Source organism: Scaptodrosophila lebanonensis, unplaced genomic scaffold (assembly GCF_003285725.1).
Source record: "Scaptodrosophila lebanonensis strain 11010-0011.00,11010-0021.00 unplaced genomic scaffold, SlebRS2 tig00000098-arrow-pilon, whole genome shotgun sequence".
NCBI classification, from domain to species: domain Eukaryota; kingdom Metazoa; phylum Arthropoda; class Insecta; order Diptera; family Drosophilidae; genus Scaptodrosophila; species Scaptodrosophila lebanonensis.
The window spans coordinates 1-129,748 of NW_022060568.1; the positions used below are offsets into that span (position 1 = coordinate 1).

General features: G+C 40.8%; 12 protein-coding genes across 19 annotated transcripts in view; 3 read left to right on the forward strand and 9 right to left on the reverse strand.

The window, feature by feature from the left end:
* Positions 1-8,356: 8,356 nt before the first annotated feature.
* Positions 8,357-10,690, reverse strand: LOC115627923. The gene is made up of 3 exons (XM_030523817.1): positions 10,603-10,690; positions 9,319-10,332; positions 8,357-9,236 (listed from the first exon to the last, which is right to left on the reverse strand). Exons 1-3 carry the CDS (start codon positions 10,628-10,630, stop codon positions 8,749-8,751), a joined length of 1,530 nt encoding a protein of 509 aa, XP_030379677.1. The 5' UTR covers positions 10,631-10,690; the 3' UTR covers positions 8,357-8,748.
* Positions 10,691-15,985: 5,295 nt separating this feature from the next.
* Positions 15,986-23,955, reverse strand: LOC115628010 (homeobox protein B-H1). Its single transcript, XM_030523933.1, has 3 exons — positions 23,883-23,955; positions 16,958-17,438; positions 15,986-16,241 (listed from the first exon to the last, which is right to left on the reverse strand). The coding sequence occupies exons 1-3, from the start codon at positions 23,953-23,955 to the stop codon at positions 15,986-15,988; spliced, it is 810 nt and encodes a 269-aa protein (XP_030379793.1).
* Positions 23,956-25,780: 1,825 nt separating this feature from the next.
* Positions 25,781-29,406, reverse strand: LOC115627892 (putative folylpolyglutamate synthase). The gene is made up of 6 exons (XM_030523784.1): positions 29,367-29,406; positions 28,269-28,667; positions 28,032-28,208; positions 27,457-27,954; positions 26,498-26,838; positions 25,781-26,438 (listed from the first exon to the last, which is right to left on the reverse strand). Exons 2-6 carry the CDS (start codon positions 28,572-28,574, stop codon positions 26,021-26,023), a joined length of 1,740 nt encoding a protein of 579 aa, XP_030379644.1. The 5' UTR covers positions 28,575-28,667; positions 29,367-29,406; the 3' UTR covers positions 25,781-26,020.
* LOC115627893 (box C/D snoRNA protein 1) lies at positions 29,044-31,402 on the forward strand. Of its 3 annotated transcripts, none has more exons than XM_030523786.1 (4): positions 29,044-29,386; positions 29,450-29,679; positions 29,739-30,523; positions 30,594-31,402. In XM_030523786.1, exons 2-4 carry the CDS (start codon positions 29,558-29,560, stop codon positions 30,860-30,862), a joined length of 1,176 nt encoding a protein of 391 aa, XP_030379646.1. In that variant the 5' UTR covers positions 29,044-29,386; positions 29,450-29,557; the 3' UTR covers positions 30,863-31,402. The 3 variants fall into 3 exon arrangements, with proteins under 3 accessions (XP_030379646.1, XP_030379645.1, XP_030379647.1); XM_030523785.1 differs by having other exon boundaries at positions 29,044-29,283; positions 29,369-29,679; XM_030523787.1 differs by having other exon boundaries at positions 29,044-29,283.
* Positions 31,403-31,539: 137 nt separating this feature from the next.
* LOC115627891 lies at positions 31,540-47,018 on the reverse strand. 6 transcript variants are annotated; one of them, XM_030523780.1, is made up of 14 exons: positions 46,889-47,018; positions 42,593-45,714; positions 41,404-41,730; positions 39,827-40,277; positions 38,966-39,720; positions 38,451-38,583; positions 38,262-38,393; positions 38,034-38,201; positions 37,390-37,968; positions 36,711-37,112; positions 34,951-35,123; positions 34,356-34,882; positions 34,115-34,287; positions 31,540-33,574 (listed from the first exon to the last, which is right to left on the reverse strand). In XM_030523780.1, the coding sequence occupies exons 2-13, from the start codon at positions 45,688-45,690 to the stop codon at positions 34,133-34,135; spliced, it is 6,900 nt and encodes a 2,299-aa protein (XP_030379640.1). In that variant the 5' UTR covers positions 45,691-45,714; positions 46,889-47,018; the 3' UTR covers positions 31,540-33,574; positions 34,115-34,132. The 6 variants fall into 6 exon arrangements, with proteins under 6 accessions (XP_030379640.1, XP_030379638.1, XP_030379639.1 ...); XM_030523778.1 differs by having other exon boundaries at positions 37,390-37,971; XM_030523779.1 differs by lacking the exon at positions 46,889-47,018 and adding an exon at positions 46,213-46,330 and having other exon boundaries at positions 37,390-37,971.
* Positions 47,019-47,357: 339 nt separating this feature from the next.
* On the reverse strand, positions 47,358-51,405 carry LOC115627752 (zinc finger protein 667). The gene is made up of 3 exons (XM_030523536.1): positions 50,552-51,405; positions 50,127-50,483; positions 47,358-49,996 (listed from the first exon to the last, which is right to left on the reverse strand). The coding sequence occupies exons 1-3, from the start codon at positions 51,245-51,247 to the stop codon at positions 48,893-48,895; spliced, it is 2,157 nt and encodes a 718-aa protein (XP_030379396.1). The 5' UTR covers positions 51,248-51,405; the 3' UTR covers positions 47,358-48,892.
* Positions 51,406-51,575: 170 nt separating this feature from the next.
* Positions 51,576-53,953, forward strand: LOC115627759 (T-complex protein 1 subunit zeta). Its single transcript, XM_030523545.1, has 2 exons — positions 51,576-51,801; positions 52,214-53,953. The coding sequence occupies exons 1-2, from the start codon at positions 51,665-51,667 to the stop codon at positions 53,673-53,675; spliced, it is 1,599 nt and encodes a 532-aa protein (XP_030379405.1). The 5' UTR covers positions 51,576-51,664; the 3' UTR covers positions 53,676-53,953.
* A 180-nt stretch (positions 53,954-54,133) lies between these two features.
* LOC115627924 (serine/threonine-protein kinase polo-like) lies at positions 54,134-55,318 on the reverse strand. The gene has a single exon (XM_030523818.1). The coding sequence runs from the start codon at positions 55,316-55,318 to the stop codon at positions 54,134-54,136; it is 1,185 nt and encodes a 394-aa protein (XP_030379678.1).
* Positions 55,319-80,295: 24,977 nt separating this feature from the next.
* LOC115627925 (sentrin-specific protease 8-like) lies at positions 80,296-81,344 on the reverse strand. The gene is made up of 2 exons (XM_030523819.1): positions 81,240-81,344; positions 80,296-81,098 (listed from the first exon to the last, which is right to left on the reverse strand). Exons 1-2 carry the CDS (start codon positions 81,342-81,344, stop codon positions 80,418-80,420), a joined length of 786 nt encoding a protein of 261 aa, XP_030379679.1. The 3' UTR covers positions 80,296-80,417.
* Positions 81,345-82,576: 1,232 nt separating this feature from the next.
* LOC115627926 (sentrin-specific protease 8-like) lies at positions 82,577-83,667 on the forward strand. The gene is made up of 2 exons (XM_030523820.1): positions 82,577-82,681; positions 82,823-83,667. The coding sequence occupies exons 1-2, from the start codon at positions 82,577-82,579 to the stop codon at positions 83,501-83,503; spliced, it is 786 nt and encodes a 261-aa protein (XP_030379680.1). The 3' UTR covers positions 83,504-83,667.
* A 29,247-nt stretch (positions 83,668-112,914) lies between these two features.
* On the reverse strand, positions 112,915-115,203 carry LOC115627886 (AT-rich binding protein). The gene is made up of 2 exons (XM_030523772.1): positions 114,932-115,203; positions 112,915-114,786 (listed from the first exon to the last, which is right to left on the reverse strand). The coding sequence occupies exons 1-2, from the start codon at positions 115,109-115,111 to the stop codon at positions 113,707-113,709; spliced, it is 1,260 nt and encodes a 419-aa protein (XP_030379632.1). The 5' UTR covers positions 115,112-115,203; the 3' UTR covers positions 112,915-113,706.
* Positions 115,204-117,036: 1,833 nt separating this feature from the next.
* Positions 117,037-129,748, reverse strand: part of LOC115627738 (polyhomeotic-proximal chromatin protein) — a 14,501-nt gene continuing 1,789 nt past the window's right edge. Inside the window, 5 exon segments of the mRNA XM_030523508.1 lie at positions 117,037-117,848; positions 117,915-118,963; positions 119,463-121,502; positions 124,877-125,082; positions 128,963-129,748. The exon segment at positions 128,963-129,748 is cut by the window's right edge and continues 1,789 nt beyond it. Coding sequence (XP_030379368.1) covers positions 117,442-117,848; positions 117,915-118,963; positions 119,463-121,502; positions 124,877-125,082; positions 128,963-129,748 — 4,488 coding nt within the window. The 3' untranslated portion in view covers positions 117,037-117,441.

A 129,748-nucleotide genomic window follows, 5' to 3' on the forward strand; every position in this document is an offset into this window, starting at 1 on the left:
TTATCATATTCGAAGGGCTGTTCATGTCCAGGAGGCAAAAGATTTGCACACACAACTGATGCACCTGCCAATGTTGTAGTTTTGAATCAATTTCATAATTTCCGGGCATCTACTTACGTGCGTTTCCTCCGTACAGGCCATAAAATCGAAGCACCTCTGCAGGAACAAGCTGCGCTGCATTTGTGTGGTAGCCAGATCGATATGATGCAACATAAAAATCATAATTCCCGCCACATGGATGGCAGCCAAAGGCTCAGCTCCAAACTCAATATCCTCGCTCTCCATTAGCTGATTAAACCCATCAATCAGCTGTGAAATATCCCATATAAAATGATTATTTATTGGTGGAAAAAGGCACAACAGTGCATGTAAGCGAACTTGCCTGAAGAACATTATCGCTGCTGTAGAGAAATTGGCATTTCTCGTACAGATACGATTGCCCAATCACTATACGTACATGCTCTATGTCAAAGCCCTGGGGACGTATTTCGGGATAACTTAAAAAATAAGAAACGAGTAGAAATTTAAAAACGCGCCAGTCCGACTCTTCCTCTACCCTGTCTCCGTCTTTCTCAGTGCTTCAACGTAAATTAACTTTGTTGATATAGTCCATCGTTTTGGATATAATTTTTGTTCCCAAAATTTAATTATAGTAAGGCAATATAAAACATTTATAAACAACAAATATTTAAATTTGTTGTTTTTGTAAATCTTTCTTTTAGGTAGCACAATTATTAAATTTTATGATAACCTTAAAATGTCTTCAATCAGGCACAAACTCACATTGTGGGATTCCTGCTAGCTCATTGACCTATGCCAGGTCCTTATATTAATCTAATAATAGTGATTTAAAAACCGATCGTGCATATGACAGGTATGTGAGATAGTGCACCAATATAGATGAACTTAAATTATGTTGCTTCAAATATCTTAATAAAAATTATACGAAGTGTGACTTTTTTGCTGATCGTTTCTAGGACACATTTGTAAAATATGAATGAGACAAGTTAAAGTTATCGGTGTTTATAAAGACAGACATGTTTATTTCAAATTGTCTTATTTAGCTGATCAGAAATTTATGTACGTATAGCGCTTAGGCTCTCGAGAAAACCATTTCACCTTTCGGGTATAGGGTGTGGAAACAAAGCATTTCTTAGCCCAGACAACTTAACACTATTTACATTGAATGAGCAACGGTAACAGTAATAGCATGGCAGAAAGAGAGAGAGAGAGAGAATGGGTGGGCCACACTTTATTTTTAATGAGCTTCAAAACAGTTGACATGCATTTTCAGAATACCTTAAACAACTTGCATTATAGGACATCGAACATCTTTGAATATATACTCGTATGTTTGGATGTGAGTCCGTATATTTTTGCATGAGATACGTGCATGCCTGCGCGTCTTGGTTGTTGATAAAAGACGAAGCTTGAAAAGCGCATATAACGTATTCTCGTATACATACATGTATGTACATATGTATGTGTGTGCGTGCTTGTCCTTGCGCCGCTTTGACAAACAGCAGAAATGCAAATACACGCGCCTGGCGCACATTTTAGCATAAAAGTCACCAACAACAACAACAACACGCCCCCCTCCCCCACGCTACTGCTTGAAGTTTCTTGCACACTTGGAAATATCTGCTCATTATGCATTCATATTTTGCAATTACTTGCACACACATACACATATGCGAAATAAAGAAAGAAATCGCAACGACCAGCGAAGTTAAAAAGGACAAAAACGCCTCCAATTGACAGAGATAGAGAGAGAGAGAGAGAGAAAGTTGGAGAGCGAGAGCGAAAGAAAGACAGCCATAGCGAGCGCCTGGTAACGAGCAACAGCAGCTTAATATGACAACGCGTAGATGTGTGTGCGAGAGAGAGTGAGTGGGTGGGTGAGTGTGCGTATAACTGTGTCTGTGTGTGTGTGCCTTTACTCTGCCACTTTTTGCCTTGCACTTTTGCGCGCCTTCTTTGGACTTTCTTTTTGGGTTGCGACAACTTTTGGCGTTCGCCGTTTTTGTTCCATTTGTGTGTGTGTGTGTGTTTGTAAGAGGCTGGCATATTACACACAACACATACACACCCACACATACACCTAAAGGCATATTCACATTTTAATTATGCGGCCGCATGAAAAGATTAACAACTTTTCATAGAGCCCATTGTGCATTCTGTTTTTTAATTATGTATATAGGTATATGTATATTTGTGTATATTTTAGAAATTCACGCCCAGCATTGAACGGCCTCATCCTAACATTCCTATTTGTACATAAGTATATATATAAAATATTCCAACTCTCCAATTTCATGACCTAATTAACACACAACTACAATTATTATTCACAGCCCTCTCCAGACCCCCAAAACTCTGCCTGCTCCGGTAAATCGGTATGAATTGATCCGCGCCGGAAATTGGAGAAATCAAAGCCAGCCGTTTTTACACAATGCGACCATCGATTTATAATCATAAAATCATTTGTTTATAAGTATGTACTATAAGCTCTTGGGCACATTATTAATCGTTAAACCAGCACCCTTAAGTGATGTCCATAAACTGCTGCAAAGAAACGCGAAGCTGTGAAAAATATTAGCAGATTTGATTTTGGGGATACTTTTTGTATTACTTCAAAGTCGGCATAAGCTTATAAGGGGATTTAGGACTATAGCAAGTAACTTAGATCTGTTTGCAATCAAGATGCACTTTCCAACTCATCCATTGTTACAAAATAAGGTCGCAATGCCTTTTACTTGGTCTTCGCGCGACTTATTCTTTAATAATAATAATACAAAGTGTATAAAAAAGATTATTTCGAATTTGATTCAACATTTTGACAATTCTAAAATAATGTTTACACAGATTTCATATAAAATGTTATTAATTTTTGCTGAGTATTACACATTAGATTGAAATTGTAGAACTCATATACCCCTTATATTAATTTATGTTTTTTATCTCTGCTGATAATTACATCACCTTTTCTAGCTTAATGAGTGGCCTGTTTTTCAATTGACATTTAAAGATATGATGTACCCCGAATATGCATGCTATTATGTCTTTCTTAAGCCTTCCTGTCCGCTCAGCAATCACTAGAATAACTTTCCTCGAGATTAAAAAAAACCGATCACAAACTGAAAATTTACTTGATAGGCGCATACTTATACTATTCATACATATATTTGTATAAGGGTAGTATGTATGTCAAGTAAAGTGTCCTTTACTCCTGTGGCTTACAAGTTCTTTGCGCTCATGCCTTTAAACAATATGCAAATAACTGTCGAGATTTTCCCATTTGATAGACGACGACGGATATAGGCCAATTAGGAAAATCCGCTTACGAATTCTTCACACAAAACATATGTATGTAAGAGCAAGAGTGTGTGTGTGTGTGTTGGCTTCTATCTCTCTCCACAAATAGGATAGAAGCAAGTGTGGCTTAGGGGGTATGGGCGGGCAAGTGCAATGTCCGGCGTTTCAAAGGACTGGAGCCCGCCCTTCTCATTATCATCATCATCCCATATTCGTTATCTAAACTCAATCTCACTTCAATTAGGCATACAATGGACGCGCATAAAAGCGCTAAATTAGCAAGGGCTGGGGGGGTAAGGGGTGGCGCAGGTCGCAATTGCAATGCTCTGCCTGCTTGTGGCAAGTGTCAAGTGCGGTTGTGGTAGTTCGTCAAAAAAAAAGTGAAAGAAAAAAGAGAAGAGTCTAACAATCATAATCATTTGTAATAACTACCCTTTTGCAATTGAATGCGAAATGTTTCGGACTTTTCGGGGGTTGGCTTTTTTGAACTTGGTCTGATGATGAACTTGTTGTTGTTATTCGTGTTTTGTAACCAATCTGTAAATTTTACGCCTAATTTAAGACAAATTGTTGACATAAATGTATAGCTACTGTCCTCAACCCCCACTTTCATTCGCCCTACACCCCGCTTTGCATTTTGTTTTCCACTCCCCGAGCTTCTGCGTGTATAGTACTCTGCTCTTTATTTTTTGGCTTTAGGGCTTCACAAAAGCCAACAGATTTTCATGTCATTATACACTGATTTGTTGTGAATCGGTGCGACGGGGCTGGGCCTTGTTGCTGTAGGCGTTGTTTGTTGCTAATGAAGTTGTTGTTGTTTTTGTTGTTGTCATATGTAAATAACACACAACTTAATGCGGGCGGCTTCGCATCGACAGCAGAAACAATGGGTGAAGTATTGTGGTTTAGAGACGTCAGACAGGCACTCGAAGTCCAGTAGCTTTTGCTCCTTTAAAATAGTCGCTACGATACACATTCCATCTATGAATCAGCTATCCTTAATATCAATAACTTAAAATAAAGTGGCGAGTAATTCAAAATATTCAAGCAATTCTACTTGCGGAAACTCGACAAGACAGTGTATGAGAAAAGTGAGATAATCTGTATAAAAACACAATTGTTATTGATCAAATGAACGATTTCTACCAAGCAAATTGAATAAAAAAGGTCACACTTAGAAGTTATATCATTAACTACAACCTTCATTTGTTCAATTCTATATAGACTTATCTTACGGCCACCTTATATGCTTTGTTTAAGCAAAATGTTCATGTTAGAGCAAACAACCTTCATCTTTTTTAACAAATTAGCTTGGATAAATAAATTTCTCCTCCTTTTATTTGCCTGCCGTCTTAGAAATCTTCCCTCACTTCCTTAGCGGAGTACCTGTTTGGATGTCTTTTAACTCCACAAGCTTATCATGAAAGATATCATGATTCGTTTCGGGTGTTAAGTTCGCAGACCCTTTTGTGGTAGCTTACGTATATTAAGTTTTCGGTCTGCATTATAGCCAGGTTTTTTGATTTCAATGAAGTTCTGTCAATGGGTCTGTGATATGGAAATATCTCTAATTACTATTTTAAATTCTTGACATGCAAACATAGGTTCTACTGATAGCGTTATATGGGAAGTACTTTGGCGGTGGTCACGTATGCCTTTCATATTTTTAAATGCTAAATAAAACTTGATAGGCCTAGACATCAAATAAGTTCTCTTGCAGAATTACATGTTTATATATAGACTATACTTGTAGACTTCAATAACGAGACATTTTAATATGAAAGAAATAAAATTAGTTATATTTTCTAATTATTCTGACTAAATAGTTTTATCCACCAAAGCCATTTCCAAATCTATAAACAAACATGCAAATGCACTTATTGTGGCTGATCATTTGCTTATGGCCACAAAAAACCCATTGTTGTGCAATTTCAATCCCCTCTCTAGACCACACTTTCGACGATTCGAACGTAAAAAAAAATAAACACAACTGTTTACTTGAAGGTAGGCGCCAACTGAGAAGCGGTACATCTCGAATGGCCTTAAAAGAAAAACAGTGCGACAAAATTAGGGAAATCGAATTGCAGTTCCGACGTTTCATAATTGGAGAGGTGAGCTGAAAATGTGTGTCCAAGAAATAATGCGTTTGTCTCCCTTCCAGACACTAAGCGTATATAATGTAACCTGATCAAGCCTGCGGAATCAGATATCCATATTTTGCGCGCTGTGTCTGGCCAATAAATGTGATTTCGTCTATCAAACCACCAATGTCGTTGAGCTGAGGTCCCAGGAGCTGAAGCAAAATCTAACAATTCCTGCAGACTATGCACTTGTAAGCAAGTGTCGAGCATTTTCACACAGCCAGTTAGCAGAGTCTAAACAATTACAGAGACAGGCCAATAGAATCGAGTTTCCATTTGAAACGAATTTGTCGCAATCCCACGTAGTTGACTTTTTTGTTTTGTTTTCAAAGTATATAAATGGTGCGGATTTTTTATACAATTCTTGTAATTTTCTTTAATGAATCAATAAATAAAGAAGGGGTTCTATTTGCATCTTTTAACATTTGAAATTATTGTTATTATAGATAATATTGCACAGATTTTAGACGGCTTTAAAATACTTACCCTTTCCCCAATGTTGAAACAGTTTGAAAATACTTTGTGAAGCTTAAGACCTATAATAGAGATTCTATCCAATTTTCAGATCCTATATTAAAGAGATCCTTATAACTGTCCAAATGGAAATCAAAAATTGTTTTCAATTTTAATACTAATAATACCGTTTCCAAACTCAACCAATGATCTATTTGATCAATTTTCTAAATCTTTAACAAAGTTTTTGGTTTTAAATGTGGCTTAAGAACAAATAGCTTCCTTTTGTAGTAACTAATACTGTGTCTGTACCATTTTAGATAAGAAGAGTCTCATGAATACATAAAAATTAGAAATAATGATCTAGTATTTGGCAAAGACCATAGTCGTCGGCTCGTGGGCGATTTGCGGACCAACAACCTGTCCATCAGGATGCATGGCTTTCGCGGGATGACGGAGCTAATCACAACTATATGGAGTCAAATGGCAGATCAATTGGTGTGAGACGTACATAGCCTTAAATCGAGAGACCTGACCTTGTCTTTCTGGTCGATTGCACCAGTCCAGGGCAGAAAGCGTCGACTTCACACAACTCTTAGCGGTGGTCAGTCTTTCTCTAGTCTAAGACTAAGTCTTACTATTTCTCTATTGACATACTTATGCTTTTACAGATTACCGGCGACCTTGACAGCTATCTGCCTATGTTGGAGAATCTAAGCTGCATGACAAATTGTTTTAAGTAAGGAGCTGGAAGTTAAATAGCAAATGAACACCTATTCGGACTTGAGTGATTAATGGACGATGAACCCACAATTGGCGCCAATATTGTTGACACTACTTATATATAGTTTATATATATTTTTTATGAACGTACCTCTGCATGTTTCCCACCAACAATCCGAAGAAGAATCACTTTGCAAAACAAATCGAAGCTCGCCTTCAAACTGCTTATTGTCAACTGAAGCTCTGCTTAGACAAAACATTGTATTTATTGAGCTTGCAGTCGATTTGTTTATAATTAATCGCAAACACACACACTCCATCACAGAAAAATACTGCAAAGCTTGCGTCTTTTGGATGGACGCGAAAAACTAATAGCATTGCAATGGGGGAACTTGAGCCTTAAGTGCCAATCGATAAAAAAAAGGGAGGCAATGTTTCTAAAACGATTGCTCTTGAAAACTTATATTTACTTATATTATTATGAATTAACATAGTATTTAAATCTGATATATTAAACGGAACAGAATCTTCATTTAGCCACAAGGGCAGACATTCTTATCATACATTCTTCATATCATTTGTTGTTTACATTTGGTAGTATCTGTATAATTAGACTTTCTTTAGTTGGCTTCAAATAAAATTCCCGTATTATTAAAACAATTGTTTGTTGATCGTAAAGTAGAAACCAGGAAATCAAAAATTTTATATTTTAGAAATTATTTCGAAACATGGTAATTATATTAGAAATGTGAATAAATGGAAATTGAATACCTATAATATTAATAAAATATATAGAATAGAAAGTTTTAAAAGCTCGGAAAGGACTTTGGTGGAAAAAAGGAACAGCATTTATAATATAACCAATGAATAAATACGATTTATTAGAAAATAATATACATAGCTAATTTTATAAATAAGGCAGAAGAATAAGACGGCAAATCGATGGATAAAGCGCTGAAAATGGAGAATAAACTTCGTTTATTTCCTGAATGTCAGAGAAATTGATTTCGTCCAGTTGCGTGAGTTCGACGACAGTTTCTATCAGAATATGGAAATATTTGTAAACAGACTTAAGGTTTTTGTTATTAAAAGCCAATATCTATTAGTATTGTGTAATAAGTATATGAGATGTGGTCTATGATAAATGAATATATACTTATTTATTATAAGCCCTAGAACTATTGAAGGTATTCTCGTCACCACTTGCTGTTGATTGAAATAATTGTTTGCCCGGCCAATGGCATTCAATTCACAGTTTATGAGTAGGAAGTATCTTTTGTCGTGTTGGCAGATACTTCGCTAAGCAATTTTTAAGTCAATGTATGTATATACATAGATATATGTATGTAGCATTCAAACACCACCATATCGAACTGAAAAACCATAAACTTTTTCATGTTCTTTGCTTGCGGCGTATTTTGGCAAAGAAATAATTTGTTATATTTTGCATTTTTGCCGCTGTGCCTTTTCATCAAACCCTCGCTATCCTTCTCCTCGCCCCGCTGGCTTTAACCTTAACAACAAATATGACGATTATGTCATCAGCCATGGCCAACATCATTACCAACCAACCAACAGGAGCCAGAGAAGCAGCGGCGACGGAGTTGTTTCCCACTTGACTTCCGGCTGAAGGGACTTTTGCCATATTGTGTGAAAATTGTTGGCGTTCTGCTCGCATCCCTTACCCGCCACCACCTCCACCATTAATAGGAACAGAATTGACGTCCGTGGGTCGCCCAGACAGGGGACTCGGGTTTATTTTATGATTAAAATGTTCGTCATTATCCGTTTGGAAAAATGTTACAAATTGTGTTTGTGCCTCGAGCCATGTAACACTCGTCTGGCAATTGTAGTGTACGTGTGCGTGTGTGTGTGTGTGGGCGAGGTGCACTCTGCTTTCTACCCTAGACTTAGTGTTAATTGTTTAAAAGTTTGCCGATTTCAGAGCGCATTCGAGCAGAATGTGTTGTCTTATGTTATTGCATTTTGTATATCCTGAAGACATCCGCCTTTTTTGAAAAGTGTATATGGTATATGCTAGCGGAGAAAGCAAATACTCGTAGATCGAAACATGTATTCTTTCTATTTAAGGGTGCGTTTGTCTGCAGAATGTGTTTTAGTTAGAGTATAAGTTGAGAAGCGTAACCATCTGCTGTTCCATAGTCTTCTTGAGGTCATTGATGAAGTCGGCAGTGCCGGTGACCTCATCGATATCGTCAATGTTATAGAAATCGAGGATTATGGCCAAGTCATCGCATAAATGCGACACAATACGCGCATATTGATTGTGGTAGACGCGAGCTTGTTCGGGCTCTGTCGGCACCTGTCCGGGCTGCAAGCCAAAGCCGATACTTATGGCTGCCAACTGCTCATGATATTTCACCACCAGTCTGGTCGACACCTCTTTATATTCATCCTCCATATACTGAAGGAACTGCTGGCATTCCGCTACGTGGGCCTGCAATTTGTTTAGCGATAATTTTGTAATATCGTCTAGCTGGGCCTCAAACAACACCCGGAACATTTCGGGTCCGCGATAGTTAGCCTGTGCCAGCATATGGCAGAGTTGGAAACACAAAACGGCGCCGGCCGGTGAAGAACCAACTGAGAATTACAAAAATATGACAAACATGGGTTAGCAGTCATTGCAGTTGAAGTGATTGTCTAAAATTATTTTTGTACCCACATATTGCCGGAACCTGTGCTGGCTGATCCGGTGGCGGTCCCACAGCTCCCAACATTTCGCCTTCATCCATGTCAGTGGCAGCATTACCCTCGTCGAGCTGAGCAGCGTTGACTGTACGGACACCATCGGCATTGCCATCGTTTGCAGCAGCGCCATTGTTGCCAACATCGCTGCTGTTGTTGGCAATCCTCTCAAAGAAGGCATCGCGTAAAATCAAGGCCAAGCGGGAGGCAGTTTCCATCAGCGATTCACAGAAGCTATCGTTAGCAGCTGAGTCCGGATCAACGCCATTACTGCCAGCAGCATTAGCAGCTGCGTCCTCAAAAGCCCCATTATCGTCATTATAATAAGGCGCGTTTGCCAACGCAGCAGAAGCTGCGATTTCATTGGCATTAGAAGCCAAGTTTATGTTCACACCAAAAGCGCCGTCCTCATTGGCATCAATATCGATGTCGTCGAAAGTACTACAATGTGTTCCCATATCGAAACCAGACGATAAATCGTCAAAAGCAAGCGACGGTGTCTTGCGGACGGCGCCTAAGGCCTTCGAGTTTGCGCCTAAATGGGGACTAGATACTACGTCTTCGTAAGCAGCAGGAGGTGTATCTGCAAACATAACAGAACCTGCTTCTTCAAAATCATCATGATCTGCGTCTGAAGAGAAATCAGATCCGATGCCTGCATAAGCACGAGGTGTGCCTGCATTTCCAGAAGCTACGCCTTCCATAGCAGCATAATCTGCGCCTAAATTGGCATCATATTCCTCGCCTGCATTAGCACGAGGAGCTGCGTCTATTTCGGCAGCAGAAGGTGCGCCTCCATCAGCAGCAGAGGCTGAACTTTCATCGACACCAAACACAGCGTCTATATTGATATCAGATGAGTCTCCATGAGCGCTAGAATCTAAAGAACCAGATGCTGCACCTCCTTTGTCATCGAAAGCTGCAGCAGAAAACGCGTCTAATTTGGCAAGTCCTTCATCTTCGGCTTTGGCGTCGCCATCAGATAGAGCGCCTAACAAAATAAATGTCCACATAAAGTCATATGTATACACACATACATATGTATACATCATACATATGTATGTATATAGGTAAGTCCAAAATATTTCGAAAATTAAGTAAATATTTTCTTAAGAGTTGGATAAGGCACCCGCCACGTTCGAAATGCAAGCAAATAACGCCTTTCACATAATAATGATGGCTTACATTTAACGTTTAAATTGAATTATAATCGTATGCCTACGGCTTGAAGCGGATGTTTTAAGATTAACATTTTCCATACCTTGGTTGGATTGGAAGTCTGCAGACATTTTCTTTTTTTTTTTCTTTCTTCGCCAATAGATAATCTTCCAGGAGCGTTCGGGCACACGTCTAGCTGTCTCAGGCAGTGAAAACAAAATGGCAGAGCTCATATTAGGATGGCGGGTACGTTGATTAATTGATGTTATCGAATTATAGAATATGAAACGATATGTGATATGTGCGCCTTGTAAAAAAACATTGTTCGTTGCCAGCGTTCCTGAAAAACTGGTGTCGGGTTTTTTGGTAACACTACACTGCACAGTGGAGTGCGACGTCGATATTGGAAGCAAATAAATGCAAAAACATACATAGGTATGTATGTGTTTTTACTTCAATATAGCGGGCCATCAATTATTGATGCAACTTACATATATTCCATAAACGCTTTTAATGTTTGTGTTCAAGCACTCGTATCCCTACAACATAAATAACACTTACTGCATGATATCGTGTAACGATTTTGATCAAACTACATTACTGCTTAAAATAAACAGTTTGGTTACGATATCATGATCTACAAAGTTGAGAACTGCAACGTGTATGTTCGATCACCCCTGCTGAAAATTCAATCAAATCAGATCTTTGCTTGGCTGCAGCATTTTTCTTATGATCGCTATACTCTCCTTGTTTCAGTCCTTTTTAGTAGCTCAGTAGTAAATTTAAGCAGACTGGCCGATAACTCATAGCTTGTCATTTGTTTTATCTCGCTTAGTAACTTCTTTCCTTAGCAATTAATTAATTTTTTTATTTTACATTAATTTCTAGTCTACTATAAGCTATAGTGTCATACAACTATTTTGTTCCTTCTCAGTGATTCAATACATCAACATTTTATTGATTGTCCATTTGCTTAGTCATCTTTTTTATAATGGCTAAGTCATCTCTCTTCTGCTATAACCTTTAAATATAATTGCTCTGATTCTGTTTTTGTTTCGAAAATATGTCGCATTAGGTGTTTTATGAACTGCTAATTATAGCCAAACAATATAGGGGAAAAAACATCCGCAAATCGTAAATTATAGCTTTAAAAATTCAAACACAGGTCAGTCTTTTACAACATTATCGATTATTAAAAGTTTCTTTTAGCACTCTCTTCACGAGTTGAGCGTTTGGGGACTTGATCAATTTTTCTTTTGTTGAAATAAATTGCAAATTATTCATTATATTTATCATAACTAGTAAACTATCTATATTATTGTTTATATATGCAAACAAATATATAAATATTTGCTTAAAGTTTGAAACTCATATAGGGCTTACTTTGAAAGAACTTAAAACCACATTTACAAATGTACATATATTTTTTAAATTAAACATCATCTACAGTTCATTAACTCATGGCAATATAAATGATCAGCAGCACCATATAGGAACTCATGATTTAGATAAGAGTCAACTATTGTCTATTGTTCAACAAAATAAGAGGCTTCGTCTAAAAGTTACTTTCCACCAACCGCCCACTACCAACAACGTTTGCCTTTGAGGCCGGCCCCCACCCCCCTGTTAGGAAAACTTTCACTCACAAAGCCTTAATGCAATTAATAACTCATTAAATAAATACAAATCAAAGTGCGCGCCATGACTTTCTAGTTGAAAAGGCCGCAAGGGGCCGTGCGCGCAGCTCAATCGAAAAAAAGCCACAGACGTAAAATGTACCAATTAAAAATGCAATTCAAATCTGAATGGTTGGCAAATGAAGCGCATATGAATCTATAACCGTGGCCGAGAGTTAGGACTGCGGCTCCAACCCAAAGCAAAATGAACTCAAAAGCTACAAAGCTAGATTTGTGGGACCAGGAGTGGTGGCAGTTGGTTTTTATACCCTGTACCCAAAGGGTACAAGGGTATATTAGTTTTGTGCGAGTGCACATGGAACACACAGAAGGAGGCTTGGTAGACCCCACAAAGTATATATATTCTTGATCAGCATGACAAGCCGAGTCGATATAGCCATGTCCGTCTGTCCGTCTGTCCGTCTGTCTGTCCGTCTGTCTGTCCGTCTGTCTGTCCGTCTGTCTGTCCGTCTGTCTGTCTGTATGAACGCAAGGATCTCCGAAAGTATAAGAGCTAGAATAACCAAACTTGGTATACAGATTCTCCTGAGACCGAGAAAGGACGAGTTTGTTCATTTTTTCTGATCCACCCCCCCACTCCCCCCCTATTAACGATTTTCTATAACTCCCGTAATTCTTGGAATTTTGAACTAAAATTTGGTAGTCACATTAGGTTAGTAATTATATATCCGTATACCAAGTTTCATTATGAAAGAATGATCGGAAAGAAAGTTATAGCCATATAACCAGGCCCAATGCACACATACATACATATGTACAAGTACACAAACACGATTCTGATGTAAATGTAAATGTATCTATGCATGCATGAAATATTTTATATTTAATTTAGTTAATTAATTAAATTAATTTAGTTAAATAATTAAATTAAATTAATTAATTAATTTAATTAAATTAATTTAATTACTTTTTTGTGGGGTGGTACAGGGTATTTAAGAGTTGAGCCTGCTCGACTTTAGCATTCCTTTCTTGTTTATTATACCCTACCAAATGTGGTTTCTTTAGTTTGGCTTAACAAAATGAAGATAGGAAGTAGGATAGAATTGGATTGGGCTGAAAAGTAAATCAAAAATGTCTAGTGATATTACGAATTATAATTGGAATTAAGTTAAGAAAGCAAATGCAATAGTTAAGTTAGTAACTAATTGTTTTAGTTATTATTTCCCATTAATATTGTCAACAGATTTATTACTCTCTTCACTTCATATAATAAATCGGAACTGGTAAGTACTATTAATACAAGAAGTGGCTCCCCTAACACACTAAGCGAATAGAGAAATATTTGCTGTTTAGAATTTTTGAATGCATTATAATCAAATATATATTTAGATTACATATGACGATAGTGACGATATGACATTGCAATTTGACAATTCTGGAGATCAAGCAGCATTAATGAGAACAGTTCGTTATTTGAAGGAAATTTCATGAAAACTTAAATAATTACTTGATGTTAAAATCTGATTAATACGTATAATTAGACATCTATACATCTCTATATCATAAGTCAACTGGTGTATAATCAGGCCAATAAACGGCTTAAAAGGGTGTTTTGAAAACAACGATGTGCTGACAGATTGACGTTTCTTGTTATTCATTTAATTACATTCACATTTCATAGACAATTTCATGGATAACGTCAAAGTTTTTTGTAGGTTTTTTTATTGCTGCTGCCCCATGTTCCCGCCCCATGTCCACCACTACCTGCTTAGGTTGCCGTTCGCCTCAAGTGTCTTTTTAATTAGCGTTCTGCTCTGTTTTTGTGCGCTTGGCTGGTCCACTCGAACTACGCGCTGACGATGACGATGATGGCTCTGACTATGACTGCAGCGCAAAACACACACACACACAGACGCACACGTTTACATTTGTTATGTATGTATGTATGTATGCACACCCATATATAAGTACGAGCACAGGCAGTTTTACTCGTTAACTCACTCACCGCAGATTCAATTTGTATTTAAACATTTCTCCTCCTTTTTGTAGCCTCCATCATCGACATAGCGAACTAAATATGCATGAAAATGGAACTGCGACTGTGCACACACACACCCACACACCACACACTTGTATGCATATAGGCGCGCTCTCTCTCTCTCTCTCTCGCTCTCTCTAAGTCGCTAGCTGCTTTCACTCTGCCTCTTTAACTTCTCTTTTCCCCACTCGGTTGGTCGTGCGCTCATTCGCTTTTGCGGTTTTTGCCGTTATAATTGTGTGGTTTTTGTTGCTGTTGCTTGTTTTCCGGTTGGCTGGGCCTCGCTGCTATCCTTTTTCCTCCTACACAACATGAATGAGAGACTCCCACCGTCCACCTCGCTCTCCCCCACCAAGCCACAAAGCTGCTGCAGCCCGCCCGTCCCCACAGCTTTACAGTTGCATTTAAGTAAGGGCTGCAGTTTATGAATAAAATGTAAGCACATACATACATACATATACGAGTATACATATGGCACACACATATATACATAAGTATATTTGTATGCAAATTTGTATCTTGCATTTATGTATATATGCATGTATGTACAAACATACGTATATATAAATCAATATCCATATACGTTTGTATGTATATACATATGTATGTATGTATATTGCGACAAATTGATAACGTTTTGTATCATTCACGTCAAGTTGATTTTTGAGCATGACTCAATGCCCACAACGTCGGCGTTTATCGCCAGATGATGATGACGATGATGACGCAGTTGAGGATGACGCTGATGTCATCGTTTCTGAGGTCCTTTGACAGTGCTGTGTGGTATTAACATCGCCTAATATCGATTTAAGCACAACACGGTAAAGTTAGCACGAAATCGTGCTTAGCTTACCTGGATCCCTTAGACCTGATTGACCTTCAGTTATGAAGAGCATCTAGAAATAGTAAGAGGTGGTAAGTGATGCACTTTCCTTTGTTTTCCTTCCTTTCGGTATTTGGCATTTTAAAACAATATCCAGCATACACCTAGCTTTGAATGACCTGCACGTTGGAAAGATTATATTTAACAATGTTCATCCGTTCACCACTCACCTGAGTATCCCAGCTAACAAGCTGATATCTTAAATAATTCTAACCATCTTTACAAGCAGTAGAGATCTTAATGTACACACATGCATCACTATTCTACTTATATAGTTTGTGCGTATTCGTAGTAAAGAATCGTAGAACCTCCTCAAGAGCAAAGAAAAACGCTTTATATATGTAGATAACCAATTTAAAGCAATCCGATCGGACAGCTGTAAGAGAAGGTAATTGACTTGACTTTTTCAATTACACGTCGGGCAAACTCCACGAATATTTATTTATTTGTAATAGCTCTGATAAATGAAAAGTTTAACGTATTCGAAAATTAGTCGTGGCACTCCTTAAAACATTCTAACAATACTTACTATGTAACCAAATCTTTTTACAAATGGGTATCTTCATATATCCAAGCAGTTCGTTGTACTTTTCCTTCTTTAAATGAAAAACGGCATTTGAATTTTGTATCGAAAATTTTATTTCAAATACATAGGTTTCACGAAAAAAAAATTCTTCATAGAGCGGTGCATTTATGTTCACAAAAAAATGTTTGTTGTTGTTGTTGCTGCTATTCGTTTATGTATATTACAGGTAATTAGACTAAGCCTAGATTTATGATTGGGCATAAATTATACACTCGCACATATTGTATATTATCTCATTTGTTATTGCACAAAAGACAAAAAAAAAAACAGTTCTCATATTATTTACACAGACAAGTGGCGGTGGGCGACCTAGATCTGGACCTGGATCGGGACCTGGACCTTCTACATGGGGCAGCCGTGCACGTAACCCACGTTCCGAAAGATAGCCGCTGCGGCGGCGGAAGTCAAGAAGTTGCAAGGATTGCTGGCGGCAGCAGCTGCTGCAGCGGCGGCACTGAAGGTTGTGGGTAGGCCGGAGGGGCAGCAGCCGAGCCCACCGCCACCGCCCCCACTCTCCTGAACCGCAAAGTCCTTCTCCAGTGTGGCCTGATGACGCAGCTGCTCCAGTCGTAGCTGATTCTGACGCTTCCATTTGGTACTAAGAGGAAGAGAGAGCGAAGAATTGTTAGTTTAGGATTCGGGTTTTAAACAAATTTATTAATTTAGTTTCTGCAATCGTCTTTAACCTTTAACAATCTATTCTAATTTTTTGGCTTCCTAGAAACATTCTCTTTTGAACACTTTCTGATTTATTGCTTTACAGCACTGTCGACCCACCCAACACTATCCGAAAAGTTTACCTTCTGACAGCAGCACCTATTCACAGTCATTCCAATTTTGTTTGTCGTGCTGAACACACGTCTTCTCCTTATTTCATTTTATTTGTCAAATTTTAATTATTTTACTGATTTTTTCTTTAATACATTTTATTTTGAATCTTATTACTATGAATTTATTTGACTGCGGTTTTTTGCTCTGTCTAAAAAAATCCTCTCCTGTGTTCTGATTTGGTTCTATTCTAAAGAATTTGAATTTTTTATTGAAACTGGTTTTAGTTTGGTTTAGTTTTGGACTTCTCAATAATACTTTCTTGCAATCCCAGTCGTTGCGAGCGTTGTTCCAGAAGCAGAGTAGAGGTTTCAGCTGCCTCCAAATATGTTTCCTATTCTGGAAATCTTAACATTGTATTTTTTCTTTTAATTTTTTTTTTTTTTAGTATTTGTTGAATATTTAAAATTGCAAAGCGGTATATGTGGTACGCCGTTTATTTATTTACTTTAAAATATGAAAGCCTTGAGCCTGTCATACACCTACCGTCGATTCTGGTACCAGGTCTTCACTTGCGTCTCGGACAGATTGAGCGTCTCGGCGACATCACTGCGATCCGCCACACTCAAATATTTTTGACAGCGGAACTTGCGCTCCAAATAGGCCAACTGGGCATGCGTGAAGGCGGTGCGACGTCGACGCGGCTTCCGCCCGCTCTTGCTCAGCTGCAGTTTGTGCTCCGCATAGCTGCCACTGCCAGTTAGATTGTTGTTGCTGGTGCTATTGTGGCTGTGGCTGTGGCTGTTGTTGCCGTTGACGCCGCCTGCTGCCGCAGCAAGAAGGCCGGCGGCCACACCAGCAGCCGCTGCTGCCGCTGAAAGTCCCGGCGTACCCGTGCCACAGGACTCCACGCTGGACTCGTTGTGATTATAGTGATGGGACAACAGCTCCTGCTGACAGCCATTGGAGTCGGGTGTGGAGCGATCCTCAATGTCTATGTCCGAGTCATCGTTCGAGAGCTCGATCTCTGTAACGTAAAGAACAATTAAACAGCAATCCTAATATTCAAAAGTTTTTATCACATCTGAGATATAGGTATTGCGAACAGTAGTATGCCCAGAAAAAGTTCCACCGATGTGTTGTAAGCGTTTTTATATTAAGCAATAAGAAGAAGAGCGGACCTGCTAGGAACGTACAATGGAGACCAATTGTTAACGTTAATTTATAATAATAATCCAAACCGATTGATGAGAAGTTTGAAATAGAAGTAGAAAGCTACATTTAAATTACGAGCACGAAGCATCGCTTCTGTGGCTCTGAAATTCTGGGCAGCATTAAAAATCCTTAGCAATGGAAGAGACAATAAAATAAACTCGTGTTCATTGAAATTGAAATCGGACAAAGGCAGACATAATAGCCATAGATATAATCTATCAAAACAAATACATATTATATTTTTATTCAACAAATTTAAGATCAGCTGCCAGCAAACAGACCCTAAATACACCTAATTCTGTTTTTACACGGTCTTTTTTCACACGGTTTTGATTTAACACGGTTTGAAAATTAAAAATTTTATATATTTTTTATTTTTATTCCACTTAGCACAATTCATAGTTACATATGGTCAATGTTTTTTTACGCGACTTTTTCTGGCACCAATCTACCGTGTAAAAACAGAATTAGCTGTATTTCAATTCAATAAAAATTTGGATTCGGTGAATATATATAACAATTGAGTTATACAAATATGAGGAATGATTGGATCAATTGGTCATATAACAACCACAACGATCTAAACATTATAGTACTATGCGGCAACTTCTTAAAGATTGGTGACCCCGAAGCATATCAATTGCACTGATAGATAGATATATTTCAATGCGTATAGTAGTGTGGATTTTGATTGATTAGATCACTTTATAATGCCACAACCAAACGTCTTTCAAACGTATTTAGCGATTCATATGCTTATTCAATAACTTAAAGATTTGTGGCCCCAAAGCGTTCCAAAGCTAACCATAAGCATAGATAGTATATTTGCATGTAAATGGTAGTTTGGATTAAGAAAATAGAGACGGATTGGATCACTTTATAATGCAACAGCTATAGATCTATCAAAGCTCTTCAGCGGTGCCTTCGCCATTCATATGCGCATTCAATAACCTAAAGATTGGTGGCCCCGAAGCATAGAGTTGTGCAATATTTTTTGTGGGTAGTTTGGGTAAGTAAGTACTATAAAATGGACTTTAAGTGGAATTGGTGATTGGTGGTGCCTCTTGGCTTGGGTCCTGTGTAGTTGCCCTTTACTCGGCTTTGTGGCTGCGCGTGCAGGCACTTTAAGGCCAATGGCAACATCAGGGATTGCAAAGTGCGCGCTTCCTGTTGGCTCTCTCTCTCGTTCGCTCTCTTCCCCCCTCAACTATGCTCATTATTGTCCTGCGGCGGTGCTCGTGTTAACGCTTAAGAATGGAAGTTATTTTTATAATGGACCAAAGACAATCCAGGCAGACACTGAGAGTGCGCCTTTAAGTGGGCGTTGGTCCATTAACGAGACACACACAGACAGGGAAAAGCACACACACAAACACAAACACATACAGACGCATCTGAATCTCAGTGCAGATATAATTTGACGAGTTCCAACAATCGAAAACATGTTATTTATATCCTTCGAGCAGACACACACACTCACACACTCCCACATCTGCATATACATAGAATGTGTGGCTATATACATACATACTTCTTCACATATCCAGCCACGGGGCACTGCGGGACTGCCTGATTATATTCACGTGTCGTCTCGAGTCGCGCCCTCAATTGTTTCCTATTGGAATTTGTTGATTTCCTCTTTGGCTTTCGCCTTAACCCTCAACCACCGACGGCAGCCACAGGCTAACCCAACGCTCCGGGAGCTCACGTGTGTCCGCGCAGCGAGAGACAAGCCAGAGCTTTCTCATCCACATACTCGTATGTATAGTATGTTGTTTTTTTTTTTGTATTTGTATTTGTGGCGGAAATTATTTTTATATATTTTAACCCCAAATTGTTTGCCTGTTTGGTTTATATTTTTATGAGCATCTGCCCAGACACACACCCATCCATATGTTGATTCAATTACGAGTGGGCGAATGTGTAGGAAGCATCGTTTAAGTGACTGCCTGCCTGGCTGACTAACTGATTGACTGGCTGACTGACAGACTGGCAGACTGACTGATTGACGAACAGCCGGACTGACTGGAGTCGAGTGACTTCCTTTTTAGCCGAAAAGTCACGTCGTATCAATTTGCAGCACAATTGCCATTTAATAGGCACTTGAGGTGCGCGCGCTGTGAGATACAAAAAGATTCCCTTTTTTGCCAGACTCTACTCGAGAGCCAAGCTAGACGAAGTTCAAGTGCATATTATGATTATTAAAGATCTACCATTTGATAGAAATTAAAATAAAACAACAATAAAGTTTAGGAAAAATCGTTTTGCCTCATTTTAATTTAGCACTTTAGATCGTTCCCTTTCAAAACCAAGATTTACATATGCATCCAGATGTTAGTATGACTATTCGACAAAATCAGAAATTAGTAATATAACTGGTTTGTTTGCTATAAAGGTACGGCAATGGAGCCTTCTTTTCTGTCTAAGTAGAACTTTATTCAGAATTAAATTTGAGAAAATTATATAAAACTGATTTCCAGCAATGCTATATTCATTATTTAGTTTAATTATGTGCATATATTACTAAGTAAGTTATTAAGCTGACTTTAAGCCAACTATTTAGCATTTAACATTTTAAAAGACACACCACGTGTGTTGGTTGATTTTTATTCGAACCTTCCAAATCCTCAATTTAAATATTTACAAGCAAATTCGACTTTGTAGCTTCCTTGCTGAAATTCTAGATGAAATCAGTTTATTGTTATGGGAAATGGTGTAAAGCTTAACTTGTAATAATCAAGCTCCTTCAGGCTATAATCTGAACCACTCAGAAATCGTTGAACACAAATTGTTATTACTTTTCAGTGCTGTTTAAGTCGTAGCAAAAATATGAAGCAAGTGCATTAATATGTACTTATGAAATATTTATGGATAAACGATTAAAATAATAGGTTTCTTAAAACAAATTCTTAGCAATTTCGTTAATTTTAAAACAAAATTTCAATTAAACGCAAATCAACAAAAAGCGCCACAAAGTATGCAACGAGCTGCTCAAAATGCTCATCCGTGACTATCTCTACATGCATGGGTGTGTGTTTATGTAAGCGCGTGTGTGTGTGTGGATGTGGATGTGTGTTTCTTCTAATTGCTTTTGCCGGCTACTATTCCCATTGCTTTTAAGCTGCACATTTCTCAATTGTTTCGCATTACTTGCAACGCTGCGGCCAATTAGCGCCCACTTCACATGCAAGCACTCACCCCCCCACCGAACCCATCCCCCACCCCCACCATCAACCCCACCATCAGCCTGCTGCCGCTGTTGTTGTTGTTGTTGTTGTTGTTGTCAAACCACTAACAACCGCTAACAACCGCTAGCCGCAGGCATTTAAATCTCACACCTATACAGTCAAAACTTTTAGCATCAAAAATGTGTGAATGAAATGAAGGCGCACGGCTGTGGGCGTGGCACTGGCAGTGGCAGGACTGAGCCAGCCAAATAAGCAAACGAACAAACGCTTAGGGCAATAATTTAATTTTACATTGTCATCAGCCCTTGCTGTTGTTGTTGCTTTAACTCGCGCTCAAGCAATTTGTCACGTACAAACACTTTGATTGTTTAGCTCGACAGCAATAACAACAATTACACCCACACACACACACACACACACACATCATAAATCATACATGTTTATGTGTATGTTGTAGAAAAGTAAAAACAACGATTGCATATGCTCTAGACAAGGCACACGGTGGAACAAAAGCTCAAGAAAACAGTAAGAGCTATCCTGAAATTTATGTGCGATTTATTTATATTTATATTACAGATATATGTATGTATTTCTAATTAACAATAATGGCACTAGACCCAACTTTTGAAACCCATGTACCCATGTACCCTACAAAAATATTTATTGACATTGCTCTTCAGTACAATTGATCAATCTTCATAGGGAGCAATGGATCATCGAATTAAGGTAGAATAGTCCTATTCTTTGGGACACATTCGCACAAATAAGACAGCAGTCCGATTATATATAGTATTATACCTATTACTTTTTTAGAGAAAATCAGAGCTCTACAATAATAACGAAAGCATCCAACTGAATGTCAGCTCCACGTTGTCCATTTTAAGATATAGTACAAGGACTAAGTATGCAACGAGCTGACGACAAGCACATAACTGATGAGCCAGCACGTACTCCAAGACACTTTATCCTTCCATCTGTTCCGATACCAGAGAAGCTATATACTCTAAATCTACCACGGGGATAAATATCTTCCAAAAAATGCTGGTATACGATAACGTTGATCAACCGATTTGGCAATATTTGTGTACATTTGTGTATTTGCCTTCTTCTAGTTGATCGAATGAAAGAATAATCAAAAACTAAAACTACAAAGTCTTCCTTTTTTAATAATAATTGAAGTTGTATTTACATACTTCATACATATATATATATGTATATACATATTATATATATATTATACAGCACTAAGCAAAAGCAAAAGCGATTGTAAAAGATCCTTCTAATGTGTTCCAATGCGCGACAATTCTTTACAAAAAGATATCCACAATATCTATGTCTTTACTTATAAATAATAAGTTATCATTCAGTTCTCATTATCAATAATTGTTTTTCAATTTCTGCAACCATTGACTTCGTTCCAAGTTGATTTGCGAACATAAATAATTGCTATTTTTCTGATTCAAGTTTCAGCATCCTAGCTTTTCACATCGGTTTCCACGTCAGCCCTTAGTTCGTCCACTGCGATTACAGTTTCGTACCACTGTGGTGCGGCTCTATTACGAATGTGAATCTTTGTCTGCCTTGTATGGCCTCAGGTGCTCGCTCACATGGGCTGTGCATTTGCACATATATGCTCGTGAATAAAAGGATCTGTAGATGTGTGAGGACATCTTTCTAATTATGCATGACATTAAATAAAGTTTAGCCCAACAATTCAACTATTTAGAGGCTAATTGCTTCTAGTTAACCACCAAGTGAAAGTTTTTCAACTCAACTCTGTATGTGTGCGTGTGAGTATAGTATGTGTGTACATATAAGTGGAACTGAACAGTTCTCTCAATCCAAAGCACAAAAACTCCAGGAACATTCCATGATACTAAGCATGTGGCAATAAGGGAGCTATATTGATGAAGCAAGGGAGGATTTGTGTATCTTTTCGTATTAAACGTAAATGTAAGACATTTTTTATAAGTGATTAAAAATGAAATGAAATGTAAATTGTGGGTCGCGTATAATACTTATTATTCAACAACAATCAACTCGGACAGCCTTATATTGTGGGGGGTGCTTGTTGGTATTTTGAAAATGAAATCGAAGAGAGTATTTACTTTAGAAAACCTGAAAAGAAACTAACAAATAATTGTGTGTAATTCGAAAGTTTTATCCAAGGAACGTTAGAAAAACTTGAGATAATTTGATGGAAAATAATAGAAAAAGAACACGTTTTGAAAACGATTTATATATTAATTATCGTAAAGAAGGGCTCAGCTGCCGCAAACTGAGCGGCAGGTGACACTTCATAGGTCCGCATTTAGTGTTTTTCTAGTTGTTTTGCTACGAGAAACAGTGGAAAGCGTATCAGTTCGCCAATATTAAATATAATATAGATACATATGTATTTCAACATTGAAAAATTTGTGCATAAAAGATTAGAACAACTGCTATATAAACAATACTCTTCATTGTGTCAAGAATGAGTAGAGGGGAGTCGTTTGAGTCGTCGAGAAGACAGTGCACACTTATAGGAGAAGTTATTCTTATTTTAAGTTCTCATATATATTGTTTGATTAATGTAATCACTTGTATGTAACAAAATGAATACATGCATCCTAGATACAGACCCTGACTATTGTATAGCTCAAAATTTAAGTGGAAACATAGAATGCTAAGTTGAATGCACATGGATTTCCGATTTTATTTCATTCAGCACATTCCCTCATTAACAAATGTTTAATAACTTTCTTTTCATCTAAATATTTTAATAAATTTCCACGTTGCTGAAGTTTCAATTTGTAAATAATTAGTTTGAACAATAATTAGTTTAGACAATCGAAATCAAATTTTGTTGACGGAAGTTTAGATGATATTTCGTTCAATAATTTCACAGCTGCCGTTCACGGAATCCATAGACCACTAGTGAAACCATTGGAAATCAAAATCAAAGCAATTCGATATCAAACTTTAGGGATTGTCCAACATTTGGTGACACAGTGAATACTGTGTTACAAAATCTATTTTTAGAGCTACTTTTAAAACTATATAATCGAAAGTCATTGTGGCTTACATACCTGAATCTGTTTGTCGGCGATTTATTAGATCTCCAAGTAAGTCACGAATTAAAAATGATTTTGAGCTTTGCATGCTTGTGTCAATATTTAAACCTTAAATGTACAACTGTTTGCCTTTTCAATGAAATAACTTCCTCTGTAGTTCTCGTCGAATTTCAATAGATTTATTTATAATTCTTTATGGGGCATATTTTGTTAAATTTTTGCGGTTTAGACATAATTGAATGATTGTTTATGTTTATGTTTTTGTGAGAAACTCACAATTCACAAATGCAGAAAGAAAAAAAATGGGTTTGATCCTGGCTGGAGCCGGCGGCAATTCCAATAGAATGATGAGGATTTCTCTTTTATATGCTCATGAAGAGATTTAGTTTGGGATTTGTTTAATTGAATTGTCGCGAATTGGCGGACAGCTGAACCGTTAAGCGCGAAGTCAAATGAACAACTGAAATGCGAACATTTATTAATCCTTTTAACGAATACGCGAGCGCAGCAAAAAACTGACAAGCACGCACACACACACACACATACACATACACATACACATACACACACATACATGTATGCGCTTGTGGTAGAAGGAGCAGCACAAGCCGAAAAAAAGTGAATTACGAGATTTGTTGCTGTAAACGGGACAGTTTAGTATGCACAGCAGCGGTCTGCGTCGTAGTCGTCGTCATCGTCATCAGCGGCAGAGCCAGAACCAAAACCAGAATCAGAAACAGAGGCTGTGGTGGTGGTGGATGTGGCGGCTGTGGTAGCGGTGACGTTAACATGCCATTTAACCGTTATTAAATAAGTTCAACGCCATCTCGCTCGCACACAGGCAAAAAGCAAAGCTTCCGTTGCCGCTTAACGTTAGCCATTTTGTTTTCATGGCTCGCAGACACACACACACAACATATGCCATCTCGCTCAGCATTGGACCGACACCCACGCGAGCAGGGTTGCCGTTCGCTCATTGGTCGACAGTCACAACAACCCCCTGTGGCCTTTTGTTGTTGCTGCTATCCTCGCTGCTGCTCAGGTAGCAAGGTGCGCTGAGCTCGAAACAAGGATATCCTCGCATTTGAATTTGTAACACTGCTCGAAATGCTTGTTCGCTCGTTCGTGGTCCGCTCATCGCGTTGCAACGCCGCCGGAACGTCAACCCGGTCCATATCCTTGCAGTTGTTGCTTTAGCCGACGGATAAATCGACATAATAGTGAGTTTAATGCTGTGCTAATTTTTTTTATTCATCGCTGGTTCGCTATACTGTCTTCGCATCAGTAGTAAGGTAAAAAAATATATACATTATATATGTAAAAAATATTAATCAGTTAAGGTTTCGGTAGTACCATAAATGTTTAGAATAAGGATTAAACACTTGAAATGTTTGACCACAATTTGTATTCTAGTGTTCCGAAAGTTACAGCTCAATCTATGTTGCTATATTGGATGGAAAGGCAAAGTTTCCAAAGTTTTCAAAATGGGAAATTAGGTACCCATTCGTAGATCACTCTAGTATCATTGAGATTATTATGAACGTAACTCGGTTTAGGCAATTGAAGCTTGCGTTTGAACACAACTAATCCTGCGGAACCTTTGTTTTTTTATTTAGATGCCATAATTGAATCTTAATTCCTTGGTTCCTACCGGAAAGCGCGAAATAATCTACGCACCAATCGGACTTTTTTTAAATTAGCTATAATATTATAATACAAGTAGTACTAAAAATATTTTTAAAGAAGAAAATGAACATTGAGTCGATAGAAAAGAAGCAGTTGTTTTACAAAAAAAAATATATATATATACATATATATTTGTTGCTGCAATATTTCTAGCCTAGTTTGCCATACAGCAAGGCAATTTTCTCAACAATTTTTGAAATAAGTGAAGAAATGAAAACTTCAAGTTATAAAAATGATGTAAAATATGTCTTTATGCGCTTCTTACAATCTATACTATACACACATCTCTAAATATACATATCCGAATTTATAAAATATAAACTAAGCAACGCATCGTTACTTAATTCGTAATTTCAAATTCAGCCCCGACATTGTCTCCGTACCATCTGCATCATTATATACCATCGAATTAAAGTTTGAATAATTTTGAATTTTAGAAATTCTGTTGCAGCTTCAAAACCAGATTGTTACTGATGTCCATTCACAGGAATCGCCTTGATATGAAATTCGTTGAGGGCTGCAATGGTAGCTCCCAGAAGATGTATGGAGCCAGTGATGAGGACATCCAGCTCGTGATTATTGATGGAAAAACGCTCACGAATGGCAGAAAAGGCATCGTACACTGTGGAGTAGACTCGGGAGTTATTGATCTGATTGGTGGCGTTGCACATTTCATCCCAGCTCCTGGCTATGGCGTGGGCGCGCTTCAACTGAACCTCAGCACTGGAGCGGATCATGACCTGATTGGGATTGATGCCCTTGACGGTGGCCACATTGGGCACAAAGCAGATCATGTCGAATGTGCACTTCTCGGAGAGCATTTTCAGCATAGGCATGGGATCCGAATCACCGGTTCGATTAAATATTAGAATTTTCGGATTATTGCTGTAAGCCAAGTCAGACAGTCAGAAAGTACTTTCGAGTTAGTCAGGCGTTCCACGAACCTGTCAGAGGTGCTCTTCCAAAACCAATCGGTGCACACACGCATGCTCTCCTTGGTATGGGCTCCATCCAGATGCAGACGCATGCCCTGAAACTGAACGAGCTGACAGCGACCAGGCCAGTGACAGTTTCGAAGACCTAAGAAGACCTCATCGCACATTCGGGGCTCGTTAATGGGATAACGACGGTGCAGCGTGCTGGGCGTCTGACGTAGCCAGTCATAGGCCAACTGTATGGCCAGCGAGCCGTTTAGACGAATTACTTCATTGAATGTCGGCCAATAGTCCTCATACAGATTGTGCTTAAAGTACTGCTCAAAAGCTGGAACTTCGTGTACAGTGGCCTGAGGGGGAAAAACCGAAAAAGCAATCTATATATTAAATTGTTAATAATGCTAATATATGTACATATGTATATCATAGAGTTAGTCGCACAAAAAAGGTACTGTGGTTACAATAGAAAGATCGTTATATCTTCAAACTAAATCGGTTAATTAAAGCTATATCTACTTTAGAAGCTAATGTTTTCTTACCTTTTATTTTTAAATGTTTTTTATTTAAAAGTTTTTAACAAAGACTTAATACTTGTGCAGGCCTGTTTCCATCTCCGCTTCGATCACAATCGAAAATGTCGAAATCGATGACTATTTGTTATTTTCAATTAAAAACAACAAGAATTTTGTTCTTAAATAGAAGCTTTTATTTCTTAAAAACAAAAAAAACTCCTTTGAGATTTACTTTTCCAAGTTTATTTGTAAAATAGAATGAGTTTGTATGAAAAGATTCGCCTGTTTGTACAAAATATGATCAATTTACTCAACTTGCGAAAACTGGAGACTTCCAATTTCAAGATATTCAATCAAATTGGGAAACGCGAAAAGTCAATTGAAATGAATTACCACTCTTCCACATATGACTCATCACGTATTATTCTAACATACTCGTATAAATAAATTGCTCACCTGTTTCTCAAGAGCCCGATCGCGTATCACTTTCAGACACTCAGGCTGAGTGACATGCGTGTAGACGTGGGAGTATGGCTTGATAATGCCCGCTTTTTGCCAAGCAATCTGTTCCATGGTGTTTCCCAAGAGCTCGGTGTGCTCCAGACCCAGGGAGGTGATGCCCACGGTACGGACATTGCGCAGCACATTTGTACAATCCTGTTCGCCACCAATGCCCACCTCCATCACGGCCACGTCCACATTCTCCTCAACGAACACATGAAAACTGAGAATTGTGAGGAACTTAAAGTACGCGGGCATGTCGGTTTCATTCTCGCGCTTTGCCATCAACCGCTTGTAGACAGGCCAAAAGTAATTCACAAACTTCTGTTTGGCCAGCGGCTCGCCATCGATGCGGATGCGCTCGTTGGTGGCCAGCACATGGGGAGAGCTGAAGAAACCAGTGCGTGCCCCATATTGACGTAATATGGATTCGACTAACGCACAAGTGGAGCCCTGCGATCATTTTTGTGATCATGATCAAGATCAAGTCAAAAAACTTTGTCGCTTATCAGTTGTCGAGGCTCACTCACCTTCCCCTTGGTCCCCGACACATGGATGAATGACAACTGTTCCACGACGTTGAGGGGCAGACCGCTCCGTTCTAGATACTTGACGGTATCCTTAACAGTGTTGATCTTAGGATTTTCAACAGAACGTCTTATGGTTTGCTCATTCGGCTGCAACTTATTTAGCTCTTGTATGGCCGTCTATAAATAATTAGTGAGCTGCTGAACTAAAATGCCGGCCATCGGAAACGAAAAACGCACCTCAAAGGCAGCATTCACCTCACTGTTTTTATCATCGTTGCTGCGTCCCTTGGGATACAATACTAGGTCTTCGAACGGCGATGCGTTTGAAAGTTGTTCCTGGCATATGCGAAACGGCAGCTGAGACAACATTGTGAAGTGGGAGCTACTGCTACTGCTGCTCGAGGCGTGCGTGGGGGTACTGGAAGGTGGTATGGTGACTAAATTCCGAATGTGTTGCTTGATGTCATTCATTCTCAGGAGAAACGCACGTAAACTGGGCTTTGTATTCTTGTGTACTGAATTAAGCAACCGAATTACAGTCATATTTGAGCGTTTCTACCTACAACGATATCGCACTCTGCTCTATGGCTAACGCTCTCACACGCTGTGCGTGCTAGATTTTCTCTATTGCCAATTCTAAATTTACGAAATGGAAGAGAGACAGGGGAGAGAGTATAGATAATTTTATTTTTTTGTTTGTAAAAAGAATAATAGTAACTATATATAAAAAATCAGCTTTTATGCTAATTACTCATTTCATTACTCGCTCCATTGATAAGATAGGCAGCACTATAATATTGTAATACACGCGCAACAGTCACACACACTTTTGCCTTTGCAGTGACCCTAGCTACCATATCTATACACAACACCATGGATCTATTCATTTATAAAACTTCAACTTCTGCTGGGCGACTGTTCAAAAAGATATCAGTACGATAACGGTCGCTTAACCTTTGATAGCTAAGATAAGTGCATGCACATATGATAAAAACGATAAGTACCATCGATAGTTTTGCTGCAAGGTGGCAACTTTCCCAATGTACTCAGACGCAACACATACAAGCACGTGGTGCACGAAAATACATACGCCCACATGCTGAAACGCTACACTACCAACAACAAAATAAACAAACTGTACAAGGTGACGACGGCCCAACACGCTGAGTAGCTAGAAAAATCCAATTAACCCGCTCAGCCATGCCTAAAGAAACTCTAGCCAATTAATAAACATCTGCAAATGTAAATCGAGGTACACGTCGCGTTTTGTTTCCGTCGCCATCGCTAGCTTGCGCTAAGTTTCAATTTCCCCATCTATTATTGCCCGATACTTACAGATATCCGAGCTGATTATGGTAATCAAATTTAATGCCGATTTAAATATAAACATAACAATTTGAGTGTGTTATTGTGGACAGCAATTTTGTGCGTCAGAAAAATAATACACAGCCTCCTACTGGGTAAAAAATACACTAAACACTACAAATTTTCGACAAACGTGCACCACCGCCTAAACAGCTGTGTTTATGGAAGAAGAAGAATGCAAACACATGGATTTGAAATTAGATGCAAAAACAACAATGACTGCTGAGAATATGTTTGGCAGCCAAGTGGTTGATGAATCTGAACTTTCCACAAATAAAAACAGGTATACTAGGTATAATTTTTGTTTTCTGTAGACCCATTATTCAGTTTCCCGCCTTATAGAACCATGCGCTTGGGCCTCTGTGAAGTCTGCGCACGCATCGAAGCGCGCTATTGTTGCCCTAAATGTGAGGTGAAGACCTGCTGTTTAGCCTGCGTACAAATCCACAAGCGCGAACTGAAATGTGACGGAATACGAGATCGTACAAAGTATTTACCACTTCATGAGATGACGGCGCGTGAGTTTATGAGCGACTACTGCTTCCTGGAGGAGTGTACGCGCTTCACCGAGGATCGCAAGCGGGACAAGATCAAGCGCTACACTCGACAACAGGCAATGGTACCGTTGCCACAGCATCGCATGCGTTCGGCAGCTCTAGAGCGTGGTACACGTCTGCATCTGCTTCTACCCAACTTTACGCGGCACAAGCAGAACACAACCTATCTGAACTGGAAGTTAAATCGTTTATACTGGCGCGTCGAATGGGTCTTTTTGAATGCATCTGTGCCCAGCACTGGTGGTGATGACGTTGCACCCGCTCGCTTTGTCGACGCACGGTGCGACGAGCAGCAGACACTAGCAGAGCTCTTACTTAAATATGTGGATCTGGAGCAGGATATGGCGCGGGAGCAGCACAAGCTTTTGTGCTACTACCAGAGTGCCGGCATTGCCAAATTACATGCTCTACTGCGTGCCGAGGGTGTGCGCAACTGCAGTTCACGCTACTATGCTCTGGATATGCAGAAAACGTTACGAGAGAATTTGGCGGGCAAGACCGTCATCGAGTTTCCCACCATACATGTGACGTATGAAGAACAATTGATCGGCTATAACATCATTGACAGTGGTACGTACCATTTCAATATAACACAAAAAAAAAGATTCTCTTTTAGTTACCTATTTGAACCTATTTTCAGATGAAGAGGCCGAGGGAGAAGCAAACGAGGCATCGGAAGCTCCCCAGCCAGGCAAGACAACGTCCAAGCGACAGGTGAAGCACCAAAAGTCAAACAGCTTAGAAGCTAAAAAGGTGAAAACATCGCAATCAATACGAGACATTGCGGAACTAGAAGCCGCATTTGAAAATAACGATATGCCCAGCAGTGGCGCCTCTGACACGAACTCAGATGCCAGTGATGGGGAGGAGGCTAAAAGTGACCATGAAACTGCATTGAAGTTATTTTGAGGCTCACATTTGTATAGTAGAGCCAAACCAAACCTTGTTGGAATCAGGGAATCACAAAGGTGTCAATAAAAAGACAGTTCTGTTGAGTTTTTCAACGATTCGTATAATGGCTATACCTGTGATTTCTGAAATGTCAGCCCTAAGGTCATATACATATAAAAGGATATATGTCACTTGGATATAGTTTTCCAAAATTCCTTTACACTTAGGTACTAGAAATTATTTCAATACTGTAACAAGATGTGTGAAAATTACGATATTTACGATGCTGTTTCTTTATATAGTCAACTACTTTTTATTATAAGAAAATGCGTTTAAATATATTTGAAGGAAAGTTACCACAAAAGTGTAGTAAATTTGTTCACCACCATCATTATATTTCTATATTAATGAATCGGTGCTGATGAGATATAACCATGTAGCCATTGGTTGGGAATTGGCAGGCTCATATCAAAATAATCTTTTTAATGAGTTTAACTGGAAGCAGAATTTTTTATAAAATAATTGTAGGGTCATCTCCTAATATTATTATATGAGAAAAGGTTCAATTTAAAGAAGAATTTTTTAAGTCATATTAGTTTTTCCCCCCATTTTAAGTCTCAGAAATGCTTGTGAATGTTTTAACTATTGCTGTAAAAGAGTTGTTGCTTTGGAGTGAATAAAAACACGGGAAGAAATTTGTTGCATGTACATAAATTGTATTTCTCATACATTTGATTTAATTGTTTAGGCTAATTTAATAATAAATGTATGTATAGCTCTGTCTTCGTTCTATTTTTTTCTTTTAATAGCAATTTATTCGTCTTTATGCAGTTGGTAAATCAGATACAACTCCTGTTCGTTTAACTAGCGTTATATGATTTCTATAACTTGTATATATATAATATAATTAAATTGTGTACAATTTCTTGAGTACAAATACAAATTACAATATGCTTTTGCGGAAGTTCTATAAACTTTCAATACGCATCTCTCTTTTTCATCTATTTTGTTGTTGTTGTCAAATTTCAATACTTATTAAAACCAATTGGCAAATTTGTACATTGCTACATATGTGTGCTAATATTTGAATTTGATGTTTATGTATTAGTTGTTTATTTATATATTTTTTATGATTTTTGCCTGCACCAGTTTTAATTTAAGCTTAATTAAAATAAAAACCGTTCACAATTCATCATTCTTCCAGTTAAACGCATAAAACAAACTGACAAACACAAACGAAACATTTTAAAATGCATATCAATAGTTGTTTTAATTGAACTATAAAATAATTGGAATATATATATATATGTGTAGTTCGTTTTTATAACATACAGTTTGTTAATTTCTTTGAAAGAATTTGCCAAAAATTGCACCAACAACTATAATACATAATATAATAATAACAGTGATGGGGGAGGGGGAACATTTTTTGTAAATTCAAAAAAAGGGCCATTAACATATAATAAAAATAATATACAATATGATTATGTGTGTTCACTTTTTTATTATTATTTAATAATAGTGGTAAATACAGGGCGGTCGCGCTCTGCTGCTCTTTACAAATTAGAAACAACTTAAAAATAAACACATTGCAACACATCTTCATTCATTTAACTATAATTATTATAATAAGTCCCCATAAACATTTCTCCGCCACACACACATACTCTCATTTTGTTGTTGTTAATAGATTTTTTTTTGTAAATTATATGTGGTTGTGAGGTGGTTGCCGCGTTTAAGATTAATGCTGGGCACCAATCTTACAAAAAAAAAGAAAAAATTAAACTTCATACAACAGAATAAGGTCTCGAAAATCGGTACCTATAATTATCGTATGAGAAATTTCACTTTAGGACCATTTGCTTAGATGTGTGCATCTATCTAGCATATAACACAAAACGTATTTATGAATAAACAATCAAATTTAAATCATTTAAGATCGCCCCTGTTGGGAACGTACCAACATACCATAAAGAATGAAATGTACAACGAATAGTATTTAAAACGAAAATCACAAAATAGATTTAAACGTAAATACAAATTAAGTTTAAACTGTTGATGCAAACCATGGGCGCATTTTAAAGGATATGCAGGTTGGGTTGTTTCGGGTGATTCGGGGGTGGTGTTACATAGAGCGGGGAAAACGAAATTTACATATAAACATGTATGTATTTGTTTAGCTATTACAAGTCGTACATAAACTTCTGGTCTGCCAGTGTCGAATCGTACACATCGATAGGCAGAATAAACTAAATACAATACACACACACACACATACTCATACACGTACACACACCTACAGCGAAATTTGAAAGGCAAGAAAATTTGGTTTTAGTTTTTAGAGAGAGGGAACAAAGTTGCAGGCAGCCTGTCATGATGTCGCACCTAGATGGCGGAAGGCATGCAGTTGGATTTGTTTCATATGCTTGTTGTAGTTGTTGTCGCTGTTGTTGTTGTTGTTCTGGTAGGAGTTGTTGTTATGGGCGCGCCGCCGTTGCATGCAAAACAAACACAACAGCAATCGATATGATTGCAGATTGAACACATATATAGTATGTATATGTATATAGAGAGATAGTTGATTTAAAGGTTCTTCAGAAATTATTGTAATAGTTCTTGTGATGCTTCCTAGACGTGCCTGTGTGCGTGCGTGTGTGCGGTGTGTGTGTGTGTGTATGTGCGCTGTTTGTATGCATATTGTTGTGTATGTGGTTTACGTAGTTGGAAGTGCTGCAAAAAGAAGAGAAATTCCATTAAGAATGTTTGCGCATCTACGATAACAAAGGGGTGGGGGTGAGTGTGGATGGCGGCGGAAAGAAATACAAAACATAGCCCCCACATACATACATAAGTGTAGGTATACTTCTGCGACTTGACCTTTGACTTCAAAAAATTATAGAACCGAATGAAACCCAAGAGCTGTTGTCTACAATTATTAATTTTAATTAAATAACTATTCTGCGATTACATATTTTGACACTCAATTTTGTTTTAAATGACGCTTTAAATGTTTAGCTATTAGTTTGACACCGGACTATCAATGCTTTTTATTGAGAAAGCTACCAAACTACCATCAAGTGAGTATTACTCTTCACCTGCATTTACAACATTTAAAGTATTCTAATTGTAATTAGAAATACTTAATTTATTCATAAATATTTCTGAACTTTGCGTTGCAAATGTAAATATAAATTTTTAAATGTTTTAATATAGAATTTATCTTTTATTTCTTGCCGCACACTATTGTACACCAACTTTTGTAAAACTTACACTGGCTGTGGCACCAATCTACTGCTGCGGCTGCTGAGACGACGCGCCGGGCACGAAATACCCGCCTTGAGGCATAGCAGCTGGCGCCATTATGGGTGCGAGTACGTTCTCTGGTGTTGCAGCCATGGGCGCGCCTGATGGATTGAACACATCAACGTAGGAGTTCTTCAGCGCTGCAATTAGGAAGGGGAGAAGTCGATGTGGCGATTTGTTATTTAAGATGATATGGGTTTTCACTTACTGCGATTGCGTTGCATTTTGAACATATTGGATTGTAGTTTCGGTTGCGGACCACCGGGGGCGACTGGTGAGGGAGCTGTGGTGGGTGCGACAGGGGCCGGCGAAGGTGCTGCGGCATACATTTCGGGCACAATGGGGGTTGTAGGGGCGGCCACGGCAGTGGGAGCGGCAGTGGCAGCTGTGGCTGTATAGTCGACTTGATTGCCGTACATATTGTGACTGGCATTAAGCATATCGAGTGATTGGGGCTGCTGAGATGGCATCACCGGTGGTGCCATGCCCATTCCCATGCCCAATCCCATGCCCATGCCCACTCCCATACCCATGCCAAGATCGCTCATCTTTGGCGGCGGCTTGAAGCTTTCCGATTCCTCTGCATTCGCTTCGGTGTTGGTCCAACATTTGCGCTCCTTGTCCCACACAATGGTGGGATTCTTGTCGTCCGGTAATATCATTTGATTTTTTGGCTTCAGCGAGAGCTTGTTCCATAAACCACCGAACCAGCCGGCATTCTGATTGCCCTGTGCGCTGCAAGTGAATAAAAAATAATACGTTTTGGAGAAGGCGGATAAGGAAAATGATCAGTAACTGCCTACCCAGGCTCGGTGGCAGCCGACTGTGCTTTGCTCGCCGTTTTGGCAGCACCAGTTGTGGAGGGTGTGTTGGCGGCCCCTCCACCACCACCTGTTTGCGCTTTGCCGCCGTCCTCATCATCGTAAGTCTTGGACCTGGGCATTGAAATTGCTGGTCGCTGCTGCTGCTGTTGCTGCTAAATGTTGTGCATGAGTTTTGAGGTAGGTTTGAGAAATGGGAGTCGATTAGTTTTTTTTAGTAATCACAGGAAATCTTCTTGATAAGAATTTGTTAGAGAAGAGGAACGAAAAACATGAAATATGTTACATCAATCGATACAATTGGGCAATATATATAATAATACATTTGTATATATGTATATATATTCAGTATTATCAATGTCAATAGAGAGCATTCAAAATCAAAACTGGCGCAGGTCAACAAAATTTTGCTTAACTACAATTATCATTATGTTTTTTATATAAATATATATTTTATATTGTGTTTGCATTTCTCATTTGAAATTTAGCTTAAATTGTTAGTTTTTTGGTTTTGCCTTAAATATTTAAGCACCTAAACGCCGCCAACTATGAATCTATATATGTGTAGATTATACTCTGAGCACCGTTTACAGCTAGCACGCAGGTACATTATAAATTTTTGAGCAGGTCGCTTTTGGTATCATTAATTGTTTTTAGAGCTGCTTCTTAGCCAAGCCGGTGCCGGTGCCTCTCCCTCTGCCACAGCTACTGACACTATTAGACATGTCGTTAATATCGCAGGTGTTGGCAGTACCTCGCTTTTTGGCATCTAAATAGGCCTCGAACTTGCTCAGACTTTGCTCGACCTCACTGCACATTTTCTTGTAGTTGAGCGGTATATTTGGATTAGAGATTAGCTCTTCCATGGACCACACATTTTGGCCACTGCTTGGCTCCTCAGTGGCCTTTGGCTTCAATATGCCAAATTTGGTAAGAAAATCGTTTTGCCCTTCGAGCAGAAAGTCATCATAGAGCTCACAATCATCATCGTCTTCTTCGTCTTCATCATCATCGTCATCGTCGGCGTAGTTTAGCAGCTCCTCCACATCCACATCCTCCTCTTCCTCCTCGGCCTGCTCGCCCTCAGCATCCTCGTCAATGACATAATCGTGCAACATATAGCGATAGCGTTGCATATCGGAGCGATCGGAATTCGCCTCAGCATCGTAGTTACGGGATAGCTTCTGATAATGAGCGGCTGTTGTGGTCAGTGGCATATCTATGGGATATGTGCCATTGAATACTATATGCGGTTTGTTTGCTTTGCGCATGCTTAGTTTAGAGGCAGCCGCCAAAGCCATGCTAGTATTATTATTAATATTACTATTGTTATTATTATTATTGATATAAGAGCTATAGCTGCAGCCCGCTGCCTGATTATCCTCATCGAGTTCACCTTCATGCTCTTCAACTTCAGTAATTGTTGTCGGCAATTTAAAGTTGACGCGCTTCGTAGGGATTGTGCAGTTTGTTGCTGTTGTTGGTGCTGCTGGTGTTGTTGATGTTGTTGTTGCTGGTTTGGCTATGGCCGGCTTGGCTGTTACGAAACGTGTGGGCGTGGTTAGCGTTTTGGGTACAGTGTGCGCCATTTGCTTACAGATATTGTTAGGCAGGTTATATTTTTGGCTAGCAAGACTAGTTGTTGCAGAGATTGTTTTGCTGTTGCTGCTACTACTGCTGTTGCTGCTTGTGGTGTTGCTGGTAGCATTTTGACGTTTATTTAGAGTAGTTCTGCTACTTACATCATTCAGATTGAATGCGTTGCCCACTGACGAGATTGCCGGTTCGTAGATTTGTGTAGGCGTGTGCTTTGACATGCTGCTACTGCTTGTTATGTTGCTGTCGTTGCTGCTGTTGGCAAATTGCAATTTGCGCGTTGCCTTGCCCGCATAAATCATTGGTTTATTGTTGTTACCGGATACTTTGAGGGCATTGGGCTTAAACCGATTTATTTTGCTGCTGCCGCCAATGTGTTGCAGTTTTTGTTTTTGTTTCCCTATGCCACTCGTCTCGGACAAGCTTTTTTCGGGCAATTCCAATTGTTGGTGATGTTGTGGTAATTGTTGTTCCCCAACTGATCCATTGTCCAAGCTAGCGTTGTTGTTGTTGGCACTATTCTCACTGCTCTCCATATGCTGCGATGGCTGCATTCCCAGTTTTGCGTGCGTGATTAGAAACATTAGCAACATCAATTCGGATTATGGATTCAGACAGCCGTGTCGGCAATGGAGTTGAACACAAAACTTAAGACTACATTGGGAAATCATGAAAATCCATTCTAAAGTTAAGCATACAAACAGTTTCAAAGCCATTTTTTGCTTTAGATACTTTACAAATTATACATAAATAAATCAAATACAATACAATAATAGGGGAAGAATCTACAGAATGTGCGAAAACTGCCGGCTAATGGACGCTTACCTCATCGGCATTGGCAGCGCCACCATAGGGATGTGGCGCCTGTGCGGTTGGCCAGTAATCGTAGCCAGGGACGGGTACAGGGTTGTCGCCGCCATATTGAGAAGCAGACGAGGCTGCCTGATCGGCATAAGCATCTGTAGCAGCCTCGATATGGCCACCATAGACGTTTGTTGCTCCCGACTGTGCAGCCGTTGCATCGTAGAGCTGTGATGGTGGCTGCTGCTGCTGCAATGCCATATTGGGATCATAGTACATTGGATTGTGCTGCTGTTGTTGGGCATAGGGATCAACAGCGTCCGCTACTCGTTCATTCGCTTGTACTGTCTGCTTGTAATAATCCGACTGCGTCTCGTAGGGCACTTGTTCGCCAGTCATCTGACTTTGTTGCTGCTGCTGCGGCTGTTGTTGTTGTTGCTGTTGCTGTTCACTAATGCTAGCGTCCTGCAATGTTTGCTCAATATTGTTGGCGGCATACTGCATATTCAGCTCACGAAACTGCTTATTAACCTCAGCAAATTGCTGATCAATCTCGCTCTGGGTTGGCGGCAATTGCTGCTGTGGCGGCGGCTGCTGCTGCTGCTGCTGTGGTTGTGAGACAGGCTCAGTGAGTGGGCTTTATTTACAGTCGGTATATTGCCACCTACCATATCTGCGAGCGCTCGCAAAGTACGCAGCCAAGCTTTCTCCTCCTGGCCGCCTTGTGCTGCATTCTGGTTGCTGTTGTTGCTGCCGGCGCTCGGCGGACTCGCAAACGACACGCGATTTATCAGTATGGGATCATGGTAGCGTAAACGTTCCGCCAGTGAGGCAACCTGCATAGAAATTTTGTATATATATAGATTTAGATATAGCCAAGTAAGGTGCACACTTACCCGTTGGATAAAATCATTGGTATATAACTCCGGTTTCAGCTCGATGTGTTTAGCAATTTGCTCCAAATAATTGGTGCAACGGAAGTGCTGGCCGTAGTCCAAGATGCGCGTGGCCAGCAGAAATTTGTAGTGCTGCAGATTTTACAATTCATTAGAGTAGAGGTACGAAATATTGATTGTACTGCCTACCTGGAAATTGGCTATGCTGAACTTGTTATCGAAAAGCGAACGTGCATATTCATAAATCTCCGTCATGATGATTGCTTCGTTGCTCGCAAATTCGTTAAATTGTTTATAATGCGAGGCGCCAAGCAGAATGAGTCTGAGAATAGGTGAAGAAGACATTATTAGTTATACGTGTTTTTGAGTTCCCTCTCATCGATGAGAATCTTCAGCCCAGTACTTTAGTGTGGGGCATATGCGTCAATAAAAATAACTATATATTTATAGCTTTGCAAATGTACTTATTTGCTTCTATGGTATGTTTATTTAAAAATAAAAAATAAAATGGGCAAAATAAAAGTGGATGGCAGTTAGGAGGCCAACTTTTTCAGATTAAGCTGTCACCGTACACCCCTAGAGAAACACAATCTAGTCCCTGACACTTGGCAGTATCAGAAGCTAGGCTAAGATCCAATATGGTGCTTCCTAATTTGATATTCTACGACTTATAATGCAAAGTTAGATTAAGGAACATCACTTACTTGGGCACATTGGCATTCAGGGTGGTGTGTTCTGTAGCCATGCTGTCGTAGCGCCCGAATTCTTCCTGAGCTACCAGATAGCAGAAGTGAGCCGCATAGATGTCGCCGCGCTGGTAAAGCGTATCGCCCAATGCCACCACAGAGCTGCGATCGTACTCCGGCTGTCGAGACTTATTCGTGACCAGAATGGCCAAATGCGCTCGCCAATCGCCCCAATGCTCGTCACGCAGTTGACTAACGCATGTGGGTGTGTGACAGCTCTTCATTTGATAGAGCGTCTGAAGTGGATCGTTCGGCTTGATGGCGCGATTAAGAAACTTTTGGGCGACGTCGGTGAGGGCATAACGATCCTCGTACAAAGCCAAGAAGAACGCATGAGCCCATAGGCTGTTGTCGGTGGCCCATTGGAGAGCCTCCTCGACATTTCCGCGCAGCACGTAACTGCGGAACTTATCCGTGGCGGCCAGTTCACCCAACACCTCACTGGATTGGGCGGCAGCGTTGCTTTTCACGCCAGCTTCGTCTTCAATTTCATTTTCGTCTTCATTTCCATCCTCAGCTGTGGACTGCACAGTCGAGGACGCCAATTGGACGCTGCGTGCGGACCCACCATCCGAATCATTGCCAGCACCTTCTGCAATCACAGCGTCTCCACCATCCAGTTCGCTGGAGGCGGCATCACTGCTACTTGGAGCGTAGGGATACTCCTTTTGATTCTCCAGCAGCAAATCTCCCACATCTGTGTCGGCAATCACCTGTAAATTGAGAAATTCTTTCATGAATAAATGAGTTCCAGAAGTGAGGACTGTGTATGACTGTGTAAGACGTGGAAGTAAAGAGCTAGGAATATTTTTTACTTACGCCATTTTGTCGGAGCAGCAGTATCAGGAAATGCCACATAAGGGCGTGCGAAGCGCGATATTTCTCGACGCTGCCGTGAGGCTTCTTCTGTGTGGCATAGAGCACGGTGCAGCTTCGCGTAGGACCCAAACGGATCTGTTCCTTGCAGAAATTGATGATCTTATCTTTGTGCAACTTGCGACCCTGCAATGGTCCAGGGTAAGCACGCAGCAGGCTGCTGGTGGCATCTTTGATGCGTGGAGCTGTCACCTCCACGTCGTGGCGCAACTTGCCGCGTCCTGCATATCGTGGCTTCACCTTTAGGAGCAGACTCATAGTATAGGAGGCCACCAGGTGGGGGAAATTGAAGAGAAGAGGGGTGCGCCGACGTGGCTGCTGCACCAAAGCGCTTGAATCCACCGGCATTCCCACTCCGAAGGTCGTTACAGGCGCTGCACTGTTCACTCCTCCTCTGTATATATGAGCGTAAAGAGATATCGGTTAGTCTCAAGTGTTAACTGTGGGGGGGATGAGGGTTTCCAGAAGCAAATAAACTCCATGCAAGGGTGGGTTAAAAACTGCATGCGGCTGAAACTTGACCGATGAAAAATTAAATTTAAAAAAATAAAACCAGCTGCACATTTTTAATCGCTTGCTTTGGACTTTTTACATCCTGTATCTAAAAAGTACAATGGTATATTCGACTTTTTTAATATCACATCGATCTTTGTTTGTATATATACAGCATATATTTTATAACGCTGGGTTTCCCAAAAACGTTCCCAAAATCAGACTTGAAAAAACTTGGACACAGTGGGGTTTACAAATAAAGCAAAAAAGAAAGGTCTTTCTTTTATTATATCCCATATATACCCATAAAGATCACATATCGAGTATCTGTACACAAAAATATATCTAATTGTAATCTTTTAATCCATTAGTTATTAAGAAGTCTTTACTTTCGATAACCTTTAAGTGATTTTGTATATATGTATATCTTTCATCTTTGCAGAGTTATTAATCAGAAGCAGACGACAATTACCCCTTTCGTGTTTTACTTCTATTTGTTTGAAAAAAAATTGTAACGCTGGCAAAATATTTTCTCTAAGCCCTTTTCACTACATTTGTTGCGATATCTTATCGTCATCAAATGTTTTCTTATACTGTCCCAATATAACATTATGATCAAAATATTTATAAAGCTGTCCTAATTCAAGAAACTTAAAAAGTATATGGAAAGCATATGCCTTAATTGAAGGTATAGTTAATGGACCAACCAGCAGTAGAACTTACAACCAAAGCAAAGAAGAAGAGAAAGGCAGACAGGGAGCGGGAAATCGGAGACTTTGGAGAGAAAGTTGAATCGGATGGTAATGAGAATTTCGGAAGGGACATGGTCTTCGAAAGCATAGAGAAACGCCGACACAGAGAGAGAGCGGGAGAGATGAAGACAGAGAGAGAAAGAGAGGGGAAGAATAGAGACAAATCTAACCAATTTTGAATTTGGAACCTGTAGATGTATAGCTAGAGCTGAAGAATTTTGAATGAAAGTGAGAGTGAGCTGATTTTGTTGGTGTTGGTTTTGTAAATGGGACCACCTGATATCGGCGCATTCCGAGCCAGCATAGTAGTAGTCGCCGCCGACGCCACCGAAGCTGCTGTTAAGATTGCTGAGGGAACGAGCACCCGTTAGCCCATAAGCTGCGGCCAATCTCAAGCGACTGCTGTGCGACTCACTGCCATATAGGCTGGCGCTGTCATCGGCCAGGGTCGAGTTTAATAAATCCAAGTAGTTCTGCTGTTGTTGCAAATTTTGTTGTTGTTGTTGTTGCTGCTGCTGCTGCTGTTGTTGTTGTTGCTGATACTGCTCAGTGTAATGATGACGATGGAATTCATTGGCTTGTGTTATGTATGCGTGTGTATACCTAAGGAGGAAGCATAGCGTTTCGGGTGGTTGTTGTTGGTGTCGGTGGTTGACATTGTTAGGAACGAAAACGAATGCACAGTTTTTAGATATTATTTGTTATTATTGCAAATGTTCTTTTCTTTTTCTTTGGTAGTATCAGATTTTGGAAGTTATGCGTATTTTATGATTAAAATTGTTTAAATTAGTAGAAGACAACAAACACAACAAGGTGAGCGAACGGGCGGAGGAGGTGTGGATGATTGGTGGTTGTACATCGAGGCATTGCAAGCGAGCGAGCAGACAATGTTTTTGGGGCTGGAGGGACTGGATGATGTATCTTTTTTTTTACATTTTATTGGGTTTTCAGTGTTAACACATTTAATAATCATTTTTATGTATTTCGTTCTTATCGGGGGACAACGTTATCAACACTACAATTAGCGTGCTAGTTAGAGATAAATAAATCTAGTCTGGCTGCCTAGTTACTGAAAAACAGATGGCTCTCTCCCTTTCGCTATAATCGTCAGAGTTAGCACTAAATAAACTAGGGTTACCACAAAGTTAATGGAAAATACGTTAACTACAACTAATAGAGAGCACTCTACTACAAACGGGAGAGAGAGCGAGAGAGGTTACAAGGGAGCAGCTATACATCCCGAAAAGCGTTAACAAGTTGAAATGATAGCAGAATAGAAACAGAAAGAGAAATAAATATATGCTGCGCTTATAAGAAGATTAAGAATCGTGATATCCTAGATATGTATCTACAATTATCTGGAGATTATATATCTATATATGTAGAAGATCTCACGATTCCCAGCGCTTTCACTTTAAACAATGAGCAGCATAGTAGGTTAATAGAAGGAGGTTGGGAGACTTACCGTTCGCGTTCTCTTAGCAACGCCGCCTCTCCAGTTAGGTGATGAGCTGCCGCCTGAGAGTCGATGACGCCTCCCGCACCACTGCTGGCACCACTGGCTGTCGCTGTTATTGGCGTGGCTACAGCGGCCTGCTGTGTATGACCCATGTTGGAAGCGGCAGCTGCATTTAATACCGCCATTGAGTTGATCATTTGGCCATAGATTGTGGCCATGTTGGCATAGACGCGAGGATCGCGCGAAATCTGTTCCATCATCATAGCGCCGTATGGATTGTAGGCACTATATTGGCCGTAGTTGCGACGTCTGTTGCTACCGCCACCACCGCCGCCGCCATTGGTGCGCTCCTTCTCCAGATCGCTGTTGCGCGAACTCTTGCGTCTATATTCCTCAAACTCACGCGGATCCCAATGACGCTGCTGCTCCTGTCGCCGGCGACGCTCTAGGGTGCTGTCATCGGCACGACGCGTGCGCTCGCCACCCTCGTGACTGCGTCGTCCATGGGTACCACCGTTTGTCCTGTCATGATCAGTCTTTCTCCTACTGCTCCCGTGCCTTTCGTGTCGTTCGTAGTAGTCCATGTCGGCTGGGCCACTACGTCGCTGTCGACTTGTTTTACTGCTGTGTCCACCACCATCGCCGGCACTCAAATTACCACTGCCAGCACCACTACCACCGACAGCTCCAGAGCCATCGAGGCCGCCATCTGACTCGCCCTCGTTGTTGTAGCGCGAGCGACGCTCGTAACGCTCGCTATTTTCCTCACCGCCGCTATGTTTTTGTGAACGACGCCGCCAATTTTGCTCCGGCTGCTCGTGGCCACGACTGCGTGGCTTGGCGCTCGAATCGTGACTACGCCGCTTAGTGTCACGTGTGGATTTGCTGTCGCTATGACCGCCAGTACCGCCTCCACCACCGCCACCGCGAACAGAGTCCTCGGTCTCGCCATCGTAGTTGTGGCTGCTGCCGTATTGGGAGCGTCTGTCACCACGGCTGCGTTGCTCGTGCTCTCGACGTGCCTCACGCCGATCACGTGCCCGTTCACTTTGCAGAAACTCATCGGATTCATCCTCGGACTCTAGCGATGGTGGCGGTTGACGTTCGTGGCTGCTGCGCTGCTTCGGACGCGCCGTCGGCTGCTGGAGCTGTGAGCGCGACTTTTTGTCCGCCTCCCGTCCTTCATCATTTCCGGTCAAATTGCTGATGCCACTGTTGCTGTTATTTGCATTTGTGTTGTGATGTTGGGTGGCGGTTGCCACATTTGTCAAATAGTGCGCGTCATTGGCGCCTGTTGTCAGCACGGATTGTGATCCTGTTTGTGCCACTGGTTGTGTGGCACTCTCCACGCTTACGGCCAGCTGATCGTCCAAATTCTCACCATCCAGCACCACCTCACGTTGCTCACCGGCCAGCGCCAGTGGCGGAGGCGTGCCAGTCATCAGACTACTCTCTGCTATTGTCTCCACACCGGGCACTACGCGACGAGTTTGTTGTACATTAGCATTGCTCTCGCCTGCAACCAGATACAGATTGCGATCGGCTGTTATGTTGGTGCTGCTGCTACTAATAGTAGTGGAGGTTACATCGGTGCCGCTGCCCCGCACCTGCAACTGCTCGCCGTCAGATGTATCCTCCCCATCGGCGTGACGCTCCTCCATGTGCAGGGCATTGACACCGCTTAGCGGTTGTTCCGTGCCCGTAACTTGGCGCTGCTGCTGCAATGTGTCTACCAGCTCGGGTTGACCCAACACCAAACGTGACAGTCCGGGAGGAGGTAATAGACTATCGGCCTCCCAATTGGCCGCCTCGCCTTCATGTTGCTCGGACAAATGGCTTGTCTGCAAATATTGTGCACGTTCGTCGTTAGGTGCCGCGAGCACCTCCTGGTTCTCGTACATCATTTCTGAATTATCTGGCGCTGCTGTAGCCTCAGGCGTTGCCACAATTGGCTGCAGTAAATGCTGTGTGGGTGCTGCACTGTACGCGGTGGCTTCGAAGGGTAATTTAGCCGGAGGTGGCAGTGGCCCCGAAGATCCACTGTTTGCTGTGGACAAGATGTTGACACGTTGCGGTTTGTTTGCGCCTCCTAGCTTGAAGGGATTCCCTGATGATCCAGCCACAACTGCACTCTCTGCTGTGGTTACCATAGGCGGTGGTGCAGGGTGATTTTGAAAGGCACGCGGCGGCACAATAGCGTCTAGCTCTGGCTCACCGGCTGCAGGTAACACGGGTGGCAGCAAGGGTGGTGGCAATTCCAAGCCAGATATATTATTATTGTTACTGTTGTGATACGGCCCCTGTGGACCTGCACCAATGGCAGCTGGAGTTGGAACTGGAGGTGGGCCCGCTAGGGCGTGCAATGGTACAGGAGCGGCCACGGCTGCAGTTGCAGACTCTGCCGTAGGCGGCATTGAGGCCTCTACATTGATGCCGCTACTGTTGTTGTTGCTAAAACTGTTTGCACCAAAAGCTTGCCAGCTGGCCTGGCCCTGGTTCACATTAAAAGCATCTTCAACTGCGTTGACTGCAGTGGCCTCACAATTATTGTTGTTGCCATAAGCGCTAGTGCTGATACTGTTGTTGTTGTTGTTCGCATTATCGTTCCAATCGCCCCAATCACCCCAGCCATCATTTCTGCTGCTGCTGTTGTTGTCAAACAAGTCCGTGGTGCCCGATGTTGTTGGCAACTGTTGTTGCTCTGGCTGATAGAAAGCATCAGTAACCTGTGGTGTTGGTGCCTGATAGAGCTGTTGTTGTTGCAGCACTTGTTGTTGCTGCTGTTGTGGCAGCACTTGTTGTTGCTGCTGTTGTGGCAGCACTTGTTGTTGCTGCTGTTGTGGCAGCTGGTGCTGCTGCTGTTGTGGTGTCAATTGCTGCAGCGATTGTGGGGCTGCAAAATAGTTGCTGTAATTTAGAGCCGCTTGCTGCTGTTCTGGCCAATGTTGTTGACCAACAACTGCTGTTGGTTGTTGAGAAAACATTTGCCTGCCATATAGCTGTTGTTGTTGCTGCTGCTGATTGTGTTGTTGCTGTGACAGTTGTTGTTGTTGCGGCGGCGGCGGCTGCTGCTGTTGTTGCCAATTTGCATTATTGTGCAACATATTCGGGCGCAGTGTTTAAAAATGCTGAAAGAAAACAAAAAATAGTTTATGATAAGAATAATTGATTAGCGGCTTTTAAGTCGATCCATTTTCCTTTCACATATTTTCGCTGCCTCTCTCCCATTTGACCAACTAATTTGTATCCCCTATAATTTGGTATTTGACATACCATAAAGCCAAGCTTGGGAGATAGGGCAGTGGGCTATAAAGTGACATAAGCGTTGGCTGTGTCTGCCGGTTCAATGAACGCGCCAAACTGGTTGCGATTATGTGGGTTTATTGATAGTAAGCTAGGGAAGGAGACACAGGCCATCTGTCTCTCTAAAGAACTTCAGCATAATTGTAATTTAGCACAATCAAAATCGTATAATGATCTGCTGTTTTTAGCTCTACACGTACATACTTATTTCCATACACCTGAACATATGTGTGTACAATATAGGCCATGAAAAAATAAAATGCATGTACATAGTTGTCAAAAAACAATAAAAAAAAAAATACACAAAAAAAAAACGCACGTACCAAGTACCCAGAGACCAGCGTTTAAAAAGTTTACGTGGACGTTTGGTTAGTGGCCCCCTCTTTTTTCTTATTCTTTTTCAACGGCGTTTCGCTGTTGTTGTTGTTGCTGCTTGACGCAGCAGGTTTTTTTTTGCAGCGGGATGAATGGCCACAGGGGAGCGCAAATGCAATTACTGCTGTTTATTTTCTTCACTTAAGATTATTTAGAATATGTATTTTAATGAACCTTTTCAACAGTATTGGCCTATGGTTTTTTTTTGTTTTTTTATAGCAATAAGTCAAAAGTGAAAACACATAAACTGGAGCGCCAAGAGCGAGACAAAAAAAGAGCGCAGGCGAGCGCTTAAGAGAGGTAAAATGTCACACACATACACAAACACAGCACAAGGAAAAAAATACACAGGGTTGCAATAAAAGGTGTACGTACGTACATATATGTGAGCTTCTGCATGTGCATGTGTGGGGGTTGGACAGGCAAAACGAAAATTACTTCAATATTTATCTGATCAGCAATAGATTTAACTAAAATTCACCACAAGTTATGTCAAACTCTTTTGAAAAAATAACAGCAGCCATATTCGAACACATACACATCCGCATGCACACAGTACGTGCGTTTGTACGTTGCTTATTTTCTAATTAGCTTAGAGGCAATTTGAAAGAAACTGTAACTTACACAAAAACTGCTGTCAAACTAAGCGCACAGTACACTTTCAGCTCGAAAACAAAACATTTACTTTTTTAATAATATATATGCGGTCGGGTCGTTTCTCGTTGTTTAATATGGAATTATAATTTGGAAAATGCCAACTCGACTTCACTCACACACAGCACTGAACAGCTGTCCTAGTGGTGGGAGCAGACTAACACTAACTATCGAGTATCGGTTGGTAACAAATGACAACAGTTTGGGAGTGCTGGAAAAATCAAGTGGCACCTTGCCAGATCATCAACATTGATAACCGCCAGTCTTAAAAATCACATATGTATGTATGATTAGTACTTACAGAAATTTTGAAAATAGTCTCACAACTGTTTCATTTCGCTTGAAGGTATGCTTAATTTAATTTTATTATTATTGGCTTTTTATCTTATGTTCAGTGCTCCAGAAAAATAAGTTTGCTGAAAATTGTGAAAAGTTGCAATTTCATGAATGTGTTATTTAATTTTCTTGAAATTTACATTTGTATAATAAGACAGAGCTTATGGTAAATTATTGTTTCATAAATAATTCATTGAACTATGGTATACAGATACAGATAGGGTTTTTAAATATTAAGAACTGTGCGCCTATGTACTATGTATGTATGCCTATGTGGAAGCGCATTTCCTATAAAATGTGGAAAAGATGTTTATGTTTAGTTCTTTTTATACAACATTTGGATGAATTGAAGAATATAAATACAAAGGTTACGCCCGGACGTTACTTAATACATATGAGTATGGATACAAGAAATTATTTATTTAATTCATAAAACTTATATAAGTATGTATGTATGTATATGCAGTGTTGCCAATTGTGCTAAATGTATGTAGGTACAATACTTATTAATATTTAATTGCTGTTGCTGCCACTCGTTAATTATATTTTTATATTTCTTGTTGATGTCGTGGTCTATGTTTATTCAAATGCAATGCGTTTCTGATTAATTTGTTTGTTTGCTTCAGCATGGCATGTACATTTGTATTTATTTATAACTTTTCTTAGATCAGTCGTTCGTAAAAAAATACTTAAGAGTAAGTATGCGCTTGATTTCGCATAAATGATTTAGAAGGCGTGGGTTTATCGACTTGAGCATAGTAACTGTAGTTTCCTGCATTGGATTACATTCATACATGCATACAATGTACATACATTCTTATGGACAAATTTTTGTGTATGTTTGTACATATGTATGTATGAATGTTTGTTGTTCGTTCACGCACAGTTGGCAGCAAATTGTGTTAAGGGCGCCTGTTTTTTGTTGTGTATAAGTAAATAATTGTACATAAAATACTTTATGAATACTTTTTCTGTTCTTCGTCTTCTCCGCCTGTCTCCCTTTCTCTTTAGCATTTTCCTAGTATGAAGTGTTGGAATGCGTGTGTGTGCGTAAGTAATTAAATCTTATATTGTAATTATCTAATAGAAGGCTGCAATTTTAGCTCCTTTTTTATTGGCCACATGATCTAGCACACAAATCGGGGAATGTCTTTAAATTGTCTGTGTTGTAGTTGTTGCTGTTATCAGCCAACAACCAACCAAAAGATAGAGTAATTAAATAAAGGCAACAAAAACTAACATTAAGTGTTTGGGAGGAATGCGTGCAAAAGAGATGGCACGTCTTTCTACTCTTCGCTGTGTGTTAGAATGAGAGTGCCTGGAAACTAAATAAATGGATGAAAAGTACTTAATATATGTACAAATGTATGTTGTATATATGTAAGAAGTACTCCATAAACATTCAAAAATGATCTTCCGAATCTCAATGATGCATTGCTGAATGATCCTTGTTAAGTACAGTGATAGTCTCGCGGAAAATGCAGAATTATTGCAATATGTGTGTATGTTTCTATTAACATAATTAAGATTAGAGCTGCTATTATGGAGGACGTTGCATTGCTGCATTTTCTTAGATCTACTACCTACAAATCGCAGCTCTCACTAATTGGTCACCTCTTCCCACTCACCAGTCTACGTTCAGAGTGAATTGCGCGAGCCACGTCCACCACCGCCTACTGGACCACCACCGGAACGATTGTGACGACGCTTGTGTAGATAAAGGCCAGCGGCTTGAGCGAAAGCAGATCCGCATATCTGACAAATATAACGCTTGATCTTGTCGTGGATTTGCTTGTGATTCTGTAGATTCTTTGTGGACTTAAAGGTCTTTCCGCAAATGTCGCATTTAAACTCTTCACTGTTGTAGTGCTGCTTCAGGTGATCGAAGAGATTGTGGCGCGACATGAACGACTTGTTGCACTGTGGATAGTCGCACTTATAGGTACGCTCCCGATCATCTTGATGCACAATCATGTGGGCGTTCAAATGTCCGGGCGAGGCAAAGGAGCGATGGCACACCTCGCAGGGAAATGGTTTCGGTGGCTCGGACATGTACATCTCGTTGAGCGCAGAAGGATTCTCATCGTCGCCAACGACTTGATTGGGAGTTTCCCCGCTGTTGCTCATGGCCAGGGAGGGCAACAATAGCTCCTCATTGTGGCGACGAACATGCTCATCGTAGTTGGATTTCTCGCGGAAGCTTGCAGTGCACAGCTCACAGTTGAACTTAATCTCGCTGCTCGAGTTCCCGTGCATGTGCTTGTGATTGTCGAACTCGCCGGCTGTATGAAATTGTATTTTGCATAAATTGCAATAGTAGCCTCCTCCAAAGCTGGGCTGATGGACGTGCAGATCGAGTTCTCGTAACGTCTGAAGGATCTCTGGACACTGCTGGCACTTAAAGGGCGGTATGTCGTCATCCATGAAATGCATTTGATCATAGTAGATGTAGTTCGGTATAAATTTGCGACCTATACGCTCGCAGTTTAGACGTTCCACCTTCTGCTTAGAGTAATCAAAACGCAGCTGTGAGATACGCTTGGAGATCTGTATAGTTGTGACATCGATCATCTGCTGCAGCTCCAGGGCCATCTGTTGCAGGCCTTCGCCACGTCGCTCTTTGCTGCGATAGTCCGGATCGAAACGGTTGTAGAAGCATTGATAACGTTTCACCATACTCAGCAATTTTGCTGTTGAAGTGTCATTCCAAATGGCTGAAAAGCGGCGACGGTATGAGGTTTCCTGTAGAGGTAGATAAACAGAACGGTTAGAATAAACAAATAATGGTGCTTGGCAACCGATTTTGTTTATGCCAAGTTTCACGTTTAGGGTAAGCAGACGGGTTTCGGATTTCACGAGTCTTCCCCATTACCTTGACAACCGCATCGGACATTTTTGAATTGTAGCTGTAGACCTCGTTGAGGAAATGCAGCTCTTTGAAATACCACAACGTGCTGATGTTGGTCTTTTCCAGAGCCATGCGATTGCACTCACGCTTGTAGACAGTTCGTAAATTGTCCCACTTTCGAGTAATGGCGTCCTTTGCTAGTGAAATGTTGAAGCGACTCGTAAACTCCAGCACAATCCAGTCAAGGAAGCGGCCACGCTTGACGCGATCGCGGAACTGAGCGTGGCTGTGATCCCATAGGAAGGGATTGCGTTTGTAAGATTGTATAAGGAATTGTATCATTTTGCGATCCTTTATGTGCATGGTCAGCTCCCTGTCGCGCTGTGAACCCAAGCCAAAGATGAGATATAAGTCAACTTATGATCAACTGTTAGTCGTCCATTACTCACCCCTAACAGCGATTCTTCGACCATTTCGTCATAGTCGTTGTGGGTACCAGAGTTGTTGGAGGTGCCGTAGTTGTTGTATTCGGCATAATCGCCGGAATTATCATCCATATAGCTTTGATCACCATCACCATCTACAGATGAGTCGCCGTCTCCACGCAAAGAGTCGTTTGGATAAAAGTGTCTGTCGGCCGATGGTTGGGACGGTGGAGCCGAGACATTTAGGCGCGCGCTCCCTGGGGGTATGGTAGTTTCGGGCAGTATTACTTCATCATCATTGTCATCGTCAACATCATGATCTGGCACAACAGCCTCGTCACTGCTGTTGTCTAGCTCGCTAATCTCCTGCTTGATAACCATCTGGGGCACTAGTAGCGCAGTATCCGCATCGGTCAAGTCTTCGATCTCATCAAAGTTTGTGTCATCATTATCACCAGCCTCGTCGGTGTCCATCTCCACCCCCATATTGAAACGGAGACCACGGTCATGGTCATGATGCTGCTGTTGTGAAACATCTTCCAGATGCATCGTCTGCATGTGGCCAATAAATGCATCGAAGTATTGAAATTTGGCGCTGCAGGAAGCGCAACGTAGGGCAAAATACTGAAAATCCTCGGTGGCCGATACAATACCACAATCCTTTGTGCAGTGACGAAAAATCTCCTCTTCATTTGTACGCGGATATGCCAACACACTCATCGTGCTGCACGCCTGTTTATTTATGTGTGCAATTCAGAACTCGATTTAAACGCGTTGCGTTTCTAGCTTGCGGCAGAGAAGCACTGCACCACTCACTTCAGATGCTGCTTTTTTTCTAACGCAATCCTTTCCAAAAAAAAAACTATTGCCGTCGCCGATTTAGTTTCGTTCGTGATAGTGGTGTGCATTAAACGCATAATTACTACTAGCCTTGCTATCGATTGCACACTTGTATGTTTGTGGTGTTTCTATCGATGCACGATTTTCTATTAAGCCTATTCACGGCAGCGAGATATCGATATACACACCATTATTTGTTCGACGTTCGGCGGCGCGTGTTGTATTTACAGATTTCTTGCGTTTGTTCATCATTAATTAATTGAAAGTAGAATAAAATATATTGTTGTGTGAGAAACAATGGCTTCGATTAGCTTGTTAAACCCAAAGGCTGAATTTGCGCGCGCCGCACAGGCTCTTTCCATCAACATCAGCGCCGCCAAGGGCCTGCAGGATGTGATGCGTACCAATTTGGGGCCGAAGGGCACAGTGAAAATGTAAGTTATTAAAATCCTGGTGCACCTCATTACAGTTTGCAATGCAATTGCACTGGTGTTAGTATAATTATTAACAATTTTTCGACAGCTGTCGTGCCGCATGTGTGAGGTTAGAATCGAATTGCAATCAGCGGCATGCGTCATGCGTGCGAGTGAGATAGCATTAGGCTAATAAGAGTTTGTAAAAACTTAAACAAATGGCATTTGTTTTAAAGAATGACCGCAATTAGATGGGCTAGCTAAGCAATTTGTTTTTCTATCTGTCGATTTATGCTGCCAGCACAGCAAAATTGCAATTCTTTTCATGTTTTTACAACTGACGCACCTCACGAGACTCGGCCCAAGAAACACATGCGCACACACACACCGATGCATACTTATTAATTTTGTTTGGGTTCTCGAACATTCGCAGGTTGGTCTCTGGCGGCGGCGACATCAAGATCACCAAGGATGGTAATGTTCTATTGCATGAAATGCAGATTCAACATCCCACTGCATCGATGATTGCACGCGCCAGCACTGCCCAGGATGATTCCACTGGTGATGGCACCACCTCGACGGTGATGCTGATTGGTGAGCTGCTGAAACAAGCTGATCTCTATCTGTGCGAGGGCTTGCATCCACGCATTATGACCGAAGGCTTTGAGAAGGCACGCGACAAGGCACTGGAGGTTCTTGAGGCGGTCAAGGTGCCTGTCGAGATCAACAAAAAGACTCTCACAGAAGTGGCCAACACAAGCTTGAAGACTAAAGTGCATCCAGCGCTCGCCAATTTACTGACCAGCGTGTGCGTAGATGCCGTCATGACCATCAGCAATGAGAAGCAGCTACCTGTTGATCTGCACATGGTCGAATTGATGGAGATGCAGCATAAGACCGATACGGACACGCAGCTGGTGCGTGGCCTGGTCATGGACCATGGTGCACGTCACCCTGACATGCCCAAGCGTCTGGAGAAAGCTTACATCCTGACTGCCAATGTGTCGCTGGAGTACGAGAAGGCCGAAGTGAACTCTGGTTTCTTTTACAAGACCGCCGTGGAGCGTGAAGCGTTTGTGCGTGCTGAGCGCGAGTTCATCGACCAGCGCGTAAAGAAGGTTATTGAGTTGAAACGTCAGGTGTGCGATGGCACCGACAAAACATTCGTCTTGATTAACCAGAAGGGCATCGATCCCATGTCCCTGGATGCCTTGGCCAAGGAAGGCATCCTGGCTCTGCGTCGTGCCAAGCGCCGCAACATGGAGCGTTTAGCTTTAGCCTGCGGTGGCACGGCTATGAACTCGTTCGACGATCTGCAGGAGGAACATCTGGGCTATGCTGGCGTTGTTTACGAGCATGTGCTTGGTGAGAACAAATACACGTTTGTCGAGGACTGCAAAAATCCGATGTCGGTGACCATTCTGATCAAGGGGCCCAATAAGCACACCATCACTCAGATCAAGGACGCCATTCGCGATGGTCTGCGTGCAATCAACAATACGATTGCAGACAAGGCGTTGGTACCCGGCGCTGGCGCTTTTGAGATTCGTGCCTATAATGAGCTTACCAAGTACAAGGACACAATTAAGGGCAAGGCTCGCCTTGGCGTGCAGGCCTTTGCTGATGCACTGTTGGTGGTGCCCAAAACATTGGCCATAAACAGTGGCTACGATGCACAAGAGACCATTGTTAAGTTGACGGAAGAAGATCGCCTGAATCCCGAATTGGTGGGTCTAGATCTGAGCACAGGTGAGCCCATGAAACCTGTCGATATGGGTGTTTACGACAACTACATTGTGAAGAAGCAGATCCTCAACTCCTGCTCGATTATTGCCAGCAATTTGTTACTGGTCGACGAAGTGATGCGCGCGGGCATGACGAGCCTCAAGGGCTAGTGTTGAACTTTCCATCTCGCACAACATAACTTATTATTAACCAAGTTGTCTCACACACATAAACACACACACACAAGTCACACACACATTTAAACGGATATATGTAACTAACAAAAAAAATTCAATATCGCGCTCTGTATTCGATCCCCAAACAACGCTGAAGAACAACAAATGGATAGAATGGTTCAACTTAATATGTGCTCTTTCTTTTTTTATACATAAAGAACCTTAACACTAATAATTACTTAATACAGAACCATTGGTTTAAAAAAAATATATATGATAAACTTTAAACAAGTTTTTTTTTTAAACTACAGAGTGGGAAAAAGAATTCACAGTAATTCGTCCAATCCGGTATATAACACATGTTTGTTAGGCGCTTCACGATACGCAGCTTAGGAACTCAGACACCGCGTTCTTTAAGGAATTGCTCTACCGAAAATTAGTCGTCCTAACATTTATAGCTTGATGGTCGCCCCCAGAGTCTGTCTTTGCGCATGCAACGCTGCATTTGCCTTTTTCGTCGGGGGTGCCAGAATCAAACAGGCGTTGGAGAGGGACTTGACCAGGTCGGCATGCCGAAGGAACTCATGTCGGAGCAGTTCCTGGGCGCCAGGTCTGCTTGGCGGGTGCAGTTGGAGCAGCTGGCTGATCATATTGGAGGCGGCCGGACTCATCTCACAGCTAAGGACGTATTCGGCTGCCCTTACTTTGCGTATGGTGCCCTCCAGGGTTTCAGAATCAAATGGCGGCTTGCCGTGCAACAGTTCGTAGAGTACACAACCGATGGCCCAGATGTCCACCTCTAGGGAGTAACCCTCGCCGCTGAGCACCTCGGGCGCCGTGTAGTCTGGTGTTCCGCACTGCATCTGCTTCCGTTCTCCCGCATGGGACAGGTGCGTGGCCAAACCGAAGTCGCCGATCTTTAGCTGCATGTGTTCGTCTAGGAGAAGGTTCTCCTGCTTCAGATCCCGGTGAATGATGCGGTAGTCGTGTAGATACTGAACGCCCAGAACCAGTTGATGAATGAAGTATCGGCATTCGTATTCAGTCAACGATTTGCGGCGCTGGAGAAGTCCGCGCAGCGACCCTCTGGAGCAGAGTTCGAGCAGTATGTAGATGCGGTCCGCGTCCTCAAAGAAACTCTCGAAACGGACAATATGCGGATGTTTGAGATGGCGCTGGACAGTGATCTCTCTGGCTGCCATTTCGGTGGGCGTGTAAAGGGTGCTGATGTGCAGCCGCTTTGAGATGATCTTGGCGGCATAGTCTTGACCTGTGGCCACGTCGACGAGCTTGTAGCAGCGTCCGAAGGTGCCGCGACCCAACAGCTGGCCGGTGTGAAAGCGACGACAATCGTTGGCATCGTACAGCACATCCGGCAACTCAATATCAGCCTCTGGTGCACTGCGTCGGCTCTGTTCCACTGGTACTGCCGCTCCTACTACGGCTGCCACACCTGTCTGCCTTCCTGGCCTGTGTGTCTGTGTGCGTTTGCTGTCCAGTTCCGGCGGACAGCAAATGAGAACTTTCAGCTTGCTGAGCATATCTGTCGATGCTCCTCCTGCTACCGAAAGGGAGCTCTGGCCCACTGTAGCTCTGTGTGCATACTGAGCCTGGCGGCGGATGAATGGCGTCACCATGACGGGCACGACCAGTAGCAGTGCGTCATTGGTGCCAGGCACCTGGTCTAATCGCTCGATAATGACTCAGCATCCATGGCAGTTGTTTTTCGCTCGCTTGCCGGCCAACTGGACCGGCTGGCCAAGCAAGTAGCTGGCAGTGCTTGTTCGCGTACATTGCCACAAGGTTTACCCTCGTTCATTCTGGCTGGCATTTCAATTGTGGGTAGGCGCTGATGGCGCTCCGCCGCCGTCAGCCTTTGACAGATGCGAAACGCATAACAAATTCGGCTTTGACTATTTTCGTAGCACCGTAACGCTTCGTTTGAATTATGCAAATTTTAGCGCTGAGGGGCCGCCTTGGGTTGCTGTAGGCGTTGGCGGTGCCAAGGGCCAATGGCCACATTGCGCCCACTTCAAAGCAACAGCTTCCTTCCGCCCTGGACGCCTTGAACACTGCCGAGTGAAAAAGGCTTAGACCATCTGACAGCCCACAGAATATCCATGGATGGGGACATCGACACACACGCACACACACTTGACTGCACAGCCAGGCGACAAAGTTGACTCGGTCTATAAGAATTCGGGGCACGCCCTTCTACAAGTAGAATGGCAAGTGGAATAAGAAGAATCCATACCACCTACATACTTGTATGTATATAACAGCCCTAGGTATGCGTACATCTACTTACATCAAGAGTAAGAAGAGCCTGCAATGAAGTTGTAAGTGTGTCTGAATGAAACGCCGATGGGTTGTTAAATAAATGTTTTGTTTGTCTACAGATATAACTATTCGGATAAATTAAAAAATTGAAAGTAATTATGGTTTCATAAACAAGCAGATATTTATAGCATCAAGATAAAAAAAAACCAAAAGAATCTGTTGTCGTTTTAAATGAAGAAAGAAGTTGATTATCATGCCTTGAGCCGAACAAGAATGGAGTGTAAGACAGGCGGATATTGTAGCATCATCTCTTCATACTGCTCTAGAACATGTGGGATCTGGGACCCCTTCTTCTGAGCACTCTTTGGGTACAGAGTATACCAAATGCATGGTAAAAAATTCTCTTTTTGAAGCAGAACCGAAAGCTCAGTGTCCAAAATAGACCTCAAAATAGAACTATGGGCAGACCGCTGTACTTTTGAGAAAGCTGCTTTCTAAAAACAAGTCCAGGTAAAGCCTAGAAATAAGGAAAATATTTTTAAGAATAAAAAAAAGGTGTATGTATTGTATTTTCTTAAACCAATAGTTTCCTAAAGCTGCAAATATTTATGGGACCACAAAACACAAGTAATTTGTATATTTTAAATTGCATACAAGTTGGTTACTCTTGTGAAACAACTTACTAATTCTTCTTCTGTCGTTTCTGAAAAGACAGAAATAACAATCTTTGTTTATTGATAGATACTATAAAAACATGTTTTCCAAACATTCGTTTAACAAAATTAAAACTAGTTGTAAATATTGGGCGTACATAACAAAAGCACATCTCTCTGCTTTAGAGATATAAAAACAAGTAGCTTGTAATTGAAGTTAAAGCTGTGAGGATTCACTCTCAGCCCAAAAGTGCTCGGCAACTTTCCAATGAAATGAGGCTCAATCCTTTGATTGGACATACGAACTTCTGAGTGTATGTCGCCTGGTTGGGCGCTGCCCGTGGATAAAATGTCTGAAAGGATTTTTCATGTGTGCGACGGTGTACGGAAATTGATATTGAAATGAGCATGATAATGAGCTTGAAATTTGTTTTGGCATTCCAGCCCATTTCACAAGCACAAATGCAAACCCAGACACACTTAGATAAGTGTATGGCTCTGTGCGTGTGTATTTGTGTTTGGCCATAAACTATTTTGTATTTAAATTGTGTTGAAAATGTATTTCATTTTGTTGAAAATCCATTTTAGGGGGCACCTTCAGTTCTTTCAACTTTGATTTGTGCAATGTCTGAGCGGGTATGTGTGTGTGTGTGTGTGTATTTGTGTATTTTGACTACGATTTATGTGCTTAACATTTGTTAGACTTCTGCTTGCCGTTGTTCATTCCATCATCGCCTTCTCGTTGCCTTACCTGTGGCCTATAAATGTGTCTGAGCACTTTTGTCTTTCTTTCTTTCTTTCTTTCTATTTTTTATCGCATTTCTAAATTGATGTCGCTACATGGCATAATATAAATGGCTGGACATTTTATATGGTTGTGCCCTTCTGGCTGTTTGTTAACCCGCCTCCCACGGGTTGAGATTTTTAAGTAATGCAAATTTTTATTGCATACGCACAGGCGCTGGCCAAGAATCGTAAATTAAGCGAATAGGCGGCGAAAAGTTTCCAAAGCTTCTAGTCTTTCACTTCATTAACAATTTGTCGTCTGAGGGACCCCCTTCCATTCCGCCATCATGCAACCACCATTCTGTTTTGGCTTTTTGGGGGCGACTTCGGGGCGACTTAAACGAATTTGTCAACATTTTTGTGCAACTTTCTTAGTTTAATTAATTTTAAAGCTTTCGCGCCAAGTTTTTCAGGGCTTGCCCTTGGCTGGTCTGGCTCTGTTGGCTCGGTTTCATGATTTGAAAGTGGCTCGCGGCACAAAAATTGAAATTGATTTTTATTTGCTTATTTGATTTATGCGCTTAACAAACCAGCAGGCTGCGAGGCAGGCTCCAACAAATGTAAATAAATTAGAGCAAAAAGGATTAAGCTACAAATAAAAAGGAATAAAATGTGAAAGACTGAGGCCACACTTGCTTGGGATATTTGGAATGGGTGCCCATTTCCATTCCCATGCCCATTTCCATGCCCATGCCTGGGCCCCAACTCGGGCTTGGGCCCCATCCTGCAACCGCTATAAATCATTCATTTCCGTGCGGCAGCCAAAAAAAAAAAAAGAGGGCAACAAGTTGCATCGAACATTTCATACTCTCCAAAAAGAATGTTGAGAATGTCTTAAGAATCAACATATCGGTCGATTGATTCTGAATGCCACATACAATCCGATTTTTATAGTGCAAACAATTCGCTGCTCTACAAAACAATACAAGTATATAGCATATACATGAATGAAATGAAATTATATCGCTTAGTTTTAATCTGTTTTAGCGCTATTTTTGATTTCTTTCTAGCAGCCGTCAAATCATTAAACAAAGAAATACATCTTTACATTTGCTTTAAACTTAAGAAATAAACTGCTTACACTTATAAAGCCAACTTGAAGAGATCGACAATATCGATTTTTGAAAGAAAAATCCAAATAGAATCCAGTTTTTTATGTTGCATTATTTTACTAATCTGTAATAATTATATGAACTTAGATAGACAGCAAAAATGAAAATATGTTTTTAATAATTCGTAAATTTCGACTTTTTAATTGCAAGATTGGGGCACAATAGTATGAATAGACGGACAGATATGATGAATTGTTGAAGAGATCTCTAGTCCTGCATTAGTTATACTTGGAGCTCTGAAACAAAAGCACATTTCTTTATAATTATCGTGCTCGATGCACAAATATCGTTAGCAAAAAGCTAGAAATTTGTATTAACTAGGACCTCCTTGAATGTGCATTACAAACATCAGGCTGAAGTGTAAATAGCCTGTGCGTGGTAGGGTATGGGCAAAGGGAGTTGGAAAATGAGGAAAACGCGAGGCAAATAATTTCTTATTTAATTTATACGCCGCTGCCTGCTTTGTGACGCGCTATTTGCTTGTGTGTCTCTGATGCTTTCTTTTTGAACTGCCAAATGAAATTGCAGATAATTTGTGAGTGGGCGGAAATGACACAAATTGCAGGCAAATTGCTTGAAAATTGGAAAACGGTGAAAAGGAAAGGCAACTTTCAGGCAGACAACCAATGTTGAAAATATTTTCGACGGCTCCTTCTATATTTTAGTTTCATTTTCTTACTCAACCCCAGGGCTGGTTATATGGAATTGGCTGGTGGGGGCTGGTGGGTGGAATATGGCGGATTTTAGGGTGTGGTACTAATGTCAGTTGAATACGTATATGTTGCGTGCAAATGGCTTTCCACATGCAAAAATGTTGCTCGCTGCAACAACAATAATAATAATATACTATGTATATGAAGCATGCAACAAGCATATATTGTTATTGTTGTCGCGTAATTTATTTTGTAACTGTTAGTCGGCTTCACGTTCTTAGATATATACCTACATATATGTGTGCGAGCCTTCAACACATGCACATGCAATTGCAGCTTTCATCTAGTAAGTTATTGATTTTGAAGCATGCCCGCAAATCGATCATTTCATTTGAAAATATATCCTTTCATAATTGAGGGTTAGTTACGGTTGCATTTGGTATAGACTCTATACTCTATACTATAGAGCATAGCTTGCCGGACTGGCTTTCAAAATTTCACCCACCGTGTTGGAGATTTCCCTTTTACTCTTTCTCTTTATGCATAATTAGTTCTTAAGTAGAATTACTTTTCTTTCTGTAATTACTATTTCTTATAGCCTGTTAGGTGTATAAGTTCTCTGACCACATATGACTGTGATTCGGGGCATAGCTGACCAAATGGCAAATGAAATTCCCCCAACGCGTCGGAGGCATTAGTAGACGTTATTGTATAGTTTTTTCTTAGGCTTTCTTCTCTTTTAAGTTGAAATTATAACGTTGTGTTATTAGATATCTTTATTTTATTTTATAATATTATATGATAATATAAATCATAGTTTTCGTATATGTATCGACAGCACTATTTGTTGTTTTTTTTAAACAAATAAATGGAGTCGAGTGCCTATTTATGTAAGAAAAGCGAATTAAACACAGCTTTTGGGGACTGATCGATGTTGGTAGAAAAGGTTGGACTTCTATGAAAATAGAGAGAGGCATTCGGTGGAATTGCTCGAATGAGGTAGATCCATCTAGACTACTAGCCATAATAACAGCTTACAAATGCTATTCCCTTAGCCTATACTTGTACTTAAGTTTCTAGAAGAGGACAGAGAATAAATCGTTCCTAAGAGCAAAAGCGACTTTATTTATTTCTCAGTGATTGTTCTCCTGTACTTATCGGGCAGCCCACTCACATACATACATATTTACATACAAGTATATATGTATGCAAGTATAAGTATTTCAATTCAGTTCAATCGATGGCAGTGGGAACAAAAAGAAGTTCGTGCTGTGCAGCATCTTGCTAGCCTGCATTATACACGAATATAACTTTCATATCCTTGCCAACTTTCGCCGCCGTGCATAAGCAATACAAAATTTGCATAGTAGTTGTTTGGGGAGAACTGATATGCTCAATGCTCAAGTGCAATTGGAGTGCCAAGGCAACGAGCAGGCAAGTGCAAGCCTGGAACATAAAGTGGCGCATCCAAAAGGGGTCAGAGTCGGGCAGGTGGTTACCCACCTACTAATCAGATACACATACGACTACAGTGAGTGTCAGCTTATTTGGGCCAGACATGCAACTCACATTTAATGGAATCGAAAAAATGGGTATTTAATTATTTTCAGAAAATTTCTCACATTTCAGCAATGAGGGAAAGCAGCCTTGCAGCCTTGATGCTAAATTAATTAAACACTAAAGAAACATAATTTTAGATGTGTAGTTACTGGGAGTACTTGCATTTGATAGCGCTGTTGAGAAATACCACATTTTCCTCAATTTTCCATTGAATCAAGCAGTTTTTGTGCTGATGTTCCACTGTTTATCTCGCAATGCACTTTTTAGCCGTTCTTTGTTAGAAATTCAATGTTTTTTTACGCACATTTCTAAACTAATTTCTTTAAGAAATTGAAATTACGTGACGCTTTCTTATTAAAAATCCCTAGGGTTTTTTTCACTCCTTATTAAGTTCTCTTTAAAAAAAAATGCATTTCCCATCCCAAAACCACAATAGTGCCTTCACCGCGCTACGCGGTTTAGTTGCAAGAACATTTTATACGCCACTGTCTACAGCTATATATACATATGTATGTACATATGCATGTATGTGTGTGTGTATGGGCTTCTATACAAACCGACAACTAAGCAGACGTCAGATGATTGCAGGTGAATGGACATGTCCAGAAATTTGCAGCTGGTGCCCATCCAACATTCTAAAGAATGGCATTGAGCATCATAAGCGCAATGCAACTAGATATACATACATTATATACACACTTACACACATATACATACATATATCATTCAGCATATACATAGCTACAAGTGCACACCTGCAGCTATTTTTTTATGCCATTTTCCCAGTACATTGTTGTGTCAAACGAACGATTTATAAACGAAGGTGTTGGATGAACGGGCGAACTCAGACAATGCCAATGGGATTGCGACAACTTTTCCATGGAACCTTATCCTGTCACAAGGAGAAACAATGCATTATGCACACACATACTGTACACAAGTACGTAAGCGCCCACTTAAGTAGGATGGCGCAGGAACACTAAACACTTCATACTCAAATACATATAGTACATACTACGAGTATACGAGTACTATACTATATGTATATAGTTCAGGTTGAGCTTTCAATTTGTTCAGGTTATACATACATATGGCTGGTCTCAACATCAGACTAAAGACAAGCTTTTTATCTTTTCATTACAATTTAAGAATAAAATAATCAAATAAATTATCTGCTATTATGTTTAACTGAAAAAAAGTTTATAGCTGATTTGAAATAAAAATGTTATTAACTTTACTTCTATACTTTCGAGGTTGAAGCTATAAAGGTATTAGAAATATGATAAATATCTTGAATATCTTTTCATTACAATTTAAGAATAAAATAATCAAATAAATTTTTTGTAAAAATAAATGATCTGCTATTATGTTTAACTGAAAAAAAGTTTATAACTGATTTGAAACAAAAATGTTATTAACTTTACTTCTATACTTTCGATGTTGAAGCTATAAAGGTATTAGAAATATGATAAATATCTTGAATATCTTTTCATTACAATTTAAGAATAAAATAATCAAATAAATTTGTTTGAAAAATAAATTATTTGATGAATTTATTATTAAAAATGTTATTAACTTTACTTCTATACTTTCGATGTTGAAGTTATAAAGGTATTCGAATTTTTGTTATACCTTTCTTGCACTATAATTCCCAATCAAGTAAGTAATCTTTCGTTGAGAAACAAGTAATTGGTTCAGTTGTGCCAACTCATCGCCCTTTACTTCGCATTTCAATCATTTCTATGGCAGCTATACGATATAATGAACCGATTGGAATAAAACTCAGATTATAGTGAGAAAACTCATAATCAAATCGAAAAGGTTGAGTCCTAAGAGTGACTCCTGTTCCGATTAGTCCTATGACAGATACATATATTCAACAACGAGGCTATATAAAGTTTCTAATAAATGACAAATATTTCCGAAGAAAATGAAGAAGAAACAAATCAGCCCTCAGTTGAATTATTTAGTATATCTCCTTAAAATAGATATGGGAGCTATTAAATGCTTAGAATATTTACGGTCACTTTTTTTAAACAGAGGACTACTTTAAATTTGGTTTGTTCATATGTATGTATATGTTATAAGCCTTCTTGCCGCTCCCCCAGGAACACGGAGGCGGTTTGAGCCGCCTTGAGCCGCCCACGGTGGTGGTGGGGCTTAATTGAGATATCGCTGCTTTGGCTTCGAGTGTCGCCGAGCTCATGTGCGGGTATTTGCGCCAAAAAGCAGACAGCATAAGGCAATTTTAATTTTCTATCTTATCGATGGCAAACACACACACACTGAGACACATACATACTCGTATATGTTTAAGGATCAAGAGCCGCACCTGGCGTGCGTCTTTTGTTGGCTTTCCAAATGAGCACAAAAGAAGACGAAGACGGACAATGGCAAGGATGAAGATGAAGACACAGGTGGGACTGGCGGGGCAGCTGAGGTTGATAGCTCAGCTCTGAGTGTGTTTTTTGTGTGTGTGCGTTAGAAAGTGCTTTCTTTTCTCTTTCTAAAGACTCAAATATGCGTGTACGCACATTTTTTTGAAGTACTCGCGGGCTGTTGAGGACCGTGCGTGTCAATCTTTAGGTGCTTTGTGTATTTCCGCAATTTGTTTGCCATCAAAAACTCGCACACACCCACACCCACACACACACACACAGCCACACACTCATGCAGCCAAGCATAAAATATGAATATGCTTATATCCGACAGCCGCCGCTCAACGTTCATGTTCAGTAATAACAATAACAACTGCCTGGGCGGTCTACCATCCTTATCAAGCCCAGCCACAGTAGAGCCTTTATTCCAAAATCCATTAACCCACTAAAGTCTGTCCTCAAAAAGCCGCAGTGATTTTATAAAACAGCTTCCCCCTTTTAAATTTCATGTTAATTGAATTCTCAAAGATCGCAAAGTGCGAAACAAAAACTATTCGATCGTGAAGGGAGGCTGATTTGTAAAAATGCACCGAATCCGATGATCATATGCAAAGGTTTAAGAGCTTTAGTTCGATAGGGCTGCGAAGCCGGCCCTCATGGGTTAATGTGGACCTTCTGCTGCAGCTGGGTGAAGGACCCGAGGCACAAGCTGCACCGATGAACAATTTTTCACCTGCCCTCCCATGTGGCGTACACGTGACAAGCCAATTAGTTAATTAAATGTGTCGAAAACTTGTTCAATTTGTTAAAAGTTTCGAATGCGGAATATGCAAACTATAAGTGTATGCCCGGTTAAATAAAAGCAACAACAACAACAACAGCAGCGGAAACAACATCAAAAGGGCCAAACTTAATAATTAATGAACATTTTTTTTTTTTGCAGATTACATCAAAACTAAAACAAAGCTTAAATTTTTAGTTAAAACCTGGCGCTGTGGCTTATAAAGGAAATCAGCATTAATATATGAGTATGAAGTCCTTGTTAGGGCACAGTTTTTGGATAGTAATTATGGGATGGCAGAATTAGTATTTAAATAGTGTTGTGGCAGGATAAAAGCTTTATGAATGATCCAAACAGGGCTGTTGCTCGAATTGGACTTTACAGTATTTCAACATTTTGGAGCAGAGTTTGCTTGATAATACTATAAATAAATCAAAGCACATATTTCTTACAAGTTGAAATCCTGGATGCTGAATCATTGGGTATCTATTACACTATGCTCTTCAAAAGTGGCCTATCAACGGTTCAAAAATGTTTTAGAGCCACATCTTGGAACGTAATTACAATTAAATTTTAATTATAGAGAGAAGAAAGAAACTTACTGTTCCGTTCAAAAACGATTTGTAAAGAAGCTAAACCGTCCTTTGGCTCCAAAGAACAGCTTATTATTGAACTGGTTCTCCATTGGTTGGGAGCCACAAGTGTTTAAGGACTGATGTTGAAAGAAATCAGAAAATTGATTCAAATTGCAAAATGTTCACAGAAGTTTCTAAAAACGAAGCAAACGGTAGAAGAACATGCACTCCAACAGCATAAAAGGAACAATAGATGGTTTGCTTGCAATAAAATCAATATTTAAAGTTTCCAAGGAACATACACTATTTCTGTTTTTACACGGTAGATTGGTTCCAGAAAAAGTTGTGTATAAAAAATATTTTGAATCGCGCTAAATGGAATAAAGTCGTGCAACCATGTATAAAGTTTTTAATTTTCAAACCACATATATTTTTTTTGCTCGAATACCTTTACAAGTTGTTTAAAGTTATACCCTAAAGTCAATTGCTGAGACACGATTTAAGGAATTTATTTACCCGATTGGCCATTACTTATACTTTTTATTTGCATTTTTTCGTCGGCATTTACTGTGGGAATATAAAAAACATTCTATAGAAAATTGTGAAGCAGGCAGACAATGGATCCCTTAACCCAAAACTCTTCACTTGATCTGCTTTCAAGTGCTGCTGTTTATTTGCTCACTTTTTCAGCAGCTCAGAACACTCACCCATGGGTCAAGGTCACAGAGCAAGCCATCAACTGGAACTGGCCCAACTACTAGTACCATTGCGGTCGCTCTGTGACATTTGTGGAGCCAGCTTTTGGGCTGGAGGTGTGTTTGAATGGGCGAGCGAATAAATTATGAATTATGAGTGGACTATCACAGAAAGCATCGCCATCTTCAAAGCTATTTGTTTATGGACAAGAGCAATTAAAAACTCTTAACCTCTTAGGTGAGACATTTAGTAGCATAGTTAGGCCTATCCACAATTTCTTCCGAAATATTGCTTGAATTTGCTTGTGTTTTCTGTTTGTTGCTTGGTATTCCACTATTCCGGAAAGCGAGAAACGAACCTAGTTGAAAGGCCAACACAATATATTATAAAAACATATATAGTATACCCGTATAACTACAAATTGGAGTATTGCCTTTCAACAATAACTTTTATTTTAACAACAAAGAATGCTTCAGTCTTCAGCTCTTAACATTTCTCAAGACAAACCAATTTGAATGAAATTTCAAATAAAAGTAGGGAATTACATATTAATTACTTGTGCAGAGTTTAGTTTATATTGACAAGATTCTGTAGCGGGGGAAGGAGGAGAAGAATCACAAAAATAAAATGAACTCGTGTAGACTTAATATTAAGAAAGTCTACCTACCTAGTTCAGAGGTCAATCAAATCCAAATCAAAACGTTCATCCACATGGACAGACAGACGCAACAAGTAACGAATTTTCGAAAGTTGAAGAAGGAAATTTGACAAATTTCAGAACTGTATTCGAAAATGTATCTCGCGGCATTGCTCCCCCACGCACAGCTGTCAGTTGGGCTACAAACCTGCTTACATATGTGTATGTGCTTGTGTATAGAAGTATGTGTGTGCATACATTTTTTAATGCCTTATCAAAGGTCAGGACCTTTGGCCTTTTCTGGCTTTAAATACGAGGCATGACACACAGGCAAATGACACACTGCAAGTCAAAAGGGGCAGCAACGTAAGCCGCAAATTCTTCGGCCTCACGCCTTCCTTGCTCCTTAATCCTCGCCTAGCCCCAAATGCAAACAAAAGTGCGAGCGTGCAGTAAATGTTTACCCTCCACACACTCGTACATATGTACAAGTATGTACATATGCGAGTATATATATATATATATGCACATACATACATGTATGTATAGCATGAGACTCATGCCACTCATCGCAGGTAAATTTCTGCAGGCTGTGCAAAATAATTAACAAACTTTTTCAAAAAGCCCCTGCTGGAGAGAGACAGAGAGAAAGGAAGCACAGAAAAGAAAACGAATAAATGCTCAAGACTCGCAGATGAAGAGGTGGAGATTAGGAAAAGTTTTCCTGCTTGCTACCCACAATTGGCAGCAGCGTCGTCGTCGTCGTCGTCGTCGTCGCCCGATTTTCTTTTTCTCGTTTCGTTCCATTATTTAGTTTAATGCTTGCCTCCCCTGCAATGCAAATATGATAATTGTTCAAGGCCTGGCAAGGGGAGGTCGGTGCTAGGCAGGCGAAACACTTGGAGAAATATTGATGAATGGCAGATGTTTGTCCATTCTATAATTAAAAAAGTTTAATCATAACACTAGTAAGGTTAGTAAGAGTCGAAGACTCAAAGTTGTGCATAAAAAGTGTGATATGGAATGCTCCACAATTTTAAAGGGCTGGGATTGAAGAATATGAATATGTTGAAGCATTGGATTGCAAAAAAATAAAGGTTACAAGAAATTATTATTATTCTGGTCCGGAAATAAGGGCCATCGGGGTTCGTCATATACCTATGAATGTACATACGAGACTTCAAGTTTTTTGGACGTTGGGATGTGATGGAAGCGCTTTAAAAAATGATAGCCAAGCAAATAAATAAATTGCCGATTGTAAATAATGGAGCATTTTCTTAGTGTTGGTTTGGCAATTCGCATTGCTGAGTCAGAAGTGGCTGTGTGCCAATTTAAGCCCAGAGGACAGGTCAGGACACCCAAAACACCGAAGCGCAAAAGTCAACGTGGCGTATGAGTAATGGCAAGCAGCGACGCTGACTGTCTCTGCCAGCGTCGGCAGACAGGTAGACAGGCGGACATGTTTTATGAGCCTTTTCGCACAGATTTCAATCAAGGCACGCAATACCCACCTCTACACGAACATATATATTCGTATATGTGTGTGTGAGTATGTGTGTGTGTGAGTGTGTGTGTGTGAGGGGGTGGATGGGCGCTCCCTTAAAGTTAGTTGGCTTCATTTTATGCGCATAAATCAAATCGTATGTCCGGGTTTGCGTACGAATATGTGCGCGCGCGTGTGTGTGTGTGTTTGACTCTGTCGCTGTGCGCATAAAAATTAGTCTAATTAATAATAAATATTACTAATTAAACACAATTCAGGTCGTTGGGACCGGTCGAGAGTTGCTCGTTTGCCTGCCCCGGGCCCACTCCTAATTGCTTGTACAAATCACATGGGCCTCTGTCTGTGCCAGAGTGTCTGTGTGTGTGTGTCTCTCTGTGTGTGTGTGTGTGTATAAATAAAGTCGCTTTTGTTTCAGCGATTAAGGCAACTTCTAATGGCCACAGGCAACACTTTGTCCTTCTCACTTCCCCTTTCCGCTTCTGCCACATCTGCCATTTTTTATGGCACTTGACGCAACAATTTCAATTGCGGCCACAAAGATTTGTGCTCAGACCGACTCGAGGACAATTATATTTATTGGTGGAAGGAGCGTAATGAAGAAGAACAACTAGAATAAGAAACTATCCGGAGTGTACGAGCGATTTGTGAAGTGGACGCCCCAATGAGCCAAAGCGATGCGTCGAGCAGAGGGTTTAGAATTGTAAGCCAAGTAAAGACACGTATAAGTTAAAGCTCGATTTAAATCGAAATTAACCTATACACATACGAACACACAAATTTCTGTCAAGATACGACACATACTTGTTAATATAAACGAGAATAATCCATCTGTAGATAGAGCGAGAGCAAGGATTTTCTCCTTTCCTTTTAATTGCTCATTAGGCTCCATTTGGTAATGAGGTATACTATCAGAAGTGCTTGGAAGTTAAAATAAGATTCATTTTCAAATTGGTGTTTTGTTTCATTAGCACGTTATATCTAGAATAGCAACTTAAATGTGTGAGCAGTTCATTTTTTTTTTAATATATCTAGTTTTGCGATGAAAGGCACAAAGCTTGGGCGCCTTTCTTTGTGGATTCTCTGAGCCGCGGCTAGTTTTCTTTAACGCAAGTGTTACAACTTGAATGTGTATTTATGGCGTTTAATTTCCTCATCCTACTATATTTGGCTTAAGATCCAACAAATGCTTCCTCCTCTATTTCCGTCTATGGAACTGAGCCTCATCGAATGTGCTTGTAAAATTTCATCGCAATTGTCTTGTCTGTCTGTTTGTCTGATTGTCTGCCTGTCTGTGTGCTGCGCACCCAAGTGTGGAGGCTCGATGTTCATTAGCTTGGGCTCAGCCAATTAAAATGTAACACAAATTACGTAATTTAAACAAGCTGGAAAATGCCTTTCGGCATTGGACGTGTAATTGGAGATGCCGTCGCCGCTGTCCTGATGTCCTGATGTGTTGCATACTTCTCTGCGCTCGTGTCAATGCAAATTAGCGTGCCACAAAATAAACTTAACATGCATAGCTATACACTCGTATCAGAGTACTGCATGAGTGCAAGACTTTAAATGATTCATGGAAGGAGCTGTATTCATATGTGTATACCTCTATGCAGTAGAGACTAGGGGGAACCATGAGTAGAATCAGACCAGTGAAAAATATTTATATATTCATTCTTCACTACATTGAGTAATGAGTTCAGTAGCTAACTGTGAATTGATTCATATTCATTGCGGTTCTTGGCAAACTTATTTCGTTGGGCGGCTATCGTTTGATCGATTAAAGTTAATTGATATTTGTAGTCCTACATTTTTGTTATTTATTTACATATGTATGTAGGTACATAAGGTATTTTTTAATTTTCATTGACTGATTACTTATGCATTCATTTGATAATTTACGTTTGCATATTTTGATTCATTTATTCATAAAAACTGAAAGTTGAAATGTAAGCCGCTTAACATTTATTGCAATTTGTATTTAAATTAGTTTATTCATATATTCATGCAGGATTATTATTATATATTCAATTACATGAGAATGAGGAAGAACGAAAAACCTGATCTATATGATTCGTGCAGATTAAATCCATCAATATAGAAGATATATTGAATTCAAATTTGATACCAAAGTGTACTTCGGTATGAATCATTTTGTTCAGACATGCCGTACTCTGCTGCCCAAAAATGCGACCATAATTGGGTGCACATGTTTGAATGAGTGTCTGGACTGCATTTGCGAACTGAATTCACACACACACACGCACGCATATGTACACACCACTCAGCCGCATACAAGCGAAACTTCGATTTACTCTTGAATAGAAGATTCCCCCCCCCTACCTCATTTTATTCAGTGCGTGAGGTTGGCGATCGGGGCGGGGTGGGTTTAAGGGCAATGGTAGGGGTACGGGCAAGGGCAACCACATTGATGCTTAAAGTCAAAGCTCGTCAAAGACGTGAGAAAGTCATGGAAAGTCATAACAAATTTGGCACAGCGTACACACATTAATATAAATTTATATTTAAAACGTGCATTTACTTACTCGTACACGAGTGCGAGCACTTGGCGAAAAGTGAAAAGCTGGGAAATTGGTGGGAGGACACGCACACACACACACACACACACACACACATATGTGGGCAACCTTTGACGCTTTAATGTTCTTTGACTTCGGCGCCTGTTTGCGAACAAATAAAATTATTTGAGTTTTTTTGCGCCTTTGCTGTTGTTGTTGTGCTCGTACTCGTAGTTTTTTGTTGCCAATGCTGCATTAAGATTTCATTTGCTGACATTTCCCATCAACTTCAAGCCGAAGCTTTCATTTTTCTTTTCGCATTTTTGACGCACAAGTAACAGCTGCTGGTCTTTCACTTTTCAGTCTCGAGTGCTGACTGATTGTGGGTGTGTGTGTGTGTGTGTGTGTGTGAAAGCGAATGGCATTCAATGAGTGACGCAAATCTTATAAGCCACATAGCTTATTTTTGATAACAGATTTTTGACCGGGCATTGCAATTTTTTATTTATTTTCAACATTCAATATTTTCAATTGATTTCGTCTTTCCAATAGCAATGAAGATCAATTGAATTTAAAACGAGTACGAGAACGTTTAAGTTCGCGCCACAGCTATTTTAATAATGCAACATATTTGTAGGGTAATTATATACGAGCAATCGTACTTGTTTTGAAATTGTTTTAGCATCTTTGGAACACTTTTTTGATTGATTTCTCAGATAAGTAATTAGCGTGAAACGGCATTCCAGTACCAAAGATTGAACAAGATAGAACGCTACAGTCGAGCAAGCCCGACAGTAAAATAGCCTGTACTCTCCACAAAAAAAGAAAAATTAAAAAAAAAAAATTTAAAAAAAAAATTAAATTATTAAAAAAAATTAATGAATGAATTAATTAAATTAAATTAGAATATATGTTTATGTTTAGTTTTAACAGCATACATTTACATCACGTACCTATGCGTGTTTATATGCGTGTATGTATGCAGCACAAAGTTGAACCAAAGCAGCAACAACAACAACAGCTGCGGGCAGCGCTGCCGACAGAGGCAGCGCATGAGCAGCGATTTTACTTATGGCTATAACTTTCTTCAGAATTGACCTATCATGATGAAATTTGGCACACGGACACATTAGTACTAACTGGATGTACCTACCAAAATCGATTTTAAAATTCCGAGAATTACGGAAGTTATAAGAAAAAATACGAATAGCGGGGGAGTGGGGGGGTGCATCGAAAAAAAACTCAAACTCGTACTTTCTCGGTCTTAGGAGAATATGGAAACCAAGTTTGGTTATTCTAGCTCTTATACTTTCTGAGATCCTTGCGTTCATACGGACAGACGGACAGACGGACAGACGGACGGACGGACAAGGCTATATCGACTCGGCTTCTCATCCTGATCAAGAATATATATACTTTGTGGGGTCTGCCACGCCTCCTTCTGTGTGTTACATACATGCGCACAAAACTAGTATAGCCTTTCACCCTTTGGGTACAGGCTATAAAAAGCATCACCCACAGAATCTCTCCACGAGATTCCATGTTTAATTACTTCATAATCTTCAAGTATATTTTATATTCTATAGTAATTTGAAAATATAGCGTTATAATTTGTATTTTTTATAGCCTGTACCCAAAGGGTGAAAGGCTATACTAGTTTTGTGCGCATGTATGTAACACACAGAAGGAGGCGTGGCAGACCCCACAAAGTATATATATTCTTGATCAGGATGAGAAGCCGAGTCGATATAGCCTTGTCCGTCCGTCCGTCTGTCCGTCTGTCTGTCCGTCTGTCCGTATGAACGCAAGGATCTCAGAAAGTATAAGAGCTAGAATAACCAAACTTGGTTTCCATATTCTCCTAAGACCGAGAAAGTACGAGTTTGAGTTTTTTTTCGATGCACCCCCCCTCTCCCCCGCAATTCGTGTTTTTTCTTTTTTGTGGAGAGTACAGGCTATTTTACTGTCGGGCTTGCTCGACTGTAGCGTTCTATCTTGTTATAGTTACATCCATGCAATCCTATAGATGTATCCTACGGACAATTATTGTATGCCCCTTTAATGTACAACGGGATAAGATTGCAGTTCACCTGTTTAATAAAATATAGTACACATTTATTAATAAACAAATTTCAGTGCTAGCAATTTCTATGAAGTATTGTGGCAAGTGCAATTGACAAATCTGCGGGGAATTAATCACCAGCAACAATTATGAATTAAAGCCTCTGATATGCCTGCTACATACATTAAACGCCTAGACTTTGTAGCGAGATTGTAGCCAAGCGGAATGCTGATTGCTAATTAAGAGTGGGTTGCATACAAGAACGTTGTGTCAAAGCTCGGTGAAGCAGTGTGCTAGCCAGGATTACCAGCCAGGGAACCAGCCACCATGTACTGTGCCTTTATGGCCAAACCCTGATTCGGACCATTCGACGCAAGCGATTGCCAAAAAGCTAAACAATTGGCCAAAACAAAGGCACATCAGTAATGACTTGCCGGCTATTTAGGGTATAGTCCGTGCTTATCACTTTTTTTGTCATTATATACGGGTATATATGAGTAGAAAACGCACGCTTATTATTTAATGCATTATTTCGCAGTTTGCTGAAAAAAAGTAGTAAACACATTTGATTTCCCACGCATATGACAGCTTGTCTATTTATTTGACAACTTGAAAAAAATATGTCAGAAAGGGCAGCAACACCAGCAACACAAATATTAATAGAAGCGGAAATTAAATAAGCCAATCATCAATTTCAATTTCCACCCCAAAAAAAACCGACTTGAAAAACTTCTGATTTGGCGAAACTTCACAAAAATATTGTCAACGATTTTACGCATTGTGGTTGTCCTTGCTGTCATCTCAAGCCTGGGTGGTAAGGTCCTTACAGGGTGTAGAATTTTGTTGCACATGCATAATTAAATAAGCTGCGACTCCGTAGCCTGACAGGCGAACAGACAAACTACAGAAGGAAGGCAGACAGGTAGGAGTTAAGCAACTGCCGGATGCTCTGCACAAGTTTGGGGTTTTGGGATATACGTATGTATACTAAAAAAAAACAGCTAGAGAGAGAGAAGGACTTCCCCCACTTTCACGTAAAAAAGTTAAGAGACGGAGAAGAAGAATAAGAAGAGCGGCACATTGCTGCAGTTTTGGAGAGTAGTTCTTCTGCTGTGCGCTCATACAACAACCTTGGGCATAAATATGTGTGCCCCATAACGACAATTTTTGTCATACTTATATAGTAATGCCCATTTGTTTTTAGAGTAGAAATATGTTACACAAATGTCAACAGACTGGGTTGCGTCTGCAATGACAAAAAGCGAACTAAATGATGGAACTGCGTGTAAATGTGTTTGCACGAATGTGACGAGGTGCCTCTAGGCGGCTATTAAGGTGGCTGGGTGGTTGGGGTGGTTGGGGTGGTTGCCTGGTGTGGTTGAAGAGCGAGAAAAGGCGTCGTTGCGATTACTGTCAGCGGCACTTATGTAATTACCGCATTTTGGCAACGTTTACCGGCAGCTTATGTAGCTAAAGAACAACACCAAAAACGGTAATGAACAAAACGTCATGAGGCCAGAAAGACAGTATAAGCTTCCACACTACGCAGCAAAAGTATTTGAACAGGACAGGAAGAACTGAAGAGCCTAAAAGTTAAGCAGGTATATACTTCTAATTTCCAAAAATGTATTTGCAAATTTTTATGCAACAACTATCCGAGAACTCACCTTTCGATGTTGATGATGTTTAAGTGTTCAGCTAGCTACCAATAGATATAAGTATCTAGAGATCATCATGGGCATTTATTCCCATCCCCCCAAAAAATAGGAGGAAATATGTGTTTGGTTAAGTTTTTAAAATTTGTTTCAACAACACTTGTTGGTCCCCTAGAACTCTTAATTTCGCCAACAAAGACAACTTTGGCTCAATATAGAAATTAGAATAAACAGCTACATAAATAGACCTGTGCGATTACTGTTTGTATGCACTGTATGCCAGCTAATGGGCCCATGTATGTGTGTGCCCTTAACGCATAGGCGATGTGTCAGTTAGCAGCAGTTAGCCCCTGGCAGCTACTTTATTTCAATTTGAGGTGTCTGTGTGTGTGTAACTACATACTCGTATGCCTTATGTGCATATACATATACATATATATGTGTATATGTATATGTGTGAGCGTTTGTGTGGCTGTGTCGAGTAAGCCATTTTTCAAGCATACAAACAGGCGCTCGTCTCGCGTGCTTCCATTCGCATTTAATTAGCGCCTAAAGTTATGCATTAAAAACAGCAAACAGCATCCAGGATACGAACTTTGTCCTGCCTTGCCAGCAATGCAATGCAAATTGAGGTTGTCTTAGCAGTTACCCCAACTTGTGCGAATGCCAACACCAACAACAACACAAACAACAACATTTACATACTACCTGCATGTCTGCCACAGTAAATGACTTTAATTGAAAGCCAACAATGGCTTTCTTGTTGTAGCCACTTCCCTGCAATATTTTTTATGTTTAACCCGCCACATCCCCCACCTTCCGGGCCTTACTGTCATTGAAAACAACCCTATGTTATGACCAAGTTATATGTCCTTTTACATGAAGGTCTTTCTGAGCTTTTATGTTGTCTTTTAATTTCATTTAACTTTGAGAAACATTCCTTTAGGATTATATGAGATAATGATTTCGGTCGTTCTGGATGAAGCTTAAGACACATGGAATATAAATAAATAAGAACATATGTGCACATACTAGAAGCCAAGGCAAGGGTGCTAGAATCGCTCGACTGTAACACTCTCCCCCAAAAATTACAAATGTAAAGATAAAATATATTTTTGTAACATCTGATTGCAAGCTTACTCTATTGGCTTGCAACCATTGATTCATTTTGTTTTAAATGCTGAATCGACACCTATATAATATTAGTTTATTAGTTTACTACATATTATATATTTCAGTTCAAAATGTGGAACAGTAGAATAAATAACTAGCAATAAGATACATATGTCTGCAGTATTTACAAATTAATTTTTAAAAATTGTGCCAAAACAATACTGAGCATCTGACTGATCATCATGGCACAAAAAATGTAGGCTTCGAGTTTCGATGGAAAATAGAACAAAAGTAAGTTGGGGAGCGTATCACAAAAAAATTGTGAAAACCTTAACATTTCTTGAAAAACGTGCATACGAAATTTGGTGGTTCTAGCTTTTATGTGTTCCAAGCTATTTGGGTTCATACAGACAAACAAAGTGATAGCCGGAACTCTAACACGGACAATAGCAACTATTTAGTATTTTTGGCCCAAAAAATGTAGTATTTACAAGCTTCGAATTTCGATGGAAAATACAAGTAGAACAAAAGTGAGTTGGGGAGCGTATCACAAAAAAATTGTGAAAACCTTAACATTACTTAATAGCTACGAAAATATTTTGCTTCATACAGACAAACAAAGTGATTGCCGGAACTCTAACATGGACAATAGCAACTATGTAGTATTATTCAGTCAAGAAAGATAACTTCATTAACTTCATAACTTTCGTTCTGGCATCTAGGGATGGGTTAAGCTGCAGAAGGACTGACACCTGCATCCAACAGATGAATATCTTGAGTGAAGAAGTTTTATTTCAGAGCTGCCTTCACATTCACACATGCCTGCATTTGAATGTACGCTCATGCATGCATAAATATAGTATGTACTCGTATATATATGTACATATATACATACATACTATATGTATGTATATGTTGTGCATGCAAATTCTTTTATATGATTTTTGTCGGATTTGTCGTTGTTATGCCTCTTATCCTGCAATATATTCGTATTTATATATATATATATGTGTGTATTGTTTTTGATTTACTGCAGTGCCAAACGGGTTATTGTTGCTGTTGTTGTTGTTGTTGTTGTTGCTTGTCATGCATATTTACGTGCACATAAAAAACACACACATAACATTCTTATGAAACACATTTGATTGCTGCTGTTGTTGTCGTTGTCGTCGGTTCGCTTCTTTCTGTCGTCTCTTGCTTTTGGGCGCATTTTAATTTGAAAATTTTACATTTTATCGTTAGATTGAATTCGTGCCTTGTCTGCATGCGTTTATATGTCGGAATGTGTGTGTGTGTGTGTGTGTTGGTGTGTGTATTTATGTATTTGCATTCAAATCTGTGCGTCTGCGGCCCCTTTTGTCTTTGCCACTGTCGACTGTCGATAATCCCCCCAAAGCGGACGAAAGAAATTTAAATTGCTTTCTGAATAGCACAAATATGATGTCATAACAGTAATGGCCATATCCGCAGGTTGACAAGGCTCGAACCGTCCGTTTGGACCATCTGTCTGTCGCTGTACAAGTATTTTAAAAACAATAAAAGAAGAAATCTGCAGAGCACTTGCTTAAAGTTTATTGAGCTCATTATTTATTTTATTTGAAACCACAGCCACAGCCCCATTCAATTCACACTACTCTCTATTTACATATGTATGTATGTATGTCTGTATATGTAGATATACATATACATATATATGTGTGTGTGTATGTACGTCTGTGCAAGCTGGTCCAATGACTAATTTTACGAATTTTATTGAGCCAACTACACTTTATTGTTGCGGAGAGGCTCAATGAAGCTACTTCGGGGTCATCATATAACGAACGATTTCTATTACATTGTTCTTGATTTCTATTGCATTCCTCCTATTCGTTAGCTGTGGAAATTTGCTTTCTGTGGGGGGAATTCCTCCACAACTAAGGCAATAAGTTTACCAAATAAAATACATATCGATGTACTAGACGTCAGTGTAGTTCTTTGTTTTGGCAATAAAGTTATTTCGGACTCCTCAAAAAAAAAAAAAAAAAAATCCAATTCATAGTGCGTAGAACTTAATTTGTAAATAAAACGAGAGAGACTGTAGCAGTGGAGCAAGCCCGACAACGAAATACCCTGTACCTAGACAAACTTCCGGTACTGAGTTATATGCCTTATGGTTGCAATTTAAAACAAAATTTTAAACTAAAGTAGACAACTGTCCATAGATTGCGTGTGCAATGTAGGCTTATAGCGCGACAAGAGGGAGAAAAAAAATAAAATCGTCCTTGCTCGGACCTAGGAGAATCTAGATACCAACTTTGGTTATTCTAGCTTTTATAGTTTCTGAGATCCTTGCGTTCATCCAGACAGACGGACAGACGGACTGACATGTCTAGATCGATTTCTCTCGTCATGCTGATCAAGAATATATATACTTTATGGGGTCGGAGATGTTCCCTTCTGCCTGTTACATACTTTGCACAAACCTAATATACCCTTTTAACCCCTACGGGTACAGGGTATAAAAAGGAGAAGAAGAACGAACTTGATGTTGCAGATCGTGGGTGTAGTACTGGGGTGAAATTGTTTCGCTAATAACTTTTCTTAGAACTGATTGATTTGGTTGAAATTTAAAACAAAAGTAGATAATTGCATATTATTTACGTGTGAAGTTTGGCGTATGTAGCTTTTAAAAAGTGGACAGTATTGACGAAATTCTGTAGCAAGGAGAGGGGCGGTGGGGAATCAAAAAAATAAAATAAACTCATATAGACTAGGGACTAGGAGCATCTACATACCAAGTTTGGTTAATGTGCGCTCAGCGGTTTTCGAAATCCTGGCGTTCATCCAAACGGACGGACAGACGAACGGATGGACGGATTAACGGACATGTGTAGATCGATTTGTCTCGTCATGATTAAGAATATATACATACTTTATGGGGTCGGAGATGCCTCCCAAATGCCAAATGTACATAACAGGTAGAAGAAGGCGTCGTAGACCCTATGCTGTAGATACATTTATGATCAGCATGACGCATGATGTCGCAGCAATACACAGAGCATGTTTATAATAAACCACCGATAAACTGATTATTATACATAGCCATAGACCGATAGTTCGAAAATCACCCTTCCTACTTGTATGATAACATTTAAGCTTCCTAAGATAATCTTATCAAAAGTATTAGTCAGTTGAAGCTTAAGTTTTTTTAAAGCTCCAGCTGGAATGATTGGTACAGCAATGTTTGATTTAGTTACAGAGCTGTAGCGGGGAAAAGTATGGGTACAGAGTATTCGAAATTCCACCAGGCACGACAAACGTCCTAACAATGTTTTCTAAATGTACGAAAACGTATCAAAATCGAATCAGAAGCATACACAGTTGCCACTAAACAATAAACGACAGCTGAGTAGTAACTAATAAATATTTTTTGTATATATTTGTTTAGTTCTGCATGCAGATGATTTGTGTTTATAAATCTTAACAATAAATAAAATGAATAAACCAAGATACTTGTATCTGTTGATTTATTAGTTTGGAAGGACAAAGCCTAGAGGTGTACATATGTAGGTGTGTGTTTGTTCTTTTACTTGAACAGCAATAATGGGAAAATGAATCGACAGCCAGTCCACATCCAAATGAAAGGAAAGAATGTAAGACGTTGTATTAGACCACGTTTTTGAAATGCTGAGCAATATATATGATGATTAGCATTTTCGCAACACATTACAAGTTGACTCTACAAGTATATGCTAGGCTAGTGTACTTATTTGCATATTTTGAATGCTTTAGGCCGGCTAAGTAAACTCGATTTGTGTTCTGCAGCCTTGGGAGTCTGCTCGTAAAAGTAAAAGTGTTTCAACATTTATTCATAACTGCCTGATGTTTTACTCTATAATTAAATGGCTTCCAATTATACAAGTACTCGTATGTATGTATATAGTTTGTGTGTTCGTATTCCTTCCTGCCCCGCACGCATAGCTGCTTGCTTGGCCCTTCTCTCTCGCTGGGGAGCTGTGGTTGAGTCCCTTAGTGGATTGCTGTTGTTCAGCTTGTTGTTGTTGTTGTTGCTACTGCCACTGCCACTTTTTGCCAATTACACGCCGCTGCTGCGCATTTTGCTGATTGCTGCGCGTTTAATGCGCTGCCAACATTGTTGTTGCTATTATTGCAGCTGCTTGTCGTTTTTCTCGCCCTTTAGCTCACACACTTTGTGTGTAAATGTGGCCGAGTTCGTGTGTGTGTGTGTGTGTCTGTGTGTGTGTGTGCCTCCCTATTCCAAACAATATAATTGTGTTTTAAGTGGCATTTGCTTTGGGGATTCTGGCAGCAATGCGAGTGTCGCGTTTTTGTTTGCCACTCGTCTATTGCGGCAAATTTTGGATAAATTATAATGTAAGCGCTAGGGGGGTGTGAGTGTGTATGTGACAACATTGCGCATACGCAACGGTTTGCGGGCCCTGTGAATTGCAAAACAAACAAATAAACTAAACCAAGCCAAGCCAAACCAAACAACCTAACAAACACAATCGATTGTTTGCTCAAATTTAAAGACCACACACAAGTGACGTCACGTCCGTTTGTCTGTCTGTCTGTCTGTCCGTCTGTCTGTACGTTTGTCAGTTTGTTTGTCTGTCCGTGTTTGCGGTCGCTTTTAATTTAAATGAGTTTCCTTGCCGGGCATAAATAAGTAAACCCATAAACATGCATGACAATGCCCAATGACGATGCTGTCGAAAAATCTCTCTTTAGTTTTATTTGTTGGGCTATATAGATTAAATCCACAGAGCGCCGCGCGCGCCGCCGACATCCGACAGCCGACAGCCCCGGCCACTATATGCAAATGAGTCACGCACATGTCGGCCTGACATTTTTTTTTTCTTTTTTTTTTTTTGATGTATGTCGACCGTGGAAGCCTGAGGAAGCTGAGGGTCCTGAGGTCGCAATGCTGCGACCAGCGTTAATGTTATTTTTCGCAGCTTCCAATGCGCGGCGAGTGGTGCAAGGGCACGAGCGGAGGCAATGGCAACGCCAATGGCAAGGCGTACATACATAAGCGCACGTAACGGCCAACTACGGCTAAAATCGGCCCAACCACGTCCTCAACGCCCTCATCGTCGCCATTGCGAGTAAATGAAATTATGGCGACGGCCTCAGCCTGGCGGTTGACGGTTGGCGATGACGGCGACAAATCCCTTTGAATAAATCCTGTCTGGGCATAAAAAATGATAACACAAAATAGCGAAAATGTTAAATTAAATGAAATTTAAATTAATAACCATGATTTGTTATGGCAGTCATGATGCACTCCAGCAGCCCTTTCTTCAGCCAGAACCCCTTCCCCTTCCCACAACCATTCAAGCACTTTCAAAAATTGCAATCAAATGGCAGCACAGCCTTAACCCACTTTTTGATTCTTTGCCACAAGCGGCACGCCACATCGTTCAAGGACAGGGCATATGAAAGTTTCCAAAAGTAAATTCTGAATATTCCAAGTTTCCTTCAAAGAACGGCAAAACAATATGCCCCATCTAGGATAATATGTATGGCATTGTACACTCATAAAGGAATGTAGCATGTCCACAGAATTATCCACAAAATCATTGCGAATGCCCCGACTCTATAGCCCTATCTTATTCCTTATTCCCTAGCTCTAGTCTGCAATTAACTCAATAAGTTTAATTTATATATACATATGTACATATGTAGAAGTACATATCCGATATATTCCATAATAGTGCAAAATAATTTATATTGATCTAAAACTAAACGCAGATCATTCCCGATCATATATCGGCTCTAGGTACGCCCTCCAAGAGAGTGGATCAACTTGAGGAGGTCGGAGCGCTTCGCCTTGACCACGTCGAGCTGCAAGGGGGGCAGGCCATCGACGCTCTCGTAGCGATTCACATAGTCAGCTATCTGGTCGGCCATGCAAATGACGTGGATGCCGCAGTCGTATCCATTGGATTGCTGGAGGCAGCGCATGGGACGAAAGCGCGCCTGACGCATGTCCAGCACATCCTTCACGTTGTTCATCAGCTCAATGGAAGTGCTCGTGTGATTCCCGCCATACGAGTCGAAGTGGAAGAAGCACTTGTCCGGCCGGGAGACCACCAGAAGCGACCAGTATGCGCCCCCCAGCTCGTTCGACTTGCTGTCGCCCAGCGCAATGAAGATGAACGGCTTGCGCCGCGCGTCGTGCTGTGTCACCAGCAGCGCCTGCAGCTCCTGTTCGTCCATGTAGAGCATGCACTGCCCCATCTCGGGAGTGATGAACAGAAAGTCCTTGTTCCCCTTGTACTTCATCTCGGCGAGGTAAGCAAAGTAGAAGTTCATTAGCGCCTCGTTCAGCCAGTGCGGGCCGTGCAGGAGCTGCACGTCCGACATCCGCAAAGAGTTCACGTCGATCTTCAGCGAGACTGGATCGGCCCGGGACGTGGTCACCTTTCTGTGCGATGTGGAGCAATGGAGCGTCGACTTTGATCCGACATCAGTTCCACTGCTCTTCCTAGACGGACTGCCTCCGCCTCCGCCACCGCCACCGTCGCCGTCGCCACCAAAGCTCCCATCGCCCCCGCCAGATGCAGCGTCCAAGTTGAGTTTCTCGCCGCTGCCCACATCTGATTCCACCGCCTCTGTGGCTTCACTCTCCTCGGTCGTCGCCGAGGCAGCCGCTTGTGCCTGTCGCTTCGCGCGCTTGCTTTTCGCGTTATTCCGCGGCATCTTCCAGTTGTCTCTGATCAGATGAATCGGCTCTGCACAACGGATGTGCGAGTTTTAACAATATTTGGTGTTTATATTTGTAAAATATATTTATAAAAATGGGGCCCTTTTCGTCGTCGTTATGTTGGGTGCCTAAATAAATCTGAATAACTTCATGAAATAGCTCAGACAGATTGTCGCCGCAAGGTCGACAGCTTTATCAAGGCTGGGTTGAGGCAGGCATGCTCGGAGGACGGTACTCACAACGTAAACACAACAAATGGAAATCTTGTGATGGGGAAAAGTTGTGGTAAGTCAGAATAAACTTTTAGCCTTTCGTGTATTGTTGTTCATAGGAGCTGCCAGACTGCAACTGTTTAAAATTTAGTGCTGGCAACGCCGTCCTCTTAACTTCTATGTTAGAGATGAGAGCCAGCGATGCGAATAGGAGGAAATACGTAGCTAAAGAATCCGATTCTGGCATAAATCTAAGTGTTACTTGAAAAGTTATACTCAGCAAATATGCGAAGCTTAATCCCTGCCGTCTAACTTAATGATGATCAGCAAGCAATCAGGTGCTGATTGCGAACTTTAACACTTTCGGGCAATTATGTACAGCTTCAGACAAGAGCGTAGGCAGCTTTTACCAAAGGGGAGGCCAAAAAATTAAAATTTTGATTAAATAATGCACGATGCATTTAAAAAATAACTAATGGAAAAACTTCAACAAATCCAACTCAGATCCATTTTAAGGCAAAATAATGCGTCGAAATAATGAACGTGTGGTCGACTTTATATGGAAACATTTTTTCAGGGGGGCAACGGCCCCCCCTGCCAACGCCCTTGGCATCAGATATATTGGTTTTGATCACTTAAAGCTGAAAGTGAGGTTAGATAGATTTTTGATAATCTTCGATAAATAACTTCATAACCATCTAATACGAATGAAAACGCTTCTAAGCTAGTCAAAGAGGAATGGAACATTTATGAAATAGGTATAGAAATAGATAGAGAAAAATAGGCCAACTCAAACAAAACTGTTGCCATTCGAATCAAGCAGTGCGTTTTTATTTCGTTATTATTTGAAATACATAGGAACTATTCAATTCTGCAACTATAAAGTCAAGATAGAGCTGTCATTATTCAGACTTGTTTAGGCACCCAACATAACGACGACGAAAAGGGCCCCTTTTTTATAAATATATTTTACACCACATATTGTTAAAACTCATCTGATCAGAAACAACTGGAAGATGCCGCGGAATAACGCGAAAAGCAAGCGCGCGAAGCGACAGGCACAAGCGGCTGCCTCGGCGACGACCGAGGAGAGTGAAGCCACAGAGGCGGTGGAATCAGATGTGGGCAGCGGCGAGAAACTCAACTTGGACGCTGCATCTGGCGGGGGCGATGGGAGCTTTGGTGGCGACGGCGACGGAGGCGGTGGCGGAGGCGGAGGCAGTCCGTCTAGGAAGAGCAGTGGAACTGATGTTGGATCAAAGTCGACGCTCCATTGCTCCACATCGCACAGAAAGGTGACCACGTCCCGGGCCGATCCAGTCTCGCTGAAGATCGACGTGAACTCTTTGCGGATGTCGGACGTGCAGCTCCTGCACGGCCCGCACTGGCTGAACGAGGCGCTAATGAACTTCTACTTTGCTTACCTCGCCGAGATGAAGTACAAGGGGAACAAGGACTTTCTGTTCATCACTCCCGAGATGGGACAGTGCATGCTCTACATGGACGAACAGGAGCTGCAGGCGCTGCTGGTGACACAGCACGACGCGCGGCGCAAGCCGTTCATCTTCATTGCGCTGGGCGACAGCAAGTCGAACGAGCTGGGGGGCGCATACTGGTCGCTTCTGGTGGTCTCCCGGCCGGACAAGTGCTTCTTCCACTTCGACTCGTATGGCGGGAATCACACGAGCACTTCCATTGAGCTGATGAACAACGTGAAGGATGTGCTGGACATGCGTCAGGCGCGCTTTCGTCCCATGCGCTGCCTCCAGCAATCCAATGGATACGACTGCGGCATCCACGTCATTTGCATGGCCGACCAGATAGCTGACTATGTGAATCGCTACGAGAGCGTCGATGGCCTGCCCCCCTTGCAGCTCGACGTGGTCAAGGCGAAGCGCTCCGACCTCCTCAAGTTGATCCACTCTCTTGGAGGGCGTACCTAGTACCTAAGACACTCCTCCTATTCGCCACATGGAAGCGGGAGCGGGATCGGGTGCTCGCAGAAGTCTCAGGCAAAACGGGATCGATTTGCGTGATCTGTGTTTGGCTTAAGCTCAATATTAATTAATTACTATTATGGAATAAATCGAATATATATAGCAAATCAGTTCAAGCTAATTGCTCTTTTCCCATACCCTAATGGCCTTGCAGAAAATTGGATACCATTTTATTTATTAAAGTTATTGAGTTAAAGGTCCAACTTTTGTGAATTCAATTCTATTCAAAGGATTGCAACCTCTACTTTAGTTAAATCAATTCATTGTTTTTAAAATGAAGTAACTAATAGTTAACTTACTTTTCAAATTTCATATTAACATCTATACACACTTGTATATATAAAGCAGTTTATCCTGACTGATTGGTGATCAATGCACAGCCCAGACGGTAAAAGCTAGGAAGCTGAAATTTGGATTTAAGTATCCTTTCATAGTGTAGGTGTGCGCTAAGAAGGGATCTTGGAAAATTTTGAGCTCCAAAGGGGGGAAACTATGTGGAAAGTTTGTTTGAAAAATCTTCAGTTTTGCACCGATCAACTTAAAATTTTTAAAAGAATATAAACATAAGTATATATGTATAAGTTATTATAAAAATATAGTTGTATTAGAAACGATCCGTTCAAGAATATTTAGTACTAATAATAATAATAATAACTTTTTGATTTATATCTGTACCGAATTTCGTATTTATGGGTTTTTTAATGCAGTTTAGCCAAAATAGCTTGATTATATCATATAGCTGTCATCATGATAAGGATCGGTACAACAAAGTTTATTTTAGAGGGGAACCGCCATGAATCGCGTTGTCACGACCTTAACTCTCTATTCGTATTTCTTGCTAACGGCTTTTGGAGAAGAATAAATGATTGCATTTGGAAAATAATAGAGTACATATAATTAATAATTTGGTGTATTGTGGGAAACTATCCAAGTGCCACTGGATGCTATCCATCTCTATGTCGATCTCTCTTCTATGCTGCCCAAGTGGATGAAAACATCAACAAACCTGCAGGAAGGAGCTTAAAGGACTACTTTTCGGGCTGACTGTGACTGCTGCCTTCGTTGAGTTCTTAGGTGCGCGACACACGCACGGTGGTGCTGGGCATTGGGAGAGTGGGGTGAGGTGGGGTGAGGGGTGGGGTGGCGGCTTGCTGTGGCTTTGTGGTGCCTGAACTTTGGCTCCTTAAAGTGTAAACTCAATTTACGTGATCGAATTTTTTTATGGCACTTTACCTGTAATGAGATTCTCTACGCGATTTTATTTGATTTTGCTGCCTTATCGATGTATGTGCGTGGTTGTGTGTGTGAGTAAGTGTGTGTGTGTGTGTAGGGGGGTGGGGTGGTAGGGAGGTGTGTTTCCTCTTTCCGTTTACCATTTAACTCTTGGCCTTTGCTTCCTGCCCTTTAATGTTGCAACTTTTTCGACTTATTCATTTATTTGTGAGAAGAGCACTTGACTAGCGGCGTTTCTTCTTCTTCTTTTATTTTTGTTTATATTTATTATTTTTTTGTGGGCTTGTTGCGAATTGGATTTTATTTATTTTGCACTTCATAGACGATGCCTTGCGTGAAATTTTCATAGCGTGCAGCCGGAAAGCGTTCTCCCATGTGGGTGTGTCGGTATGTGCGTGAAATATCGCGTGCTAAGAGTCCTTGAGGGCAACAGCAACACCAACAGCATCAACGCCAACACCAACACCAATACCAACAAAATCCTTCCCAGCAGCACACGCTACGTATGAGTAATGTGTTGAGCAATGTTGCTTGCAGCTGACTTAGGCGCATAGGCGGATAGGTGAGGATGGCGATTGAAGTGCTATTTAAGTTAATGGCTGCTTCATTTGTACCTCTACAGCTGTGCCGATTCATTCCGAATATATTCAATTGAAGAGGCAAGCGGTGGCCACACTAAACCAAACAATTGAGGAGCTGTGTTGTTTTTGTCATAAGTGCTTATAGAACATCTAAATTTGAAATTTCTTGGAAATATGCAGACTGCGGAAGATCGCAAAATGTGTCAATGGGTATTTCCTATTTAATCTTATAATTTATTTATCTATCTACAACGAAGCATTGCAATTATTTTCCCAATATAGTCTTTCCTTTTAAAATATACTTTGTTGCACCAATTATTCCCCCGACAGCTATATATCATAGATCACATAGTTCATCGATTTTTTATAAAAGTTAGAAAATATTAAAAAAAATACTTGCTATGAGAATATTTCTTTAATTTTATTTATTGGAAATTTCACAATTTAATTCACCAAATGTATTATTTAATTATTCAGAAATTTCACAATTTAATTCTCGATATGCCAGCGCTTAGGTACTTGGTATGAGAATCGCAGAGGAGGGCGGCACTAATATTTTTATTTAATTTATCAGAAATTTCACAAGAATTAAGCCTTCAGCTGTTAGTCCGAACATAGCTCTAAGCTAAGATACATCTGCTTCCCTAGAGTTTAGGCTCCTATTTATTTTTATTTATTAGTGTTTGCATTTTTCTTCTTCAGCTAGTTAACAACTAAACATATTTCGTTCTTAAAGAGAACTTCCTCACTCATTCATCAAATTGAACTAGAATGGCCTGAGTCTTTCAACCCCGACAAACAGCATTAGATGCTTTATTAAAAAATATATTTGGTAATCGATTTTAATGAATCCTAAATAGGTTCATGGATATCCTGAAAACATTGCTTTTAGTTTATAATTTATGTAAATAGTTATTTCTAATTAATTTCATTCATTTCTTCTGCCCCAGCTCTATTATAAGTGAGCTTATAAGCAGTCAGGAATAAAGTTTATTTGCACAAACTTACGAGCAATGTCCGAGCCAAGTTGCCTGGCTATAGCTTTCATAGTTTGCGAAATCCAGACGTTCAGACGTGCAAACAAAAAATGGCGAAGGAACAGCAAATTTGCCTCCCAACATCAATGCAAAGCGCTGATCCAGAGGAAGTGATCAAAAGAGCCTTTGATTGTGCCGGTGAAAAGAAAATAGGTGTGCTACGCTAAAGTTGAACTACAGATAGGAATGTTCTTGTTGATCCCGAATTCAAACGAATTCTAGAGCAAGGTGCCAAGGAAAGGAACAAACAGTAGTATTTGTTCCTTAATGTCAGAGCTGCATATGTGATATCCCAAATGCCTTTTGGGATCTTTTTTAATTTGAATTTAGAGTTTATCTTGGTACGCAAGGAAAACATTTTCTGACGGTCTTCAATAAAATCTGTATAAACTCACAAGTTCAAAGGATTTCACTTGCTCGCCAAGCTTAAAGCTTTTCAATTTGAGATCCAACGGCAGCAGCACAAGAGGCGCCAAAACACTCCGCCGAACAACTCTGACCTGACTGCTGGCTAATGAGCCATGTGCCTGGCCCCTCCTCCAAAGTATTCAATTCAACACAAGGCAGCCGACAGTTTCAGACCAAAATCACATTTTTATGTGCCTCATGCGGGTGTCTGTGTGAGTCTGTGTGTGTGTGTGTGTGTCTGCACGGTAATAAAATATTTATGGCATTTACTAAAACACTAAACCAGAATGTTGCACTGGCCCAGCAAAGGCGTCCGACAGTGCCGTGTTGAAGGGTGGGTGGGGTTGGGAAGGGGGTTGGGGGGCAGGTTGTTGAGAGGAGAGGAGGGTGGGGTAAGTAGGCGCAACATATGGAACATGTCCTTCAAGTCACTCAATCAATTTGGCTGCAATCGCGACGTCTGCCATGGCCAAGTCTGAAGACTATAGACTACGCGCTACATGAGACGCATGCAGACCTTGGCGGCCGGGCTGTACATCTCTCCTTAAACACACCCACACACACCCACACACACACACACACACACACATACATGCATGTGTAGATATGTATGTTAGGCGTAATGTGAAACGATGTCAGCCAGTGTGCGCGGTCACATAAAACACTCAAGCAGGACGAGAGCAGGACACACCTGCGACAGAATGTATGCCAAGTGGCGTTGGCATCTCACTTGACTTTAAAATGGCAGCGAGCACGGCTCTATGTGTGAGTTGTGGGCGTGTGTGTGACCGCCTGCTGGTCTGCCTGCCTGGCAGCTCTGATAGCACACACACACACACATATACAAATACACACACACCACTGCCCCTCCCTGGAGGCACCATGACGCTGACGGGGCGGATACGCGATAAGAAGCAATGGCAGCAGTTGGCGTGGCTACCAGGCTAAGGCTAAGCTCCATACACTGCAACAAATTGGACGACAACAAGAGAACCAATTACAATTCATACTTGTAGGAAAACCATCTGCAAAGTAAATGAAATGCTTATTTTTATTCTAATTTTGTAATTTTATTGAAATGTTGGGCTTCCAACAACTGTTCGCTCGCACGAGTTATTATTGCATTTCTCTCGGAATGCGGCTATAACGGCATTTAAAGCTGGCTTCTTAGGGCAGCTTTTCGTGAATGCTTTTCGTCTGTTCCTTCTATGGATCGAGAAAAGCATGGTCTTCCCATTGCTTCGATGGGAAGAGATAATGGAAATGATTTGTTAAAACAGTATGGAATTCTTAAGCAGAAACAAGTTTTTTTGGGCTGTAGTTAGGAATTCTGGGACCCTCCTTAATTTATTTATTGTTCATTTTATTAGTTACAATAGGCAAGGCAGTCGAAAACATTTCTTTTATGTTTTCAAAGGAAGCTCTCATTAACCTAATTTTATAATTATCTCATTATTTTACTATAACTGCTAAGCAATTTCAATGGAATTTTGATTAATCGCTCAAAATTAAATTATAAAATAATAGAATTCTAAAAAAAGCACAATTATCGAACTGCTCGATAGAAGAAGCAAATAAAAACTATCGTTCAGGTTGCATGTGAGGAGAAGGATTTAAGCAAACAATATAAAAATTAAATCCAACAATATGCTTAAATGAAAACTATTTGAATTCAATTCGGTTAAGCATTTAATAAATGGATTGGTTTTACTTACAAGACAATTAAAATTCAAGTTCTTTTTAAGATAACACTTTGTTTAATGCTTACCATATTCTGCTTGAGAGACTCGCGACTGGTTTTTAGGAACCATACCCAGAGTGGAAGAAAATACTGCTCAGATCAGGCACTGGGCATTATCTGTTGAATACATCCTATGATTTATGATAAAAAGTAAACAGAAATAGATCCATCAAAACAACAGCAATTCATTGGAACTATTTGATGACGAATTAATAAATAATATACATATACATATATATGTTCTACATAAGAACTGTGTAGGCAATTCTACAGCTAAGTAATTAAAAGTAGCCTATAAAATTACAAATGCTTAACCCTTGTCCGATGAATGATGTACAATTAATTATATTTGACATTAAACAAATGAAAACATGCAAGAGTTTAGCAAGTTTATTCCAATCCAATAATCTGTATATGATTATGATGTTGTTTACTCTTTTCGAATTGCTTTCCTCGTACTTCCTTAATATTTTCATATATTAAACAAATAAAAAGTGACGAGTAGAATTGTCAGCAACCATTGAAAGCCAAATGCGTTGTGAAAAGATTAAAGTAATCGCACAGGACTGCCCGTTTCGGAAACTGTAATAACTTCATTTAAATGAAATAGGAGTGTTATGCTCTGGAATTTATTAGTTTGTAACTAACAACCTATAAGCCCCAAATACTATAACTATATACATGTATGTATATGTGTGCATATATGTGTATAAGCGCATATGAATATATAATTCAGAATGATATTAAGTTGCGTTTGTCCTCGTTAGTTGAACTTTCGCACATTAGAGGCTAGTAATTTCGTGCAGGGCATCCTTACACAGGCAAAGGACATGGATGCATGTGTATCTGTATAAGTGTCTGAGTGTCTGGCTTTACTTGGAACGTGTGAGCAATGACAAGAACATCAACAACAACAGCAACAACAGCAAAAAGAAATACGGAGCGGGGTCTTAGAAAAATCGGATCATCTGGCACACGCATAGAGGAGCAACAGCATTGGTAAGCTCAGTCCTGGCTTGAGCACAGTTACAGCTCTTGTACACACACATACGCACTTATATGTATGTACAAGTATAGTACACACATACTCGTATATGGGAGGCGAGCTGATGGAGACGAAGCCGTCGAGGCTCTGTTGACTTTAACAAAAATTTATGTTGTTTACTCAAGAAAAAGCATCGTAAAGCTACGCAGCGGGCACTTTGCAACACGATTTTGTATTGCCAACTAAACACAGACATACACAAACACAACGCACACACACACACACAAACGCACGCACACATACACAGACAAACTAATGCAAACACATTGCATGTGGAAATCGAAAGATATATTACGTTTTACAAAATCAACGACATTATGTGTTGCTTTAAACAGCTGCTTCAGCCGATATGCTACTCGCACATACAAGTATACTTGTATGTACTAGTATTTATGTAGTATGTGTGCCTGTATTTTATTTGTCTGTGTCTGTTCCTGTGCATGTGTGTGTTTTTGTGTCTGTGTAACGGTCTTTAAGGCCGTCAGCCAATGGGTATCACAAGGGGATCACGTGTAACCACCAAGCCAGGTGGTACGCGCCGTAATTGTGATACACCATGGGAAGTGCGACCATACTCTCCTCGCGAGGGCGGCTGGAAGCAGGCCCTTGGCACGGTCATGTCTCTGCCTTGTGGTGCTGACTAATGGTGGTCGGGCGAGAGCTGAATACTCTATAAAATTTTCCCCAATCCAAAGCGGAACAGCTTAGGCCGATGGATGCGTGGCTGAGGGGGTGCTCAGTCTCTACTATGCGAACTCTGGATACCTGCCGACCTCCAGTTTAAATCAGGCTTCCCGTGGTACTCGGGCTATGCCACGGGTGACCCAACCCTTCCCGACTACTCGTGGGACCAATAATGAAACAAAGCACCAAAAAACAAAACAAATTAACAAAACAAAACAATGAGACCGGAACTCGCCATAAGCCGGACGGGACCTCAAATCCCTCTAACCAGATGGTCATAGATTTGACTGTCGCCAGAATGGGAACTCCTAGCAGCTCCCATTCCATTGCTGCCAGTACAGGTGGAGACAATCCGACAAGCCAATCGGTTGTCTCAGAATCTGGGGAGCATCAGACCCCCTCCACTTCGAAGGCGAAGCAGCTAAGCCAAGCTGCCAAGCCAGCAGTAGAATTGGAGGAGGCTGGTAACTCTGCAGAGCCAGAAACTTCGGCAATGCTACCACCCAAAACAAAAACGTCGTTTCAAGACAAGAGACGCGCAGCAGTCATTCTGCAAAAAAACCACTCCGCCCCCGAGATGTCACCAGACGGTCAAAGGATGGTGGAATGGGCGAAGAAAATCCTACCGGATTTCAAGCCAGCTCCGGTAAAAAGAAACAAAAATGCCCCGAAAAGGCAGAGGTCGGCAGAAGATACGCCGCCACAACCAGCGAAAAGAACACGACCTCCGCAGCCTCTGCATCGAACCTTCGCAGAAGTGGCGAAGGATAAGATCCTCATTGGTGTCCTTGACAAGGGCAGCAAAGATGGTCTTATCCCGAGACACCGATGGGCAGGAGTCGAAAACGAGCTGCAAGGTCGGTTTCTGACGGACCTGGCAACGAGTGGAGGACCACCACCTATATGCGACGATGCAGGATGGCATCAAGGCAGGGTCAAGGCCATCGCTTGTCATGACAAGCGGTCAGCCGAGGCCTACAAGAAATCCATTGCAGCACTCGGAGAAGTGTATCCAGGTGCAAAACTGGTTGCGGTGGACTGGTGCGACATACCCAGCAGACCACGTGCCAGGGTCAGGGTATCGGCGAAACCAGAGAAGCCAGAAGAGATCCTGAAGGTGTTTCAGATCTGCAACCCGAGCATGAAAACGGACGACTGGAGCGTGGTCAAGGTAGAGGAGGCGGAAGGGACCACGCGCCAGATCGTACTCGTTATAAACAAGGAATCGGTGGACGAGCTGGCAAGATGTGGAAATCTGGCCAGGTATGGCTACAAATCGGTAGCCATACGTGTCTACCGAGGTGACACAGCGAGTGGTAAGCCCACCACACAAAACGCGGAACCAGCAGACGCAGAACCAGTCGTTCCAGGCAGTCCTGAAACAGAGGTCGCGTCGGATGATGAGGATATCCTTGAAGGATATTCCTCCGAAACCTCCGAACTGACGAAAGGGTTCGCGACTTTAGGCCACGAGGATGAGGACTTCATCCTAGACGACGACGAGGCCGATAGGACAGTGGTGGAGATGGAGGTAGATGCCCTTGAGGTTTCTACAGATTAACCTCCACCACTGCAAAGCAGCAACAGCTGCCCTAATACATCGTCTGAGCAAAGACGACATCGACGTAGTCCTCATTCAGGAACCTTGGGTCCGTAGGGACAAGGTTTCTGGACTGGGGACGAAGGAGTATAAGCTGATCACAGCGAAGAGCTCAGGCAAGACCAGAACCTGCATTTTAATCAAGAAAAACATAAACATTTTTCTGCTATCCAATTTCAGTAATGAAGATAACACAGCCGCATGCATTGAGGCTAAGCCAAAGCCTCTAAGAATATGCTCAGCCTATATGGCTTACGAGGAAGCTAACCCTCCACCTCTGTTGACAAGACAAATAATAGAGGACAGCAGGCAGAACAACATTGATCTGCTCATAGGATGCGATGCCAACGCTCATCACACTCAGTGGGGTAGCACTGATACCAATGTACGGGGTGAGTCCATTTTTAACTACATCCTGTCTACTAACATACTTTTATGTAATGCTGGATCAGATCCAACTTTCGTGGTAAGGAACCGTAGCCAGGTTCTTGACCTTACTTTGGCGTCAGACGCACTTTACAATCGTATCTCCAAATGGAGAGTCCTATTAGAACACTCCTTCTCAGATCACAGATACATCCAATTCGAAGTATCTCTAAAGAATGAAAGACCAATCGCGATTAGAAATCCTAGACGCACAAATTGGTCTTTGTACTCTAATCACTTAAGTAACTTACTTCCATACTACCCTCCCGAGGGCCCAGACACAGTCGAATTCACCTCGTCGCTAATAAAACAATTCACCACAGCGTGCAACACCGCGCTGCAGAAATCATGCCCCACTGGGAAACCAAGAGGCAAACTCAAGCCTCCCTGGTGGACTCCACAGGTCAGTGAGGCAAGAAAAAAGGCTAGGAAACTCTTCAATGCAGCCAGATCCCAAGGGGGAGACCAACACTGGTATGCATACAAACAAAGCCTGTCAGAGTACAAGAAAATACTCAGACAGGCCAAACGATCTTCATGGCAGAACTTCTGCTCAGATATTGAGAACACCTCCGATGCCGCAAGGTTAAGGAAGGTCCTCTCTAAAACTCCCTCAACGCTAGGGTACCTTCAGAAGCCAGATAAGACTTGGACGACCTCGAGTCAAGAGTCTTTAGAGCTGCTTCTAGGCACCCATTTTCCCAGCTCTACAAGCATCAAACCAACCGGCCGTTCAGCAAGCGCTGGTCCATCTCAAACGCCACCCTATCTTCTATCTGAAAATAATATCAGATGGGCAATAAAAAGCTTCAAGCCCTATAAGTCTGCAGGGCCGGATAATATCATTCCGGCGCAGCTTATTCACGCAGGAAATACTGCCATCAGATGGCTGGCAGATATTTTTCACAAGATCTTCCTGACAAGGAATATTCCAGAAGCTTGGCTGAGATCAAGAGTGGTCTTCATACCCAAAGCAGGTAAAGCCTCGCACACTACCCCGAAAGATTTTAGGCCGATAAGTCTTTCATCTTTTCTATTAAAGACTTTCGAGAGATTAATGGGTCTCTATTTGAGAAGTAAGATCCCCCTCTCAGAGCTTTCAAGCTCTCAACACGCATACTGCAAAGGCAGATCTACAGAAACGGCACTCCATGCTGTCACTTCGGGCGTCGAAAAAGCTCTAAAAATCAAACATTATACTCTAATCGCCTTCCTAGACATAGAGGGTGCTTTCAACAATGTGTCTCCAAGCGCCATCACAGGCTCACTCACCGATCTAGGGATGGACAACTCCATTGTGGAACTGATAAGACAGCTCCTTACTAGGCGGTCCATTAAGTCTACACTGGGGATGTCCACGGTATCTAGATATGTGAGTGGCGGAACGCCTCAGGGTGGGGTGCTCTCACCCTTCTTATGGAACGTGGCAGTTAACTCACTCCTACGATCCTTAGAAGGGATAGGGGGATGCCGCGCGATAGCCTACGCAGATGACGTGACCATTTCCTTCTCGGGTAAATTTCCCCAAACCTTGTGCGAACGCATGACTGACGCATTAAGCACACTTTCAACTTGGGCAACGTCAAGTGGCCTAAGTGTAAACCCCAGCAAAACTGAGCTGGTACTATTCACGAGGAAATACAAAATCCCATCTCTTCGTCCCCCATTACTAAATGGGGTACCATTAGCTTTCAACAGCTCAGCCAAATATCTAGGCTTGATACTAGATAGGAAGCTGGACTGGAACTTGAACATTGAAGACAGAGTGCGGAAAGCCACAATCGCACTCTATACCTGCAGAAAATCCATTGGACTGAAATGGGGCATGGCCCCCCATGTGGTCCACTGGCTATATACTGCAATAATCAGACCCATACTTTTATATGGTGTCTCCATATGGTGGCCATCCCTTTCGAAAAACTCATCTCTTCAGAGACTTAACAAAGTTCAGCGACAGGCTGAACTAACGATCTCGGGCGCTTTACGCACTACTCCAAATGATGCACTAGATGCAATTCTGGGAATACTCCCAATACATCTCATGGGAAAAATGAACGCCACGCTGGCGGCTCTTCGCATGAGAGAAACAAACCAGTGGTCAGAGGAATGCTTTGGTCATGCCAAAATTCTGAAGGGAAATGACAACATCCCATCAGTCACTGACCACTGCATCGCAGAAGAGTATCCACATACTCCTTTCCACACCATCATTCCCTCTAGGGAAGATTGGAACTTCGGCCCGCCAGGCCCAACCAATTCCATCAAAATATATACAGACGGTTCTAAGCTGGACAACCGCGTAGGCGGGGGTGTCTTCTGCGAAGAACTCGGAATCAGAAAAGCCTTCAGGCTACCGGATCACTGCAGTGTGTTCCAGGCGGAAGTAATAGCCATTCAAGAAGCTCTTCTTATACTGCCAAGCCCAGCCACACATACCAGAGAAATCTGCATTTACTCGGATAGCCAAGCGGCTATAAAATCCCTTAACGCCATCACGTCGAACTCGACGTCAGTACAGAACTGTCGCAAATCTCTTCACGAGATGGCAACACAGCTCTCTATATACCTCATTTGGGTCCCAGGCCATAGGGATATCGAGGGAAACTGCATAGCCGATGAGCTGGCAAGACACGGTACTACCGCCTCCCTCCTCCCAGACAAGGAGAGCGTCGGTACACCGATGGCCAGCTGTAAACTGTCAGTCCGAAACCACTTTGACTTGGTCGCCAATCAAATGTGGACCACCGACACAGACTCCTGTAAAATCACACGCCAAACATGGCCAATCCTCAACAAGAGACGATCTTCTGAACTCTGCAAACTGAGCAGAAGCCAATGCTCAGTCGTAATCAGAGCCATCACAGGGCACTGGCTGGTGGGCACCCATGCCGCCAGACTAGGGCTCCACCATAACGATTTCTGCAGAAGCTGCAGAGACGTGGAAGAGGAGGAAACGGTAACACACCTCTTCTGCGACTGCCCGGCCTTGTCAAGAACAAGACATCGATTCTTAGGAGACAGTCTCCTACCAAATCTATCGGCACTAGCAAACAAGAAGCCGATAGACATCTTCAAGTTCATCCAGGCAGCTGGATGGACGTAATACTCGCGCAGACATGCAGCCAAACACGGGTATTTTGGGAAGTGGACTTGTCCATGCGGTATCACAACGGGCCAATCTACAAGGCCTAAGTGAGTCGGGGTGCATACCCTGGCTGCCGCTCCGACCTACCTACCTACGGTCTTTAAACATTTTGGAAGCAACAGCAGCGGCAGCTCAATTTTTGAGGCGTCGCATTTGGCGGCTACCTGAGCCGTTTTTAATAGGTTTAATGTCAAAATCGGACGGCTAATGCCATAACGCTTATTGAATGATTTACGGCCAGTAACAGTAACAGCAACAGCACCAGCAACAACATAAAACCATTACAAAATGAGGAACAACAAAAAAAAATGAACGAAGCCGGAGCAAACTTCAATTAGCTAAGGCTTGGCTTTCCACTTGATGCGTGCGCGCATTAAAAACAACAAACAAGTCAGCCACCCACCTCCCACACTCCCCCCCCCCCCCCTACCACGACCCAACCACTCCAGTTCAGAATGCTACTGCTATTCAGAGCATGGCTTTCTGCGTTATTGTTCCTGTTCCTGTTTCTGTTCAATAAGCGCCTTAAAGCAGCCAACACGCAAACAAGTTATGTTAATGTGCTCGACAAACGAAAAATTCGATTTATATTGTCTATATGTCTGTTTGCCGCTATTTATATATTTCCCGATATAAATGTGTGTGTGCGTGTGAGTGTGCAAACGAACATATAGAATAAATATGGGAAAACTTTTGGTGCGCGGCGTCTTTCAATTTTCATAAGGCAAGCCAACAAGCTGGGGGGAGGAGGTGGTCAGCAAATTGCACAGCGGGCATAATAACGTCAAGCATAATAAAGCAATTTAATGCTCGAGCAGCAACAATAGCAACAACAACCAGTCCAGCAACAGAAACAACAACAGGACAGAATCCTCCAATCGCATTGGCCACTCATGCATGAATTTCAACACGATTTCCATTGAACAGCGAACATTGAATGGGTTTTGGTTAGGTTAGGAGTGGGGAGGTCGAGGAGGTACGGAGGAGGTACGGCATTGGACTATTTGGCATGTCCAGGATGCCCCCCAGTCGCCTGCCTGTCGTATGCGCAATTATTTATTTATGCGCACAAATGTAGGCAACACTTTTTGGCTGTTTCTCAACATCTTCCGTCCTTCTGCTTGAGCCACTCGTCCGTACAAACAGTCGAGCGTGTGGCGTGTGGCCATCGACAATTCCCTACATTGTTGTTGCGCAAATATAACAGCCTTATCGCCTTCCAGCTACCATCAAAGAGTTGTCGAGAATCGAAAAAAGTTATGCCTTTATGTTTTCTGTTTTCTGCGTGCATGTATGGCGACAATTAATGAGGCACTGAAGTAGATAAAGTGTTGAAAAAAATATTATCATTGTCATTTCATGCAACGGCATGATAAATATACTTTAGATCGAAAGTTGGCGGCAGAAGAATATTAATTGCATCCAGAATTCATTTGCTTGTTAAATAAAATGTTCAATGAAAATTTTATCAGTAATTCGGTTCTTTTACACTCCATGTACAATAGAATAGACCTAAAAGCAGAATATTTTTAATCAATTAGGTATGAGGCATGGTTGTGTTTATTTTTGATTCAATTTGACTGAAATTTTACAGAGTTTTCAAAAGTGGTAAATTTAATAATTAAATACAAATAAACTAGAGCAGAGTATATTTATTTATGGGAAATTAATTTAGAAAAACATTTTATATATTATTTTCGCAGAAAAGTAAGGCCTTTAGTAGCAATATTCGTAATAATTGGCTCATGCGGCTATTCACAAAACTCGTACATACAAATATTTTATTCAGGCATACACATTGCGGTTTTGCGGATGAATTCATTTGAAAACTTTATTTGTACGATGTAGCTCTGGATATGCAAGATACAGAAATGACTATTGGTATACTCCTAGTTGGACTGCAAGTTCAATCGAAAGATAAAGTGTTGACAATTGAATTAATTAATTTGAGGCTCAACTTAAAGCGATTTATTCATTTCAAATTACACCGAATAATAGGAAAAAGGCAATGCAATACCTATCTTGTCATTTCTATATTGCTGCTAGTTAGATGGTCTTGTGATGCAAACACTCCTGTACGACTTGTACGGCTTTATCATATGCATATTGTGTCCTATTCTGATCAAATTTCAGATTATAGTGAAGCACTAAAAGAAAACTCATAAATGCGCGCAAACAATTTTGATGAAACTGAAATGAAACAGAATGAAATAGTTTTAAGTACCAAGTTTTCTGTTAATACTTGTAAATAAAAAGTAAAGTAAAGTTCTGAAAGGCAATTTAAAATAGATGCTATTCAGCTGTAGAGCTTACCAAAAAATATGCTTAAGGCGTGTAGCCTTCAAAATTCACTTTGAATCTATTTTTGAAATGTAACCTAAAGTAATGCGATAAAAAGTATTTTATTGTGTATTTTCACAATTGAATCAAAATCAAAATGTTCTCTTTTAATTCAATTCAATTTTCATTTCAATTTTCATTTCAATTTCTTAAACAAAGAATTTTAAAAGCATTGTTTTATGTATATATACGAGTATATAAGCATATTTTCCACTCCAATCTACTAAAATATAAACAGAAAATGCTTTTCTGGGAGTGTGTGCTTCAACTTATTGAAAACACAGAAAACAAGCATTGGCTAAATGAGAAAAGCTGCCAAATATCTATCAGCTTTTGAATCTGATGGTCAGGCAAGTCCATCAACAATGCACATATCCCTACGCCTTTCGAGCTGCTGCTCTTTTGTGGCTTGGCTAATAATACTGGCCCTCTACGCAAATCACTTGCCTTTCATTGTTCAGCTCACCTTATTGTTTGCTTCATTTATTCTGCTTCATTCGTTTACCAGCCTGGCTGGATGTCCATCTGTCCGTCTGTTTTATATCATGGCACATGGCTATAACCATCAAAGCCATGTCTGCCAAGCTGTTTCCGGTTGCATACTCACGCAGCGGGACAGATAGACACAGAACATGAATTGATGTTCATTACAAGCAGAGAACAAAAATTAAACTGCCCAAAACATGTTGTGCGCCAGCCGTCCGCAAAACAACAATACAATCGTAGCAACAACAGCAACAACACAGCGGTGGCAACTTACACTGAATAATTGAGCCGACCAAGCATTTTAAAGTTAATAATTTCGCGCTTCCGCTTCTTCAATACGTATACGTAGCGCGGCAAACGGAACGAGCGATGAGGCAAGGATGTGCCTCACATTTAAAGTGGGCCGCCATGTGCCATGTTCTCTGTTCTCTGTTCAGCGAACAAAACTTACTCTCTAGCTAATGTGCATGTGTGTACTGCTGTGTGCGAGTGTGTGAGTGTGTGTGTGTATGTGTGTATGAGCTGGTGTGCAGCCAAATGGAAACCACAAAGCGACGTTACGCCAAACCCAACGCTGTTCAGGCACTGAGGCAGTCAAGCAGTCAAGCAGCCAGGCAAGTCATCAACTTTGTCAGCGCCGACGTGCGGAGAAGACATTTAACTATAATAAACGATACTTCCGACACGCACACACACACACACAACACACACACATATACAACGGCCACACTGATGGTAATCCAAAGTGTGTCTGCCAATCTATTATGAGGATGTGCACTGGAACTTCCCTTTAACCATCCCATAGCAGAACTCCAGCGTTGTTGTTGGGATAGGTTATATCTAGATCGTTGGTCTCATAATCTCCTCTGGTATACAATATTAGAGATCATTTAAGAAGAGTTGCCCTAGAGCAATGAACCAGAGCCTGCTGGTCACTAAGAGAGGACTTGTTCCGCGTCCTTCTTTTCCCAACAGATTTATATAAATTATAAATGTTAAATTGTAATTAAGACTGAACACCTAGCTTAAGTTATAAATATAACAGTATAATTAAAAGTAAAAAAAATAAAAAAAAAATAATAATAATAATTCCAAAAAAAAAACGTCCTCCATTTCCTTCTCGTCTCTGGAGAGGAAAACCAAGTCTGGCGATCCTTTAGAGCTTGCAATAAAAAGTGTTTATATATCGGTCTCTGTGAACTGCTCGAAGATTCCAAGCTTGTACTAATAATTATTAATTTATGATCTGATCGAATCTTAGAACATAATATTGAGGCCAAATTTAAATCGAAATTGACCTTCTCTGGACATGGTTGAAAGAAGTCTAAATATCCAGTTGGCTGATGATAAAAGCGATCCCTTTATGGTGGGTGTATTCCTTTGTATGTATGTGTGTCAAATGTTTTTAAGTATTAATTTATGATCTGATCGAATCTCAGAACATAATATTGAGGCAAAATTTAAATCGAAATTGACCTTCTCTGGACATGGTTGAAAGAAGTCTAAATATCCAGTTGGCTGATAGGAAGCTATACAATAAAAGCGATCCCTTTATGGTGGGTGTATTCCTTTGTATGTATGTGTGTCAAATGTTTTTACATAATTTTGTATGCTCTTAGCTCGACGGCTAGAAATGAGATTTAAAGGCAAGTCAAAACCAGCAACAACTACAATAATAATAATAATAGCAACAACAAATTAGTATGGCAAAAAATTCGACAGCTTTGAGTTTGGAACGTCACTGTTTTGTGGACCAATGGACAAACGGACAGATGGATAGATGGACAGATGGATAGATGGGGAGACGTACAGCCGGACTGGCTGCCTGCCATTTGCTTTTGGCGCTGGCGCTGGCCCTGGCTTATAGAAGTATGTATGCATGTGCTCTTAGTATTATTTTGCATGGCCCTTTGTGCTCTGTGTGGCTCTAAGGCAGGCAGCAGAGAGTAAGGAAGAGAGCTAGAGAAAAAAAAGCACCGCTCGAAGTGCCAAATATCAGAAAATGAAATAAAATGAATGAGCGTGCGGCGCACAGACAGCCAGCCAAATAAAATAAATTACATTAAAGGAATATATAATAAAATAAAATGTCCAAAGCAGCACCAAGGCCCACTCCCACTCCCAAACCCAATTCCAGCCTCAACCACGACCCACGGCTCCACACTCCAGTCACGCATAAAGACCGACACATAAAATGGCAAATCAAAAGGCAGAGCAGCGTGCAAAAAAAAAAACAGAAAAGAAAAAAAGTTCGAATAATGGATAACAGAAAACAAAAAACAGAAATAGAAAACAAAAAATCATCTGACCCGCTAAAAAAAAAACTTAAAGCAACTTAAAGCGTCCCAAGACCCCGGGAGTGAGTTGTTATTTGTGGAGCTTCCAAGGCTGCTGGCTGCTGGCTACTGGCTACTGGCTGCTCATTAAGTTGATCAGAACGGCCTTGTCAACATTTGCTTAGCAATCGGTATTGGCCAAAAATAGCAGCACAGCACGTAAAAGCTACAAAGGAGGACTTTACACAAGTCAAGGCCAAAGGCATTAAGACAGTAATAGACTGGATGCGGGAGTGAGTTCTTCGATGACGATGATAATGAACTGATGCCTAAGCTGATAAATGGAAAGTCAACCAATATCAATAAATCAATCAATGTTTGAAAAGAATAAGTAGCGATCGCTTTTTCATCGACTATTCATTCATCTATCACTGTCGTGAGTCTCTCTATGACGGGCGGGCAGAGCAATCAACAATCAATTGCTTTCAAATAATAAGTAATTGCTACTTGGATTTTAAAAACTACTTTAATGCTAAAAAGCTTGTAATTTCCCTTCAATGCAAATAGAATTGTTAAGAATGTCAGCTTCATGAATAATTATATCATTTATTAGTATAGCCTGTATTTATTTCTTGGGTAGCTTCAATTGCTATTGAAATTGACTTTTTAAGAAGAACTGGAAACAACATTTTCTTCACTTGCTTTAACTTAAAGGTAGATAAAATATTTTCTCACAGTGTAAATATATTATGCAGTTGAGGAAGAATTGCCCAACCTATGACGATCTTTAATAAATATTAAAAAAAATTGTAAGCCACATGGAGCATTTCTAAGACTTAAGTTTAGATTGTTGTTATATAAGGGCTCAATAGATCAAGTTTGTTTTCATGATATGTACTTAGTATTATATTAGTTAATTTATTACATCTATAACATCAGAAATAAAGCACGCAATTCTTCAAAAACTTTGAAGGAAACATCGAATTTCGCTTCCACAACCACTCATAGCCCATCATTTCTTGAAGTCATAAAAGCTCGCTTCTGCTTAGAAGAACTCAATATTTCATATACATATATATTAACTGATAATAATTTTTAAATGATTTAATTTGCGCATAATTCAATTTGTTTCGTAACGGTAACGGTTTTGAATTGATTTTTCCGCTCAGTTCATTATTGAGCTCCATCCACGGCTTAATGACTAACCTAATCAATGGCCGTAACGTAAGAGTAAGAATGGAGAAGAAAAAAAAGGAAAAGAAAAAGCAACCACAACAATACAAAAATGTAAAACAATAAAACAATACAGCTTGTCTGAAAGCTTGAAAGCAAGAATCGAAGGCAGCGATAACAACGAAAGCAACAAATTGTATAAAACTTTGCCCCAACCATCAAAAACTTTCACTTCTTCCATATGGTGGTGGGGATGGGGATAGAGTGGGGATGGAGGTGGGGTGTTCTGCTTGGCGTTTCGGTTCCCCACGGCCCCAACATATTGTTACAAGTATAGTATGTTGCTTCACAACTCACATGAACTCTTGCACTCGACCAGCAATGTTGATTGTTGGTTGATGCTCGATGGCTGATGGCCATTGGCCTATTCGGTTCAATTGAGCGGCATAACTTGGCCATTGTGCGACCATAGATGAGCCACAATGTGCGCTCCCCAATGCTTGACAGTTGGCAGTTCTGAGGCGTTGCAGAGTAGGCATTATTTGTGTGGCGCGAGTAAGAATATTAAAATTATACTGCAAATACCATTAGACGTTGCAATAAGCCACATAAGCCTAAGTTGGGCCAAAACGACCCAAAAACAAACAGGCAGCCATTTTAGCATTTTTCCTGTACGCCACTCACACACACACACACACACACACGCACACACACACATTCCTGTTTTGTGCCATTCAACTCAAGTTGGCTCGAGGTTGGCCAAACCCCGATGCCAGCATCGCAGAGCCTTGGTGTAGGGCTGAAATGTTTACATTACTGGCAAGTAGCTTAAATCCTTTACGTTATCCCACACGTAACTGTTCCTAAGCGCGCCAAAAGCCGCTCAAAAACGAGCCCAATAACATAAGCAGCGCCACATATGGTAAGCCCACACACACACACACACACACACACACATATCAGTATGGTATATAGTCTTTGGGCTTATGGCAGCATAGTCTAAGCATAAACGACTCGACAAGCGCAACTTTTCAAGCATTCTTTCTGCTACACAAAGCCTCAATAATGCTGCGGCAGAGAAAATTTCCCTTCGGCCAAGAGAGACGCACTGGAAGCGCACTGGAAAGCTGAAGGATTGTTCGCAGCGACTAGGCAGTACCCTACACTTAATAAAATATATTTGATATACGAACAATTTTGAGAGACATTCATGTATTGCAATAAGGCCCTGCTAGTCCTCTACAACTATATCCAAAGTTGCTGAGCTTTCAAAGTAACCGAAACAAGAAAAGAATGCTAAAGTCGAGCAACTCAACTCAACTCTTAAATACCCTGCACCTCCCACCAAAAAGAAAAAAATGAAAAATTTTTATTAAATAATTACAAAAAAAAAGTATATTAATTAAATTAAAGACATGTTCATGTGCAGTTTCAACAGCATACATTTACATCAGAATCGTTTCTCTGCGTGTTCATATGCGTGTATGTGTGTATGCAGCACAAAGTTGAACCCAAGCAGCAACAACAACTACAGCTGCAGAGCATGAGCAGCGATTTTATTTATGGCTAGAACTTTCTTCTGACCTATCATGATGAAACTGGGCATACAGACACATAATCACTAACGGGATGTAGCTACCTAATTTCAATTCGAAATTCCAAGAACTACGGGAGTTATGGAAAAAAACACGAATTGCAGGGGAGTGGGGGGTGTATCAGAATAAAAAACCTTGACCTGCCTAGGGCTTATGGGAATCTGTATACCGAGTTTGGTTATTCTAGCTCTTGTACCTTCTGAGATCCATGCGCTCATACAGACGAACGGACGGACATGGCTATATCGACTCGGCTTGTCACCCTGATCAGGAATATATATACTTTGTGGGGTCTGACACGCCTCCTTCTGTGTGTTACATACATGCGCACGCAACTAGTATAGCCTTTCGCCCTTTGGGTACAGGCTATAAAAATATATAGCTATACGAAAGATGGATCTTACAGTGTAGAGGTGAAAAATAATCAAACATTCACATATTTGCACTGCAATTTGTTTTTTGTAAATTTTAATGCAGAATCCCTTGCTACGGTCAGACAAGCAAACAATTTGCACACAAATTCGTCCAATGTAGTGAGATACATCCTTAAGGGGTTTGCATAGAAATGAAAATGTTTGTTGATTGGATGCAAGATCATTCATGACACCTTCAGCTTTTAATTATATTTTGTCTTTTATTACTTAAGTATTTAAATTTTAATTTGTTATTTTAATGTTATCATAATTCTTCTTTATTGTTATTGCTGTTTCGTCATCTTCATTTCTTTTTTGTAAGGGCTAATAACGTCGCTGCTACCCTCTGCTGTGAATCAATTAATTATAATTATATTATTATTTTGCATTATAATTATTATTAGTTATTTATTATAATCATATTTTAATCTTTTATTATTGAAGTATTTTAATTTATTATTATTTTAATTTAATGCTGCTTGCTTTTGATTTTTTATTGTTATTTCCTCATCTCTATTTCTTTTTTGTCTCTGAATAATCTTTGCTGTGAATAAGAACATAGCTGGCCGTTTGGCAATAAAATTTCCCCACCGAGTCGGTTTCCTTATTAAATATTTTTGTAATTCCTGTAGGGTTTTATTCTTTAGTTTTGTTTAATTTAATATTTATTATAATGATTTCTATTCTTTTTTTACATCGACAGCTTTGTTGATGAAATAAAAATAAATTATTTCATTTTTAATTCATAAAGATTTGTATAAATATTTTCTTCTAGATTAATGCAGAAGATATCCAGATATATGCTGAATAACTGTATGGTTTAAGCGAAAATACCCCAAAACATTTCGCTACCTTCCAGGACTGGAAAGCAAAGAGAACTTGCGAATCAGCAAAGAGAGCCAAATAAAGAGAAAACTTCCCTTGAAGCTTCGTTTCGAAAACGGTTACTTCAATTCAATTAACTGAAAACGATACTGAAAAGTTAATGCTAAAGCTATACCCAAATCTAAAGACTTGGCTGTTGCATTTGATTGCTGCAATTGATTTGGGGTCCTTGTGGTCAGACCCCGTGCTTGTAGTTGTTGGCCTCAGCCATGGACCATGGTTTCAAATAATAATGCATTTAATGTGCCTGCAACATCAATTTATCAAACGGCCAGTCTGGCATCGACATCGACATCGACTTCGCCTGCGTCCTTGATGCACTGACAGTTCGGCTCCGGCGACTTATTGCAGGCAATATATTCAATATGGGCAATTATTTGTGCATTAGCCGAGGAAGGGGACACCAAGGGGTCAGCAGGGAGAAGCTGCTTAAGTTTCGACAACAGAATTCATTAAAACACACAATTTGTCAACTGCAAGCTAAGGATGCCTTTGTCTAAGTATGTATGTGTGTGTGAATGTCTATTGTTTTTGTTGCTGTGCAACGATGTGTATTAACATTATCTATCTTCAATAATAATGTCAGCTGCACAACTAACAGCTCCCTCTGTGTTTATGCTCACATACTTGTATGTATTTTATTTTATTTATTTTATTTCATTTTCCATTGTTTGTTGCGTTTATTATTTTGCGTTCTCGTTTCAATTTTTTGTTATCCTGCAGCAGGCCGGCAGTCCATGAGCAGCTTAGCCTGCCAAACCAATTAGAAATTTCATTTGTCATATTATACTATATTTACATAATTTGTTCCTACAGTTGGCCCTTAAAGTGCAACAACTAATGAGTAATGGCGCCAGTTGGGAAAAATAAAAAATAGGCAGCCATCATATTAGCTGACCCAAGAGTAATTACTGTTGTCCATCTTCAAAGACAGTTGAACCCAAGTGTATCCGAGTCTTCGCAAATAGTCAAGCGGCACTTAAAGCTTTCGACTTTAATTGATTGCCTGATAGCCAGCTGTGAGTGCCAGGACACCAAGATATTAAGCGTTATTAGTGAAGCAAGCAGCAGCTAACTGATTAACCACAAAGAAGTAGAAAGTATAGAGTATCTTGTAATCTCTTAAAAGTCGCTCAGATGATAAGCTATTACTTATAGAGAAAAGGCTTAATTGAACCTAACCTAAGCACAGACTGACCGCAAAGAACTATAAAGTATAGAGTGCTGGGAACGAGTTCGCATCCACAGCTGCGGACAACATGGAAATATTGATGCTCTGCAATGCTAGAGTATTTGTATTTGCCAATTAGATAGCATATAGAAGAGCAGGCCAATGCTTTTTCGTTACAGTTTAGTTAAGTTCGTTAGCAAGCGATAAAAACGCTGGCCGCAAAACGTTTTCCGTGTCAAAAAATTAAATATTTAAAGCAACATCTTCCTTCCCCACAGCCAACCAAAAACTGACTACACTTAGGAAAATATACTAGTTTTAGAAAAAGAACAAATTAGATCCATATGTGATATTCAAATTAAAACTAATTTAGTTGCACTTTACATTTTTTTGACAAAGTTTGCAATTAGCAGATTTATCGCTAGCTTGATCGTAATAATTCCAAACGACCCTTTTTTCATACTCTGTACATGAAATGTACAGAAGTATATTAGATTTGCGGGAGCTGAAAAATGTAACAGGCAGAAGGAGGCGTGGCAGACCCCACAAAGTATATATATCCTTGATCAGGATGACGAGACAAGTCGATCTAGCCCTGTCTGTCCGTCTGTCCGTCCGTATGAACACCTGGATCTCAGAGACTATAAGAGATAGAGACACCAGATTTTGCACAAAGATGCCTTATGTGTGTATTCTATAGGAGTTTTTTTTATTTTTTTGATTTTCCCCCCTATGGGGGTTTTCCCGATTTTCCATTCGTATAATCACCTATATCTCGGGGACTATAAGACCTAGGAACACCAAATTTTAGTCCGAAATGCCTTGTGTGAATGCGCAGAAAATGTATATTTTGGAATTTCCCTCCCTCCCCCCTCTCCCCCGCAAATGCGATTTTCTCTAACTCCCGTAATTCTTGGAATTTCGAACTAAATATGCAAATACCCCCAGTTAGTTATTTTGTGTCCGTATGCGAAGTTTCACTATGATAGACCGATTAAACAAGAAGTTATAGCCATAAATATATTTGCTACTCAAGCGCTGCCCAAGCGCTGCCCGCGGCTGTTGTTGATGTTGCTGTTTGGTTGACTGCTAACATGTTTACACAGACACGAATAGATGCGCATAGGCATACATACACTCACACAGACGCAATTGCTTTGTATATGTGCAATTATACACCCTTTACGTGAGTTCGAATACCGAGAAAGGTAAAATCGATCAAAAAAATTTTTTTTTAAATTTTCTTAATTTTTTTTTATTTTCTATAATTATTGTAAACATATGTACAGAGTATTTCAAAGTCGGGACACCCGACTTTAGCTTTTTTACTTGTTTTTGTTTGGTGCCATGGTAAAATATTTCGGTACCCAAAATAACACAATTAATTAAATCAGGATTGGCTTAAAGTAAAAGCACTTCCAGCGTGCAACAGACATGTAGCCGTTCAATTAGTTTTCTTTAATTATGCAGTAACAATTAACACGTACATTTTTTAAAAACTAAAATTTCTTGTCTAATAAACAGACAGAAATATTTAGTTTACATTTTAAAGTCAGAAATGAATCTCGACTTTCGATGCATCGAATCAAATACATCGATTTATGATTCGATATTGACCTATATCGTAAGATCTCGATATATCGATATATCGCGCATCCCAAAGACGCTCAAACTTTTTGAACTTTACAGAAGAATGAACAGTTTGCTTGTGCGTGGAAAAGTGGCTTTTGAATGACGTTGTGCCTACCATATGCGCTCTATCCGGGGAGATATCGGATATTTTGGGTGAGAGACAATTAAGTTTACTCGTGCAGGATTCTAAAATTGTGTCAATCCTGCTGCTACTGCAACAATTGGCGAACACAGCGAGCAACAAATTTGGGGCTCAAGGTATCACAAGTGTTTAGGCGTTTAATCAGTCACGGCTGTGTGTATGGGTGTGTGTGTGTGTGTGTGTGTGTGTGTGTGTGTGTGTGTGTGTGTGTGTGTGTGTGTGTGCGTGCGTTTGGTTGTTTGTGTAATTATGTAGCAGCAGCAGTTGCCGCAATTGCAGCTGTTGCAACAACAACAACAGCAAGAGGGTACACAACAATGCAGGAAACAAACGACATGAGGCAGAAAAACGCGCCGCCACCAGCAACAACAAGAATTTCAATTTGATTTCAGCCTTCCACTGTTGCCAACACACAGAGTTGATGAGCGACAGAGTGGTAGAGTGGAGAGATAGGAACAGAGTGAGAGCGAGAGGGAGAGAGGGAAAGGCTGTGTGTGGTGTGATGTGTTTGTTTCGCTCCCTAATTAGTGCTGGCATTGCGGCAACTGTTCTGCTGCCAGAAAATTAGAGTAGAGTTGCGTCGCTTCTCTCCAAAATTGAACATGTCGCGCTCCAATTCTCAGTGCATCCATTTTGAAAGCCTCATTTGAACCTGGACTGCTTTTTTTGGGAACTAAATTCGCCACATGGGTATAGGTTTTCAGAGTCCCGTCTAGTCCCGCATTGACGTGCTACAACAGATATTTACATTTTTAATGCGCTCGGGAGTACAGTTGCGTCAAAAGGCGTGCAGCTTGTTTATGACTGAAGTGAGGCATTAATAATTAATAGGATGGCAGAGGGCGGACATCTATGTATGTATATGTAGGCTAGGTGTGCATGTAGTTCGCGACCTTCGCGTATTTTGTTGCTGCCTAATAAATAATGCATCGGGCGTTGCGGCATTATTCATAAATGTCATATTCTCTGCATCCAGCACAGTGGTTTATTTGAGCAAAATTCAATTTCTTAATGTAATGAGCGAACAATTTCGTCAACCGAAACACACATGTAGGTACATTTATTAATAATTAATTGATTAATAATTAATATTAATATAAACAAATAGTCAACAATTATTCATCTGACAATTTTACAAAGTTGCCTTTTTGAACGATCCCTGTCGCACGGCTTTTTTATATGTTTCTAAAACATTGTGAGTATTGAAAATGAATTTCTTAAATATATAAGTATATATTCTACATATTTTCGCATCTGATTGGTGGATTTTTAGTGAAGCAGACTAATTTCCTTCGAAACAGAACTAATATCAGAAGCTTTGTGAGTTGCAGTCTTTCGCGAGGCCCAGTTTCTTACTTCCTAATATTTAGCAAAGTTTTCTTTGATTCTCATTTTCAATAACTAAGCCCCGCAATTGGACTTCTGGGAATGGTCAAGCAGATTTTAAAAACACATGTGTGTTCAAAATTCAGCAAAATATTTGTAGACACTTAAACAAAAATTATTTCCACTGTTCAATGCCTGCAGTACTGCCATATGGCCACATGAGTTGTGTGTATGTTTATGAGAGCAAGGTTAGTGCTAGAAATGGGCTTTAAGTTCAAAAACACGTATAATAATTAAACGGGAACATTTAAAATAGTTGTATTATTTAATATCTTTAACGATTGTAATTTAATAACATATAGGTGTATCCATGATTGCTAATCAGTATTTGTATAAGTTAAAAAAAAATTACAAATCTTGTGTTTTAGCCAAATTCGAGTGACAAGTCTATTAAGGAGCTACTATACCCAGTTGCCTTAAAACTGATCAAAATTTTGGCGAATCTTAAAGTCGTCGTACAACTCATTGAACGCAATGAGACGCCCTCCAAAATAATTTGTATGTACATATGTATGCATATCACTTACATATGTGGATGCGTGTACATATGTACATATACTTGTATGTACATATATGTGTATGCATCTGTATACAAAGCGAAGCAGACGTTGACACAAAAAACCTTTCAAAAGTCTAGTAAGTTACACACACAGCTCAGGCACACATTTCAATTTCCGCTTCATTTACGCTTTTCCCTCTTCGTTCAGCTTTCAACATCTTTTCACTCAACCATATACATACATATGTACATACATATTTGTACTTATGTATCTGCGAGTATGTGTGTATGTGTCTGCATCTGTATCTGTGTGCGTGCGTTGACATTCATTAAATTTGAAAAGTCCGCGTGGATGACCCTCCGACAGCCGATTGCATTGCAGTTATAAAGCGTTAAGCTTCTTGTCGTGCTGCTTGCATTTACTCCTCGAACGATCGGCTTATGTCATTAACCGAATGAAGGAATGAAGGGCAAATGTTAAACATCATTCATTCATACTCTATGCAGTGAAAAGCATTCCAATAGGCAGACACCCACCGTTATGAGAGATATCCATTTATGGGGGAGAGAGGAACAAAATAGTGTTCTTCAGTCTCTGTTTTTCGCCGCCTTTCTTGTCTAACATTCTCTGTCTTCATCTTGCCTTGTTTTTACTTCTATTTACATTCGTCAATTGTTGTCTCTGTTTATCTGATTTTGTCCTTTTTTCTGTTTCTGTTTCTATATTTGTTTTGTTAAACTTTGTCTGTTTTGGTCTACCGTCGCCTTTCTTTGTCTATGCTAGTCTTTTGTTTTGCTTTGCCTCTTCTTTCGTCGCTATTAACAATTTTCTTTCTTTATCTTGCCTTGTTCTTAACTTTTATTTACATTCGTCTTTCGTTGTCTCCGTTTATCTAATTTTTGTCCTTTTTCTGTTTCTATCTTCATTTCTCCTTTACTAACATTTGTCTTTCCTTTTCTATATTTGTTTTGCCAAACTTTGTCTGACTTTGTCTGTTTTTGTCTAACGTCGCCTTTCTTTGTCTATGCTAGTCTTTTGCTTCGCTTTTTCCTCTTTTTTCGTCTCCATTTGTCCACTTTTCTCTGCCTTTGGTCGAATTTGGAATTTATGAACGGCGACGCGACGGTGGACACAGAGTGTACTTTCAAGGCCGCCGAACAATGCCGGAATGAGCTGAGGAAATTGCAAAAGTATTTTGACTGCAAACTTTCGACTTTTACGGCAAAAATGCTAAGCATGATTGTGCATGTTATGAAATATTTTTCGTTCACATCGGCCGGTTGGCCGACAAACTTGTGCCAAATTTTGAACTGCAGGCATGCAGTAAACATGTTTGGGGATAGCATGGAAAATTTTTGCGCTGCAAGCGCGTTTCAGACTATGCCTCTGAATGGGGCAAATTCTGATGCAAATCATCCATCGGCCGATGGAGAGATACACATTTCCTTGATGCTGCAACAATCTTTCCGCAATTTGTGGCATACATTGGAGCCTGGAGCATCCTTCACACACGCCTCACACACACACACACACACACACACACACACGCATGGAGCCGCCCGTCATCCGTTTCAAAAGTTTTCTCGATGCGTGCTTGGGGCGAGTGGAGGGATGGGATGGGATGGGTAGACGCTTCGACGTTTGCATAAATTCTCGGAAGCTGACGAGCCGTCCAATTCGCTCGCCGCCGACTGGTCCCGCTGACGTTGACATTAATGGCATTGACATTCAATAATTCGCACTTGAGGGTCGGGGCGTGAAACTGCATTGTGAATTGCGCTTTTGACAGCATTCCCGGCATTGGCAGGACGGGGGCGGCAGAGTTAACAACAACGGATACGGCCAGTGGGCGATGGCTGCCATCGCACATCCCGCATCCTGCATCGACATCGGCATCGGCATCCACGTCGTTATCGAATCCTTGATGTGCAGGCAAACGGACGGACCGGACTGGCGGACGGCCTAGCTTGTTGTTTTGCTTTTGTTGGCACTCTTGAAGCGTCGCAAAGGCCTTATTTCCTTGTTATGCGTACTCGTATGCAAATATTGTGCTGCCTGGCATTTGAGGAAAGAGCTGAGTATCCTGATAAGCAGGCATGTGTCGCTCGCTGCTTGGGCATTAATGCCCATTCGATGTGACAAGCCAAGTGCCAAGAGCACGCATTAGCTCCAGGGCCAGGAAAAATCCAGCACCAATGTGCAGTGTAATGTGAAAAGCTAATTTCTTCGTCCGCTTAGAAGTCAACTGTCAGGCAATGGATTTTTATTATAGTCGTCAGGATAGTTAGCTACATAAGGTCATTGGCTGGAGGACAAAGCCTCTTAATATTTCGGAGTCTTTAAAGGCGTAGCTTATCTGACTCTTTAATGGATAGCAGCTGAGCCTCGGCTATTCGGGATGCTCGGGATGCTTCGATAATCCAAAACCCCGTATAAAGGAGGTCAACAAAAAATGTACATATATAGGAGCTATAGACTTTTTATTCCATTCCACTAAAGTGCATTTATTTGAAAAATTCTTTTATTTTTCTCTTTAGCTTTTGAGTGCTTTTTGATTAAATGGGTAACGTATATCCAAATTATCTCAGATCATCCAATAGGAGCTGATGACAAACAGTTCTTGCACAAATTTTAGTTTTCTAAGAACTTTAACGAAGCAATCTTGATCTGTATTGGGAGAGTTTCCGACTTACCTTCCTCTAGTGCCTCGGAATTTGAGCCAAACTCATGAGCCATGTTTGCGATTTCGTCTTCAGTTAAAATAGAAAACAGTGCGAAATCAACGCAACACTCTATTCACTCTGGGATAGCAAAATCCTACTATTAGAGGAAATAGGAAATAGTAGATCCAAAATTACAGCCATAGCTTTTTAATGCTTTGAAGTAGACTTCAAAACAGTAAACTACTTGTATATTCAAAACTTTACAATATAGCTGTCATAGAAACAAAATGATTTGAAAATTGTATCAGAAACTTGTTTATTTCTTTAGATATGGAAAGCGAATTGTTGATTGAGAATGTTGTAGTCATATCTGATGGATTTGCATCAATCGAACAATCAATTGACAAAATGAATGCACGAATAAATCAGTTTGTATGCTGTCTTCAAACATGAAAATTTCATTGTTTTTGCCATATTTATCCAATGTTCGAACCCACTCTCGCTTTTATGGCGGTGCAGCTCTTCAATTCGCCGCATTCGACTGTCATACAAATGCAAGGAGAGGGCAGTCAACTGCTATACTTGTTGCTGCTGTCATACACAATAGTGGTGCGTTTAACTGGCATATGCAAATAATGGCCTTGTTGAAGTGTGATACGCTCATTAGCTGTTATACACAAGTGTGTCTTATACGGTTAACGGTATAACGGGCAAATTTCGCCACTGGCATAAATGAACTGTCATAAAAGCGTAGACCCGACCATCTTACAGTTTGAGAGCCACAGCACAATACAGTTTCAATTGAACAGTTTTTAAGCTATGTATTTTGTTGTTGGTTGTTGGTTGGTTTGATGGTTGGTTGTTATTTGTATACATATATTGTATAATGTACATACATATATAAACACTCATATAGATACATACATACATATGTGAATTGCAGATGTAATAACTAAAAAAAATAAAATTGCTAACAACTAGCTAACGATTTGAAACATGCTTAGAGGCTTCTTCTTCTACATCTTCTTTTTACGGTTGATTTCGCGTGGCATCATAACTTGTTGCTTAATAATAGTAATTATATTTATATATTTATATTTAACCTGTAGACACTGCTCTTAACTACTATATAAAAGGTGTACATACACATAAATCGATCCATCTCCATGTACATCTGTGCTCTATATACTATATCTATGGTAGATTTCTGTTAATATGCAAACATATTTATATATATAATTACTTTTCTTATAATCTATCCAGACAAGGTTAACATAACCTCAATTCGAACATCGCCTAAAACTATTAGAATAGTTAACTGTTACATGATCGTAAAATAATACCCAATCTATTTAACGAGGGTGGAAAACAAAATATTCCCTCTATATGTATATATATATGAGTATATGTATATATATAGAGAGAGAGAGATTTATGTATAAATGGAAAAACAAATACAAACTAATCTTGCACTGCGTAGAATGAAGGATACGGTACGACGCACATTGGAGTTGTTCGTTGGACACTGGATTGGGGATGAAGGACTTGGTTGTGGTGGGGGATTGCATGTGTGGGGAGACTATCAATTTAGAAACGCTGCGGCATGACCTCGTTCTTGATGCCTCGCAGCGCATGCTTCTTTTTGCGATGCGTAGATAAATTGCACGACTGCTTGAAGGAGGCGGCGCACAGATCACAGTTGAAGCGCCGCTCCTTGCTGTGCACCACCCGATGCAATTCCATGCGCGACTTGTATTTAAACTTCAGCCCGCAGGTCTCGTAATCGCACACATACCACCGCTCACCATCGTCCGAGGAGACGGCACTGCTCGCACTTGCCGTCGTGCTGTTCGAGTCCTTGGGCGGCAGCTCCTGTGTCGTTAGCAGTGGGATGCCTGCGGCTGCCACAACAGCTGCTGTCATCGCTGTCGACGGTGGCACTGACATGCTGAGCGTTGGCAGCGCCACCGCTCCAGCTCCACTGTGCTGCTGCTGCTGTTGTTGTTGCTGTGTTTGTTGCATGACACTGGCGGTGCCCACTGTGTTGGTGCCCGCATTGACGACACTGGGCGTGGCTGAGAGCGTTACATGCGGCGACGTTGTGTTGACTGATGCATTAGCGGTTCCGGCTGCATTAACAAAGCTTGCCGTCGGCGGCGGTGGTTGCGGCACCACCTGTGGCAAATGATAGATGGTCGCATTGGCAGCTGCTGCTGCAGCCGCTGCTTGAATTTCCGCCGGCAACGTGAGCGTTGTGGGCTCCACTTTGATGTCAATGCTGCCGCTGCTGCGTGTGCTTTCATTGGCCGCGGCAGCCACTGCGGCGGCTGCCACCGCTTGCAGCTCGGCAGCATCCCGCTGTTGTTGTTGTTGTTGCTGTTGATGCAGGTGTTGCTGGTGTTGGTGCTGCTGCTGTTGTTGCTGCTGATGTTGTTGGTGTTGTTGCTGCTGCTGCTGCTGCTGCTGTTGTTGTTGTGCCTCATGCAGCTCAACAGCGGCGGCAACCTCGCGCTGCTCCTCCTCACTGTACTTCGTGGCACAATGGTACAAAGCCAGTGGCAATGTTACGGCCGTAACGCTGCCCGCAGTCTGTGGTGCCGACGCTCCTGGCGCGGCGCCTGTTGCCTCCACATCGGCCAAACAATAACTCGCTGCTCGATTGTGTTCCTGTAAGTGTGTGCGTATGTATATTTGTGAGTGTGTGTGTGTGCGTTTGATTTTGTATTGTTGTTTGTTGTGAGTGAATCGTAAATAAAACGTAAGCTATTTGGGCGCCAAAATAATTGCAGATGAATTCTTAATTGGTACCCACCTTGACAATGCCATGCAGAAAATTGTGTTCGTCCTGTATGTGCTTCCAGAACTGATCCTGCGTCTGTAGCTCCTCCTGGCATGTGTGGCAGACAATCCAGAAACTGTCGCCGGAGAGACAGAACTCACCAAGTTTTGTGTAGATTTTGTTGTTTTTACTGAGAATGCGCGGAAAACCCATTGCGTTCACGTACTTTGGCGACGCCTCGGGGCCGTGGGTTGCGCGTTATTTTTAGTCAATTGTAGCACAACAACAAAAAGTGACTTGTTTTTTATTTGCGCCGTTTTTGTTTATTTTGTTGCTTCTTTTTGCCTCGTTTTGGTTAGGCCAGTGTGTACACACGACTACCATCTGGACAAAAATATCCAATACGCCAAATGTCCATAAAAATGCCAAATACTAATTACTGAGCAACTAACCAACACTGAAAACAAACGGCACTAGTGCTGCCAAGTGGCGGCAGTACGTTAAATTCAACAACTGTTTCAAAACTCCCATTTTTTCCAGGGCTTATAAAATATGAGAGGTGTGCGGTTTTGCTTACCGGTAGAATTTGTGGAGGCAGTAGCCGAGCGTTCGTTTGTACTAGGCAGACAAGTATATGTGTACTAGCCTGGCGGTTTGTCTACACCTTAAAATATAGAATTCGTCGAAATTTCTCAGCTCTATTGTGCAATAATTATGTTAATCTATGGGACCAACTTAATAGGCCGTTTTAGTGAAATGAAGACAAATGAAACACAGTGCTGGTTAGTCATTTCTTTAAAGTTTATTTAAAAAATTCTTTTGGTATTTCGTTCGCATGTTTTAACACGTATTTGTTTTGTATTTTGTTGTTTTTGTTTAGAAAAAAAAATAATAATAACCTATTCATAAATACTTCGGCGGCCCTTGCTAAGAACTTACAAAAATAAAACGAAGGGGGAAAACAAACAAATCCATCCATTTCGTATTTTTAAACAGCCACAAGTCAAGTCCTTATGCTGAACTAAATTATTGTTTATGTTTTTTCTTTCTTCAATTAAATAAACGCCATCTATTGCTAGCTTTATAACAGAAACTGGTTTTCATATACAAATATATATAAATAACTAGAACTAAAAATATATATATATATATAGCTCTATTTTATATTCTCCTTAATTCTAATTTAAATAAAAAAAAAAAATGTTTGTAAGTTTTGCTTGTTCTTTGCCAAAAATCCATAAAACGGATATTACTCATTCACATATGTATATATATAGATACATATATATCAACTAATTGATATATGAATACATATCTGTAGACAAACGATCGTTTTCATATACATATACATAAATATATATAACTCAAACTTTTTATGTTTTTAACATATTTGTTTAGTGGTTGTTGTTGCTGTTGTTTTCCTATTAAGGGTTTGAAAATGACAATTATTCATATACAAATTAGTTAGGTTTGCCCTTCTGCTGTTGTTGCAGTTGTTTGTAGTTTTGCAGCCAAACAAACGAGCGCTTTTTTAAATTTATCCTTAAACTACCGAAATACATATATCTATGTATATATATGTTTATAAATATTTGTATACATTTATATATAGTATATAGGTATAGAGAAATGGAATTTTTACACTTTATTTAGGTGGCAAGAAATTAAATTTCTTGCTTTTAATTTTAAGAGTTATTGACTTTATCTTTTATATGAACTCCACTATTGCCGCATTTATGATCATTATTTTATTTTGTTTCTGCTTTTTAATTTAATTTTAAATATTGCTACAGACGAGTTTCATTTGTTTAAACTAATTATGCAGTCAGTTGAAACACCAGCGAACGAGTGCTACAGCTTTATCTTCCTCTTCTACACTAGTAGTAGTTATTGCTGTTGTTGCTGCTTTTTAGCTGCATTTGCAATTTTTGGAATTAATAATATTAACACTAAAAATTTGAACTTCACCCACCCCCTCTGCCCACTCTCTCAACCACTCGTACTATCTCTCTCTCTCTCTCTCATTCTGTCTCCTCCTTTTTTGCATGGTTCTTGCTGTTGTTGTTGTCATCATTAATCAGTTCTTTTGAGTTGTCATTCAACAATTTGTTGTTTCATAATGCGCAAACAAATGAAAATGAAATTAAAAGCGATTCATTACAACTACAGTTAATTACATTCACATATCAATAAATATCAGCTTTGTTGTTGTTGCCATCGACACACACACACGCACAATATATGTATGTACATAGGCTATTGGCATGTGATGCCTTAAAAAAAAATTCATTAATTAATCACCTACTTAAGGGCTAGACAAGGAGTTAGAAGACAAAAAAAAACATTCGTAAATACATAACTTTAGATCACTATCTATACATACATATGTATGTGTGCGGGTGCATACATGTGTGTGTGTGCGTGCTTTAAATCGATAACAAGCCGATAACTTTGCTCTGCAGTTGTAACTGTTAATGCGGCAATCTAGGTGTTGTTGTTGCTGCTGCTGCTGCTGCCGCTTCCCTCGCTGATGCTGCTCTCACTCAGAACGCATCGCCCGCATACCAGGGATGCACCCACGGTGCCGAGGGCGGCGGCGTTGGTGGATAAATGGTCGGCGAAGGCTGGCCATGTGCGTGATGAGCCGCCGCCGCCGCGGCTGCCGCATGATGATGCCCATGGGCGCTCATATGATGGTAGGGTGCGGTAAAGGCGGCGGCGGCAGCAGCAGCGGCTGCGGCCGCAGCAGCCGCACCACTGCCGTAATAGGAGGCGGCGGCTAAGGCGGCAGCTGCTGCCGTCGGTGAGGCAGCCGCTGAGGAGGAGTTGGTGGAGGAAGCGGGTGAGAGGCTGGCAATGCCAGCGGCACAAATGCTGTGTCTTCTGTGCATGATGGACTGCCGCTGCTGACGCATTCCTGGGGCAGCAGCGGCGGCAGCTGCGGCCGCAGCTCGTGTGGTGCTTGCGCCACTGCCGCTGGCGCTGCCGCTGCCAGTCGAAAAGTCGCGTCTCTGGCGCTGCTGGAATTGTTGCTGGTGTGGGTGGTGCTGGTTCTGGTGTTGTTGCTGGTGCTGCTGCTGCTCGGCGGCGGCTGCAGTGCTCCAGTCGAAGGCGTGTGGTGCCTGAGCAGCGGCGTGTGGTGCACTCAGTGGTGGACTGAGCATATTGGCCGCCGCCTTGCCATACAACGTGGCCAGATAGGCATGCTCCGCTTCGGCCATTTGCTGAGCTGCCGATTTGCTGCTCTTGGCGGCGGGTATGCTGCCACCACTGTTGCCACTGCTGCTGTGGTGGTCTGTATGCTGACGCTTTTGCGCATGCGTCTTCTGTTGGCGCTGCAGTTCATGCTGTTGCTGGGCAGGAGGGGACTGGTGGTGGTGCTGTTGCTGCTGGTGCTGCTGCTGGTAGTGTTGCTGGTGCTGGTGCTCGGCTGCGGTAAGCTGCTGCTGATGCTGATGCTGCTGGTGCTGGTGGGGGTGCACGGCATTTGCATTTAGGTTGTGGGAGTACAACATTTCATATGTGTTGCTGTTGTTGTTGTTGTGTGGTGCTTGTGGTGATTGTTGCTGCTGTTGTGGTTGCGAATGTTGTTGTAATTGTGTTTGGTAGTGTTGCTGCTGTTGTTGTTGTTGTTGTTGCTGCTGCTGCTGCTGCTGCTGATGACGATGATGTTGTTGGTGTTGTTGCTGCTGCTGCTGCTGATGTTGCTGCAGTGGTGCCGGTGGTGGCGCCAATGGCACATTGTTGTTGTCGTGTATTTGGCTGCTCGCTGATTGCTTGTATTGATGCTTGTTGTTGTTGTTGTTGTTGGTGGTGGTGGTGGCTTGTGTATCTGTTGATGTACCTGTTCCTGTTGTTGTTGGTGTGGTTGTATTCGATGATGTTGAATGTTGTGCTCCCCAGCTTAATTCCTAGCTCGTGCGCGTCCTTTTCGTTGGCGGCTGCTCCGGATGGCGTGTCATGAACGTCAGCTGCGTCATATATTTCATAATGTCGCGCACCTGCACCAGCGGCATATTCTCATTATAGGAGTTATCATTGTCCATGAGAACTTGCACCTGACGCCTATTTAAATGGAAATGGAAGAGAAATCACAGAGCATTAGAGATCGAACGAACGGAAAGGTTTGCTTAAAACGTATAATTAGAGAATTTATCATTCTGATACCACAATTTCGCCAACTTTTCAATTTCATTCCTGAAGTACAAGAAATACTAAACACTTTAGATGTCAGATGGATATATATGTACATAATATCTGGACTGTACATCATTCTTAAAACCTAAACCAACATTCCAAGAAACAACTAAACACCCTTATTTGTTGGATTATCTGAGAAGAACAAGTATAGCCCTACTAAAACTAATTTTAGTCATTTTCATGTCACATTCAACTTACTACTTATGCAGTATAGTGTAAGGACTCTATAAATGCTCAAAAGCACAACTGACTGTGCCGGAAACATATCAAGATGCTGTCTCTCTCCTGACCTCAGAAGAATCTAGATTTTCCTCTGAAGTTTCTATAATTAGATACATATATACAGTATTAGTTAGTAACTTACCGATTGGCCTTGTATAGTTCGACTCCTAACGCCTCGATCAGACGCTTGCAGTGATCGAGGGGGACTGAGGGAAAGAAGTTCTTTTGGAACTCGGTAAGCGTCATCAGCTGCTCAGAGTCGTTGTAGGCCTTCATATTTATGCAGGGAACCATATGTTTCTCCACACAGATCTTGCGCATCTTGTATGGCGGCATGTTGATGCTGGTCGTGGGAATTTCGGGTATGACGCAGAGGCGTTGGGCACCGTCACCTCCACTGTTGGCGGCTGCGTGCGCCGCATGCCGCTGCAGATGCATGGAGGCGCTATTGGAGCCACCCGAGCCGCCGCCGCCGCCGCTCCGTCCATTCTGTGCATGGTGCGCCGCGGCTGCGGCTGCTGCGAAGCGTTGTTGTTGCGCCACAGCCGCCGCCTGCTGCTGCTGTTGCGCCACCTGTTGCTGCTGCTGCTGCTGCAGGTACGCCGCCGAGGCTGCTTGCAACGACCTTCGGGATGAAGACAAATCAATTACTTCTGTGGGAGTTGTGGAGGGAGTGATTGTTGTGGTTGCTCCACCTGCTATGGAGCCTAGGGAAGAGTTATATTGATGGCTGTGCGATTGGCGTTGCTGTTGTTGTTGTTGCTGCTGCTGCTGTTGTTGTTGTTGCTGATGGTGGTAATAACCACCACCGCTGGACTGGTGCCCCACCTTATGGCGTGTGGAGTTAGTCGCCAACGAGAGCATGGCCAGGGGCAGTGAATTCGTTTTGGTCGAGCATATCACACTTTTTTGTCGGGCCATACCGGCAGCACCTGTAGAGCTACCGCCATTAACACCACCGGCACCACCACCGCCGCCGACACTGTTGCTATTGCCGAGTGGCGAAGCCGCCGTTGTCGAGGCGCTCGACGAGCTGCACGAACTAGACGGCGAGTGGAGGAAGTGTCCGGGCAATTGAGGCGTTATTGTCACGTTGGGATTAGAGGCCAGCGAGAGGGTGGTTACATTGCCGCCAATTGTTTGGTTTATCGCCGGCGACATGGGTGGCGACATGTAAGGCACAAATGTTTGCGAGGCATTCGTCTGGATGAATGTGGAGAGATCGGGATTGGCCAGCACCTTTTGTATGACAGCCCGCATTTCGTCAGTCATGTTAAATTTCTTTTCAAAATCTTCCAGCGCCTGCGTTGAATTGAGCGGTATAGTGGTGCCAGAGCTTGCACCACTGCGCTGCTTCTTTCCGCTGCTCGCTGTGATTGTTGTGGCGCCAATAGAGCAGCTAACACCACCACCACCAGCACCACCGTCTGGTATAAGAGGTGGTACATTTGGTTTCGTAAACGTGCCACCACCCCCACCACTTGTAGCGGAGGCGGACGTCGAGGAGTTGGATGCAGAGGCAGCGGCTTTATTGCTCTTACTCGCCTTGTTTGGATTATAGTCCAACATAGTTATTAGATCCGTGTCTAAAGGTAGCGATGGTATAGGCGGAAACGTGGGGGCATCACCCAATAGGGATGCATGCGACTTTTGAGCTGAGCTCGCAACGGCGCCACCGCCACCACTACCACCCCCACTAATAGCCTGAGCACCTTTTATCTGTTGCGTGAAGAGCAAACGCTGGGAGGGCGTCAGCTGATTCCACAGCGCCAGATTCGTGTAGTCGGCACGGGTGGAGGGCATATTGTAGCTGAAGGGACTGCCGAAAAGGGCATGCATATTGGCAGCTGCCGCTGCTGCTGCGGCGGCGGCTGCTGTAGCCGCTGCTGCGGACACGGACGTGTTGTTGTTGTTGGAGACTGAAGAACCATTATTATTGCTCTGGCGCAATTGTTGCGGACTGGGACTGGACGAACTGCCATGGTTTGTATGGGAGGCAGAGGAGGAGGAAGAGATGGAGGTCTGGGAGTTGTTGTGATGGTTGTTATTGCTGTTGCTGTTGTGGTGGTGGTGGTGGTGGGTATTGGAAGAGGGTGCATGATTTAATGTACTATTTTGGTGTCGTTGTTGCTGTTGTTGTTGTTGTGTTTGTTGTTGCACCAGTGATTGCTCGACATTAGACCTAGAAACATTATATACAATACATCATCAGTCGATGGCTTTAATTGCCGGGTGTTTTTCGGTTTTTCGTTTTATTTTCACTTTGTTGTAATTTCGTTTCTTTTCTTTCTCTAAATGAATACTTGCAAGCATCTTTTTCCGTGAAACACTTTTGCTGTTATTTTAAAAATTAGTCGAACTATTTTGACTTTTGGTTTAACTAATACATTTATGTTAGAGTTAAGAGTCTTTTCTTTATTTTTATTATTTTTTTGTTGTTGTTTTGTGTCGGTGTCAGTGGCGGCAATGCAGTCTCAATGCTGGTGCTGAGCCCGGCCTGTCAGTGTTGGTTAATGTCAAACTGGGCCAGTGCTGCCTTATTTGCACAATGCCTACTCTATGGACATTTATCGATAACCATCGGCTTTGGCAGCAACAGCACGAGACTGCACAACACCCGTTAGTTGCTCATATTTGAATTCAACGGGAATTTGCGCGCATGTACATGATATGTTTAATATGTGTGTGAAAGTGTTTGTGTGTGTGTAAGTGTCGTGTGTGTGTGTGATTGGTTTGGTTTGCTTTCGCATGTAATTAACAGCTTGTATGTATAGTAGTATGTATGTGTGTAGGTATGTATGTATAATATTGAAAGCTCTTTTGTAAGGATAAATCCTTGCAAGTGCTCTTTCTTCTATCTCTTCAATATATCATTTAGACATCGACATACTTCAACAATCTGTTTAGTTATCAACTTGTACACGCATTATATATAATGTATCTAGACCGCTCACTGTGTGTTTATGTATTTGTTTTTTTTTCTTTCTTATTGGTTTATTTTGTGGGGTTTTTGGATTTTGTGCTATGCTTTTTTGTATGTACATATGTATAGTATGCATGTATGTGTGTGGGGGGAGAGAATAGGCGGGTCAAAATTTTGCCAACAATTCGCTGCCGCTTTTATTTGAGATTGTTTTCTGTGGTGCGTTGTAAATGTCCCGAGTCTTATGTATATATGTTGTTTATCATATATTTGGAGTCGTCAATATTACACAGCCATCAATATAACTCTATGGGTATATATTATATGTATATAGGGGAAATATATTATAATTCTTTTGTAGGCGAATAATTCATGTTTTTCAAAGTATGTTGTAGTTCTTCTTTTTCTTCTTCTTCTTCGTTTATCTCACCAAATGAGAGTAAAGCAAACAACATTAAATTTAAGAAAAATATATATGTATATTTTTAATAAAAAAAAGCTACGGATAATAATTCAAGTAAAACGAACAAAAGGAGTTCTACAAAAAATTATATACTATATACGTATGCATCTTGTTTTAAGTTTCAAGAGCGAGCAAAAATCGAAAAGAAATTTATTGAAAAAGCGTATAGGTTCTGGGCATGCAAATATTGAAGCTTTTTATGAGCAAAATTTAACCACAAAATGTGTACAAGTGTGTGTATGTGTGTGTGTGTGTGTGTAGGTATGTGTGTAAATGGGTGTGATTAAGTGTTAGGCACCCAAGTAGCTTATGTCCAAAAGTTAATGATTTTTTCCAACACGCGTGCTGCTAAATTCTTGTTTTATTGCCTTTTCCGTCACCTGAATGGAACGAAAATAGTAATGGAGCTGGCAAAGTATTGATACCTGCTGAAGGTGTGCAGCCCCATTTAGTCGAGCACCTCTCCTATCACCGTTTCTTCTCTGTCCGTCTAAACAGTCTAATCTCTAGCATGTACATATACATATGATCAAAATATATGTGAGGGTTTTACGTAAAACAGTTATTCTTTCGGTGCAAACGTCAAGCGCTTTAAAGCCCTGTAATTGCTCAAATCATATGCCACAAGCTGTGATGGTAAAAGTGTTTGTTTAAAACTATCGAGAGCTATCCACTAGAGATCTGTACAAGACATTTCAGATGCAGCAGAATTGTCGGGCGAGGTCGATTCGTAATCTATGCCTACTGTATTGTAATGGTTTTTGCATGAGTTTCCTGTTGTATTCCCAGTTCCTTGTTTAAATATTTAATTTTTATTCATATGGAAATAATTTGCATACATATTTGTCGTATTTTACAATTAGGCTTCGAAAAGTAAATGGCCAAAATACCCTTTAACATAAAATTCGTATTAGTTTTAATTTAAATAACATCATTTCCATGACATTCTTGCAACATTCGAAAGATTTGCGTGCAAATTATTTGCCTACGGCCGGACGTAGCTTTTGAATACAGAAATATGGAAACAGACCATCACAATATAAAACTGGACTGGTATTATATTTAAACTTTTTCGTGTTGGAACTTGATATCCTCTTACTCTAAATTAAAACTATACGTCCTGGTTTGGAAGCCTTGGCTTACTCAAGGTATTCTTCGATTTGTCAGTGACATACGGTTTTAATAGTAGTGTGCGCCATGAATTTAATTTGTGTGTGTCTGTGTGCGGTGTGTGAGTGTGGGGGGTGTGTGTGTGTGTGTGTGTGTGTGTGTGTGTGAGAAGAAAAAGGAAAAAACAACATAAATGCGGTTGTGACACCCTTGAAAGTTAACTGATTTTTGTAAATTAATGATGATAAGCATTTTCCTGTTGGTTTTTGTCTTTCGTGTACTACAACAACAATAAGAAAAACATGGAAATTTTTGTGAGAAAAGAAATTATGAAAAATAATGTGGCATGAGTAGTTCGAATAGATAGCAAATTTATAGGTTAATTATTTTTCATAATTTTTGGAAAAATCGTTTTTGTTTTTTTTTTTTATTTTTTAAAACGTGGTAAGTAAACACAGTTCATAATTTCTTTCAAATTAAATAAAATGCGTGCACAAACGCCGATTCCTGGCAAATTTTTTTGGCATTTTGTTTTGTTTCGTTTGTTTTCATTACATTTATAAATAAATTCAAAATCAATTGGTGCATAGTAGAGTAGCATTTAAAAAAACTGTTGCTTTCACTAATGTGAGACCCTAGTGGCAAGAAATTCAACTTAATTTAGAGTGGAAAAGTAACACGTAGGTATGTATGCATGTTTAAACAATAACATTAATATTCATTTCAAAAAAAAAGAGTACGAATTACAACAAAATTTGAAAAACACAATTTCAGAACATTCTCGTTTTGCTTCTTTCTTCTTTTTTTGTTTTGTTTGTTGTTTTTTTTTTTTTTTTCAAAGTTATTAAAACGAAAATGTTTCGATGTAAATTTATCGCATTTAAAAGTAATAAAGCATTGCTCAAAGTATATGTATATATAAAAAATATATATATGTATATTGCAGAATACTTGTAAATATGTAGTATTTTGGCGTTGTTTCTGCGCCCACTTATCGATTGCGATGGCAATCGGCCATGGCAGAGAGACAACGCTAAACGACGATATTGTTTACACTTACATGTGACTGGCATTTTGTCCAGTTGCCGACCGCACCAGCGGGGGTGGGGCATTGCCCTGTCCACTGTGGTTGTTGACCGAGGGCATGGAGATCGCAGGATTGTTATAGGAATACGGTTGGCGGTTGCTCGCACCTAGCATGTTGAGGTTGTCCATGTGGGCACGATACTGGACCCGACTGTTTGCATGCGTTTGTTGTGCTTGTTGCTGTTGTTGGTGAAATGGGGTGGGTGTAGGGAGGAAAATAAACAAAACAAACGATCTTCGGTTAGTGGGATATTACACACACACATGTATATGGGTATATGTATGTATATACAGATGTACATATGTAGTAGGTATAAGTTAAATTGAAAAGTGGTTTAGAAAACTCATCAAGCAACAGGTTGTTGTTGTTGCTTCACACACACACACAGCCTCACACACATTCGCACGCTCCCAGTGACGGCGACTAAAACAGACACTAAATAAAGCAAAAACAAAACAACTACATAGAGCACCATGTATGTATTGTATGTATGTATGTATGGTTGTATATCTATGCATGACCTAGTTTCTGAGCTGCTCTGACTCTTGCCAAACAGTGCAAAAAAGAAGCAAGAAAAAAACTGCTAGAAATACACAACACACATGCATGCAAACTTGTATACATGTATGTGTGTATGCATTATCTACAGATGCTGCAAAAAATACAGTGCATCTCAGCTCTCTTTCACCTGCTGATGCCAAGCGTCTAGCAACATGCACACTTTTTATGCCTGCCACTGTAATCAGCTTTCGAATGCAAAATGTGTACACACTCTCTCACACACATACACATGTATGTATGTACATATGTATATATGGCCATGCAGTTGGCCACCCACTACTGAGTGCAGTGTTGTCATTTGTGCAGAAAGACAAAAAAGAAAAAAAGAAATATGATAACAAAAACAGCAAGCATAAAAGCCAATCATTAATGAAATTTACACACAGTGAGTGGAAAAAAAACTTTAAACGTGCGCATTTAACACACATACATGCATGTATGTATGTACACACATACATATGTATGTATAGTATATAAAGTTTTTACAAGCAAGCGAAGAAATCAAAATTGCCACTATTTATGGCTGCAGTCATTTCTAGCCGACAGACTGCCACCCCAGTAGGACTTTGTTAAAACTTGTCTCCCCATTCTCGCCAGCTTGTAAGGCTATAAGTCAGTATGTCGCGACACTATCTGTACTTCTGACATAGTTTTGAGATTGCAAATTTAAAGAATGATGCTTTAACAAATGGGTTGCCTTGCATTGAATCGAATTTAACGCACATACATATATCAGTAAGCTCAGATACTTATGTATATTATTTAAAGAAAAGAAAATTCCGTCTGTACCCAAAAAGGTCAAACCAGTTAGATACGAATGTAACACCTAAAAAGAGGTGTGGCAGGCCCCACAAAGTATACATATATGTTCTTTATTAGTATGACGAGTTGAGTCGTTATAGCCATTTCCAACACCAAGCTGGATATTCATGTTCTTCTAACACTCCCTTAAGCAGGACAAGTTTGTGGTGTTTTTTCTTCTTCTCCCCTATTACTACCAGACTATACGTGTGTTTACGTAGCTCTCGTAATTTTTGGAATTCATTCGTTCAAATAGATCAATTATGGAGCAAGTTGAATGGACGCGAAAATTAAGGCATCTCTGCAACTTTCAGCCCCGACACTTGCATTCGAAGATCAGGAAGATCTGGCTAAGCATTGCAGTGTAGAAAGTTTCTAAAAGAAACTGTTTATGATTTTAATGGCCGGGTAGCCCGTTCAAACTATATATCAGTGCGAAAAAAGACTTTTTAGAATCAACTTCTGCAGGGAATACGTTCAATAGGCCCCAGAATTATGGAACTCAGTAATATTTGCATTTAGGTCATTAATCCTACGTGTGTCTCAAGCCAAATTCTGTTTTTAAAGCTCCCATAATTTTTGAAATTTGATACCCCAAATAGGTAAATTGTGGACAAAGCCAAATAGCCATAGACCGCTTACGTGTGTATTTATTAAATAGGAAAAATATCGAATAAAGCACTACAATTATAGGACCTGGGCAGCCAACAGAAGTGTGAACAGTTATTGTTTCAAGTTTGGGAGCTTATAATGATCTGCAGTACATAAATATTGCCATTACTATACACACATAAGTTACATTTTCCTGATCAGAAAGTGTGTGTTTGCATTTTCCAAACCTTCAAAATTTGTCAACACATACGTAATTACAACCCACACATTCGTACATACCAATACATACATACCCAATACATATGTATACATATTCTCGCTAAAGGGAATGAGTAACGAGGGAGAGCGCGTCAATATTGTGTTGATAAATGCATTTGACAAATCCTATTAAAATATCCAATCGTTTTTAATGAAAAATGGAAAACGGACACGTTGTAATAGTAACGAGTTAAGCGTTTTTATTGCATTACACCATTTTACGCTTCACACACATGCACGCATGTACACATACGCAAGACTGAAGCTGCGGTCAGACGTGCCAATTATTTGCCATCGGCCACACTAATTATAAGTGGCGGCGAGTTCTGGCCTAAAAGCATTTGCCACAAACAAGCTGCGAGTATTGAATTGAATTTTAGTTGAATAAATGCAACAATGGGAAGTTGCGGGGCTACCAGGGCTACCACAAGACAGCCGCAATAATCGAAAAAATAATTCCACACTCGCTCGCATTAGATCATGTTTTCGAAAAGATAGCTTAATAACTACTTATAGTACTTGGCCGACCCTTGAAGTAAAATGTGCCATTATTTAAAACATTTCAAAAAAGGAATACGATTACATGTAATTATTATCGAATGCATCATCGGCCAACTAGGACGCATAAATAAATGGTGATCAAAGATCAGCTATATAGTACATGCATATCGGCTGTGTTGTGCAAAGTACAGTTACAGCAAATTAATGGGCTAGCGAAATGAATGAAATTACAGCTCATTTGTGTGTTTACGTCGCGACTTTCTTTCATAAATAGAGATATGTATGCATGCGAATTATGTGAAAAACTTGTGTTTCTGGAATATTTGTGATTATATCGCCACAGTTGCATTTTTGTAATCCTTGGCCCCTGACCTATCCAAACATAAATGCAGACAGATGTGTGGAGAGCAATTAAATAACGGCTAATTTATGGATTAAGTGTGAGCTGCAGTGTTTAAAAATGGCGTATTTTTAAATGGTTTTTACATGCCATTCGACTTAATAAGAGTATTTATCTTTCAGAGATTTCTATATAAAAAGTTTTATTTGTGTGAATAAACAATCAACGCGTCTGATCGTAGTTTTCTAAAAGATCAATAAACCCATAGCACACCCATTGAGCAAAAATCAAATATTCTGCACACATACATACATGCATGTCACCCTTATATAGAAAACTAAATTGTCAAACTTTCTCTGTGCAACGTTTAAGTTGAATAACCAATTCAGCTGATCGAACCCGTCCTGCTCGTAACGATCAATTAAAGTTAATTGGTCTATCATTTTAACTTCGGTGATAATAATGTTATGAATTAAAAAAACAAAAACCTCTTATCAAAAATGATATTTCTAGACACTCACATAGAACATGTGTATATCTTTTAGTAGTTATATTCGAAATCTAGAATTAATTAGTTTGTTGTTTAGTTTGTGATTTGAAAGCTGATTTCCCTTGACAGGCACTTAAGAATTTCAGCTTGGAATATTTTCATAATTCCAATTATAAACATATTCCAGTATTCGAGCACACCAAGCTAGGCGATTCAATTCATTAGTTCTTGTCTACAAATATTTGCCACTAAGACCAATAAAAAGCATTTAATTAAAAATATATGAAATAGATATTATATTATTATTTAGAGAATAATGCCTTTTATAACTAACAGAAATCTAATTTTTCAAGAAAATAATAAGCGAAATTCTCATTACAAAAAAATGTACACAAATCAGTCATTCAGCAGGCAAAGATAGACAAAGAGAGAGAGAGAGAGAGAGCGCGAGAGAGAGTGGGGAGAGCGTTGGGAGAGAGAGGTGTGATTTACTCACCAACATTTGTGCATGCAGCTGTGGCAAATTATTCTGCGCAGACATCCAACCACTGGTGGCCAAGGCCTGAACGGTGGCCTGGGCGGCCAACATGCGACTATTGCCGGGCCCACCTTGCAACATAGCGGCTGTTGCGGCGTTCTGTGAGCTGAAGGCGGCCACAGCCGCTGCTGCCGCTGCCTGTGAGGAGAATGGGGTGGCGGCTCCATTTGCGCTTGCTGCCGCGGCAGCTACCGCCGCTGCTCGCTGCTTCATCAGATGCTGCTGCTGTGCTACGGCAGTGCTCACGGCGGCTGAGTGTTGTTGTTGAGCATTTTTTACGCCGCCGGCTCCGCCCCCACCACCACCGCCGCTACTAGAGACACCACCAGCAACCTTGGGTGGCGGTGCTGAGGGCTGGCGAGTCCAATTGACCGAGTTATTGACATTGGTGCGATTACCAATTAGGAGATTGGAGTCAACGACCTTGCTGGGCCAGTAGTCCTCGAATTCGGTACCATTGGGGAAGTAACTCTTGATATCTGTTAGCGAGATGACTGCCACACTTTCGCTGGAAAAGAGCTCGTTGCGTATGCCTTGGACTTTGCAACAAAATTTCAGATAGGCGAGATCCCAGCCATTGAGAGCCTCAGCCTTGGTCTTGAGATTGTCAGTCTCGCCCTCGAAATAGAACAGCGGCACTACCTGTTGATTGTTGCGCACCGTATAGGGCACCACAGACTCCTTGTTGATGCGTATAAAGCCACATTTCTCTGGCGGCGTCTTGCTACCGGACACCAGTTTTCG

Coding starts and splice junctions, on each gene's coding strand:
- LOC115627923 (XM_030523817.1), bottom strand. CDS start 10,630: ATGTCTGCAGACTTCCAATCCAACCAAG. Junction 10,333..10,602: donor AGACTTCCAATCCAACCAAG/GTATGGAAAATG, acceptor TTATTTTGTTAG/GCGCTCTATCTGATGGCGAC. Junction 9,237..9,318: donor AGCACAGGTTCCGGCAATAT/GTGGGTACAAAA, acceptor TGTAATTCTCAG/TTGGTTCTTCACCGGCCGGC.
- LOC115627926 (XM_030523820.1), top strand. CDS start 82,577: ATGCCGCGGAATAACGCGAAAAGCAAGCGCGCGAAGCGACAGGCACAA. Junction 82,682..82,822: donor CAGAGGCGGTGGAATCAGAT/GTGGGCAGCGGC, acceptor GTTGGATCAAAG/TCGACGCTCCATTGCTCCAC.
- LOC115627892 (XM_030523784.1), bottom strand. CDS start 28,574: ATGACTGTAATTCGGTTGCTTAATTCAGTACACAAGAATACAAAGCCC. Junction 28,209..28,268: donor AGGTGAATGCTGCCTTTGAG/GTGCGTTTTTCG, acceptor AATTATTTATAG/ACGGCCATACAAGAGCTAAA. Junction 26,439..26,497: donor TGGAAGAGCACCTCTGACAG/GTTCGTGGAACG, acceptor CTTGGCTTACAG/CAATAATCCGAAAATTCTAA.
- LOC115627886 (XM_030523772.1), bottom strand. CDS start 115,111: ATGGGTTTTCCGCGCATTCTCAGTAAAAACAACAAAATCTACACAAAA. Junction 114,787..114,931: donor TTCTGCATGGCATTGTCAAG/GTGGGTACCAAT, acceptor ACACACTTACAG/GAACACAATCGAGCAGCGAG.
- LOC115628010 (XM_030523933.1), bottom strand. CDS start 23,955: ATGCAAAGCTCAAAATCATTTTTAATTCGTGACTTACTTGGAGATCTA. Junction 17,439..23,882: donor TCGCCGACAAACAGATTCAG/GTATGTAAGCCA, acceptor TTTACGTTACAG/AGATCGAGCTCTCGAACGAT. Junction 16,242..16,957: donor ACCTGGTACCAGAATCGACG/GTAGGTGTATGA, acceptor TCTTCCTCTTAG/TACCAAATGGAAGCGTCAGA.
- LOC115627893 (XM_030523786.1), top strand. CDS start 29,558: ATGGAAGAAGAAGAATGCAAACACATGGATTTGAAATTAGATGCAAAA. Junction 29,680..29,738: donor CTTTCCACAAATAAAAACAG/GTATACTAGGTA, acceptor CCCGCCTTATAG/AACCATGCGCTTGGGCCTCT. Junction 30,524..30,593: donor CTATAACATCATTGACAGTG/GTACGTACCATT, acceptor ACCTATTTTCAG/ATGAAGAGGCCGAGGGAGAA.
- LOC115627759 (XM_030523545.1), top strand. CDS start 51,665: ATGGCTTCGATTAGCTTGTTAAACCCAAAGGCTGAATTTGCGCGCGCC. Junction 51,802..52,213: donor CCGAAGGGCACAGTGAAAAT/GTAAGTTATTAA, acceptor GAACATTCGCAG/GTTGGTCTCTGGCGGCGGCG.
- LOC115627925 (XM_030523819.1), bottom strand. CDS start 81,344: ATGCCGCGGAATAACGCGAAAAGCAAGCGCGCGAAGCGACAGGCACAA. Junction 81,099..81,239: donor CAGAGGCGGTGGAATCAGAT/GTGGGCAGCGGC, acceptor GTCGGATCAAAG/TCGACGCTCCATTGCTCCAC.
- LOC115627891 (XM_030523778.1), bottom strand. CDS start 45,690: ATGTTGCACAATAATGCAAATTGGCAACAACAGCAGCAGCCGCCGCCG. Junction 38,202..38,261: donor CCAATGATTTTATCCAACGG/GTAAGTGTGCAC, acceptor ATTTCTATGCAG/GTTGCCTCACTGGCGGAACG. Junction 37,972..38,033: donor TGCGAGCGCTCGCAGATATG/GTAGGTGGCAAT, acceptor TCACAACCACAG/CAGCAGCAGCAGCAGCCGCC.
- LOC115627752 (XM_030523536.1), bottom strand. CDS start 51,247: ATGAGTGTGTTGGCATATCCGCGTACAAATGAAGAGGAGATTTTTCGT. Junction 50,484..50,551: donor TCGAAGAATCGCTGTTAGGG/GTGAGTAATGGA, acceptor TTGGGTTCACAG/CGCGACAGGGAGCTGACCAT. Junction 49,997..50,126: donor TGTCCGATGCGGTTGTCAAG/GTAATGGGGAAG, acceptor CTACCTCTACAG/GAAACCTCATACCGTCGCCG.
- LOC115627924 (XM_030523818.1), bottom strand. CDS start 55,318: ATGGTGACGCCATTCATCCGCCGCCAGGCTCAGTATGCACACAGAGCT.